The sequence below is a fragment of the Mustela putorius genome, unplaced genomic scaffold, assembly GCF_011764305.1.
Source record: "Mustela putorius furo isolate JIRA1106 unplaced genomic scaffold, ASM1176430v1.1 tig00003845_pilon_pilon_pilon, whole genome shotgun sequence".
In the NCBI taxonomy this organism is placed as follows: domain Eukaryota; kingdom Metazoa; phylum Chordata; class Mammalia; order Carnivora; family Mustelidae; genus Mustela; species Mustela putorius.
In genome coordinates, this window is record NW_025421998.1 from 83586802 (window position 1) to 83702093 (window position 115292).

Sequence of the window (115292 nt, forward strand, 5' to 3'; positions counted from 1 at the left end):
TAAGCCTCTGCCTTCGGCTCAGGTGCTGATCTCAGGATCCTGTGATGGGGCCCCACATCGGGCTCTCTGCTCAACGGGAAGCCTGCTTGCCCCTCTATCTCTGCCTGCTGCTCTGCCTACTTGAGATCTCTCACTCTCTCTGTCAAATAAATAAAATCTTAAAAAAAAAAAAAAAAAAAAAAAAAAAAAAAACCACTGACTTAGATTTAGACATATAAATGTCCTGAACCAAATGGAAGAAATGGTCCAGAGGGAATTTGTTTTCCCAGTCATTCTCATTGTCTAAAAAAGGGGGATTTTTTTTTTTAAGATTTATTTATTTGACAGATCACAAGTAGGCAGAGAAACAGGCTCCCCACCAAGCAGAGAGCCCGACATGGGGCTCGATCCCAGGACCCCGAGACCATGACCTGAGCCGAAGGCAGAGGCTCCAACCCACTGAGCCACCCAGGCGCCCCACAAAAAGGGGGATTTTTAAAAGACTTTTTTTTCCATTTTATTTATTTATTTTTCAAAGATTCATTTATTTATTTGACAGAGATCACAAGTAGGCAGAGCAGCAGAGAGAGAGAGGAGGAAGCAGGCTTCCCAGCGAGCAGAGAGCCCGATGCAGGGCTTGATCCCAGGACCCCAAAACCATGACCTGAGCCGAAGGCAGAGGCTTTAACCCACTGAGCCACCCAGATACCCCAATTTTATTTATTTATTTTTAAAGATTTTATTTATTTGACACAGAGAGAGAGAGAGCACAAGCAGGGAGAGCTGCTGGCAGAGGCAAAGGGAGAAGCAGGCTCCCCGCTGAGCAAGGAGTCCCATGCAGGACTCAATCCCAGGACCCTGAGAGCATGACCTAAGCCAAAAGTATACACTTAACCTAAACTGAACCACCCAGGTGCCTCTATTTTTCCATTTTAGAGAGAAAGAGAGAGGGGAGCTGGGGAGGGGCAGAGGGAGAGAGAGAATCTCAAACAAACTGTGCTCTGGGCGCAGAGCCTGATGCAGGGCTAGAGCCCACCACCCTGAGATTGTGACCTGAGGTAAAACCAAGAGTCGTATCCGGAACCAATAGAGCCACCCAGGAGCCCCAAAAAGAGGATACTTTTTGAATAGTTTCAGTGTTTTGGTTTTCCTTTTTTTCCCCTATTCAAGAGTTCATTCATTTATACTCCTACCTTTTCCAAAAGTAATTTAAGGAAAGTTTGTGGGAATCTGTGGGACACAACAAGAAGTCATGAATCAAATGTAGGAGCAAAAAGAAGAGAACAACAGTGGGGAGTTCAAAAGTCAGGAATTAAATTGAAATATGACCACACGTTCATGCTTTCTAGCTGCTAGAGTGGATTACAGGTATGTCCAGGACTGAACATTCAGAAAGTACAAAAGAATATACAGTGAAAATCAGCTTATCTCGCAATGCAGTTCCCTCTCCCAAGGCAACCAGTGTTGGCTTTCACTGTGTTGTTGATACGTAGGAGGTGACAGTGAACTTGAGATGTTGTGTTGTGACAACGTTAAATCTGTAGAATACAGACCCATAAGGGTTCTCCAGACAAATGAGTAGATAAGAGAAAAGGTCTACATGCTGACATGGATGTGAGGAATCATCAGAGGATTTTGACCAAAAGCCACCCTTTCTTGGGAAGAAAGGGAGGAAGCTCCAAGAGCCACGAATTTCCCCCAGAGAATTCCATCTTGTTAAGCGCAGACAATCAAGTCATTGAATGCCCAAGGTCACAGTACCCACAGCAGAGCCACAATAATTTTAGCCTGAGGGGAAAAGCATATGGCCGGAGCCAGTGGATTCCTCTCCCCAGACCCCTGCCATCCTGGAGGAGGCGGAGTGTGTTGGGGAGGGGGCAGTGGCTTATGACTGTCTCGGTAGTGAAGAAAGGATTACTGGTATTTAGTGGGCAGGACACTATTCCAGACAGGCCACACAAGGAAGAACGATCCTGCCTCAAATTCGAACAGCACCCCCTAGAGAGAAGCACTGGCTGGAATCCAAGCCCCGTCTCATCCCTGAAACATTCTTAGCCCCTAGGAGCCTCTCTTGGAGCCACCTCACTTCCTGGCACATTTACCAAGAGGAGCAATTTAGGGAATGCTTGCTGAGGTAATGGAATGACGTGTTGTCGACTGTGCTATTATTTATAAGGCAGTTTAGAGCTGGGGAACAGCTTCCCAAAAAAGTCCCTTTGGTTTAGAATAGATGAGCTGTTGCCTTTGTCCCTGGCCGCGATGAGTTAGCAGAACCGGTTGTCTGGTCCTGCCCTCCTGGATCGAGACCATGAAACTTCCCCAGATACAAACGAACGCTGGCCAATCCTCTCTCTAAAGTGAGGGGCCATTCTTCCTGCCTATCCAAGAGGGGGCTGGGCTCATTAGGAAGCCTGCTTAAAAGGATGGAAGACCAAAAAAAAAAAAAAAAAAAAAAAGGATGGAAGGCAGGAGGCTTTCTTTGGGCTTATGGTTTCCACTCAGAGCCAAGAGATGAGGATCAGCCCAAATATTTGTTGCCACGAGTGATTTTTTTGTGTACTCCCCTGAGACGTTTCTTTCACATACTCACTCACTCATTCATTCCACAGACATTTGCTAAGTGATGTCTACACTAACGGTTGTACTGAGAAGAGATTAATTTGGTGAAGTGATTACACAGAGCCCAGCGCATAGGAACACTTGGGAGTCTCTTGTCAGCAGGACTGCTAAGTGCCAGACACGAGGCTAGACCCCAAAGACCAGCAAAACAGGGCTCTGCCTTCTGTGGCCAAGCAGGGCCCGGGGGTAGTAGGTGGGGAGGCGAAGTGATGACTATGGTACAATCAAGAATGAAAGACAGAACCTGGAAGGGCCCACTGGATTCGCCCACAGGACCCCAGTTTCTGAACCTCCCCCTCACTCTCACTGAGAAACTCCCAGCCAGAAGGAACCCACCCAAGCCACACTTAGCCTGTTGGCAGGTTTTTTTTCCTGCAGCCTCCTGGGCAGGATGAGCAGGGCAGGCTGGGGTGTGGGAGGGAGTGTGAGTATTTACAGGATGTATTCCATCTCTAGTTTTCTAGAAAGTCTGGGCAGCAATGTCTACTGTGTTTAAAACAGCCTTCGGATTTAGATAAATGTGCCTCTTGTAAGCCAAATGCAGATTGATTTCCTATTCTTATGATGGAGACAGGACCTGTCTCACATGGTTGTTATAAGGTTAGATAAGATCTGCAGAGCAAAGGCACCTGGGTGGCTCAGTTGGTTAAGCCACTGCCTTTGGCTCAGGTCATGATCCTGGGGTCCTGGGATTGAGACCTACATCAGGCTCTCCGTCTGTTTCTTTCTCTCTCTCTCTCTCTCTGCCTGAAATAAATAAATAAAGCCTTTAAAAAAAAAAAAAATCAGCAAAGCACAGAACCCACCGCCCAGCCCATATTAAGCATTAAAGAACAACTCTCCTATTGAGTATTTCCCCCACCCTCCTCTCCTTTGTACAGCATCTTACAATTTGCAGACCGCCTTCAATGGACATCATCTTGCCTGTTCCCCAAATTACACTGCAAGGCACACAGGCAAGTGTTCCTTCCCCGACTGACAGATGAAGAAACTAAGTCGGCAAATGTCTTCCAGTCAAGGTGATGTGGGTCAGGCTTCTCCTTCCTCATCCAGGAGGCTGATGATGTAGAGGTTTTATTTTCTGGTGGTCTGATCATGAGGAAAGAAAGAAGGGTTGTTCTTCACGGGGTGTGGGCTCCCTCTGACCTGGGGATCCCTGGGAAAGTGGAGGTTGCTGGACCCTGGCTTCTTCTCTGCCTTTTCTCACCAGCACCCCCACCAAAGTCCACGTGGTAGCCCCGGGGAAGAACGGGATGGTCCTGGGGAGGGGGCCCTGCCTGGAGCTGGTGCATGGCTCCGCAGTAGGCCAGGGAGGGCCGGAGAGAACCAGGAGAGAGGCAAAGCCTGCTGGAGTACAGCCCGCCTGGGCTGCTTGCCAGCCTGGGAGAACATTCCACCTCTAAGAACCACAAACCGAGCCTGCTGCTGATGTGGCAGGGAAGGCACATCTGGCCAGACATAGTCATCAGTGGCTCGTTGGTCTAGGGGTATGATTCTCGCTTAGGGTGCGAGAGGTCCCGGGTTCAAATCCCGGACGAGCCCTTATTTTCCTGATTTTTTTTCCTGCACCCCAACATACACTGCCTGCCCCTTTTAGGGTTGAGGCATAAAGAAGGCCTAGCGGTGAGTGGATAAAGGACCCTAAGGACAAGCTGCCAGTCATTCTCCCCATTAGCCATGGCCCACATATACCCCATTATTTCCTCCGAGGCCAAATGGGGAGGGAGGCAACTGGCATCAGGAGCTGAGCTAGAGAAGGTAAGAGTCAAAGAGTTGTATTGTGTTAGGCAAAAAGAGCCTTTTGGAGGGCCTCAGGTGAAGGGTAAATAACCAGGACAGTTTGGGGGGTGGGTCTGAGCCCAAGGTCAAGAAAAGACAAGCTCCTTGTATAAAACTCAAGCTATGAAATGCACTGGATTCGAAATCCAAAAGGTAGGATTAAAGTTACAATTTTGAGTCTCAGGTTTCCCATTGGTAAAATGGGGACAGTAATACTTTTTTCTTAGAGTTTTTGGGAGGATTAAAGCAGAAACGGTATTCGAAAATCCTTTGCAAACCGTAATGCACCTTACAGACATAGGGATTATTTTAAATAATGCTAAAGATAAAGTAAATGTAGGGGCGCCTGGGTGGCTCAGTGGGTTAAAGCCTCTGCCTTTGGCTCAGGTCATGATCCCAGGATCCTGGGATGGAGCTGCACATCAAGCCCCACATTGAACCCCACATCCGGCTCTCTGTTCAGCAGGAAGCCTGGTTCCACCTCTCTCTCTGTCTGTCTCTGCCTACTTGTGATGACTATCTGTCAAATAAATAAAATTTTTTAAAAATCTTAAAAAAAAAAAGTAAATGTAGAGACCAACTTCTGGAAACACAACAGACTAAACTAATGTAGCTATCTCCTCACCCAGTGTCCCTAAAACACACACACAGAAAGGCTGAATACAATAGGATTTTAAAATTAGTATCAGAGTGCCTAGTTGATAGAACATGGGACTGTTGATCTCAAGGTTGTGAGTCCAAGCCTCACACTGGGTGTAGAGATTACTTTAAAAATTAAAAGAAAAAAAGAGCATTAAAACAAAATTAATATTTGGATGGGGCAAAAAATTTTCTTTAAAAAAAAAAAAGAAAAGAAATTCCCTGGGTGGCTCAGTTGGTTAAGCATCCAACTCTTGAGCTCAGCTCGGGTCTTGATCTCAGGATCGTGAGTTCAAGCCCCACACTGGCTCCATGCTGGGCATGGAGCCTACTTGAAAAAAAAAAAAAAAGAAGGAAATTCCCAGATATCAGAATTAAAGAAGGATACAAAGCCAAGGAAAAGAGAAGTAGGGGACTCTTGGGTGGCTCACTCGGTTGAGTGACTAACTCTTGATTTCAGCTCAGATCATGATTTCAGTGTTGTGAGACCAAGCCCCGAGTGGGGCTCTGTGCTTAGTGTGGAGTCTGCTCGAGATTCTCTCTCTCTGCCTCTCCTCCCACCACTTATGCTTGTTCTCTCTCTCTCTCTAAAAATAAATAAAATCTTTTTAAAAAACAGAAGAGAAGAGGAAGCTGTCACAGTGGCCCATGGTGGGTTTCAGAAACAGATATAAACCCAGGGACCTGGGGCTGTGTTTTAGTGCTTCTAGTTATAAGATACATTACTTCAGCCCACCAGAGATGAGAAGCTGGATCTGAACCCCCTCCACAAAGCTTAGAACATCAAAGATCTACTTTGTCCATGGAAAAAAGATGAAAAATGATGCACACCAGTCCAAGGAACCAACAAAAAGGAATAGAAACACAAGTCATCCTAGAAATTAAAGTCTTGAGCCTGAGCAGATGCTTGTATTGCATTGGATTTATGTTACCTTTATGACACTCAATCTCCAAGCAGAGAAATTAAATCTAAACCTGGAATACCCTTGGAATACTGTATAGTCCCATAGAAGCAAGAAAGATCTCTGTCATTGAGACACCTGAGTGGCTCAGTTGGTTAAGCAGTGACTCTTGATTTCAGCTCAGGTCATGATCTCAGGGTCCTGGGATAAAGTCCTGTACTTGGCTCCATGGGGAACCTGATTGAGGATTGTCTCTTTCTCCCTCTGCTCCTCCCCCTGCTCTTGCTTGCTCTATCTCTAAAATAAATTAAAAATTCCTTTTCTTTTTTAAAAAATTAAAAAAGAAAAAAAGTGCTCTGTTGCAATGTTTCATAACATAGGGCATTGGAACTCTCACTGAAGAAACAAACACCTACTGAAGAAGTGTTCACAATAAAATATCAAACTAGACAAGGAAGCAATCCACCATAAGGAAGAGTCAGCAACATAAGGAAACAACATGAAAAACACTACATAGTAAATATACTTAAAATTATTAAAGAGAAGAAAATAAACCATAATGAAAATGTTGCATTGTTAAAAAAAAAACAAAACACCTTATTTAGGGAAAAAATAAAACACAAGGAAAGACATACCATTGAAATTAGACTCAATGATGCATTAAAAAGTAAACAAGACCCAGCTGATAAGAGAATTAGTGAATGGGAAGATAGAGCTGGTGAAATTATTCAAAATATGTAGAGGGGAAAGTGATGAGATATGAAATATGGAAGAATAGTTAAAAGATACTAGTGAAAACATAAGACAGCATTAGCAACAAAAGACTATAGAAAAAAAGAGAATAGGGACACCTGGGTGGCTCAGTTAAGCTGCTGCCTTCAGCTCAGGTCATGATCCCAGCATCCTGGGATCGAATCCCACATCAGGCTCCTTGCTCATCGGGAGCCTGCTTCTCCGTCGCCTCTGCCTGCCACTCTGTCTGCCTGTGCTCACTCTGACAAATAAATAAATAAAATCTAAAAAAAAAAAAAAAAGAGAGAGAGAGAATATCTTCCAAAGGCCAAGAGAAAGCTTGCTTTTCTATGCCCATTACATTTCTATTTAAATCGTATGAAATAAAGACAGTTGAGAATGTTCATCAAAGACTTTCACTGAAATGCTGCTAAAATATACCCTTCATAAGAAGGGAACAGATAAGGAAGGAGTGAAATGCAAGAAGGAATGGTGAGCAGAGAAATTTATAAATACGTTAGTGACTTTAAACAAGCCCTGAAAGCTACTGTTAGTGGAACGTAAATTCGTCCAACTGCTTTATGGATCCATTTGGTAAAAATCAGTAAAGTTTAAGGTGCACATATTCCATGACCCAGAAATTCTACTTCTCGGTATCTACACTAAAGAAGTGCTTACGTATATGCCAGAGACACAGGCACAGCACTGATTTTATTTATTTATTTAGTTAGTTAGTTAGGTAGTTAGTTAGTTGTTTGTTTATTTGAGAGAGAGAACACCTGCAAGTGGAGCCAGGGGAGGGGCAGAAGGAGAAGGAGAGAAGCAGCCTCCCCACCAAGAGCCAAGCAGGAGCCCATGTGGGCCAATCTCGAAACCCTGGGCTCCTCTGAGGTGTTGTTTTCTAACACAGAAAAACTGGAAACAGCCTGGATGCCCATTAGCAGAAGAACAAATAAATTGTGATATATTCAAACACTGAAATAATATTCAGCAGTTAAAATTCCTTAATTAGAGCTAAATGAAATACAGATATATGCTAAAAAAAATGTGGAGAGAAGAAGAAAGTTTGCAGAATGTTTATTTATTTAAAAGTTATCTCTAGGCCCAAAGTGGGGCTCAAATTCTGGACCCGGAGATCAAGGGTTGCATGACCTACCAACTGAGGCACCCAGGAGCCCCCCAGAGAGATTTTTTAAAATACACGAATCGATATTTTGTTGTTTGTGGATATAAACATATAAAGTAAAACTGTAAAACCATAAATAGAGGGGCTATCTCTGAATCAAATACGGCAAAAGGAACAGTTGTTCGATTTCAGTGGTGAGTATATGGCTATTTGTTGTTATATTCTGTACTGTGCTTTTCTGCCTGTTTGAAATATTCACTTTCTTTTTTTCTTTTTAATGGGCCTTTTGAAATAAGGGTAAAGGGGGATAAATGGCTGCATTGATCCTCGGAGGGGATGATCTGATGGGATGGGATTAGGGGGAGGCTGAAGCCAGAGTACAGGGATTACAAGGATTAATTCAGATCATCCCCCCTAAACTGATTACCTGGCTGGCATCCCCACCACTCCAGGGCCCTTCGCATATGCATCCCTGGACCACAGTCCCCTTCCGCCCATGCCAGCTAAGTCTTTACCTCCTGCCTCCTAACTTCACCCCCACCCTCAACCCAGTACTGATCTGGCCGGGATTTGCCCAAATTTGGGTCCTGAAAACAGAGTGGTTCAGGTCTCTCCTGAATGCTCCCCAAATCAAGGGTGAACAGTGACCTGCACCCCAGGAGCCAAGGAAAGATTAGTCCTAATACTCAGGATCAGAACTCCCTGAGGAAAGCCTAGATCACTGGATGTCTTAGTGGACAACTTCCTCTCCTGCCCCTCCCTCCATGAACCAAGAAGTTGACAGTCAAGGTCAACTGTTAACTGAACTTGCTGGCTGAGCCAGGACTACAATGGGCTGTGCTTGGGCAGAGCAAACAGCCACTGGGCTTCCAACCTTCCAGATTGTCAGTCTCCAGAGCTCTATGTCCCCATCTTGACACCCTGCCACCGCCATGCCAGGCCCAATATCTGCAGCAGACTCCCTGAATGGGGTCTTTGTGGGCTTCTTCAACAGCCTTTCCCCACACCTAGATCACCATGACCACAGGATCTGGGGTGTAATCCTGTCGTCTGAGGAGCAAATGAAACCCTCTTGATCTGAGCTCCTCATTTCTCAGAGCACCAAGCTGGGGAGTTTGAGAGGGAGGAAAAAAAGTGGTGGGGGGAGGGAGACACTTATAGGGCAACGTTATGCTTAATAGGTCACATTTAACTCCATGTGAAATCATATATTGAATATTAAGACAGCATTCACTGGGTAGTTGAGAGATTTACCTTTCTCATTCATTGTGTCAGATACTTCGTCAGATGCTGGAGATACAAAAATGACTAAAGTACTTCCCAATCTTCCAGAAGTTGGGCAGACACAAGAGTATACACCTGACCTTGACACCTGAAAGTGACAGGGGCTTCCCTAAAAGGAAGGATGGGAGGGGCACTGGCCTCTACTGGTCTAAGGGTGGGCATCAGGGAAGGCTGCTAGGGGTGACTCCCCATGGATGGTTGAAGAATAAGTAGGGACGTCCCCGCAAAAAAGGGCCTCTTTCCTGAAGAATATGGAGGGCTTGTGAACCCGGACGCCCGTGGGCGTCAACACAGACAATGTATGTCCATAACCTGGTGAGTGGATATGGAAGGAAAGGGATTGATGTGTAACTCTGGCTCAAGCATCTCCTAATACATTTCTGGATGTGTTGGGACTGCCTGTTTCTCGAGTGTACTCACTTCTTTACTGGCTGAGACCTGGAGAGACGTGAGAACAATTGCCTCCTTAAGATGGCATTCACCAGGTAGATGATGTTCCCTGAATGAATGACTAAGTGAAATAAGCCCTCTGGGTTTCCACATCTCCTTCGTGTGAGAGCGAAAATCAGTAGTGCTACAGAGGCAGGGTGAGTAGGGGTGGTGGCTCGAAGCTCAGAGGGTGTGGGGCAGGGTGGGAAGGCAGAGCGGTGGAGAGAAGAGGTCTTCAGGCAGCGAGGAGTGCGTGGGGCCAAGGAGTGGCCCTCCTGAGAGAGTCCCTGGCTCTGGCTTGGTGGGGGCGCGAGGAAAGCAGAGAGATCCGGGTCCTGCAGTTCACGGATCTTCGCCTTGACTTCCCTTCTGCTGCCTTCACGCAATCCTGGGACGCAAGAGGCCACCGCACGGGAATGGGGCTTGGTGGCCTGGGGTCCGCGTCCATTGCGGAGGTGGAGGACTCGGGTCCTGCTTGGTGGGCATGTGTCTGAGCGTTTGGAGGAAACAGGACCAGAGGATTCGTCCCGCTCTGTCCTCCTCCTCCCCCATCGCTGCGCGGGACGGGGCTCTGACACCGGGCGGCGAGGGGTCCCCCAGAGCGCAGCCGACTGGGGGCAGGACCCTTCGCCAGAACCAGGGGATCTTGTGGCCACTTCTGGGGCAACCTCAAGCCCCGAGTAGCTCCCGTCCGCTCCCCCTCTCCCACGCCCGGGCCCTGGGGTGTGTCGGGGGACCGGCTCCCTTGGCCTCTCGGCGCCGGCTCGCCTCCACCAGGTCCCCGAGCGCGGTGCAGGGAGGGCTTCCGGGCGGGGGCGGCGTCAGGTGGCCGGCCAGGCCCCGCCCCCTCGGCCCGCCCTCCCTCCCCCTGCGCACCCGGCTCCGGGTCCCCGGCCTGGCGGCTGCGGCGTCTCCTACCGGCGGCGGCGGCGGCGGCGGCGGCTCGAGCGGCCATGGAGGCGGGCGCCGGGGCCGGCGCCACGGGCTGGAGCTGCCCGGGCCCAGGTCAGAGCCGCCCCTCCCTCACCTCTCCGCCGCCACTCCTTCCTCTTCTCCATCTCTCCTCCCTCCAGACCCTCTCATTCTCCCCCCAACCCTCCCTCTGCTGCTTCCACCTTTCCGTCCCGTCTTCCTCCCTCCATCCTGCCTCACACCCCGGGCCCGGTCTCCATCTTTCCGGGTTGGGTCTTCCCCACACCGGTCGCATCCTCCCCCCGGCGGTCCTTCGCCCCGAACCGTCCAGCCTTGGGGGCCCCAGACCCTGCTCCCACTCCGGCCCGAAGGCTTCGAGCGCAGGGCAAGGTTGGGGTGGACGAGGTCCAGGGGGAGAATGGACAGGAGGGGAGCGGCTCCGGCCCAGAACCCCTTGCCATACGCCCCTCCCCACCCTTCGCATCACCTCGTTCCCCTTCCACGCACCACCTCACCCTTTCAGCCTCATCTTCCCGGGCTCTTGCCCTCGCTTCCATCCTGGCCGGTCTCCTCCCTGTCCCCTCCCGGCTAAAGAGACACACACCCTTTCTCTCCGGGCTGGGAAAGGAGCCTGGAGCGGGGGCTGCTGCGAGCGTTGGGTAGCGCAGGGCGGGGTCCCCTGAGGCCCCGCTCGAGGGGCGGCTGAGAGAGGAGAGTTGCAGCCTGGGCAGAGTGAGCCAAGCACTTCCACCGGGATTTAAAAAAAAAAAAAAAAAAAAAAAGTCCGGCGTTTCCAGAGGGCTGGAAGGCACGTCCCCTTCTCTCTCCCGGGCACCCCAGCCCCCCTAGCAGCCCACTGTACCTCCTCTCTCCCTGCTCACAGGACCCACAGTGACCACTTTAGGCTCCTATGAGGCATCTGAGGGTTGTGAAAGAAAGAAAGGCCAACGCTGGGGGTCCCTGGAGCGGCGGGGGATGCAAGCAATGGAGGGTGAGTTTTCCAAAAAAAGCTTTGTTTCTCTCCCCTTAGCCAGTTGCCCTTCCCTCCTCCTTACCCCATCTGGTCCTTAGAACTCCCAGGCAGGACAGAGCCCTTTCTCTAGCTCACCTGAGCCCCCTCCACCCTTTAGGTCTGAGTTCTACCCCTCCTCAGCGCTCCGGCTTTGAGGGAGGTTCTGGGCACATCCCTTTGGGGCCCTAATCACCAGCTAACCAGGTTGTGTGTCCTGGGGGAGCTGCCAGACAGAGAAAGAGGCCTTGTTGGACAGAGCTTTGAAGCAGCCTTTCAGCAGGGGGTTTGTTCTCACTGCCACCCGACCTAGATCCCAAGCTGTCTCATATTTTTGAAAAGCAGGGAAGTAAGCATGTAAAGTGAGCATTCTCTTTCTGGTGCCACCACCACTAACTTTGAATGTAAGCCTTTTGGCTTTGATTCTCTAGGATCTCTTCCGGCCTGAAAGAATTGCCTGGGAGGGGGCTGGTAAGAAGGCCAACCATCCAACACTCACATATCCCCACCGCACCCCTGTGACTTAGCAGTTGCTGCCAACACCAGGCCCTTGAGAGGATGCCGGTCCGCTTCCCCGAGACTTCTTGTGAAGTGTCCCCAGGTCCATGTGCACACTGTGTGGGCAACCCTGCTCCCCTAAGGGGGACAGATGATGCAGACAAGGGGTCCCAGATGAACCTTGGGCTGCTGTTGTGAGACCAGGGATTCAGAATTGTAAAACAAAGCAAATAATCAGTGTTCTAATAAAATGTTGCTATTTCAAGGAACTGCATTGCAGCAAAGGAGGGGATACTCACCAACCAGAGGCTAGGGACCACTATACCCCAGGTTCTTGTGCATTAAGATAGTAGGCTTTCTTTCTTTTTTTTTTTTTTAAGACTTTTATTTATTTATTTGACAGAGAGATCACAAGTAGGCAGAGAGAGAGGGGAAAGCAGGCTCCCGCCCAGCAGAGAGCCCAATGCAGGGCTCGATCCCAGGACCCTGAGATCATGACCTGTGCCAAAGGCAGAGGCTTAACCCACTGAGCCACCCAGGTGCCCTGGTAGGATCTCTTTTATACACAAGTACAACCTTGGACTTGAACGTGAAAACTGCCCTATGGGCAGCGTGGAGGGAGGGGCTTCATAACACTCATGGAAGGGCGAGGCCTCCTGACACTCTGCAGAGAAAAGAAAGGTGGACCTTGCAGAAAATTTCAAAAAGGCTACGTGAAAATACATTTGAAAGGGTCCCAGGGTTTGTCTGTTGAAATATTTAGAATCGTTTCATTCAGATGTTTTCTTTCTCTAACTATTGATAGCCAACTAACTCTTTCTAATTATGGAAAGGCTAATTTTTCCCAAGCCACCTGGATAATTTTTTAACTTTGGACAAACCTCGAACTGTGACCCTTGCCCCATTCAGCCTAAAGGCATACCCAGTGTCTGAATCCTTTCTTGAGTACTTGTCGCACACCGCAGAGACCACCAGGACTGGAAGAAGCAGGTATCCTTGTGCAAGCTCACATGGCTAACCTGCCCCCAGCTGCTCAGTTTGCCCGAAGGCAGTAATAGGAGGCCACCTGGTACAGTCCTGGTCCAGAAAGAGCCTGGGCCAGGTGGAGGCTGGGCGACCTTCCACCTGAGGACTCATCATGAGTGTAGGTCCTGCCTAGGGGCTCCTTGGGGGACACAGGTGGCACTATTATACCATCCCTGCCCTGGGACCATGAGCTTTCCAGGGTTCCTTGAAGGACTCTGGAAAGGAAGTTGACTCTAAGCCCCTGGTGGGATGGGTTTCTCCTCCAGGGGAAGTGTTGCTCCCCGCTCTCTATGAGGAGGAAGAGGAGGAGGAAGAAGAGGTGGAAGAAGAGGAAGAGCAAGTGCAGAAAGGGGGCAGCGTGAGCTCCCTGTCTGTCAGCAAGCACCGGGGCCTGAGCCTCACAGAGACAGAGCTGGAAGAGCTGAGGGCTCAGGTGCTACAGCTGGTGGCAGAGCTGGAGGAGACCCGGGAGCTGGCGGGGCAGCATGAGGACGACTCCCTGGAGCTGCAGGGTGAGTGCCCGGGAGGGGGCTAGAAGCCCTGGGCTCCCTGGATCCCAGGATCACGCCTGCTCCCCCTTTCCCTGCAGGGCTCCTGGAGGATGAACGGCTGGCCAGTGCCCAGCAGGCAGAGGTGTTCACCAAGCAGATCCAGCAGCTCCAAGGTAATTCCCAGCACTCAGGCTGGAGGGCAGGTGCATCCGAATGCTTTTGTCCTGAGGGTTTGGCTGAAGCCTAGCAGATGAATATAAACTAATTCAGTCCTTTCTCCTCATTTTCTGCTTACTATTCTCACTTTTTTTCTCCTCTCTCCATTCTTTTTTCTACCTAGTAGCTGCTCTTCTCTGCATCACTGCCTGGCTCTTCTGCCCTCCCCTGCCCTTTCTTGCCCTCCTATTTCACATCTTCTCTCTCTGGCTGACAATCTCCCTTTTCTCTCCTCCAGCTTCCTGCCTTCACACCTATATCCCTTTCCCTTTGTTCTGGGGGTGGGGGGCAGGTAATTAGGGCTGAATACCAAACCAGACTACTTTTCCCTGTCCCTACAAGGACACCATGGGAAGAGCAGTGAGCCAATGAGAGGGGATTGAAGGGGACTCTGCATCTTTTAAGGGAAGCAGATGAGAACTTGCTCCCTAGGACCAAGCTTATGGCCCCAAATCCCTTGCTTCTAACACCCACATCCCTTTGTCTCTGGAAAGCAGCAAGGCAGGTGTCCCACATTCCACTGCACCACCAAAAAAAGAGGCAGCTTTTGTTACTTGCATGGACTTCCAGAAGGTTTAGGGGAACTGCCCTAGAAAACAGCAGGGACTCTCCCAGGAGAACTGAGATGAAACCAAAAGAGAAATATAAATGGATAAAAAAGCAAGGCTGGGAACCAGGCCTGGAGAGGAACAAGCAAAGGTGTAGGAAGGGAGGAAAAGAGAAGCGAAAGATATAAGGCAAGGTAGATGCAGGAGACGTAGACAATGAATGGGAAGAGGGTGAAGGGGAGAAATGGCTGGAGATGTGTTGTAGCTGGGAAAACTGTGAGCATTGGTCTCGAATCACCTAGATTCTTGGGTCCAGCTCTGCAAGCTTTAGGATCTTCAGCAAGTCACTTTTTCTTTTCCTTAAAGATTTTATTTATTCATTTTACAGACAGAGATCACAAGTAGGCAGAGAGAGAGGGGGAAACAGGTTCCCCACTGAGTAGAGATCCCGATGCTGGGCTCAATCCCAGGACCCTAGTATCATGTCCTGAGCCGAAGGCAGAGACTTTAACCCACTGAGCCACCCAGGCGTCCCCAGCAAGTCACTTTTATCTTTCTGAGACTCAGTTCCTTATCTGTACAATGGTGCTAATTTATTTATCATTCATTTATTGAGTGCCTATATACTTGGGAGGACAAGCGATGAATAAGACAGACCAGATCCCTGCCTTAATGAAGAGTACATTCTAATGGGGAGAGGCAGAAAATAAACAACATAAGTTCAGGTGGCAATAAATGCTATGAAGACAACATAACAATATGATACACAGAGATGGAATGAGATGGGAATTTTTTTTTTAATGAGGCTGTTAGAAAAGTCCTCTTTGAGAAGGTGACATTTGAGCTAATAAGACTTGAATAATGAGAAGAATCTGAGGGAAGAGCATAGCAGGCAGAAGCAACAGCAACTGCAAAAGCTCAGAGGCAGGAATGAGCTTCATGAGTTTGAAGGACGGAACAAAAGCCATTGTGGCTGAAGCAGAGTGCCTGTGAAGGACCCTGGTAAGAGAGAGTTCTGAGAAGCAGGCTGAGGCCAGATTACAAATGGCCTTACAGGTCAGCTGGGAGGTTTGGTGTTTATTCTAAGTATAGTAAAAGAGACATGGGAGGGTCTTATATTGAAGGTGAAGCCCTCGGGACTTCTGATGAAATGGATAAGGTGGAGGGGGGTGGGTGGGAATAGAAGAGACGTGAAAGATGACTTTGCCTTGAGAAACTGGATGGACAGTGCTGTCATTTACTGGGATGACTAGGCATTTGAGGGCTCAGGGAACCACTGGAGACATCTTTTTACATGTTGAATTTGAAATGACTATTGACATCTAAATAAATATGTTATAAGGGAACAGTTAGATATATAATCTAGAACAGGGGAGAAATCAAAGCTGGAGATATACATTTGGGAGGCATTTGAATCCCTGAGAGATCACCATGAAATCACAGGGAGGTATAGGAAGAAGAGAAAAAGGCCCAGTCCCAGGGATATTCCAATATTTAAAGATCTAGTAGAGGAGATAGGAACAAAAGAGACTGAGGTAGGAGGAACCGGCAGAAGCATTTCACACCCTGGCCACCACGAGGAGAAAGTGCTTCAAGGAGATGACAATCAATGTCAAAAGTTGCTAAATCAAATAAGATGGCCATTGGATTTGGCAAGATGGAAGGCTCTGAGATATTTCAGGGAAGACAGAAGCCTGATCGGATTGGGATTAAAGTGGAAAGGGGAGGAAAAATAGAGAAGTGAGTATAGATCATTATAGATATACTGTAATAGGTCATTACAGTAGTCATATTTTGAAGACAAGCAGAGAAATAAGGGGAATGGAAATGAAGTCAAGGGAGAGTTTGTTGGGGGCGGCTTTAAAATAGGACTCACTACACTAGATTATGTTTGTACGATTGAAGGAAACGATCCAGTAGAACAGAAAAAGACCTTCGCTTGGGGAAGGGACATACTCCCTTACAAAGAGGAGGGAAGTCCGTAGAGAGGCAGGTAGGCAACTACTTGGGAAAACAAATTCTGGAGCGATTCCTTAACTCAGTAGGGTTGTTTCTGCTGAGCCTCAAGCAAGCTGCAGGGCTGCTGAAGACGCCCCCAAGCCCCACCCCGCGGGAGGAACTAGAGACCGTCCTTGCGCACGCGCGTTGCCCGTTTCCGCCAAGAGGGGGCGCGCGCGGCCTCAGAGGTAGCTGGTGTTGACAGGCCGTTCCGGCCGCCACAGCCCCGCGGGGGCCGGGACCGGCCGGCGGCGGGGGGGCCCCCCAGGGAGACTGCTTGCAGGGGGGCCGACGAGATGGAGGCCATAACCAGTGAGTAGGAGCCCGCTTCTCTGTCCCACAGCCCATCTCCCGGGCCCTCGGCTTCGGCCCGACGGACCCATACCCCCTGTCAACCGGCGCTGGGTCTTCGGAATCCGGGTCCAACCTTCCCAACTCCCGGCCAGGGTCCGCCCCGCCCAGTTTTCGACAAGCTCCTCCCTCTCGGGCCTCCAAGCCCCGCCTCTCCACCCTGGGCGGGCTCTGCCCCTTTGCGCTATGAATTATGAGCTCGCTTGGGGGCGGGAGACTTTCCTCCATTCTCCAGTGGCTCTGAGAAAGCCGTTTTTATAGGGCCAGACCTGAGAGGGGAACATAAGGGAAGTTAGAACCCTAGCAAACAAGGATGTAGTAGGGAAGTGAAAGACCTAACCATGTTTGGTTACCATTTGATGAGTCTACATCACACAGCTGAAAAGTTGTGAACTCAAAATACAATTTAGGGGCCAGTACTTACCACAGGCAGCTCATGGGAGCGGTGAGGCTCCGTGATTTCTAAGCTTCCAGACTGAACAGATGAGAAAGCCTGTGTAAATTTTTTTAGTCGGGAAATTTTTGGAAAGACTCAATGCATCAGTAAAATACTGTACATGAGTTTCAGTCTTCAACGTAGAAGCACTTAATACTTTCTGTTTGCAGTAGCCCGAGGTGTTGCTTTGGTGCCAGAATCTACTTTTCTACCACATCTTACTACATGGAGTCCCTCCATTCCCTTCTTAGGTATTCCTTTTATTCCATAGCAGATGAAGCTATACTTCGTTAATGGGCTAGTGAGACTAGAGAGCCAGTAGTTTCCAAATAATAAGTCTGCCTTTAACTTTCTGCCTCTAGAACATGGTAGATGCGTTCACTTATCCTCTTGACCATCCCAACCTCTGGGCTTTGCAGGTGAGCTGCGGTCTCTGCGTGAGGAGATTTCCCTGTTAGAGCGTGAGAAAGAAAGTGAACTTAAGGAAATAGAACAGGAGTTGCACTTGGCCCAGACTGAGATCCGGAATCTGCGGCAAGCAGCAGAGGATTCTGCGACCGAACATGAGAGTGACATAGCATCCCTGCAGGAGGATCTCTGCCGGATGCAGAATGAACTCGATGACATGGAGCGCATTCGGGGAGAGTATGAAATGGAGATCACCTCCCTCCGTGCAGAAATGGAAATGAAGAGCTCTGATCCATCCAATAGTTTAAATCTTTCCGATTACTCTGAGATGCAAGGTATGAGAGGGCAAGCCTTTTTCCTGGTCTCTCAGTAGAGCCAAGCAGAGGGAGTTTGTCTCCAAGAAGATGGTTGAAGGTGGTCTTAGATCATGAATTGGGAACCTCTAGAGAAAACCTCCAGGCTGAATTCAAGACTCTAAGGGTGGAAAATGTACCCAGATGTCTCATAACCAGTCAGTGATGGTATAAGAAATAGCACTGTGAAGATGTACCCTGAGAATTTTTCTCAGAGAGCCATTGATTTGTTGATTTGACTGTGGGAAAGCCCTTCCTAAAAATGTCTCCAGTTCCAGGATGGGAGGGTAAGGGACTGGTCACCTTGGGAGACTCCTACTGCTCTGGCATGGCAGTTTGCCTGGCCCATGTTTCTTTTTTTTTTTTTGGTGGGGGGGCTCCAGTCCTCCTTCCAGGTCCCAGGATGCTAATGCTTAGGCTCCTTGAGCCCTCTCCAATGTAGAAGCTTTAGGGAGCAGCAAATCAGAGCACAAGACAGCTGGAGAGGAAGAGAGGTTATTTCCAGTAATACATGAGATACTAAAAAGCTTAGAGCTTTGCTTTCAGACAATGAGTCTCCCAGCTAGTTGCTAGGATTCATGACATCAGAGAGTCTGCCTTTATTCTGAGGCTAGATTTATGATCTGGGTATAATGGGAGGCGCTGTATTAGGCCAGGTCAAGCAGAGGCAATCAACAAGGAATCAAAGAACTGCAAGTTTTCCCAGCTGTAACAAGCTTCTCAGAAGAATCTTTGGATTGGTGGTGCCAGGAGAGTGAGGCCAGCACAGTGGGAAAGCTTGGGTTGAAGTTAAACAGACCTGTGTTCAGAATCTCAGTTGTGCTAATTAGCGGGATGAACTTGGCCTGGTTATTATCTCTCTGAAACTTAGTTTCTATATCTGTAAAAATTGGTTAATAAAACTTTACAGCCAAAGGGGATCCTGGAACAGGAAAGGGCCTTAGGGAAAACGGGAGAGAAATCTGAATAAAATGTTGAGTTTAGTTAATAGTAATATATGAATGTTGATTCCTGAGATGTGACAAATGTACCAATGGTAAGATGTTAACAATTGGGGAAACTAGTTGAGAGCCCTCCTGGGGACTTTTGCACTATCTTTGTGAATCTAAAGTTATAAATTAAGAGTTTATTTTTAAAAAAGAGAAAGAAAACCTTACAGGGCTATTTTCAGGATTAAATGAAATGCCTAGTGTGTTGAAGTACTCACAGACTAACTGAATGTGAGACTGAAACCATCAAGTCTAATGCTTAGCACATGGTTGGCTTGTATTAAAGATTAGTTTCCTTCCTTCCATGATAATCTGCAGTATTCCAAGAACTTTTGATTGGAATAAAGAGGGAACATTAGACATGAATTTCAGGGTTTTGAATCTTAGAGCAGATAAGATAGGCCTTGTGTTAACTTGGAGCAAGTTAACGTTCTTTAAATATCAGTAGAATTGGTATTTTAAGAGATATAATTCTTTTTTTAAAAAAAGATTTTATTTATTTGAGGGGCACCTGGGTGGCTCAGTTGGTTGAGCGTCTGCCTTTGGCTTGGGTCATGATCAAACCCCACATTGGCTCTCTGCTTCGTGGAGAGCTGCCTCTCCCTCTCCTTCTGCTTGCTGCTCTGCCTGCTTGTGTGCTTGGTCTCTCTCTCTCTCTGTCAAATAAACTAATACAATCTTAAAAAAAAAAAAAAAAACAAACAGAAAAAAGCAACTATTTTTTAAAAAAGATTTTATTTATTTGAGAGAAGGAGAGAACACAAGCAGGGGGAGCTCCTGCTGAGCAAGGAGCCTGATTCGGGGCTTGATCCCAGGACCCTGGGATCATGACCTGAGCCAAAGGCAGGTGCTTAACTGACTGAACCACCCAGGCTCCCCTAAGATAAATAATTTATTAATCAGGAAGAAACAATAGTTGGGGTGTTTATATGATTGCAGCTTTATTTTTTTTAAAAGATTTTATTTACTTATTGGAGAAAGAGAGCATGAGCAGGGGGAGGATCAGAGGGAGAGGGACAAGTAGACTCCATGCTGAGCAGGGAGCCTGATGCAGGGCTCAATCCCACGACCCTGGTATCATCACCTGAGCTGAAGGCAGTCGCTCAACCGACTGAGCCATCCAGGTGCCCATAATTGCAGCTTTAAAAAGTATTGGTACCTGGTACTTAAGAACATGTGCTGGGGCATTTCAGTGAGATCTGTGCTGATGGTTGAGGATGATATGTGGGTCTGGTTGGGATGGGCTCTTCTGTCAGCAGATAAAAGATCATTAGAATTCTTGACCACATGCTGGCTAGTGTATTTGGTGTGGTGATAGAGTAAGTAAAAGGATGTTTGAGATGCCGGTGTTGTCTCCAGAGGGCCAGGACTGGCAGTGTGACATCTGGCAGTTCACATCCCTCAGCTCTTGTACTAAAAGAGTAATGGGAAGGTCATCATAAACAGTTCAATGGAAAGTTAAACTACGATAACCCAGAAACTCTGTGGAAACCTTCACAAGCTCCTAAAATCTCAAGACTCTGCCTTGGTTGAGGTTTTGAAGATGGGCACCCGGGGCAGATCTTCCAGGCAGATGAAAAAACGGGCAGCTACCTGAACGAGGACACAGACACAGCAGTGTGTAATTTGGGGGCCTTGTCTTCCAAACCGCTGCACATGGTGTCTCTTCTGTCTTTAGGAAAAGAGAAGCTATTCAGCCTTCTGCGGTCCGATTTTTATGCAGGCAAATTAGGGGCTGATTACCAGTGCTTCTTCCCTGGGATCTCACGTGTCTCCATCTGTCCCCTGTAGAAGAGCTGCAGCAACTGCGGGAACGCTACCGCTTCCTGAACGAGGAGTACCGGGCCCTGCAGGAGAGCAACAGTAGCCTCACAGGGCAGCTTGCGGATCTGGAGAGTGAGAGGTACAGCCAGCAGGCTGGGGAGACTCTGCAGGACTCCATTTTGGGCTTGTCTCATGAGTAGAACTAGTGAAGGCAGATGTCAGGCTAATGAATGTCCCTCTGCTCCTAGACAGCGGTCCTTTCCATGGTATTCTTCAAAGGGTACAGATGCCACCTAGAAGCAGGCATGCAGATCCAACTGTCTCAGGACTGGGGTGCTAAAATGTAGTTTTCTTCCATTCTAGGGATTGAGGTTTGGTTTGCTCTGCCCTAGAGTTGGTCAGAAGTGATTCCTTTATTATCTACACAGCCTGGATTCAGTCTAATGGTGTAGGGCCTCCAGATTAGAGCTGGCTTGACACAAGGTCCAGGCTTTAGCCCAAGTAGACTAACACTCTTAGGTCTCCCAGAGCCAGACATGCCTTGATTGAGGTGCTGGGACCTTTTTCTTCACCTTCTCAGTATGTTTATTTGGGAGATAAACCACAGTAGAAGGCTCTTTACCATCTTTGCTTAAAATAAAGACATCAGGACCAAGCACACTTAGCAGGTGATGCCAGGCAGAGCTCTTACCCAAACATGGCTCTGGGGTTCTGGCTCACAGGACACGAAGAGCAACAGAAAAGTGGCTGGAGTCCCACATGCTAAAGGATATGATGTCAGCAGAGTCTCAGACTTCAGAAGTGGATTTTCTAGAACCTGATCCTGAAACCCAGTTGTTGCGACAACAGCTTCTGGGAGCTGAAGAGCAGATGCATGACATGCAGAACAAGGTAGGGGAAGGCAGGCACCTTGGTTGTTTCTCTTTTGCCCTCTCCTGGCCCGTGTAGAAATGCCTCCTTAGACACAGGGCTGACAAAGGGGGCATGCACTGTGGCAGGCGGTAGTACCCTGGGGTTTCACTTGCTTGCCTGATGTGAATATTTCAGTGAGACGAATGTCATATTCTCTCCAAGATATTCTTTGCCCCCCGCCAAGCCTGTTCTCAAAGGGCACATGGCACCTGTCCTCAGTCAGCCTTTCCGTTTCGTCTCCTGCACAGTGTAAGAAGCTGTGTTGTGAGTTGCAAGAACTACAGCATCATCGTCGGACCAGTGAGGAGGAGCAGCGGCGGCTGCAGAGGGAGCTCAAGTGCGCGCAGAACGAGGTGCTCCGGTTTCAGACTTCCCACAATGCCACACAGGTAACCATGGCCAGGGGATGGGCATCTGGGGAGGGCAGAAGGGCCTCTGTGGAGTCGCGGCTTCAGGGAAGGATGGACGCAGGGCAAGGCTATGCTCTGCTGATTCTTGCCCTCAACCGAGGGTATAGTCTGCTGGAGACCAGCTGGAGAAGTCACGTAGCGCTGCATTCTAGAGATGGTAGTCATTATCGAGTGTCTGCCTCACAGAACAAACCCGACCGTAGACCTGTGGGAGCTCCTCAAGATGTCTGCGTCTGGAAAGGACCCAAACTGGTCTGTGGAGGGGTCTGCTGTTTCTCGAGAGTAACTGTTCTGCCCACATCCTCCCACCACAGAATGAGGAGCTGAAGACCAGACTCTGTGCCCTGCAGAAAAAGTATGATGATAGCCAGGATGAGCAGAATGAGCTCTTGAAGGTGCAGCTCCAGCTTCAGTCTGAGCTCCGGCAGCTCAAAGTCTTGAAATCCACAGGCGTAGAAAGCCCAAGTGAGAAGGTAACAGCAAAAGGAGGTGAGGGGCAACCGAGGTGCTAAGAGGTTTTGGGGAAGGTGGCCCAGAGCAGAGTTAGACTAAGGGCGGCTGCCAGCCGGGCCGCACCCCCGACAGGGGCCTCCGGCCTCCCACGAGCGCTGAGCCAGTTGAGAGGACAGCCGGTAAGCCAGGGGCAGGGAGAAGGCAGGCCTTAGACTGGCCGTGTCCGAGCGGGGCTCGGGCGGAAGAGCGAGCGGGTTGCTGACCCCCAAGATGCTGCCCATGGCGGGCCCGCTGCGCCCACTGCCACAGCCCCCTCCACTGCAGGAGTTACTCTGCCGGCTCCAGAAGCTGCAGCTCCAGTACCAGCACATCACGTGCGAGAAGGATAAGCTGCTGGAGGTGCAGCACCAGCTGTGCGGGGACCTGCGCTACCATGAGGCTGAGGTACAGCGCCTCAAGGACATCGTGGCCTCCTTCCAGGAGAGCAGTGAGAAGGTAAAAGAAGCTCCAGGTGAGGGAGAATGTAGCCAGATGGAATCTTCTGTGAGAGCAATAGGACTGAGGAGGGGGCTTCGTAGGAGTTCTGTGGTCCAGTCCTTGGTGCGGGGGACAAAGAGGTACCTAACAGAAAGGTGATCTCAGAGAGTCATGACGCTCTCCACTTCCTTTGATTTTAGATCAGAAACTCAGCCTATAAAAAGGTGGCTCTCTTTCTTCCCCACTTGCCTGAAAAGGAAACCCCAGAAGGTCCCTGTGTAGAGCCTGTTAGGGTCCATCTCTGGAAGCCCCCAGTGGGATGAAATTGGGACCAGAAAGGACCAAGCAGATCCTTTAGTCCCCGTCTGAGAGGAGAGAGTAGCTGCAGGGGCTCCTGGGATGATGGCGGGGCCTGCCTCCCCTACCCCAGAACGCAGAGATGCACGCCCAGCTTCAGGAGATGAAGCGGCTGTACCAGACCAGCAAGGAGGAGCTGGAGCGGCAGAAGTACATGTATGATCAGCTCGAGCAGGACCTCCTGCTCTGCCAGCAGGAGCTGAAGGAGCTCAAGACCACCACACCCATCCCAGAGGACAAGGGGAAGTGTGCAAATAAGGTAATTGTACTTAAGAGAGGTGAGATCTCCTGGGTACTTCCTCTGGAGAGAGGAGGTGTGAGGGCAAAAGGTGAAGTCATCCAGCCGAGGGGCTTGATGAGCTCCCTGTCCAGTCACAGCTGAGTGTGCCAGTCAGGAAACAGAGTCAGAGTCCCACCGTTAGCTGTTAACAGTTTGCCTTGATTCTGGACTTTGGGCCCAAGCCACAGCTTAGTAGGATCACTACAGCTGGATCCAGTCTGAACACCTGAAGATTTTGCACTTGATTCCATGTGTGTCGTCATTTATCCTTCATTATTACAACTTCAGTGATATCTTGTCATTTGTGGAGAAGGACATACACAAAAGTCCACATATACAGCTTTTCTCATTAGACCCAGAAAAAGAAGGTCCAGTTTTCTCAGGCAGTTGCAGATGCTCTTGTCAGATGACGTGGTCTTATGCACTGAGTGCTGATTGGTTGTTCAAAGGACTTAGGTGCTTCCAGGGTTTACTCTGTGACTTCAGAGGAGCGAATTTCTCTAAACTTGAGTTTTACCCTTTTTAAATTGAACAGAATACTATTTTCTTCTCACTTGGCTTGTAGTAATAAATCCTGGTAGTGATAAGTAAGGCCTTCCTTATTCATTTTCTTCCATAGTGTGTAAAATGCAAGCTATTATCAGTTACCCCGTGTTGAGCACTTTCAACTCCTGATCACTGATAGGAAATGGAAGGTGTTGAAACATGATGGAGAAAAGGCACAAGATTCTCAAAAGATGGGTGGAGCAAGTCACCTTCTGCCAGAGTACTCAGTGGCTCCTCCTGCAGCCAGCAGCAGGCTATGTCCCTGGAGAAGGGCCTCTGGAAGACCCAGAATGGGGAGGTTGTTTTGACCACTCCCAACAGCCCACCTGCCTTTCTACACCCAGGCTCACATTTCCTCTCTCCTTCCTCTGTTTAGAGGCCAGAGTGTCTGTGGTTTTGCTCATGCCCTCCGCTCCTAGTAGAAGCAGCTGTGGAGCAGGAGAAGCAGGCTGACACAGAGCCAGCTTTTCCCCTTGTCCTAAAAACAGCATTGAGATTGTTTGATATTAGAAGGTCTGAGTTCTTGGAATCATGGGATAATTTAGTCTTCTCAACCCAAATTCAGCAATAGCCCATATTCTTCTGGTGATTTAAAAAGACGATTATGAAAACAAAAATAGGAACAGATCAGCTGACGTTTTTATTGGTAAGGAGTATAATTAGGTATAAAACCAGTTGGGGTTGATGACAGTGATAGGAACTAGAATTCCCAGCAGGGTCAGAGAATGGTGTATATCACAGGGAAGGGCCAAAAGGGCAGGAAAGTGGGGTCATGAGAAGGGAGGGGTGTTGGTAACACTCCCCTCACAGGGCTCTCAGAAGGGACCAGTAGATGGAATCTGAAGCACAGCCAGATGGTCCTGAGCAGCCTGCTGGGGTTTCCCAAGTTTGGTGTCTAAGCCTGTATGGGCACAGCATGGCTTGGGATGGTCAGTCCGAGGGGACTGTACAGGGAGGGAGCCCCCGGTGAACCATAAGGACCAGGAGGGCACAGGAGGGCTCTGCCCGCTGGATGGGGCGGAGCAGCGGATCACCGAGTAACTGTCCCTCCGCGCCCGCCCCGCCCACAGTGTGACGCACTGCTGTCCAGACTGACAGAGTTGCAGGAGGAGTACAAGGCCAGCCAGAAGGAGATGGGGCAGCTGCAGATGGAGCAGTGCGAGCTCCTAGAGGATCAGAGGAGGATGCAGGAGGAGCAGGGGCAGCTGCAAGAAGAGCTGCACAGGCTCTCGTTCCCACTGCCCAAAGCTGGGCTCCTCCCAAAGGTAACCCTGGCTGGGGAGCCGTGGCTAACTAGGGAGAAGCTGCTTGGAGAAGCTTCAGAGGTGTAACTACGCCTGGGAAAAAGAACAGGGTGGGGACTAAACCTTCTCTTTGCTGTCTCAGCCCCTCCTTGTCACCAGTCTCTTTAAACCAGAAAGTTCAGTATAGCTGATTAGTGTTTAAAGTCTTAAAATACATAGTATAGTCTGGAATCTGTCCAGCATTTTCTCTCTAGGTATTTAGTCCCTCTGGAGAAAATATACTTAGAGAGAACTTTGTAAACTACAGGATACCTGCAAACACATGAGATCGTGGCTACTCACCTAGCGGTTCTCCATAAAAGACCGCTCCCCCGCTGCGACCCTGTCCCAGATGGCCGTTCAGAGCCAACCCAGAGACTCCTAAGGGAAGGGTCCCCAGAGGAAGGAGACATGGGTCTTCCCCTGTAGCTACCACAGTTCCTGCCCGCTTCCTTTCTACTCCACCTCACAGAGTCAGGAGCTCCTTACAAAGTTACAAGACCTGTGTGAACTACAGCTGCTCTACCAAGGTATGCAGGAAGAGCAGAAAAAACTGGTGCAGAATCAAGAAAGCGTGCTCAAAGAACAGTCAGCTCTGCACGAAGAGCTGCATTTTTTCAAAACGTCTCGTTTCCGGGATGTGTTGGAGAATCCCGATGATTCCAAATCACCTAAGTCCTCCAAGTGTGATCATGACAAGGTAACAGAGCAAGAGGCAGGGAGACGGTTCTGGGGCCAACAGCGTGGGAGGGCAGAGGGCTCCGTGGACGGGTCAGAGTTAGGAAGGTCTGTCTGACCAAGAGTAAGGATGAAACTAAGGCCCCCTTCTTCAGCCATGACCACGCATGGGCTCATGAAGATGTGGCTTTAGCTATGGCCTGAGGCCCTCAGTCAGATACACACCCAGTTGAAGCTCTGTGAACACTGAGAACCTGGCTGACTCGGGGATCTAATCGCCTCATGATTTGATGCCCCTTCAATGTGATGCCCCTTCACATCATTTTCCAGATTTATACTATCAACTTAGTGTTTGTCAGGATTCCTTGAGACCAACTGTAGGCATATCATCCTTTTCTCATGAGCTGGTTGTTAATTGAGTAGTACACTTTCAACCATCAGAATCTATAACCTTTTGGTGTTCTATTTGAGACAGATCTGGGGCCGTTCATTTCTAAGGGAAGAATTCCTAGCCTGTGGCATTCCTGCTACTGGCCACAGTGTCTTCATTACAACTTTGGTGGCAGTAACAGCTGGGTCAAGAGCGTTAGACTAGAGAATCCATGCATCGCAAGCACCAGGAAGGGGTCATGCCCCTGAGGTCACACTGGTAGAGATTTCCCTATAAGTCTGGGGCTGGGGGATGCATTTGGTCTGAGGTCTCAGGGTAGGCAAGGAAGAGCAGGTACACAGTTTCAATTTAAGGCTAGCCCTATTCATTCAAATATTAGCCTAGATAGGGAGAACCAGGGAATTGCAGAAGTCCAAACTGAGACTTGATCAGATTCCAGGAGCCTCAGATTTCCACCTGGATAACACAGAGACTAGGAACCAGATATAACTATGTCCTTAACCGATCAGATCTCATCCTGGGCATCAGCAGCAAGAAGCCAGGCCCAGAAGCCCTGGAAAACATGCCCAGAGGCCAGATTCAGAATTGGGGCAGGATGTACAGGAACTCCTAGTGAGACCTTAATTCCAGGTCCACATCTTCTGAGGGAGGCATTCTTGTAGGCTCACAATCAAGGCCAGGGCTGATTTTAGAATTGGGTGCCAGGGAAGGGCCTGAGCCCCAAGGTCAGGATAATGGGAATGGCCTGACTGTGAAGAGAGTAGGGTAGGGAGCCAGAGTGTTGTTGATACTCTTCCAGCTCTGCCTCAAGGAGAGAGGGATGTACCACAGTTAGAAACCAGGAGAAATGGGAGCCTGGAAATTGCACATTATCTTTCCTGAGTAGATTTCCCCCCTGTGAGCAAGTGACTGACACGTGCCAGTAGCTGCAGGCAATTAAAGACCTAGGCTCTGGGGAGACTGGGGTGTAGGTGTGCAGGTGTCTGATGTGGGCTCTCACACATCCACCCCAGGAGGGGTGTGTCGAGAAGGACGGCACTGTCTGGAGTAATGGTAATGTCTCCCCACCCACCCACGGCAGTCCAAGCTGATCATCGCTCAGATGCAGGCTCTGCAGGTGCTCTACGAGGGCACACAGGCTGAGCAGGAGCTGCTGCAGCAGGAGCAGGGCAGGCTCCTCGAGGAGCGGAAGAGGCTGCAGGCCGACCTGCAGCTCTGCCTGGAAGAAATGCAGCTGCTCCAGGTCCAGTCCCCCTGCAGCAGAATGAGCCTGGAGAAGAACTCTGGCAGCGTGGCCTCCAGCAGCGAGAACTATCGCAAGAGTTACGGGAGCAGCATCGAGGAGAGCGAGAGCTATCACAAGAGCTACGGTAGCACCCAGACCAGCAGTGAGAGCTTTCTCAAGAGCTACAACAGTAGCAGCAGTGCCCAGGAGAGCAGTGAGAAGAATTACGGCAGCAGAAGCAGCAGCGTCATCTACAAGAAGAGTTACGGCAGCAGCACTAGCTCGGACACGGGTCACAAGAGTTACGGTAGCAGCACCGAAGGTGAACCCAACGAGCCTGAAGACATGGAGGTAAAAGTAGCCAGTTGAGAGGTCAGACAGGGAGAGAGCAGCCTCCCGTCTTAATAAGAGATAAGTCACCAGGGAAGGGTTCGAGAAGTGAGGAGGGCGGCAGGGTCAGAGCCGAGCTGGGTCACCGGCAATGGATTAGGCACCCCGTCTGTCTAACACGGAGATGCTCCCATCACAGCAATGGCGCTTTATGGGAGCAAACGCAGAATTAGCCCCGGAGCGGCTAGAGATCCTTGCCGCATTGTTCCGTACCCAGGATGGGGCCTAGGGAAGCAAGCGAGTGGGCCGGAGGGCAGATCCTTCTCCCCGTGGTCATTACTCCTCCGCCTTCTGCAGCACTGTGAGGACATGGTCGCCAAGGTGGTGATCAAGCTGCAGGGCGTGCAGGCCATGTACCAGCTCAGCCAGGAGGAACACGACCGACTGCAAGACCGGATGCAAAAGCTGGTGGACAGGCAGAAAGAGCTGAAGGAAGAGCTGGCCGCCTGTGAAAAGGAATTCAAGGAATGCATGGAAAGTCTTGAGAAGCCCACTGCCTCCCCCAACGACAAGGACAAGAGCGAGGTAACTGCTATCTGGGAGGCAAGGTTTCTTCTAGGAGTCCCTAGAGCCAGAGCAGGCCACAGGCCCTGGCCATTTCAGGGAGGCTGAGGAAGGAGGGCCGAGAGCCCGCTGCCTGCTCTGTGTTGTTGCTGCTGCCTTCTTGGTCAGAGCAGGGGCGGAATCCTGGGGGGCCGGGCGCCCTGCCCTAGCCCAGGTGGGCGTTGCTCAGGTGCTTGCTGTGTTCAGGTGTACTCGTCAGCAGGACTCCAAATAATTTTTCTCTTTTTCCTTTTGCCACTTCTCTCTTTGGCTGTGTCCCAGAGCACTTCTACAGAGATGTATTTTTTCACCTTTAGTTATTTTGGGTGTTCTTGTCTCTTCAACTGGACTGTAAGTACCTTGAGGGCAGAGCCTCACCTCCTTTCAGATCCCTGACGATGCCGAGAAGGGTGCTCTGCGTCCGTGAGGGATGGGACAGAAGGCGTGCTTTCTGCCCAGGAGTAGTCCACAGTCCAGCGGGACTCACTGTGTGCACGGGAGAGTTCGGACCACAGTCAGTCCGAGGGCCTCGCTTGCTTAGTTTTGTCACCTACCAGGGAGACTGTGATGCAGGGAGTCAGGGAAGACAAAACCAGCAATTAGGGAGCAGGGTTGGAATTTGCCTCTGATTCCAGGGTGAGGTACAGGCGCCCAGGCACAGTCTCAGGAGCAGACCGCACGTTTCCTCAGGTAGACGCACCTGGCAGAGAAATAGCTTGGGCGAAGTAGGATCTTCCGTCAAAAAGACGTCCAGGCAGGTCCCAGTGAAAACGTAATTTAAACCATCCTTTTTTGACCCCATTGGGTGTAAATCGTCAGCTACCTCATGTAGAAGCTATTTCTGAAACCGCCTTAGAGGCTCACAGTATCCTACAGTTTAATGTTTCCTCTCTTGTCTACTGCCCCGTGGGCCTCAGCAGGGCAAACTGTGAGGCAGGGACCCGAGGGCAGGGCCTCGGCTGAAGGGCCGGGCGGGGCTGGAGGTGACCGGCCGTCCGCCCCCCCCTGCAGATCAAGGAGCTGCAGGCCAAGCTGCGGGAGCTGCAGCTGCAGTACCAGGAGAGCATGGACGAACAGGGGCGGCTTCTGGCCGTGCAGGAGCAGCTGGAGGGCCAGCTGCAGTGCTGCCAGGAAGAGCTCCGCCAGCTCAAGGAGAAGAAGTCCTCCATTGCCAGAGAAACCAGGGGGAAAAGTGGCAACGAGAATATGAACAAAAATGCCAACGGGGTTAAAAATACAAAGGTGACCAAACCAAGCCTGGCCAATTCTGAGGGCAGCTGTGAGAACGAAAAGGTAAGTGATAACCTTAGGAGCCTGATAAGCAGAAAGGCAGAGGAGATCTTAGGGAGAAAAATCATCACCACCACCATCCCGGCCAGATGAGGTATTTGTAGAGAAGCTTCTGGTCTCTCTCCTGTTTTAGAGTAGTTCCTGCTTGGTAGCAATTCCATACACCCTTTTCCTATGAAGTTAAGGGGAGTGGCACACAGACCACTCATATATGGGGGCACAGCCCCAAAGGACCACAGCCCTCAGGATGGACGACGGCTCCCATGAGCTCAGCCCCATCTCCTGGGGCCCCTTTTCTTCCTGGGTTACTTGCCCAAGAGGGGGGCCAAATGGATGAAGAGAAGGAACGTATTCGAAGCAGTGGCGTACTCAGATGTGAGAAGTGAGGAGGAGAAGGGAAAAGTAGGAGTCGCCATCGCCCTACAAGGCTCAGAGGCGGTGGTTGAGGGGCAGAGCCCAAGATTGTAGCTCTGGTGGCTGTCCGAAATGGCTAGTGGCCAGATGGCCATGTGGGTCCAGAGAGGCCGGGCATGACTGCCCTCCACACGCTGCACAGGGGGAGACGCAGTGCCGCCTGCGCACCGTGCCAGGCTGGGGACCTGAGCGCTCGAGCTAGCCTGGCTTTGTCACGAGGGTAGGCATCTTCGCGATGACCGCAGCCCCCATCCTGCCCTGCCTCCACCCACAGAGTCTGGAGGTGGTGTTGTACTACAAGGCCAGCCACACGGATTTAGATGGTCTACTACAAGAGGAAGTAGAGGAGGAAAAGGAGGAGGAAATCAAAAAGGACACGAAGCAGGACTCCTGCAATGAACTGGTTTCTGTGCCGTCAGAGCCTACGGAGATGAGGTCCCCCAAAGCTGAGGAGGGCTGTTACGAAGAGTCCCAAGAGCAGGAGGGCAAGGAAGAAGACCGCAAAGTTGAGAGCGACAACGACGCTTGCCCCGAAGCTTCAGAGGGAAACAACCCCCTCAGGCTTTCTGAGAGCAAAAAGGTAACCGTGGTCGAAGGCTGGATCGCGTGGGAAGTGGGCTCTGGGCCTCAGGTGCCCTGGTGTGGCAGGGTGACCTGGCCCGAGGACAGACTTCTGCAGGAGTGTCCAGGCCCGCCGGCCCTGAGGCCCCGCGCTCGGGGAGAGTGGAGATGGAGCCGGGAGTGCTGGAAGTGGGCCCTCCACGACCGGTGGTGGGCGGAGAGCACTTTGTGTGGACCCATCTCAGAGATCACCTTTTCTGGGAGCCAGGGTGGGGCCGTTGCAGTCCTGCCTCCTTTCGCCTCCAGTCGCCCTCGTTCCTTCCATCAGGAGGTTTTCTGCCCCTCACCTGGTCCTGCACCGAGGAGCCCACGGTGTGAGGCTAGCTTCAGGCTCTTGGCCAGCCTGTGTCAGTCGCTGGAGCTGCCCTGCTAGATTGATCTTCGTTGGCTGTTAGGAGTGTGGGGAGGCAGGTGTGGCTCAGGGTTCTGTGGATTGCAGGGCATGGTGGGGGGCTGTCCCAAGTAATAGAATGTTTTAGTCTGCACAGCAGGGGCGTGGGCCAGTCTGGGGAGAGCAGCCAGAGCCCTAACCCTTTACCTGCTGGATCTGAGAGGTTGGGATGAGAGTATTCAGGGTAATGTGCCAACTGTACAGAAGTATGTCTATATTTTAACTACTGGTACTTCCGAATTCCTGCACTAGTTGAGGTTGACTGGGGGCTCTGATTCCCTGAAGACTGAGTACTTCCTGAATCTCAGTTTTGGTACAGGCTCTTTGCGTCTTTCTAAACCCAGGGGAAGAAAATAAGTCTCTTGTGGTGGGATGTCCCAGTCAGCTCTGAGGCTATCTGGAATGTTCTGGCAGCTTAGTCTGCGGCAGTGGCTAAGGATCTAGCATGCAGTTCTCTGTTAACCCTGTGGCAGAGGACCATTACTTAGGATGTAAAAAGTAGGAACAACCACAGCCTCTTCCCCAGTCCTCTGTTTCTTCGAATTCATCATATTTCACCACAGCTGGTTCAGAGCCTCTGCAATCTCCTTGCCTTGGGTGCCACATCTCTAAACGTCAGGTGGCTCCTTGTACTTCAAAGTCAAGCGCATTCCTTGTGTCTACATGTGGAGGCATCCCTTTGCCTCCTCGTGTCCTGCATCTTTTGCGGGCCGCTCTAATGGTGCACGTTACTGCATGCGAATTCACTTTCTCTCTGGAAGATCGTTGCGGTCGAAGAACTAGCACTTCTCCACTGTCAGCCCGTTCTAGTGCATTTTGTCTCACAACAACAGCATTAGACTCCTCGGGGATCGTAGGGACCAGGGCCCAGGACATGGGAGATTTGGTGGAGAGCGGCCAGAGCATGTGGGCTAAGGGAGGGACAGGCAGCCAGGCAGGAGACTGAGTGACCCAGGAGAAGTATACGTCCTCCTCATCTGGAGAGCCCGGCTTCACTCTCGGAGCTTCCCTTTTTCAGAGTTGCTGACCTGTAGGAATGGTATAGTGCAGATCCCCCCTGCTTGACAAGATGTGTGAGGGGTGTGGCAAGCCAGGAGACTGGCCCCACCACCTGGTTTGGCCCTGAGCAGCTGCTTAACCCATTCAGGTCTGCATTCTCCACAGGCTGCCAGTGGGAAGATCCAGGCCTGGGCGCAGAGGAGAGATGCGGCTGCCCTCACTGCCTGTTGTTTAACCTCTTGATCTCTTTCTCTTTTCCCTTTGTTTTCTCATCTTCATTATCCGTTGGACTCATGTGTTGCTGTCTTTTTATACCACCCCCCCATCTCCTGGCCTCTCCTTGTGCTTCCTTCTCATTTGATATGTTGCAGCCATCCCCTGCCCCCGAGCCCCCCATCTTCTCCTTGCCTCTTGTAGGCCTGGTGGTCATATCGGCTTTGCTCTGGTGCTGGTGGGCCGAGACGTCGTCCTAACACAGGTACTGGTATCGAGTCCTCTCCTTCCGAGGGGTCGAGGGAGGGTGCAGGTTGCCCTGGCCTCTCCTCTTTCCCCCTTTCTCTCACTTGCTTACTTCTTGCTTTTAGCATTTGACAACAGGATACTCAGGGCTGAGGTTTAGCCTTGGTTTCTCCTTGGGCTACTGCAGAGCCCGTAGCACCTCTGAGCACGTCTTCCTAACATATAGTGAGTTAGAATGCATATTGCTGACACGGTTTGAGTTTCTGTCCTGTGGCTGGGAAAACTTTGGATGATCTCGGCACTGTTGCTACTTTGAAAAATGCCTGATTGCTTCTGATGAGCTGATGTCTGTGAGGCTGCCTGAGTGCTGTTTGTCTTTGTTTGGCCCCAGAACCAAGCTCTCACTACCATCACCACCCAGGATGGCAAAACAAGGCATCGCTGCTTTCCCCGTTGGTTGAGAGAGGAATTATGGAGTGCTGTGACCCAGCCGCAACCCTAACCCCTGGCTGTGTCCGAGGGCAGGCTCAGTTTGTCCTCCAGACATGGTGAAAATGGAACAGGGACCACTACCATGTTGTGTTCTTTCTACTGAGAAATTCTCTGGGGTGGGGCTTCTGGTCTTCAGAAGAATCAGAACCAGAATGCCAGGAAATATTTTCTAGTTCTCTGTTTATCCCTTTTGGGTCCAGACTCTATTGTAATTGCCTTCCCAAGCCAGGCTTTCTGGACAGAATGTGGTACTGGGGAAAAGAAGGAGATGCAAATATTCTCGGGGCACCAAGGCTGACATATTCTGGGCACCTTCCATTTGGCCTCGGTCTATGTAATCTGGTCTGTCAACAGGATACCAAATTTAGGAGGCAGAATGTGGTCTTGGGGCCCAAGATAGAGCCCTAGGGTTCTTCCACCTGTCTTTGGAACCCATAAACTATTCTCTCCTGGCCTGTTCTAGCTCCTTTCTCCTGCTCCCCTGCCCCCTGCCACCACTTCACTCCCTCCCTTCTCACCCCTGCAAATGGAGTGCAGCTGACTTAATGCACAGGTTGGGGCAGCGGCCGATGCGTATGTTGGTAGTGCTCACCAGCCTCCTTTTCTCCTTCCTTCTTCTATTTCTTCCCTCTTCATCCTTTCTCCTCTTTAAGGCATTCCACTTACTCCCCAAAACCGTCTGACTCCTTTAGCGATAGGGTCCCTCCCTATACCTGTTCTTACCCAGTCTGCATCCAGATTTCTCAGTCCCTAGAGGAAGAGACCCAAAGCATTAGGCCATAAGCTTTCTGCTCCTCAGCCAAGCCCATGCAAAGTGAGAGAAGGAGCTCCAGGGTCAGAGTGCTCTTGGGAAGCCTGCTGAGCCCCACTCTGCAACTCCCAGTCCAGGAGCTAAGGCAGCGTAGCGTGTAGGAAGCGTGGCTGACAGGTGAGAACCTGGCCCCATCTGTCTCTGCCTCTTACCACAAGTCCCAGTGGGCAAAATGCGGAACTGGAAAATTAATTTCTTCAAATGACAGCAAAGAGTGGTAAAACCTCTGCCTTCCTCACATGAGGATCACAGGAGTTCATGTTTACGAAAGTGCTTCATAAATGATAAAACACCTCGTTAATGATTTAAAAAGTCTATACTTACATTCTACATACTATGCGCCTGGCACTGTTCTAATCACCCTACATATATTAACTCGTTTAATCTTTGCAAGAACCCAACGAGGTGGCTTTTGTTATCATTTAATATGTAATAAAGCTAAGGCATGGCGAGGTCAGGTCATACCGCCAGTGAATCGTGAATTGGATTCTAAGGACTAATGTTAGCAACAACTAAAATTCCAGCCTTGCTTCCCCCTTGCTGTTTCTCCTGAGTTTGAACAGCTTTCCATGGTTGCTTCCACGTAATTAGGAAGACTCCACACTTCTCTTCAGATGGTCTCCAGCGGCATCAGCTCTCTTGACAACTAATGTCATGTTGTTAACTCTCTGCATGTATTGTTTATAAGGCCCCTTTGTGTGTCGCATATGCTAAGTGTCCTCTCCCCATTCTCTCCCTGCACTTGACTTTTTGGATCTGAGGCAGAATTTTTTATTCATTCCTATTAGGTATCCTAACATGTGGAGTTTGGGTTTGTATTTTTTTTTAATCTTGACCTTGTAGTTTCAAATTATGCATTTCCTTGCCTGCTCCACATCCTCCTCAAGGGAGACCAGCCTACCTTCATATGTTCATGTGCATTTTTTTTTTTAAGTTTTATTTATTTAAGTGATCTCTACACCCTCCTAGGACTTGAACTCACCACCCTGAGATCAGGAGTCACATGCTCTTCCAACGTAGCCAGCCAGGCACCTTGTTCATGCACATTACAGATGAGGGCCTGGCCTCTGGGGTCTTGTCTCCAGGCTCTCTTCTGTCCAGTTCACTGGTCCCCTAACAAATGCTCACACAGCAGCCTGTGCTGGAACCATACTCTTACTTCCTCTCCTTCTCTCCAAGGAGATCATGGAAGATCTGTCAGATGTCTTGATAAAATCCAAAACCATTTCTTTTATCTGTCAACTTAGTAACCTAGTCTGAAAGGAAAGCCTGATGTGATTTACACCTTTGGGACCAGTCTTCCACTCAGCTATCCGGAACTTGCCTCTGACTGGTATAAAGGGTACCAGTTCACATTTATGGGTTTAACTCTGTCCCTTTTTAAAAAAAAAAAAAAATTAATTTTATTTATTTAAGGAGCAGGGCAGAAAGAGAAAGAGAATCCCAAGCAGGCTCCATGCCAAATACCGGGCTAGACCCTGAGATCATGACCTGAGCTGAAATCCAGAGTCAGATGTTTAACCCGCTGAACCACACAGGCGCCCTGCTTTGTCCTCCTTTAGGAACACTGGACTGATGTTTTCAGCAGTGTGCATTAGGACATACACATCTGAGCGTGTAAATGCTTTTTCTAGCTTCCTTTCCACTTATTATATAAATTACTCTGTATATCCACCTCTAGCATTGTTTCGCTTTTCATTTCATTTGTGCTGCTCTTTTTAGTAACCATTTCTACAAACGTAGACTCCTTTGCGCTTTGTAGAGGGGTTAAAATCCTCTTTTTAGTTCCGTTATTCTCTGAGCAAATGCCTTCTTAGCATCAGTACTCTGCTCTGCTCTCACCTAAAATCATCCTTCTGTTAGTATGCCATAGCTGACGACTCAACCCAAATCCCGTCTTTCAAGTAATACAGTAACAAAAGTAATAACAGGAACTATTTCCCCAAGTAGCTATTACCCACAATTTCATGTTCCCTAAAGGATGCTACTTTGTTGACCACGAGTCAGCGGGATTTGCTGTGGCCGGCAGTGTCTGGAGGCCTCAGCACACCAGTCCGTGCTCGGGACGTCCATCAGTACGGTGGTGCCCAGGGGTCTTTTAAGGCATCTGTCTCCCATGGCCGATGACTGGCTTCCTTGAGTTTCCTCAAACCAACATCATTGTCCAAAAAAGGTTTGGGCTGCCCAGGAATCTCCTGTTTGCTTGCGCTCCGTGGCGTGCTTTCTTTACCGCCCCCTCGGTCTTATCCTTTTGACGGAGTTTGTGGCTCCTGCAGGAAGCCAGTCAGGCTTTTCCCAAAGGCCCCCAGTTGACCCTTTTTGTCTTGCCGTGGCGCTGGTCCTTCCTCATTGCAACCATTGGATGCTCTTTGGTCTGCCTCCCGAGCTCACTCCTGCACCCAGGAACTGGTATTGTCCTCATTCCACAGGGCGGGAGTACACATAGCCACCTCCGGTGATACTTCCGGGTACCTAGCTCCGCCGGAACTAAGACCACATTGACTCCAGTTTCCCAGGAGGTGAGAGAGACCAGACTGTGAGGTCCCTGATGTCTCTCCAGTGCCGGTAGACAGGGCACTCTCTGGCTTAGGGAAGGGTTCCAAAGGCCGGGCACTCACCATTTGTCTTTGGTCCCCACAGAACATGTTTGGGATGTGGAAGCCTATGGTGTTCTTGGCTATTGCGGCTGTGGCTCTGTATGTGTTACCCAACATGCGACCGCAGGAGTCAGAGTTCTGCCTCATGGAGTGATGGCAGACCTGGGCCAGCCGAGGGGGCAGATCCCCAGTGGCCACTACCCTCAGCTTTGGGCAGGACACACTGTGCCAGAGCCCCCACCCCACCCATGTGTCCCATGTGTCCCCCATCTCCTTAGCCTCAGTCACCCAGGCTGGAAAGGTTATGGGGAGCTGCTGGCTGCCATCTCCTGCCTTGTATAAGAACCTGGGTTCTGTGTCATTAAATATCAACCTAATTACCTGAGACTCTGCTTTTTCTTTGTTAAACACCTCAGAACACAACCAGGACAGAGCGGTTCCCCTTCCACCAGGGACCTCACGTAAGGATCTGGTTCCTAAATATTTCTCACCCTACAGATGACCTCAGGGATTGGAGGGGCGGTCCTTGTGCTGCCAGCCGGATTGCAGACGCGCTGGTCTACACCCAGAGACCCTGTCTCCAGGGGCTCGTCCAGACACAGGAATGGAATGAGCCGGGTGCTCTGTGTGTGTGTGTGTGGGTGGGGGGTCAAATGACTTGCCCCAGGGCCTAGGCCCATACCCATCTGCAGTGAGAAGAGTGCCCTGAGAAGACCTGCTTGCAAGCCTTCATGGCCCGGTCCTTGTGATTCCCCATGGGATTCTCAGGACTTACTGATCATGTAGGGTCACACAGTGAAGAGGTGACACACTCAGCTTGAATTTGAAGAGGGCTTCGTGAAGGGACTACATACACAGGAAGAGTTAGGAGAACCAGCAAGGAATAGTGAGGTCCCCGGGGCACCAGCCACAGTGTCTCCCATCCTGGGCCCGAAGTGGGGTGGGGAAGAAGCAAGGCCTAGAGGCCAGGAAAGGGACCCCAGACCCACAGGGAGGGAGGTGGAGCCCTTGTCAGGGCCTGACACCCTCTCTTCTGTTGACACGTCTCACTGGCTAATCCCAGCTGGGAGCCAGAGAGCCCAGGTGACGTCAAGTCAGTCCCCTGGAATTGAGAGCAGGGCAAAGGATGGAGAGTGGATCAAGTGGGGACAAGCAGAATGATGTGGATAACTTCTGAGAGTCCTTCCTTTCTGTGCCTTCCTTTCTGTGGAACCCCTTGTGATCTGCTCTTCCATATGAATGCTTCCATAGGAGAGGCCCCAGGGTATTCATAAGCCACAGTGGGTGGAAACAGCTCTATGACTGCTGCTTGCCTAGACGCCTTCTCTCTGCCTCTTTGCTGCCTGGCGCCAAAGGAGCTTGTTCCATCAACCCAAATACCCAAAGCCACGCATATCTATAGGATGAGGCACTGTGGTGGGCGCTGCAACGAATTCACTTGTCCCTTGGCCTTTTCCTAAGGGGCCTGGGGCCAGTGCTAACATCATGACCAGCCCCTATAAACAGGGCTGCCCCTGGGGCAGCCTTTTGCTTCCCTTTTAATGACTCCTCTTGGAATACCATTTAACCTCACCCCTTGCTGCTCGAAGGGTGGTCCACACACCAGCATGGTCAGCTTGTTAGAAAGGCAGACCCTCAGCCCCCCTCCCCAGACCTCCTGACACAGAATCCACATTTTAACAAGATCCCCAGTTGATTAGTATGCACAGTAAAAATTCGAGAAGAACTGCACTCAGTCACGTTAGGTGGTGTGTTCTCAGTTGTAACCTACATTGGAGAAATTCTTTCACAACCCACTGGGTACCACTGGCCTCTTGCTGTTGAGTGTAGTGAGACCCTGTTTCTGTTTTTTTATCCACTTTACTCCAGCCGGAAGTTGGCTGGAGAACGTGTGGTGGAAAGGGCTGGAAGATTACCAGTGAGGATCAGTGATTTCACTTGGAATTAGAAACCAAGATGGAGGTCATGGTCTGGTAGGTAGTTAGCCTCCAGTTGGAACTTTATCAGTTCCTTCCCAGGCCTGAGCCAAGAGCCTGGGCAATGGAGGGAAAGTGGTCCTGCTTTTCCCCAGCCTTTTTGCTTAGAATATAGAACTTTTCCCATTAGGACACTTGCCCCGTTGGCTCATTTTAGAAAGCCATCCCCTTCCTCACTGGGAGCTTTGTGCCTCCTGGTCCTATTGATACACTGTTGCCAGAGTAAAGAGGTCTCTCTTCACATGTTACCTCCTTTCATCTTCAATTCAAAACAAAACAAAACAAAACACCCCTATGAGGGTACTATTAACTCCATTTTACAGATTAGAAAACTGAAGCCTTAAAGCATTCTATGACCTGGCCAAGGTTGCAGAAGCCAGAAGTGAAGAGGCTAGAACAAGCCTCTGACTCTTTCCAGCCTCCAGCAGAGTCCCTGGCATGTAAGCCAGGGCCACAGTTGGTATCACTGATTGATCAGAGTGCCAACTCTTGAGTCTGGCCAACCTGGTATCATCCCAGGTGACTATGGAAATGTCCCTGGCTCCAGAAAAACAAGATTTTCAGACATGGCCCATTAGACCTGGTCACTTCGATTCCACTCAGCCCAAGTTAAATATGGCCAGTGTCGGTGGCTGGTGTCCCTTGATGGGAAAGGCAGGGGCAGGTGAATGGCCAGGCAACCTGGTCTCCTGAGACAGGTCAGTGGGTGGTGAGTCAGGGGGCTATAAACGGCCTGTGGCCCCAGCCAGCACTCCCCAAATACTCAGCTGATGAAACCCCCTGTAAACCCTCTCTGGGCCCCTGCCTGCTTCAGGGAGGGGCACATCAGCCCTTCTCAGGGAGGGGGGCCTCACTTGGCAGCCCCAGGACCAGCATTGTGCACGGTCTGTTCCAGCTTTCATGGCTGGACCCAGCCTCATGGGCTATATTGAGGGCTGAGTCACCAGCCTGCGCCTGGGTCAGGCTGACTGTGACTGGCTGGCTGGGGCCTGAGTCAGGCCCCGATTTATCCTGGAGAGCAAGAGGTTCGGGTTTCTGTGGGAGGGGGTGAGAAGGATGCCGGGAACCATCCTTGGCACTGGGCACCCTTGTCTGCCAACCATTCACTTACTCCCCTGGAGCCACACACAAACCTCTCTTGTACGGAGGGAAGGAGAAGGGGGAGAGAGAGGGCAGAGATGGGAGAGAGAGGGGAGGCTATACTTGGGAGTTCTTTCTTCACTCACTGGCTTCCCCTCTGAAATCCCCCCACCCCTTAAGAGGTGCCCTTAACTTACTGGGGGACCTCAGGTAATGCCCACAAAACAGGACTGTGAGCCAGTAGAGTTTGTTAAAGCCTGTCTGCTCCAACCAAATCCACCCTACCCCGTCCTCTCCTCCCCAGGAGCCATGTCTCACTCAGATCTATCTGTACCTTAGCTTCTTCATCAGGGCTTCAAAGACAACCTCACTGAACTCTGAGCTGGCACCTCAGACTGGGTATCAAATGTCTACCTTTTTACACACACACGCACGCGTGCACACAGTTCACCATGAGACCGAGCTATGTGTCATGTGTCTCCAGCCGGGCATCCCTCCACAGGAGAGCTCAGCCTCTCAAGCAGACGGTCAGCACTGATGCCCAACGGTTGGTTTTGGACAGGGGACAAAGGTGGCATGGGGGAATGAGCGTTCTGGAGGTGGGGGGTGCCAACAGGAGAGTGGAATTCCTGAGCACCTCGTCATAGGCAGCCGACAGAACATGAGCCGCAGGGCCCAAGCTATTTATACCTCGCCTGTCACTATCAGGGCCCCCAGAGCTCCCCCCCCCCCCAAGTCACACACAGCAGGTCCCTTTTCTGTTTCTGGTCCCTTCTCTGCTCCTCCCCCTCCCTACCTAATGAGAAGGGATAGAAATCATTCATGGACACCTTTTACCATAAGCACTGCCCCCCACAAAACCCCTGAACTTGTTTCTGAGCTCCAGAACAGGGACTGCCTTCATTCTGCCCTTGAAAGACAGCCCTCAAAGATACCCTCACTCCTCTTTTCATGATGCCTAGAAGAGGAATAAGAATGATTCACCGAAAAGGTCCCAGAATCTTCCCAATTCCAATCACCACACAGTCTGAGTTGGGGACTATCTGGCCCAAACTTACTGGGTCAAGAAAGATGGGGCAGCTGAGGAAGTTTGGCCTAAAAGGGGCACCAGGACATATGAAATGCATGTACGCTACAGAACTGCAGACCATATATTCTCCACACAAGTCCATTCTGTGGCGCTTTCGCCTCGCTCCAAGCAGCTCTGCTGTCTGAGTGCCTCAGTTTCCTTGCTATCACCATACCATAGGCCTCCAGCTACCCTTGACTTACCCTGAGCCCAGTTCTGCCTAGACTTTCTGGCTGGCTTGCTTGGGTTCTCCCTGCCCACCAGCTTTGTCACGTTTCCCCTTGGCTGTTCTGGGCTGGGATCTCCCTGTTTCTGTCTGGCTAACCCGCCCTTTTGCTGGAAGGATCTGCCTATGGCCCAAATGGGCACACTGCCCAGGGGGCTCCCTGGCACCATGGGGCAGAGTCTCTCACTGCCCTCTCATCACCTTGGTTGAGTCAGACATGGGAGTGGGGGTAGACACAGTCTGACTCACCAGGTACTCTTTTCCTGAGCTCAGCTTCATTCTGAGAGGATGAGGCCAAGCGGGCTGGTGACAGGGACACTGAGTCAGGGGCAGCCTCAGTCTTCCCCCTGGGACCCTGGGTTTGGGCTTCAAACGAGGCTTTTCTACCTGTAAAGTGGAGCACCCCCAAGCCTTCTCCCTGATTGGCCTGGGCAGTGTCACTGCTTCCTCTCAGTCCATCTGTACACAAGCACACACACTTCCTTTCCCCTGCAGGTGGACAATAGCCTGGGCCAAGAGCCAGGACTCCCAGGCCCTGTCAACGGCCCTGCCACCAATTCATCCAGAAAAGTCTGTCAACACTAGTTCAGTGTGTTTGGTTCCAACCACTAGCCTCAGTATCCCCATTTATCTCTTTGGTCCCAGAGCCTCTGAAAGGGGTGTATTTCATCTCGCCCGGGGAATGCTTAGTTTGGGGGTACTGCGTGCTTTCACCCCTCGCCTTCCATCTCTGCAATCCACGTCCACAGCGCAGCAGTGGCGCGGGGACCGAGCCCCGCCTGGGCCACAGACCCAGGCCAGAGCGGGGGTGGGGGGGCCCGAACCCCTCCCGCCACCACCGGGACCGCGTGGGGGAGGGGAGGCAGAAGGCGGGGCCCGCCGGCTCCGCGCGGCCCCCACCCGCGGGCCGGGCGGCATTCCTGGGAGGCCGGCGCTCTGACGTGGACTCGGGGGCCGCAAGCGCGGCGTGGGGGGGCCGCGGCCCCGGGGGCTTCTTAAACCCCCCGCCCCGGCCCGGCCCGCACTTCCCGAGCACCGCTCCGCCCCCGGAGGGAGAGAGAAGGAGAGAGAGAGAGCGCGACCGAGGAGCAGAGGAGGCCCTCCGAGTCCCGCCAGCCAGGGCGCGAGAGAAGTTGATAGCGCAGCGCAGAGCAGCGAATCCCGCGGTCGCGCCCCGACAGCGCCCCGACAGCGACCCGGCCCGAGCCCAGCCCCGGCCCAGCAGGCAGCCCAGTCCCCGCCCCAGCCCCGCGCCAGCATGATGAACAACAACGGCTATTCCGAGGCCGCCGGCCTCGGCCTGGGCGACGAGGTGGACGACATGCCGTCCACGGAGAAGGACCTGGCGGAGGACGCGCCGTGGAAGAAGATCCAGCAGAACACGTTCACGCGCTGGTGCAACGAGCACCTCAAGTGCGTGGGCAAGCGCCTGAACGACCTGCAGCGCGACCTCAGCGACGGGCTGCGCCTCATCGCGCTGCTCGAGGTGCTCAGCCAGAAGCGCATGTACCGCAAGTTCCACCCGCGCCCCAACTTCCGCCAGATGAAGCTGGAGAACGTGTCCGTGGCCCTCGAGTTCCTCGAGCGCGAGCACATCAAGCTCGTGTCCATCGGTCAGTGCGGGCGAGCAGGGTGCGGGCACGGAGGGAGGGGGACCTGCCCCGAGGATGGGCCGGCCGGTGGGGCTGGTGGACACAGAGGGTGGGTGGGCGCGGGGAGCTGAGATGGAGCAGAGGGAGACGCCCTGGCAGAGGGAGACAGGGACAGGCCCCTGGCCCCGGCTTGCTTCCCCGCCCATCCACGCAGGCCACAAGGGCACTGCTGCACGCAGGTCTGTCCCTAGAGCAGCGTCCAGGGGTGTCCGGATGCGGAGGTCCCGGCCTTACCGTTCCTAAGTCCTCCAGCTCAGCCTTCCCGCACACACTCCCATCAACCCGACTGGACTCATTGTCCCCTTTCTTGCCATTGGGCCATCCCAGCCCATGCTTGAGAAGACAGGGTTGGTGCCCATTACTGATTCCTGGGGGTGTCTACTCCCTAAACAAAACAAATAGCTTCTTTGCCTCCCAGCTCCTCCACAGGGGAAGGACTGGGCTGAAGACAGGTCCCAACCACTGCGCATCCAAGGGCTAGGAGGCAGAGGGAGAGCTGGTGGCCAGGCAGGCATGGGGCTGGGGGCCCTCCGTAGGCATGTGCTCAGCAGCTGGGTTCAGGCCCCTGGGCCAGAGCAGGCCGGGCCCAGCCTCAGAAACCTAAAAAGGCACTGAGCAAGTGCAGAGAATCTTAACCCCTGCCTGTCCACCTCCTGCTTCAGCCTGCCTTGGAGGGTACTCCCCCAAGTCCATGCCAGGCCCCAGCCCACCCCCTAGGCCGGGATTGGCTGTAGCTAACCTTCTGGGTTGAGGGGAGGGAGGAGAAGGCCTGTAGAAGGGAGGAAGTCATTGAGTGTAACCAGATTTGGAAGGTGTATCAGTGCTGGTGGGGGTGGGGAGGCACTCCAGGCTTCCAAGCCCAGCGGGGGATCTAAGGGTGGGCTCTGAGTGGCACGAGGCTGCTCCTCCCCTTCAGCCCCGCAGTGCTCCCTGCTCGATCGGAACCTAGGAAGACCCCTACCCTCTACCCCTGGGAAGACCCCCTACCTCTCACCCTGTGGTGAGCTCTTCCGAGTCTTGCTGTGATTTACAAGAAGGGGCCCCTTGGGGTGCATCCCAGGGCCCCAGGAGAGGAGTTTCACACAGGGTCAGCTGCCTTCCCCCACCAGGGTACCCCAGAGACTTCTCTAGATAATTGAATGTCTGTCCACCCCCACTGTCCCTCAGGGCATCTCTAGGCCTCCTGAATTAGCAGCTGAAGTCAGTCCGGGGCCCTTTGCCCTGTCCAGTCCCTTCTCTAGGCCTTACCCCTCCTGCCCCAATACTGCCCCCTCACCCCACCCTCTCTGGCCTGGAAATAGCCCTGCCTCCGTGACACAGCAGATGTCTCTGAGCTTTCCAGAAGGACGAGCCTGAGGACAGGGGGTGGGGGAGGGGGCTCTGGTGTTTGTAGTGGGGCTGAGGGCTGCATGAATATGTGTGTGTGTGTGTGTGTGTGTGTGTGTGTGTTGGGGGCCATCAGACAGTGTGCGGGGGAAGTCAGAGACAATCCGCTCTGGGGCTGTCATCCCCCCTGAATGCTGGGATTTGATGACGGGACTGACTGTCCCAGGTGGGGTCTCAAGGGGGGTGCCTGGGGCCTCACCAGGACTTTATAGGAAACTACAGCCTTCCCCTCCCTTCCCCACTGCGGGGGTGGCCGGCCCCTCTCCAGGCCTCATCCTTCCTAAGCACACCTCTCCCCTCCCCCATGCCGGTGCCTGGCTTGGGCCCCTTGGCTCAAGTGTGGAGAGGCCGGCTCAGAGGAGAGGGGGAAGAAGCAAAAGATGGTTTGGGGGTGGGAGGGACGCTCCTCCGTTCCCGCTGAGAGGAAGGGGAACTGTTCCCCATTTGGGCCAAGTGGCTGACTCGCGCTGATGAGATAAGCTGTCAGCAATTCGGGGCCGGGCCTGAGGCTAAGTGAGGGGGGAGGGGGCACCGGCAGTGGGGCTGCTCAGCCCTGCGGGGAGATGTAAAGGGATTCCCCATCAGGGGTGGCATTCTGCTTCCTCTGGTTCCCTCTGGCCCACGTAGTGGTGGGAAGGGACTGGCCGGGGGTGGGGTGGGGGGGCTTCCGCTGGGCATTGTCTCAGGACTGAAATGGAGCATCTGGGCCCCCGTTAGGGGGTCAAAAAGACTCCCCACTTCTCTTTCTAGGACTAACCTGGGAGCTGGGAGCCACGAAGTCCACCTGAGGAGGGGGTGCTCAGCCTAGGTTGACGAGCTGTGTGCCCTTACCCCAGCACCCCAACCCGGCCCCCACCACCCCCTCAGCCCCTCCAAACAAAGAGGCTTAATGAGCTCTGTGCCACAGCTGTTCCCCAGTTGCTATTCCTTCTAGAGCCAACAGCTGAGGGAGGGGCTGGAGGGGGCAGCAGCTGTGCCGGCCCCTCCCTCGCCCAGGCCCTCTCTCCTCCCCCTCCACTTGAGGCCTGGGGTGGCCTCAGGGACTGGCTGTCAGGCTCCTCCCACCCCCTTGGGGGTGTCCCCAGGCCAGAGACGAAGTGGTGGCTCCGGGTGTGAGGGAGGACTCCTGGCTTGGTTGGAGCTCCCTCTCCTGCCTGGCCTGGGGGGCGGGGGCGGGGGCGGGTAGGGAGGGTAGGAAGGTCATTGCTCCTGAGCGAGACTCCAGGCCCCTCTCTTGCCTCATGCCAAAGTGGACCACTTGCTGTTTGGCCCAGGGCCAGTTCCTGGGGAGAAGCTTCTCCCTGAAGCAAATATGAACGACACCCCCTCCCACCCCAGCAACCTCAGGGCCTCCCTCCCAGAAACCTGGCCCCAGTTGCAAGAAACGCTCCTGGCTGTGTGCGCACTGGCTTTGGAGGCTGTCGGGGTGGTGAGAGGCGGCGGGGCACTGGGTGTCAAGACTGTGTGAAAGTCTTGCGGGCCGTGTGTTTGCGAGAGCGCGCCGGAGCAACAGGAGGCCGGGAGGGAGTGTGTCATGGAATCTGAAAGCTGCCAAACCATTGTGCTGCGGCCGAGCCAGGGGGGAGTGGGGGCGGGCTGGGGAGCTGCCGGGGAAGGAAGGATGAATCAGTGAAAGGGTGAGGGAGCCAAGGGGGCTAGAGCTGGGGGCCAGAGGGACACACAGGCTGAGATTCTCCCTCCTGGGGGGGTTGGTGGGGGGTGGGGTGGGGGGACTCTGGAGTTCCGAAGGCCTTTGGTCTCCGAGCTGCTTTCTCCCGATATCCAGAGGAGAAGGAAAAGATGTGTTAAGGGGCGGGGGTGCCTCCAGCCCCACCCTCTGCTATCTCTCGGGCAACACCAGTAAACAAGGCTGACGCTCCCCGCCCCCACCCCCTCCTAAAAGTGGTGTTCAGGGAAGCTGACAATCCTGCATTGTCCTTACATATAAGCTGGTTTGCAAAGATGTATCCTCTAGTCCACCTTGGCTCCTGGATCTTTCTGGCTGTGGAAGGAACACCAGGTCCCCCAGATCTTGGGGAGTGCGTTCTGGCATTCCCCCCAGGAGGGGATGGGTGGGGAGTCTGAGCTTCCCAGACTTGAGTCCACACGGGGGACATTCTTCCTGGCTCCTGTGAAATCCCACCGGCCCCAGCATTTAAAAACATGATTTTCAAGCCTTACCCGAGCTTGCACTGTACCCCCTCCCTCCGTCCCGAACTTTGTTCCAAAAGCCTTTTATGGTGTTCAGAGGAGAATTTTGCTGGAACCAGGTTAGCTTTATTCCTCTCCAAATTAAGTTTTAAGATATGCATCCATTCAACCAGTATTTATTGAGTATAAGTAAATACTGATAAATAATAAAATACTATCTAGTGTGAAAGAAGCCAGACAAAAAGCACATACTATAGGATCCCATTTGTATAAAACTCCAGAAAATGCGGATGAATCCATAGTAACCAAGGGCAGACCAGTTGTTGCCTAGGAAGGAGGGACAAGGAGGGGCGGCCGGAGGGATCACAAAGGGTCGCGTGTGAGGAAATTTGGGGAGAGATGGGTATGTTTATGACGTGGTGGTGCCGTTAGGGGCATGTACAGTTGTGTACTCGAATATGGGCAGTTTGCTGGGTGGTAGGCATACCTTAATAAAACTGTTAAAAAGTGAAAAAACAGCGTTCTGCCCCCAGGAGGCTTACAATCCCGGATAATCGCCCAGGTGCCTGCAGCCTGATGGAGGCCCATGTCCCACAGGTGAAAGTACCTGTTGCGGGAGCACATTGGGAAGCAGCCTCACCGAGAAGGGAGGGTCCTGGAAATGTTAGGCTTCTGGGTCCAGCCTCCTCAGAGGGTGTGACTTTGGTAGGCAGAGAAGGGGGCAGTTTCCAGAATCAGGCATTCCGCCCCCCGCCACCCCCCAGGGCTCTAAGGGCAGCTTTGGGAGCTGAGCTGTGGAGGGCAGCGCCCTTGCTGAGCCCCGCTGTCCTCTCCGCTCTGCAGACAGCAAGGCCATCGTGGATGGGAACCTGAAGCTCATCCTGGGTCTCATCTGGACGCTGATCCTGCACTACTCCATCTCCATGCCCATGTGGGAAGACGAGGATGACGAGGACGCCCGCAAGCAGACCCCCAAACAGCGTCTGCTCGGCTGGATCCAGAACAAGGTGCCCCAGCTGCCTATCACCAACTTCAACCGCGACTGGCAGGACGGCAAGGCTCTGGGCGCCCTGGTGGACAACTGTGCCCCTGGTGAGTGGGCCGGCGGGCCCATCACGGAGCCCTTTGCTGGTGGTGGTGAGGCCTGTGCTTGTCAGAGTGGCGGTGTCAGGGCTGGGGGAGTCGGAGCGCCTGGGGGGCTTGCCCCCTGCTCCAGCCGAGAGTCTTTGCTGGCGTCAGGCCCTTGTGTGACGGGTAGTGTCAGATCCTGTAGCTGCGTTCCTCCTTTTACAGACAGGGACACTGAGGTCCAGAGAGGGCCAGTGACTCGTCCAAGATCACACAGCTTATTTGTGGCAGAACCAAGCTAGAGCCCAAGGCCTCAGCTTCCTCCTCCATGAGCTTCGTACTTTGCCACAGGGGTACCATTTCTGCTGAGCTGAGAGAACGGAAGTGTGGTAGAACTTATAGCAAGAAGGCCAGGAGCTCGACCCTGAGAAGGTTCTTCTTCATGAGACCCTAGGAGACGCTTGAGGGAGAGCCGAGGCTGGTGGGGCACCCCCTGGTGGCCAGTGGCCCGGCCCTGCCCCCTCTCACTGTAGGCCCCGGCCTAGTCAGGTGGGGGCAGCTCAGGGACCACGAGGAGACGGAGGCATCACAGAATAGTGCTCTGCCCCACAGGCAGCTCCCTCTCTGACCGTGACCCCCCAAACAGATAGGTCATCTTCTAACTCGGCTGGATCAGCTGGGCTACTAGCCCCTTGGGAGAGTCCTCCCCCAGCCTAGGGTCAGCCGGGGAGCAGGGGGTGGGAGGCAGGGGCACTAGCCACTTGGGAAGCATTCCCAGCTGCTGAGCCATTGCCCACAGCTGGTGAGGCCGCCAGCAGTGAGCTCAGCTGTTCCGGCGGTCATGGATTCCAGCCTTTGAGCCGGCCCCCTCCCAACCAGTGAGCATCACCTCTTCTCCAGCTCTGGCCCAGACCAAGCACCCCCTTACCTCTGCACCCCTCGACAGGAGTAATCTGGAGTCACCTTAGCATTTTTCCCATTAGGAGGGATGGGTTTTCTCTGGCCACAGAAGAGAACCCATTCTCTGAAAACATGCCCTTAAGTACCTCAGTTTCCCCAAGTGCTCAGTGAGGAAAGAGAGGGTGTCTCTTGCCCTAAAGCTGATGTGGGAGGGGCCTGGGACTCTAGGACTTGAGGCCAGCTGTGAGAAGGCCTTCTGGAGGCACAGGTCTGGGGCATGTGCAGGATGGGGCCTCCGACCTCCCCTATGTACTCCTGGGGCAGCTGGGATGAGGGGGAGTCCTCATAGGGTCTGTGCTGGGACCCGGGCAGCCAGGAGACTGACTGGCAGGGCCGGTGCCAGGCTGCGTCAGCCAAGGCAGAAAGGCCTCATTGTTGGTGCTCGGGGTGGGCCGGGGGGGGTGCGCCTCTCAACAGTGATGGGCATCCCAGCCGATGGGCCCGAACATAGAGGGTCAGCAGGAACCTGGCCTGTCAGGGGCCTCGAGCCGCGTGGCCGTGGGTGTGACTCCGCAGCGTGTGAGACTCTTGGATGCGCAGGTGCTCTGCATTCTGGCTGGCTGCTTACCCCTAATCGTCATCTTCTGCCATCTCTCTAGGCCTCTGCCCTGACTGGGAGGCCTGGGACCCCAACCAGCCCGTGCAGAACGCCCGGGAGGCCATGCAGCAGGCGGACGACTGGCTCGGGGTGCCCCAGGTACACGAGCAGATGGGGTGGGGGAAGAGTAGAGGGCCAGAGGGCCCCGGATGCATGTTGGGTCTCTGAGTCAGGCCGTGGGAGAGAGGCGAGGTTGCTAGGCCAAGGGCACCCTGTAACCCTCTTCCTCCCTGTGGCAGGTGATTGCCCCCGAGGAGATTGTGGACCCCAATGTGGATGAGCATTCTGTCATGACTTACCTATCCCAGTTCCCCAAGGCCAAACTCAAACCTGGGGCCCCTGTTCGCTCCAAGCAGCTGAACCCTAAGAAGGCCATCGCCTATGGGCCTGGTAGGTGCTGAGCCCCCTGACTATTTTCCTGGGTGGCTGGGGACACCCTAGGGTGGAGTGCCCTAAGTACCCCGGCCCTGCCTTCCGCCCCTCAGGCATCGAGCCCCACGGCAATACTGTGCTGCAGCCCGCCCACTTCACCGTGCAGACAGTGGACGCCGGCGTGGGAGAGGTGCTGGTCTATATCGAGGACCCCGAGGGCCACACTGAGGAGGTACGGAGAGCCTCTGGGGACAGGAGGGATTGGCATGGGCTTGGAGCCAGAGACCACAGGCTAACAGGGATGGCCTGGAGACGGCCACTGGCACTCGCTGTTGTGCTGGGGACTGGAGGAGGCGTCGCCATGGGGGGCGCCAGGCACTGTGGGGGCAGGAGGGGCTACGGCCACTGTGACTTCTAATCTTTTTCTTTCCCAATAGGCCAAGGTGGTTCCCAACAACGACAAGAACCGCACCTACGCGGTCTCCTATGTGCCCAAGGTCGCTGGGCTGCACAAGGTAGCTCCCAGCAGACCCTCCCCATTCCAGTCACATGCTTAGCTCTGGCTGAGTGGACCCCCCTCCCCGCAGTTTGCACCACCCCTCACCCCAGAGGCCCGCCTCTCCCCGACCTTGGCTCCGCTCTGCCTGCCCACCCCCCCCAGAACTGCTTTTCCCAAGAAGCTGAAGCTTGCCCCCTGTCCCTAGGTGACCGTGCTCTTTGCCGGCCAGAACATCGAACGCAGCCCCTTTGAGGTGAATGTGGCCATGGCCTTGGGGGATGCCAACAAGGTGTCAGCCCGTGGCCCTGGCCTGGAACCTGTGGGCAATGTGGCCAATAAACCCACCTACTTTGACATCTACACAGCGGGTAAGGACAGGCCCCAGCAAGGTGGCGGCCCGGCAGTCCGTGACTGCAGGGGGTGACATGGATGCGGACCTGGGGCAGAGGGGGGTAGGTGGGCCCAGGGGAGGGGAGCTCGGTGTGCCCGGAGCAGGGGTGCTCACAGCCTTTGTGCCTGGCAGGGGCTGGGACTGGTGATGTTGCCGTGGTGATCGTGGACCCGCAGGGCCGGCGGGACACAGTGGAGGTTGCCCTGGAGGACAAGGGTGACAACACATTCCGATGCACATACAGGCCTGTGATGGAGGGGCCCCACACTGTGCATGTGGCCTTCGCCGGTGCCCCCATCACCCGCAGCCCTTTCCCTGTCCACGTGGCAGAAGGTAAAGGCCCTTCATCCCCATAGTCCCACTCACTGAGGCCAGGACATAGAACTGCCACCAAGTTCTGGGTCGGAGTGCTTATGGGAGAAGGGAGCAAATCCAGGGATGGGACGGGAGAGCTGAACCTTTGAAATAGGTAGAGAAGCCATGGTGGCGGGGAGGGACAGGCATAGATCTGGAGAGGCCTCATCTGCATTCTCTCCACACACTACCCCTGGAGACCCAGGAGACCACAACAAAGCTTGTCAGACAGGGGCCACCCTGGGACAGTTGCAGGGGCATATGCGACAGGCCTCAGGTGGGGGCTTCTGCCACTCGGGTCCCTCCCGGCTGCTCAGAGCCTTTGCTGCCAGTCGACCACTCCATGCCCATCCTCTCCCAGGCTGAGAAGGTGGTGGCATATTAGTACTATCTGGGAGAGGTGGCGCCGGCGTGGCCATAGGTGACCTGCCTCACCTGTGCTGGGGGGCGGGGCCCAGTGTGGAACTGCCCCCCTTCCGTGGCATACTGTGGCAAGCCCCAGGTTCCATGCCATTGCCTGTGCCCCATGCCAGCTCCACCCCCCCCCAAGGGGTTTGAGTCCAGTTTATGTGTTCCGTGCAGGCTGAGATTGCCATGCTTTGGCCCGTGTTTAGCAGCAAGGTCTGGGTTCACTGCCATTGGTAGCCTTCTGTGGCAGATTGATCTCCATGCATTGCCTGTGATTTGTGGCAGGCTCCCTGTTTCGTAGGATGTCTCCTGTTCTGGGGCCCTGCATAATGTTTTGGGGCATGACTTAGTCCTAAAGCTGCTGTGGAGGGTCTGCCTGGGAAGGCTCACGTGGCTGTGGGTGGGTGCCCTTGGGTGGTTTGGGGCCCTCCCCTATCTCTCTTTGCCCCCCTCTCTGCCCAGGCTCTGCCATGTGTTTGTCCCAGGCAACACTGACTCTGAGAAGCCCAGAGGGGAGGGTTTCTTACAGCTGGCTCCCTGTCCTGGCATGGCTCCCAGGGGCCCTGGTTGTGTCAGGGGCTCCCAGAGGCAGACAGCACGAGGCCCAAGCCCATGCCTTTGAGGATGTCAGGGAGACTATGCCCAGGGAGGTGGCGGGGAGGAGTGGTGAGAGGCTGAGGCTCTATCTCAGGCCCCTCAGCACCCCTGATCTTCTCTCTCGAACCCCCAGCCTGTAACCCCAATGCCTGCCGTGCATCGGGGCGGGGCCTGCAGCCCAAGGGTGTGCGTGTGAAAGAGGTGGCAGACTTCAAGGTGTTCACGAAGGGTGCCGGCAGCGGGGAGCTCAAGGTCACAGTCAAGGGGCCAAGTGAGTACCAGGGCCCAGGACTGGGGAGTGGGAGAGCAGGGAGGAAATCTGGTCAGTGGGTCTGAATACCTGAGGGCAGTGATGGCCAGCACCATGCCTGCCACCCTGGAGAGACTCCAAAGAGAGGCTGACCAAAGGCACCATGGAGTCTTGGGCACCTTGTCTCTTCTCCTGCATCAATTTCCCGACTACAAGCCGGGAAGGATCCTCTCACCCCTACATGCTACCCTGGGGGTCGTGCAGAGGGAGGACATGTGATCTCTGCCTGAGCTTCAGCTCTGCCCCCTAGTAGCAGTGCCCTCAGGCTAGGCCTGGGTCCCCAGGGCTCCTTGAAGGGACTAAGGAACTCTGACCCCCTTCTCTGCCCCCCTTCTCTGCCCCCCATCTCAGAGGGCACAGAGGAGCCGGTGAAGGTGCGGGAGGCCGGGGATGGTGTGTTCGAGTGTGAGTACTACCCAGTGGTGCCTGGGAAGTACGTGGTGACCATCACATGGGGTGGCTATGCCATCCCCCGCAGGTAAGCCATGCACCCCGTGCCTTCCTGTCTGGGCCCTAACGGGGCGGGAGGAGGATGAGGGGCTACCTGGTACTCCGAGGGGAGGGTGGTACCTCTAGTGGAGGTACTTCCTAGCATGGACGCCAGATTCCTCTTTGCCCAGCCCCTTTGAGGTACAGGTGAGCCCAGAGGCAGGAACACAGAAGGTTCGAGCCTGGGGTCCCGGCCTGAAAACAGGCCAGGTGGGCAAGTCGGCCGACTTTGTGGTGGAGGCCATCGGCACGGAGGTGGGGACACTGGGTAAGTGGCTGGATTGTAGCAGGTGCGAATGCTGGGGAGTGGTATGTTGGAGGGACGTGGGAAGTGAGTGGGGGCACAGGAGGTGGGAATGCTGGGTAGCATCGGGATGAGATGGAGTGGGGCACTGGGGCGACGGAGGGAGTGATGGGAGTGTCCGAGCTGCCTCTCATGGCCTCTCATCTTCCCTCCCTTGCACACAGGCTTCTCCATTGAGGGGCCCTCACAGGCCAAGATCGAGTGTGATGACAAGGGGGATGGCTCCTGCGATGTGAGGTACTGGCCCACAGAGCCTGGGGAGTATGCCGTGCATGTCATCTGTGATGATGAGGACATCCAAGACTCGCCCTTCATTGCCCACATCCAGCCGGCTGTGCCCGACTGCTTCCCAGACAAGGTGCGGTTGGGGACCTGCATGTGGACCCAGGATGGGGCTAGGGGGCCCTCCTCCAGTCCCTGTCCTAGCTTTCCGCTCCTCCCCCTGCACAGGTGAAGGCCTTTGGGCCTGGCCTGGAGCCCACTGGCTGCATCGTGGACAAGCCTGCAGAGTTCACCATTGATGCCCGCGCCGCTGGCAAGGGAGACCTGAACCTGTATGCCCAGGTGGGGCACCGCCCAGCCCTGTCACCCCCCACTGTCCCGGGCAGGAACCCTGGGAGGGTGGGGGCAGGTGAGAGGCAGAGGAAGTTGTAACATCTCAGGACTCTCATGGATCCAGGAGAACTATGCAAAACTGAAAATTGTGTTTTCTGATGATAATCTTAACATATTTTACAAAAAGTGTATTTGGTTGCACTAATAATTTTTTATTTGAAAGATGATTTGATTCAGACATTGGCTTCCCAGATCAGTTCCTCAAACTGGTGTCCACCAACCCCTAAAGTTAATGTATTCTTGGGTCCAAGAGGATGATTTTTCTTTAAAGTGTTCATTGTTCAACTTTAGAAACGTGGATTTAGCCCAGCCTCTCCCCTACTAACACCTTTCAGCTGCCTAGGCTAGGAGGTGAGGGGGCCTAGATGGTCTCCAGACGGATTCCAGGCTCCGGGTACGCTCTGCCCCTGGGCTCTCTCAGCCTAAGGTCTGTAGCGGATGAGTAAGGAGGGCGGCCTAAGGCCAGCAGAGGGCGCCAGTGCTCTGAGGCGGCCTGAGCACCCTGAGACTCTGCTTGGTGTTGCCCGCAGGACGCTGACGGCTGCCCTGTCAACATCACCGTTATCCCCAATGGCGACGGCACCTTCCGCTGCTCCTATGTGCCCATGAAGCCCATCAAACACACCATCATCGTCTCCTGGGGAGGTGTCAACGTGCCCAAGAGCCCCTTCCGGGTGTGTCCTCCTACCCTGCCCCTTGACCCTGGGGTCCCAGAGGGAGGGTAGAGGCCTGTGCAGGAGATGTTGGTTGTCCCTGGGCCCTTGTCAACACTCTCCACCCACGGAGGCCAAGACTGGTCCCAGGGCTGGGCTGGTGGTGCCGGGGAAAGAGGCCTTGTGGGAGGGGCAGTGTGCTGAGTGAGCATCGACCCCCTCCCCGCAGGTGAACGTGGGAGAAGGCAGTCACCCTGAGCGGGTGAAGGTGTATGGCCCCGGCGTGGAGAAGACGGGCCTCAAGGCCAACGAGCCCACCTACTTCACGGTGGACTGCAGTGAGGCTGGGCAAGGTGCGCCGGGCTGTGGCTGGGGATAGGGGTGCGTGCGGCCTGGGGTGGGATCCCCGGGCAGGGTCTGCATGGGTCTGTGTTGGTGGGGTACCTGCTCTGGCTAGATCCTGTTTCTGGGCAGAGTTCAAGTGGGACTAATTAAGTGGGGGTGGGGGCTGTTGGGACCTCACTCATGGCCTCGTGCCTGCCGCCCCTCAGGTGATGTGAGTATTGGCATCAAATGTGCCCCTGGCGTCGTGGGCCCTGCAGAAGCTGACATCGACTTCGACATCATCAAGAACGACAATGACACCTTCACAGTCAAGTACACGCCCCCAGGAGCCGGCCACTACACCATCATGGTGCTGTTTGCCAACAAGGTACCCCCCCTTGGCTTTTGGCAATCATTGGCAGCCTGCACCCTCCAAGTCTCAGCCAGTGGCTTGACATGCTGTCAGTTACAGACAAGATCACAACTATCGCTCAAGCCCTTCTTGTGTGCAGGCAGTGTGCCTTAGAAGGCACAAAGCGGGGGGGCTTTTTCAGAAGCTGCCTTTGCCTACCCTCACCAAATCTTTCTTCCATCCAGGAGATCCCTGCCAGCCCCTTCCACATTAAGGTGGACCCATCCCATGACGCCAGCAAGGTCAAGGCTGAGGGCCCCGGGCTGAACCGTACAGGTAGGTGTCTGGGCAGGGGCCGGGCTGGGCTGGAGTTGGGGCTGCGTGTCCACCAGACCCTCACCACCGTCTTGACTTGGCCCCCCCAGGTGTGGAAGTTGGGAAGCCCACTCACTTCACGGTGCTGACCAAGGGAGCCGGCAAGGCCAAGCTGGACGTGCACTTTGCTGGGGCCGCCAAGGGTGAGGCTGTGCGGGACTTTGAAATCATTGACAACCATGACTACTCCTACACTGTCAAGTACACAGCGGTCCAGCAGGTGCGCCCCACCCCTTCCCTGCCTCCCCCATCCTGGCTGACAGGTCCTGCATCTCCTTCCTCCAGTCTCTGAGAGCCACTTCTGAGTCTTGGCCCCTTTCCTGCCATCCCTGTGCTGTGGCTGTGCCCCTCTGAGCCTCGAGTCCATGGCCTTGGGCATGTTGCCAGACTTTGTTGTCTAAGCCACCAGGTTCTGACCTGCTCTTGTACCCAACAGGGCAACATGGCAGTGACAGTGACCTACGGTGGGGACCCTGTCCCTAAGAGCCCCTTTGTGGTGAATGTGGCGCCCCCGCTTGACCTGAGCAAAGTCAAAGTTCAAGGCCTGAACAGCAGTAAGTGGGGCAGGAGTGGACCTGGAAATGACAGGGATCATGGGGTGGCCCAGAGCCCCTGTTCACTGTGCCCCCTCACCCTCTCCGCAGAGGTGGCTGTGGGGCAAGAACAGGCGTTCTCCGTGAATACCCGAGGGGCTGGCGGTCAGGGCCAGCTGGATGTGCGGATGACCTCCCCCTCCCGCCGACCCATCCCCTGCAAGCTGGAGCCCGGGGGCGGAGCTGAAACCCAGGCTGTGCGCTACATGCCCCCTGAGGAGGGACCCTACAAGGTGGACATCACCTATGATGGTCACCCCGTGCCTGGCAGCCCCTTTGCTGTGGAGGGTGTCCTGCCCCCTGACCCCTCCAAGGTGAGGAGACAGGAGCTGGAGGGAACTGGGATTCAGGGGTTTACAGGGAAGATGGAGGAGTCAGGGGCAGAGGCCAGAGGGCCCCTGATTCTGGAGTGAATACCAAGGGGATACCAAGGTACCCTCCTGGCCCCGGACCTGCCTCTGAGATAGCTTAGTTATTAAGAGCGTGGCCTTTGGTCGCACCTGGGTTTGAATTCCAGGGATAAATGATTTGGGCCATCTGCCTGCACTTCCTCATCTGGAATTGTTCTAAGAAGGACTCAATCTGTGGTGGTCGCTCCAAGGAGCAGAGCTGGGTGGGGAGCCATGGAGACCAAGCACGGGAGGGGCCCGAGGTGAGAACATCATATCTGTGCTCCTCTTCTAGGTCTATGCTTATGGCCCTGGTCTCAAGGGCGGACTGGTAGGCACCCCGGCACCCTTCTCCATTGACACCAAAGGGGCTGGCACGGGCGGCCTGGGGCTGACCGTGGAGGGCCCTTGTGAGGCTAAGATCGAGTGCCAGGACAATGGCGATGGCTCATGCGCCGTCAGCTACCTGCCTACGGAGCCGGGCGAGTACACCATCAACATCCTATTTGCCGAAGCCCACATTCCCGGCTCGCCCTTCAAGGCCACCATCCGGCCTGTGTTCGACCCAAGCAAGGTGCGGGCCAGCGGGCCGGGCCTGGAGCGTGGCAAGGCCGGCGAGGCAGCCACCTTCACTGTGGACTGCTCAGAGGCGGGGGAGGCTGAGCTGACCATCGAGATCCTGTCGGACGCTGGCGTCAAGGCCGAGGTCCTGATCCACAACAATGCCGACGGCACCTACCACATCACCTACAGCCCCGCCTTCCCTGGCACCTACACCATTACCATCAAGTACGGCGGGCACCCCGTCCCCAAGTTCCCTACCCGCGTCCACGTGCAGCCTGCTGTCGACACCAGCGGAGTCAAGGTCTCAGGCCCCGGTGTGGAGCCTCACGGTGAGTGAGAGGAGGAACCCGTGAGGGAGCCATGGTCAGCAGCAGCGGGGAGGGAAGTGGGGCTGAGGGCTTAGGGAGGGCCACGGTGGGGTGAAAGGAGGGTTTGGGGGCAGCCGTCAGGTCCTGGGGGCTCGGGTACCCCAGGGAAATGGCTAGGCACGGGGGCGCAAGGTACAGGGAAGCAGAAGACCCAGACATACCCTTCCTTGCCGCTGTGGGGCACCGGAGGTGAATAGAGGATCATGGGTTGGGAGGGGGCACAAGGCAGGGGCCATGGGAGACGGGCCCGGAGTGCACAGGCGTGCAGAGGGAGGTGGGGCTCAGGCTGGGAAGTAGCACGTCTGGAAGGAAGAGTCTGGGAGCTGGGGAGAGTGGAGGCGTGAGTGCCCGTGGGAGAGCTGCTCTGGCCCCACACTGAGTGCCCCTCTTCTGGGCCCCAGGTGTCCTGCGTGAGGTGACCACCGAGTTCACTGTGGATGCCAGATCCCTAACGGCCACGGGTGGGAACCACGTGACCGCGCGTGTGCTCAACCCCTCAGGGGCTAAGACAGACACCTATGTGACGGACAACGGGGATGGCACCTACCGGGTGCAGTACACAGCCTATGAGGAGGGTGAGGGCCCGGCGGAGTGGCGCGGGGGCAGAGGGGGTGGGGATCTGATGACACTGCTCCTGGCACGGTCGCAGTCTTGGGGCCGCGCACATCCCGACCCGCTCTGTGTGGCTGGCTTCCAGGTGTGCATCTGGTGGAGGTGCTGTATGACGAGGTCGCTGTGCCCAAGAGCCCCTTCAGAGTGGCTGTGACGGAAGGCTGTGACCCCACTCGTGTGCGGGCCTTTGGGCCAGGCCTAGAGGGGGGCTTGGTCAACAAGGCCAACCACTTCACCGTGGAGACCAGGTAACCTCCCCCTTGCCGGGACACTGAGGCTGTGGCCACCCTGATCTCAGCCCCTTGCCCTTCTCCTCTGTCCTGTGTGTACCTCACGCCAATCCCCTCTCAAGGGTGACCAGGAGCAAACCTGTCCTCCCCCCCAGCTCCCTCCTGCCCCAGTGTCTCAGATCGACCCCTGTAGCTGGTCCCTCCTCAGCGGGGCCCTGGCGGCCTGCTCTCCTTCCTCCGCTCACCCCATGCAGCCGCTCTTCCCTCTCCCCACTCGCTCACGGTCACTAGCAGAACTGAGGAGGGTGTCACCTTGCAGGGGAGCGGGCACTGGAGGCCTCGGCCTAGCCATCGAGGGCCCCTCGGAAGCCAAGATGTCCTGCAAGGACAACAAAGACGGCAGCTGCACCGTGGAGTACGTCCCCTTCACCGCCGGGGACTATGACGTCAACATCACCTTCGGGGGGCGACCCATCCCAGGTGCGTGGGGAGAGAACTGCAGGAACGTCCAGGGGCTGTGGTGGGCTAAGCAGCTCCCGTCCGCGCTGCTGACACAGTTCCCAACTCATTTCAGACAGAGAGAGAGAGCATGAGCAGGGGAGAGGCAGAGGGAGAGGCAGAAGCAGACTCCCCCTGTGAGCCGGGAGCCTGATGCGGGGCTCCATCCCAGGACCCTGGGATCATGACCTGAGCCGAAGGCAGGCACCTAACTTTATCTGAGCCACCCGGGCGCCCCAGAAGTGGATTTTATTTTTAAAAATCCATTTTTTGCATTTTAGTTAGGACTTTTTTAAATTACTTTTAAAAAAATTAACATAGTGTATCATTAGCCCCAGGGGTACAGGCCTGTGAATTGTCGGGCTTACACCCTTCCCAATGGCAAGACTTCTCCCAGGCGGGCAGCTCAGCTCAGGAGGTCTCAGCCTCAGTCTGCAGCCAAGTTTATCTGTCCCCGTTTACATTTTCTTAGCAAGTTCTTAAGCGTTTGCACACGTTGGTCTGGCCTCCCTGGGGCATTTCGGCCAGCACTGCCGGCCTCCTCAGTGTCTGTGACCCTCCTGGGCAGGTGGACTGGGCTGATGTCCTTCTCCTTGCAGGGAGCCCGTTCCGGGTGCCGGTGAAGGATGTGGTGGACCCTGGGAAGGTGAAGTGCTCGGGGCCAGGGCTGGGGGCCGGCGTCAGGGCTCGGGTGCCCCAGACCTTCACAGTGGACTGCAGCCAAGCTGGCCGAGCGCCGCTGCATGTGGCCGTACTGGGTCCCACAGGTACAGAATGTCAGGGCAGGGCGGAAGGAGGGGTGGGAGGCTGGGGTGCTGGGAGGCTCTGCTGACCCTGCCCCCCTTGCCCAGGTGTGGCGGAGCCCGTGGAGGTACTGGACAATGGAGGCGGCACCCACACGGTCCACTACACCCCAGCCACCGATGGGCCCTACACAGTAGCCGTCAAGTATGCTGACCAGGAGGTGCCACGCAGGTAACTACCTTAGGGCTCCCATGCTGTGACCGAGCTGGGAGGGGCCCTCCTCCTGGGGCCATACCTGTGGGCCCCTGCCAGGGCCCTAGGGGTGCCCCTTTCACCTGTCTTGGTCTCAGCTGGTCTCAGTCTCAGCCACCCCAGCCTGCTCCTCCGTGGGGCTCCCTGCCTGTCGCCACAGAGAGGCAGCACAGCCCCTGGGGCTCTCCTTGGCCCAGGCTTTCCCACCGCATAGCTACCACGTTAGTGCTTTGGGAAAAGACCGGTGGGGGGAGAAGGCAGCCCTTGGCATCCTCCTCTTTAAACTGACCTCAGCATCTTCCTGGGGAACACAGGACGCCACATCCTGGGCGTCCTGGAGTAACCCTCCCACAAAACCCAGGATGTGGTCTGTTCCCTTCTCCCTGCCCCAGAGAATCCTCCCTCCTTACGTGTGTGGGGAGGAACTCTTCCCAGACGCCCAGCAAACTGTCCATCCTTTCTGCCCCCTCAAGCCCCTTCAAGATCAAGGTGCTTCCTGCCCACGACGCCAGCAAGGTACGGGCCAGTGGCCCCGGCCTCAACGCCTCTGGCATCCCTGCCAGCCTGCCCGTGGAGTTCACCATTGACGCCCGGGATGCTGGGGAGGGTCTGCTCACCGTCCAGATCCTGGTGAGTCCCTATGTAGCTTGTCTCCCCCGTCAGGGTTTGGCCACAGGCAGGGCCTGACCTCTGCTTCTCTCCCAGGACCCCGAGGGAAAGCCCAAGAAGGCCAACATCCGGGACAATGGGGATGGCACGTACACTGTGTCCTACCTGCCAGACATGAGCGGTCGGTACACCATCACCATCAAGTATGGTGGCGACGAGATCCCCTACTCACCCTTCCGCATCCACGCCCTGCCCACCGGGGATGCCAGCAAGTGTCTTGTCACAGGTGGGTGCGCGTCCCCCCTGCTCTGCCCCTGCTCACCGTCATGTACCCCTCACAGCTCTTCCAGGTCCCTGGCCTAGTCCCTAGGGGACTGCCAGTCAGAGAGCCCCCCTGCCCTGCCCCCCCTCCCCTTGCCCCTCCCCGACACCATGGCTGTGTGGCCTCACACTCTTCTCTGTTTCCAGTGTCCATTGGAGGCCATGGTCTGGGTGAGTGCCCTTTTTCTTCTTACTGTGGGCTGAGGTGATGAGGGCAGCTGGGAATGGAGAGGGACCGGGCACAGCTCCCACCGACCCTCAACTTGGCTCTTTTGGGTGGCAGGTGCCTGCCTGGGACCCCGCATCCAGATCGGGGAGGAGACCGTGATCACGGTGGATGCCAAGGCAGCAGGCAAGGGCAAGGTGACGTGCACAGTATCCACACCCGACGGGGCGGAGCTTGACGTGGATGTGGTGGAGAACCATGATGGTACCTTTGACATCTACTACACGGCACCCGAGCCGGGCAAGTACGTCATCACCATCCGCTTCGGAGGCGAGCACATCCCCAACAGCCCCTTCCACGTGCTGGTAAGCTCCATGGCCCCGGACAGTGGATGGGGAGATGGGCCCTGTTAGCAGCAGCAGAGAATCCCAGAACCCGCTCCCCGTCTGATGGATTCTGGGCCCAGAGTGTTCTGGAGTCAAGTCTTTGGTTTCCCACAGCCTCCCAACTTGGGAGTTGAGCACAGCCCATTTTCTGGCCTCTCCAGTGGTCTGTCAGTTTTCTCTGGAGGGGCTGGCCATGTAGTTCTCCAACCCTTGGGCCCAGAGTCCCTAGACATTCCCCGCTTCCCCGCCAGGCGGCCCTGCGGGACGATGCAGCCCTCCAGAGGGAAAGCTCACCAGATACCCATCCTACCCCAAGGGCGGCCCAAGATCTCAGGTCCCTGGGCCATTCTCGGAGGCAGCTCCTGAGTGCTCGGGCTGACATGAGCTGGCCTGCCATAGCCCGTGCTCTCCGTGCCTTGCCTCCCAGGCGTGTGACCCCATGGCCCAGGTGGAGGAGCCCTCTGATGTGCTGCACCAGCCCAGCACCTACCCTGCACATTGGGTACTGCTGCCTCCTGCCCGGGCTGCTCCTCGCCCTCCTCCTGCTGTTTCATTTCTTCCTTCTAGTCTTCCGTGGCCAGGGCTGGGGCTTGGTGTGGGGCCATACTGGGGAGCGGGTGGGTCCCAGGCTGAGCACGGCACCTCTTCTCTTGCAGCCTGCCGCTCTGGTTTCACCATTAACCATCTTGTTCTTTCCTCCCTTTCTTGGACTTTTATTGGGACTCAGGCCAAGCTCTGCAAGGCTTCCCTGGCAATGACTGTTCCTCTCCCCTGCCACAGGCCACAGAAGAGCCAGTGGTGCCTGCAGAGCCAATGGAGTCCATGCTGAGGCCCTTCAACCTGGTCATCCCCTTCACTGTACAGAAAGGGGAACTCACAGGTAGTGTCCTGGGGCCCTGAGACAGGGGGGCTGGGGAAGCCAGTGGAGAAACCAGCTACCCCAGGCCCAGAGACGGGAAGCGAGCTACCCAGGGTTACAGAGCCAAGTTCGGCATAGCTGGAACTCAGACTCAAGCCTTCTCTGCCCCAGTGTGGGCTTCATCTCACTGCTCTGGGCTGTCTCTCGGGGCCTGGAGCAGTAGGGAGTGGGGGGCATGCTAGTTAAAAACAGGGTCCCTGACATAACTCTGCTACCCCGCAGGGGAGGTACGGATGCCCTCCGGGAAGACAGCCCGGCCCAACATCACCGACAACAAGGACGGCACCATCACGGTGAGGTACGCGCCCACCGAGAAAGGCCTGCACCACATGGGGATCAAGTATGACGGCAACCACATCCCCGGTAAGTTGGGGCCGGGCTGAGAGGAGGCCGCTGTGGCTTCGTCCTCACCTTCCTTCTTTCAATAAACATCCATTGAGCGCCGACTGTATACAGACACTATGGGAGGCAGACTTCCATCAGTCAGGTCCCCCACGGCAGACAGGGCAGCTGCAGGAACATCCAGGGGCTATGGTGGGCTCAGGCAGCTCCCGTCTGCCCTGCTGACACAGTCCCTTCTCTCGGTCTCCTCCAGGAAGCCCCATGCAGTTCTACGTGGACGCCATCAACAGCCGCCATGTCAGTGCGTACGGGCCAGGCCTGAGCCACGGTATGGTCAACAAGCCGGCCACCTTCACCATTGTCACCAAGGACGCCGGGGAAGGTGAGGAGAGCTGGAGGCAGAGGGCTGGGCTAGGAGGCCAGGGTGCAGGGTGCAGGGCTGAGGGCAGGACCTCTGATCTCACCCTCCCTCCTCCTCCAGGGGGTCTGTCCCTGGCTGTGGAGGGCCCCTCCAAGGCTGAGATCACCTGCAAGGACAACAAGGATGGCACCTGCACCGTGTCCTACCTCCCCACGGCGCCCGGAGACTACAGCATCATCGTGCGCTTTGATGACAAGCATATCCCAGGGAGCCCCTTCACAGCCAAGATCACAGGTGGGGCAGGGGTGGGCCCACGAGCTGGGAGGGCAAGCCCAGCATGTCCGTGTAACCTGGGGTGAAAGGGTGCGGGCCCCTCTGGGTGCAAGCGGTCATCTTTGGACAAATTCAAGGAGCCCTCCATTCCCTAGAGCAGATGGGAGGTATCCGCCCACCCCCTGTGCTTTCAAACACCTCACCTCCTATTAGGTCACTGAAGTAACTCTGGAGAAGTTAGGGTACTGCTAATCTCTTCTGGTAGGTCGGCAGGCCCAGAGAGGCTAAGCCACCGGATCAGAGCCCCATGGCGGCCAAGGAGTCTGTGTCCTCTGCTCTAGTCTCGTGTGTTGGTTCCACAAAACCATGTGACTTGCAATTAAAATACACAGATCAGGGCTGAGCCCATTCAGGCCTGAAGCACTCACGGGGCAGCTGGGGTACTGGGTCCACCTGTAATCTCCCGCAGCCAACGTGCGACCAAAAAACCTGCTCTCTCAGGCCTTTCTGCCCTTTGAGGTGTCCCAGCTGTCGAGTCCAGTGGGGTCAGCTAGGAGGTCTCCCACGCCCCGTGAGGACACAGCCAGCCTGGACTCCTAACTGTCTGACATATCAAACTCCCCCACCAGGTGACGACTCAATGCGCACATCACAGCTGAACGTGGGCACCTCCACGGACGTGTCCCTGAAGATCACCGAGAGTGATCTGAGCCTGCTGACCGCCAGCATCCGTGCCCCCTCGGGCAACGAGGAGCCCTGCCTGTTAAAGCGCCTGCCCAACCGTCACATTGGTGAGTGCGGGCCGTGAGGAAGGGCCGCTGGAGGGGGTGGCTGCTCTGCCGGGCCCAGGGCCCTGTGCCTGACCACCCCCTCTCCACAGGCATCTCCTTCACCCCCAAGGAAGTTGGGGAGCACGTGGTAAGTGTGCGCAAGAGTGGCAAGCATGTCACCAACAGCCCCTTCAAGATCCTGGTGGGGCCATCTGAGATTGGGGACGCCAGCAAGGTGCGCGTCTGGGGCAAGGGTCTGTCCGAGGGACAAACCTTCCAGGTGGCGGAGTTCATCGTGGACACTCGCAATGCAGGTGCTTCTCACCTCAGGGACCAACCCCCCACCCCGTTTCAGCTGGTGCTTCTAATGAGGATTTAGAACTTTCCTGCCCACCCCGCCCTCCACAGGAACTTCCTGGCCCAGTCCCTGGGGATTCATATTCCAGGGGAGGGGGTAGTGCTTCTTCCATGTCACTTCTCTCACGTTTGGAAGCCCAGCCGTCCTGAGTTTCTGACTCTCCCTTACTGGCTGGAAGCTAAAAGGCCCACTGAGGGACTTTTCCAGACTGCCTCAGCCCTGGCCCTCTGGTTCAGGGCCAGGCTTATCCCTCCTCCTGCAGGGCCCGCTGTCATTAGTGGTTATCATACATGTTGGGCCCCTGGTCCAGACAGAGCCTGTAGCATGGGGAGGGGACAGCAGAGTGGCAGGGCCTGAGGGAGAGGTGTCCTTGGCTTCCTGCCAGGTTACGGGGGCCTGGGGCTGAGTATTGAAGGCCCCAGCAAGGTGGACATCAACTGCGAGGACATGGAGGATGGCACGTGCAAAGTCACCTACTGCCCCACTGAGCCAGGCACCTACATCATCAACATCAAGTTTGCTGACAAGCACGTGCCCGGTAAGCTCTGGGCGGTGGCTGGGCAGGGGGAGGCCGCAAGGCTGGGGTCTGAGCTAGCTGATGGCCCCCTTCTCCTGTTCTAGGAAGCCCGTTCACTGTGAAGGTGACCGGCGAGGGCCGCATGAAGGAAAGCATCACGCGGCGCAGGCAGGCGCCTTCCATTGCCACCATTGGCAGCACTTGCGACCTCAACCTCAAAATCCCAGGTGTGAGCCCGGAAGAGCCGACGTGGGGCTCCAGGGAGGGTGGTGGGCCCAGAGCCCACCCCAGGGCAGTCCTGGCTCGCTCACGTCTGTGGCTCCGTGTCCCGCAGGGAACTGGTTCCAGATGGTGTCTGCCCAGGAGCGCCTGACGCGCACCTTCACCCGCAGCAGCCACACCTACACCCGCACGGAGCGCACGGAGATCAGCAAGACGCGGGGCGGCGAGACCAAGCGCGAGGTGCGGGTGGAGGAGTCCACCCAAGTTGGGGGCGACCCCTTCCCTGCCGTCTTTGGGGACTTCCTGGGCCGGGAGCGCCTGGGCTCCTTCGGCAGCATCACCCGGCAGCAGGAGGGTGAGCATCATGGCTGTGCTGGGCCAGGGGCCTCCTGGAGCCTCCGGGAGGCCGGGACAGGACTGGGAGGGCACGGCAGGTGGCCGCGGGGGCTCTGGGCAGAAGCAGAGCTTTCACGGAGGAGGGAGGGCGGGCCCAAGGCTGGGAGCAGTCGTCCTGATGCTCCCCACTCCCTGCAGGGGAGGCCAGTTCTCAGGACATGACCGCACAGGTGACCAGCCCGTCAGGCAAGATGGAAGCCGCTGAGATCGTTGAGGGAGAAGACAGTGCATACAGCGTGCGCTTCGTGCCCCAGGAGATGGGGCCCCACACAGTTACTGTCAAGTACCGCGGCCAGCATGTGCCGGGTAGCCCCTTCCAGTTCACTGTGGGCCCACTGGGTGAAGGCGGCGCCCACAAAGTGAGGGCTGGAGGCACTGGACTGGAGCGAGGGGTGGCCGGCGTGCCAGGTGAGGGGCAGGGGCCAGGCAAGGGGGTGGCAGGGCGGCCAGGGGGCGGGGTGGGGTGCTAACGAGCTGCCTCTGCGCTGCTCCCCTGTCCCCAGCTGAGTTCAGCATCTGGACCCGAGAAGCAGGGGCTGGGGGCCTGTCCATTGCCGTGGAGGGCCCCAGCAAGGCGGAGATTGCCTTTGAGGACCGAAAAGATGGCTCCTGTGGGGTCTCCTATGTTGTCCAGGAACCAGGTAGGTGTCCATGATGGAGGGGGAGGCTGAGCCTGCCGAACCTTTCAGACTGGGATGCTGACCAGAGCAGAGAGAGGGGCCCCAGAACTCCCCCTTCACCTGGGCGCCTGCTCTTGCTCTGCCCCATCTCCCTCCACCCCGCACGGCTGCAAATGTGAGACTCTCTAGACCTGAGCCCTGACCCAATGAGCCTGTCCTGTCCTGAGGCGGGCCGGAGGTGCCGCCACCCCCATCTCCTGTCCAGGGGCCTGTGCTGACCAGCCTTCCCTCCCCAGGTGACTATGAGGTCTCCATCAAGTTCAACGATGAGCACATACCAGACAGTCCCTTTGTGGTGCCTGTGGCCTCCCTCTCAGATGACGCTCGCCGCCTCACCGTCACCAGCCTCCAGGTATGTGCTCAGGGGTAGGACCTGGGCAGGAAGTGAAGGCAGGTCCATGTGTCCAGGGACTTAGCAGTGGCCTTGAAAGAGGCAGCAGGGGAAACCATGCCTCCCCGCCAGGTTCACCTTCACATACTCCCATCCCCAGCTGGCCTCCTTGTGCTTCTTCCAGTCCTTCCCCTTGACCCGCCTTCTCCAGGGAGCCCTGCCCAGGCCAATCTAGGCCACTCTTCCTTCCTGGGCCTCTGGGCCATACAGCATGATCAGGCACTGGCCTGCTTTATGGTGTAAGTCTTACCCCCCCAGCCAGGACAGGGTTTGTCAGCTCATCCCCCCACCGTGCCCAGCACAGCCAGGTGGGCCCACCTCTGGGCAGGTGGATGCCAAGGCGACAGGCCCAGCCCCTGCCTCCCACCTCCCTGTGCTGGACCAGCCCCTGCCTCCCACCTCCCTGAGCTGGGCCAGCAGCCTCTAGGCTAGGCGGGCAGCAAGAGCAGTGCTCCAGACCCTTCCAGGAGTCTGAGCACCAAGCTTTGCGCAGTGGCAGTATCGTAGCCAATGAGGTTTATCCGAGGCGCGATTATTGCTAACAGAAGTCTGAGCACCTTCTGTGGCCTCTGCAGGAGACAGGTCTCAGGGTGAACCAGCCGGCGTCCTTTGCAGTGCAGCTGAACGGTGCTCGGGGTGTGATCGATGCTCGCGTGCACACGCCCTCGGGCGCGGTGGAGGAGTGCTACGTCTCTGAGCTGGACAGCGGTGAGCTGGCCCTGGCCTTGTCCCCCCATGCCGGGCCCTTCTGGGGGATGGGGAGGGGAAGAACAAAGGCTTACTCACTAGTCCTCTGCCCAACAGACAAGCACGCCATCCGCTTCATCCCCCATGAAAACGGCGTCCACTCTATTGATGTCAAGTTCAACGGTGCCCACATCCCTGGCAGTCCCTTCAAGATCCGTGTTGGGGAGCAGAGCCAGGCTGGGGACCCAGGCTTGGTGTCAGCTTACGGTCCTGGGCTTGAGGGAGGCACTACTGGTGAGTGTCTGGGTCTGGGGAAGAGGGCTAGATATTGGGGTACTCGGCTTCTGGTCCTGTACTGCCCTGACCCAGAGGGCTGAGGCCCTGCAGAGGTCTGCTGTGGGAGCCTGGGGCTCGGCTCAGCTCTGGGCCCTGGCTCAGCCCTGGGCCCCAAGCCCTTCCTGCCTACAGCCTTGCTACCTCCAACCCCCAGGCGTGTCATCGGAGTTCATCGTCAACACCCTGAACGCAGGCTCAGGGGCCTTGTCTGTCACCATCGATGGCCCCTCCAAGGTACAGCTGGACTGTCGGGAGTGTCCTGAGGGCCACGTGGTCACTTACACTCCCATGGCCCCTGGCAACTACCTCATTGCTATCAAGTACGGTGGCCCGCAGCACATCGTGGGCAGCCCCTTCAAGGCCAAAGTCACAGGTGAGTGCCCTGGGTGGGGGGCATCCCTCCGGCCCAGCCTGGAGGACTCCAGTGGCCATTCACATTGAGTCACAGTCTGACGCGAAAACCACAGGCAGCTTAGCAGGAACAAGCAGGTCTGCCCTCACTCTGTGCTCTGTATGTGCAGCCGCAGAGAATCCGTTTCGAAGATCAAATTCTTCTCTTTACTGTTGTCCGTCACTTGATTTTCCGCCCACCTGGCTTCTAGGTATCTGGGTTTCTAGAGAGCAAAACTCAGTAAATACTTAGCAGGCTCTCCTTTTGGGAGCAGGAGTGAAGGAGTAGTTGGGTCTGTGATCTTTTTAAAGCAAGACTCTTACCCTGTGACTTGGGTTCCCAGGCCAAGCCAGGGTGAGAGCTGGAGCCACCCAAAACCCAGGACTTCAGGATGCCAGAGCTGGCGCACGCAGCCGGGCTCGCTGGGTGCCACAGCAAGGGAGGGGACACGGCCCATGGGACTGTCAGCGTGGGGCCGAGGGCCTGCAGCTCAGGGGAAGGCAGGACTCCCCCCGCAGTCTGTGTTTACCCCAACTCTGTCCCTCAGGTCCCCGGCTGTCTGGAGGCCACAGCCTTCACGAAACATCCACAGTCCTGGTGGAGACCGTGACCAAGTCGTCCTCCAGCCGCGGCTCCAGCTACAGCTCTATCCCTAAGTTCTCCTCAGATGCCAGCAAGGTGGTGACCCGGGGCCCGGGGCTGTCCCAGGCCTTTGTTGGCCAGAAGAACTCCTTCACTGTGGACTGCAGCAAAGCAGGCATGCTGAGGGAGGACAGGGGTGGTGTCCCAGGGTGGGCCAGGGCACAGGGACAGGGGGATGGGGGATGCTGAGGGGCTGCGGGCCCCTGGGTGACCCAGCCCTTTCGGTCTCCTTCTCCAGGAACTAATATGATGATGGTGGGTGTGCACGGGCCCAAGACCCCATGTGAGGAGGTCTACGTGAAGCACATGGGAAACCGGGTCTACAACGTCACCTACACTGTCAAGGAGAAAGGGGACTACATCCTCATCGTCAAGTGGGGCGACGAAAGTGTCCCTGGAAGCCCCTTCAAAGTCAATGTGCCCTGAATCCCGGAAGTGCCTCCCCCAGCCTCGGCCCCCACCTCCGGCCAACGCACTCACACTCACACACAAACACACACGCAAGTACCACATCTAGAAGCACACGCAGAATCAGACCACAAACACCTGCCTGGGGTGAGGGACGGGCGGCACAGCCTCCCTACCCCGCCATGCCCCCCTGGGCTTGGAGGACCTCACCTGTCTCAGGGCAGTGTTCCTCCCATCGAATGTGACACACGAGGCTTGGCTAGGGGTTGGGAGGGGGTGAAGGAAAGCCCTGAGTTTTCTGGTGGGGCTGAGGCCCGCGGGAAGCATGTGTTTGGGGGTGTCTGCGTGTGTGAGAGGTCACCCTCAAACTGCACTGCCGGCCAGACCACCTTGCTGCTAAGGACTGTGTCTGGCCCCTCTGGTGGCCACAGGACTTGGAGAAGAAAGCACAATCAGAGGAGAAAACAGACCCAGACCCAGCAGCAGCGCTGGACGTGGTCTGGCCCTGGGCGACCTCTAGCTGCCCAGCCAGGCTTCCTGGAGGACTGCTTTCTCTCTCTCTCTCTCTCTCTCTTTTTTTTTTTTTTTACGGTTGCACAGTTCTGCCCCATGGGGGGCCTTTTTTACACATTGCGAGGCCCAGCTTTCTGGGGGGACTTTTGCACATACCATGCGGCTCTGCTGGGAGTCGCTTTTGTGGAAAACTCCAAATAAAGTGCGGCCTGTCGCGGAGGCTGGGCTGTTGTGCGTGTGCTTTCTACAGGTGGCCGCCATTCGTCTGGGGAGGGCTGGGGCTGTGAGGGTACCTGGAAGGACCAATGACAGGGCCCTCCAGGATTAGTCCTCCAAACCCTAGAGAGCTGGCCGTTGGGACAGGGAGGTGAACGCTGTTCTGGAAGACTGTCCTAGGGCTCCTGGGAGGCCAGCTTCCCTTTGGCCTGATCTCAAAAATGTTAAAAAAAAAATTAGGTCCTTAGAACAGTGAGCACAGACTCAAACAGGAAATGTTCCTCACCCAGCAAGCAGGCAGAACCCCACACAAACCCAGGAACCTGCAATCCAGCTAAGGCCAAGGTCAGGTCTGGATCTGCTCTGGCCCCGCCAGCAGTTCTGACCTCGCTCAGGACCCCAACCGGAGCCAGTCTCCTCACTGGTAACCCTGGCCTGAGCTCTTCCCTTGGTCTCCCTGGCCCACGACCATCTGCAGGCAGCACCTGCGGCCGGCCCTGCTTCGGGCTCCCCAGCTCATGGACCCCTGAACTACTCTTGGAGACCCTCCACCGCCGCAATTGGCCCCCCTAGCCCACCAGCCTCTTCGTGAACATAATCTCACCAGCTCACAGCCCCCTGAACTAGCCTCCCTGGCCCTAAGCCTTTTCACTTAACTTCCCGGCAGCCACTTACCTGAGCCTCCCCGGCAGGCTTGCTTCCTCTACTAGTCTCCCTGGCCCGCCGGCTCTCTCCCCCTAGTTGCCCTGGCCCACTGGCCTCTCCCCTAACCCCGCCAGACTCCCTGGCCTGCCAGTCTCTCCCTACAGCCTCCCGGGGCCACCAGCCTCTCCCCCCAGCCTCCCTGGCCGCAGCCAGTTCTCTCAAACCCACCCTCCACACTGCAGCCCAAGAGGCTCACATCTAAAGGAATCTGCCCTCTCTGGTTCAGGGCCCTTCTGCAGCTCCCTCTGGTTCTAGGCTAACGTCTAGTCTTCCTAACAAGACCTCTAAGTTCACACACCAGCTTTCCCCACCAGTTCACGCAAGAAGTCCTAAGTCAGCGCGCCCACTCCACACCACACTCTCTACTCCAACCCCACTTTACAGCTTCTAGCTTCCTGGGCAGCCATGCTGCAGATTGGGTCTGTGCCTGGGAACACCCTTACCTCTCCACCCTCTGCATCTTCCCGGCTCCCTCTCTGTCCCTCCTGGATCTGCCCCCGACAAACTGCCCCAAGACACATCTCTGCATCACTACACTGATCTGTGACTTTTTATTTACACACCCCTCTCCCAGCCTGAGCTCCCTGACTCTGGAAGGTCTCATATAGACAGGTGTAACACACGAATAAATGAGTAATTCAGTAGCCAGAGCAGGACAAAGAGGCATTTCACACAATTGACCCCCCAACTCTAGACCTGCCCCTGGACATTCAGTACATAGTGGTGGGTCAGGGAACAACACCTTCCTCACCTCTTTACTCAGTAGCCTATCTGCCTCTGGGCTCTTTTTAAAGTTTCTTCTTCCCTTCACTACCTCCTCGCTCTGAATCCTGCTCCCATAAGACCCTCCAGGGCCTCTCTTAGGTTTGCCTCCCCATCTTGCAGGGAGCTCCTTGAGGAATGAGATCATATTTTATCAAGCTTGTGTCCTCAGCCTCCTCATGGCCACATGTGATAAACGCTGGTTGAATGAATGAGTGTATGGTAAGTGTGCCCAGCTCTTTACTCTACTTGATAAAACCTCTGAAGGCAGGATCCATTCTCTTAAGTACCAACCCCCTGTGACCACTGTGGACCAATTCTGTGCCAGGCACTAAACCAGGTGCTTCTACACACACCCCTCCTCATTCTCTACCCTCTCACCCCACTCACCCCAGGTGTGAGCGCTTTCCTGAATGGCCTATTGGCCCCCTGCTCAGCATCACCTACTTCCCACCTGTTTATAGACATCCAGCCCAGCTGCTCTTCCCCAACCAAAGCATTGCTCTGGGTGCTGAGCACTTATGGGCTCTAGTCACTTAACCCTAACAGCCTTATCAAGGGGGTGAGCATACTATACTATCTGAAGAACTTGAGGCCTTGAGAAATTTGGGTGATAAATCCAAAATCATACTTCTAAGTAGCAAGGCCAAGATTCAAACCAGGTGTGCCCAAGCCCCAAGCCTTTCATACAAATAACCACCAGCTGAGGCTATCTGGGTGTCTCAAGCAGTCTAAACTCACAAACCACACGCTGAATGCCAGGACACCTGTTGGCTAAAATGGAGGAGGAAAGGGTGGCCCTTTCTCTTTCGGTGTGTATCTCACAGAGGTCACTCTCTCAGGGATGTTACTGCTATCCATCTAGCTGCAATGGCCAGAAGCCTGGAAGTCACTTGGATCTCTACTTCAATCCCCAAACACATCCAATCTGAAAACCAGTTTTGTCCATTCTGCTCTAAATATCTCTTGACTCCATCTCCTCTTCCCCATTCTCACTATCACGACCGGAGTTCGGACCACCATTATCTCTTACTGCAATGGTATCCTTCCAGTCTTGCCTCTGCACACAGCACTGTGACAGCACTATCTTTAAAACATACATCTCATGACATCATTTTCCGGCGACTTCAGGATACTTTGTCCTCAGGATAACTTCCAGATTCTTTACCTTTGCTTGAGGGCACTTATGCCCTCTAGTCACTAAGCCTTTGCATATGCTGTTCCTCTTGCCTAGGACGCCCTCTTGTTCTTATTTCTATCTCCTGAATCCTTCTGGCCATCTTCTTTGCGCACACCCTCAGCCCAGTGGGCTAGTTACTCCTTCAGTGGATGCTTCCAGATCCTGCTCACATTTTAGCAATTAACACACTGCTTTGTAATTGCCTGTTCACTTGAATCCCTACCTCACTAGTCAGTCACGATTAACTTGTTCAATCTTTTATCCACTAAACAAATATGTACTAGCTGTTAACTCTGTGCCATAGTTAAATACTTACATACGAGACACAGAGCTGGACATTACCGTGGAGAACAGAAACCTCACCTTCTCTTCCGGGCTCCAGATTAGTCTTAGCAGGAGGCTCAACAGGTTTATAGAACCAGCGACGGAATGCGCTTGCGTGAGCCCGTGTTGCCGCGCGTACTTCTGGGAATCGTAGTCCCCAGGTTCGGGCCTCTATAGCGCAGGCGTATTCAGATTGAGACCGTTTTACTATTGATGCGCATGTCCCGGGAGGCGGAGTGGTGAACTGCGCATGTCTAAGGGGTGGAGGTGCGGTCGATAAGGCGGTGCACTGCGGAGGTGGGGCATCGGTGACTCCCGGCCGTCGCGGACCTGCCTGCGAGAATGGCGGGTAGGGGGAAGCTAATCGCGGTGATCGGAGACGAGGACACGGTGACTGGCTTCCTGCTGGGTGGCATAGGGGAGCTTAACAAGAACCGCCAGCCTAATTTCCTGGTGGTGGAGAAGGATACAACCATCAATGAGATCGAAGACACTTTCCGGTACGGTAGCCCGCGAGGCCTGAATGGGACCCTTTGCCTTGGGTGGGAACGCGGAGAGCAGGCGGGGGCGGCGCTGGGACCCGGCGGCCGGGCCTGCGCTGGGCTTCCGGGCCCCGACACCGAGGGTCAAGGAAGGTGGTCCGGCAGCCCTTCCGGAGGAGGCCTCTGTGCTCCAAGTTCCCTTTTGGGGCTTGGGAGAACCCGGGCTATGTCAAGTCGTCATCTTCACATGACTGTGTCAGGAAAGAAGGGGAACAGAGCTCGTGACGGGCGCCGCCCCAGGGTCGCGTCTCAGCTCCGCCCACGTTCGCCCCCAGCCTTGCTAGCACTCGGCTCTTGCGGATTGGCATGTAAAGGAACCACGCACTCATCGGGAACACCTAGGCAGTGGGGTCGGGGTGGAGGTTCCTTGTGTTTTCACGTCCCTTAGAGGCTAACAACAATTCTGTAAGGTAGGCGTTATCGTTCTTCTTTACAAGTGGGAAAACGAAAGCTCAGGGAGGTTACGTACTCAAGTACGTACCATTTGGAAGAGAGGGAGAGGGTTTGAACCCAGTCCCAACTCTCTTAAGCCAAGTCCACGCTTTGCTTGTACAGTTCCCTCACGCTTAGAATCTCCCATTGTCCTGAGTGCAGCAACCAGATAACCAGGACAGTGTCCTGCTTCCGGCTAAGATCTTGCATTTGAAGTTCTTATTTCTTGCCCTGGGACAAGAGTAATAGTTTGGTAGTGTGAATGCAGGCATGCCCCTTAAACCAGGAAGTGAGACTTGAATTGAGAATGCCAGCCCCTATGCTTTCTCACCCTTCTCTAAGGTCCCTGTTGCCAAGTCTCAGGGACATACCACGTTTACCTGTTTTTCCCTACACAGTCAGCCCTGAGATGCAGGCTCAAACTGGTTCCTGCTGCCTGCGGTGTGAAAGGCCCTCAACTGGCCTGATCTCTAAGCATTCTGGCAAAGTGACCCAAGTTACCATGAGAGAAAGACAGATTTTACTCCAAGAACTTTCCATGCTTCTATCCAAAGGGACCCAGAGATCATCAGGTCTAACCAGCTGTAGTGCCTGGCACAGAGCAAGCACTCAGTAAAATTAGTTTTTAATATTTTAATTAACTAATGTATGGGTGATGACAAAGAAGGGAGATCCCAGTCTAGGCTCTCTCTCTGGGGAAAGTATGATTTTCCTCCTTTTGTCTGTATTCTTGGCTCACACCAAACTTCCCCCCTGATCCATCCGCCAGCCTCATCAGCATAGACGTTAAGGCCTTTAGTGGCCTCATCAGCCTCCTTAAAAAAAAATTGTTTTCCTTTGAAAAGTTAAAGTATTCATGTGGTTTGCAAACTAATATTTAAAAGGTTTAGACATTGAAAAGTCTTATTCCTGTCGCACCCCGTCTTTTTCAACTTCATTAACTTCCTTTCTCCACCCCTGTAAACACTTAATTGCTTATTTACCTTTTTCTGCTTTTTCTTCATGTACATACAGAGGGACAGACATGCATATTCTTAACCCTCGTAGCATACAGAATATGCCAGCATGTGCCCTAATCTTCAGCACCAGTTCACGTGGAAGCCTTCCAAGCAGGGGAGGTAGAAGCCGACCCTGACAGCCAGGGCCCTTAGATTTTGTAATGAGGTTGATCCTGGTTAGAGTGGAGAGAGTTTAGCTAGCAACCTTTGCCCTTGAACTCTGCGGTTTCTGGGTCAAGCCCATTCCCCTCTACAGCCGAGCGTCACCACCTCACAGTGGACTGCCTGGAATCCCTTCTCTCTCAACAGGCAGTTTCTAAACCGGGATGACATTGGCATTATCCTCATCAACCAGTACATCGCAGAGATGGTGCGGCACGCGCTCGACGCCCACCAGCGCTCCATTCCAGCTGTTCTGGAGATCCCGTCCAAGGAGCACCCCTATGATGCCGCCAAGGACTCCATCCTGCGCAGGGCCAGGGGCATGTTCACGGCCGAGGACCTGCGCTAGGGCCTTCCCCACAGCCAGGCAGCTTCTCCCCAGGCTTGCCGTCAGCCCTTCTCTAAGTTGTGAGCCCCAGCCCCCTGCCCCTTCCCATTCCACGAAGAGGCTAAGTGAGGGGCTTCCAGGTTGCTGGGGCTCTGCCATTAAAGTCAAGCCTGGTTAGGGAACAGGAAGCCTTGAGTGTTTTCTCTCCACTACCTCTTCCCTGTGCTGTTACACAGTGTCATTGTTGATGTTAAATTAAAAAAGTAATATTCTTGTTTCTCTCCGAACTGAGGCTGGGTGCTACATGGGATGAGGCCCTTGGGGGGATTAGATTGGCAGGGCTGGGAAGGGTTTGGCCAAAGATACAGGCATAGCAAAATTGGACCAGGAAGACTGTGCCAGGAGGTCTTAACTCAAGGATGGATCTTTTGAATCAACAGTGACCTGCTCTGGTGGGGAGGAATGGGAGAAGGCTTTGTGCCTAGGCCCTTGGTTCCCCCACTTCAGTGTCTCTTGGGCTAGGAAAGGACCTAACCCCAACGGATGGAAGCAGAAACACAGGAAACCTAGAAGCCTGTGGTATTAGACCGAGCCTGGGTCCTCCAAGAGGCTTGGAGATCAAGGGTCTTAGCCGATGGGCTCTGGCCTGAGGTTGCCTCTGGAGTGAGGCGTGTGAGGTCTGCTCCAGGCAGGGCGAGTAGAACCCTGGCCCTGTGTGAGGTGAGGCCTGGTTGCCGGGTGACTGCCTGTGGCGGCCCCTGCTGTCAGAATGACTGTGCTTGCTATTGCTCACCCCTCGGGGACAGACAGCCAGGTACTGCTGCTTCCCCTGCTACCATGTCACGGCAGTTCAACATGGATACGCTGCGGCAGAACTTTTGGAAGGAGGAGTATCTGCGGGAGAAGATGTTGCGCTGTGAATGGCACCGCAAGTATGGGACGATGGTGAAGGCCAAGCAGAAGGCTAAGGCGGCAGCGCGCCTACCCCTCAGACTGCCCACCCTGCACCCCAAAGCCCCACTTCCACCTCCACCAACCCCCAAAGCGATGCCAACCAAGGCCCCCAGCCCTGCGCTGGAGACCCCTACTATTCAGTCAGAAATGTACCCAGTCCCGCCTGCCACCCGGGCTCTGCTGTATGAAGGCATCTCCCACGACTTCCAGGGGCGCTATCGCTACCTCAACACCCGAAAACTGGACATGCCAGAGATGCGCTACATCTTCCCCATCACCTCCAGCTTCACGTACGGCTGGCAGCTGGGTGAGCCCCAACCTCTCCACAATCATCCCCCTCATGAACACAGAGCCCCTGCCCTGAGAGGCAGGCCATGCTGTCAGCACTAGGCACACGAGACGTGGTTGGGGGTGTCCATTCTAGTGGGGGGTCCAGGCCGTGAACATAAGACAAAGGACCCATTTGAGAAGGACCAGTTCCATGATGAGACTAGGGAGTGATGGGGGAGATGGCAAGGGATGGGTGAGGCTTTAAGCTGGATTGTCCAGGCAGGCCTCTCTGGGGACCTAACAGAAGTTAAGTGACACAAAGGAGGAAGTTGGATTTTATCCAAGTGGGAGATGAGGCCACAGAGTGTTTTAAGCCCGTGAATGGTAATGGTAGGGTACTAACTATACTGTAAGTAACGGCCTTTCCTGGGAAAGAGTCAACTCTAGCAGCTGAGGTCTGCATCTGTTGGGTCACCCTGGCAGGAGAGGACGATGGCTTGGGCAAGGGTGATTAGCAGTAGAGCCGAGGAACATTCAGGCTCTGTTTTGGAGGAGGCGTCCTGAAGCCTGCTGATGGACTGAATGACAGAAGGGGAAAGGAGGCTGTGGCAAAGCCCGGGTGTTGGGCCCAAGCGCCTGGACAAGGAAGATGGGGAGGAGTAGGGCTGGAGGGTGTGTGAAGACAGGTGGGTCCTGGCCGTGCTGGAGGGGCCAAAGAGGCGGCTGTGTATGGAGGTCCCCTCTCTGGAGGGAGGTCAGAGCCGAAGATGCAAGTTTGGGGGTCATCAGGATGTAGGTGCTATTTAAAGCCTGAGGTTGGGTGGGCTCACCCGGGGAACTCCAGGAGCTGGAATGTGACACGAGACACAGGGGGCACAGAGAGGGGTAGGGAGATGATGTTGGTGGGCAGGCTGTCCACCTGGACCGAGTCTGCTTTCTCTGTGAGGCTGAGAGTCAAGGTTGTCCACCTGGAGGAGAGGGGGGAGGCAGTGGTGTAGCTGGAGATGCAGAGTTAAATGGCACAGGAAAGGGAACATGCCCGCAAGTGTGGCAGGACTGCTGGGTGAGGCTGTGTCCTTTGCTCTCTGTGCTCCTGAGTTGCAAGTGAGGCAGCTCAGTCATGGGTCGCTGTCCGTGTGTGTCGTCGGCGGCCCCCGCCCACCCGCGTGCTTGAGTGCCGGGGCGAAAAAGGTGGATGGTTGGGGATAAACACGGCTGATGTTTTGCCTAAAGATTTCCCCCACTTTCCTTAGGGTCCTAAACGGAAGAGGAAAAGAGGAATTTTCCCACAAAAGCAGAAAGCATGTCCCAAAAGAGCAGGAGTTAAAAGGAAACCCTCTCTCTCCCAGAGCCGTCTAGCTTTGTCTGTCCCCATGACCAGCACTGCTGGGTGTCCTGCCACCGGCTCTGTGGAGGAGCCTGAGGTGGGAGAAATGAAGGCACGTGACAGACTGGCCAGTTGGGCCATCCCTGCTGGTCTGGACCCCCAGCTGGTTCCCTGTTTGCCCACAGCCAGTGTTCCTCAAAAGTACCTTTTATTCCTTCACACTTCCAACGTGGACACAATACAGGCAGATTCCTAGGGCTTCGTAGGCAGGGCTCCCACGCTCCGCAAGTTCCCTTTCCCAGGCCCCATTCCTGGCCTCTGACATATTTCCGCAGGCCCCCCAGTGAAGCAAGAACTGGTCTCCTGTAAGATGTGCCGCATTGAATCGTTCTTCCGAAAGAATGGGGCCTTCTCGCTGCTTGACCCTCAGGACCTGGCTCTCTGACGGTGGCCAGGCAGTGGACTGAGCGAGGGAAGAAGAAATAACATGCCTCCTGGTGGGGCTGAAGCTGCTGTGTGTGTCCGTGTGTCTGGCCTCCCAGGCCCTGAGGCAAAGTTCTGGGCCTTTCTTGGAACCACCTCTATTCTGCCTTTGCTGGCCTGCCTTTTGCTGGCTTTTTCCTTAATCCCCATCTTTTTCATCAGCCGTTTGAGGATTCAGCAACGACTCAAGGGGGCTGTGAAGGGTGGGCGCTCCTCTCTAGGCAAGGGCTCCTCAGCGCCAGGAGGCCACAGTAGCTGCTGGAAGCTCTGGGTGTTCCTGGGTGAGAGTGGCCCGTCATCCCAGAGGCCAGAAAAAGGGAACAACCCTCCCTCCCCCATCAGCGTCCCTGGCCTCCCCCTCACCTGGCCCCTATGGCCCGCAGCCGCCAGGTCCTCTCCTGGAGCCCTCGCTGCAGCTGCTCCCGCAGGGCCCGTCGCTGCCCCACCGCGTCCTCCTGCGGTGGGCCGAGCGCTGAGTCCCCGGGCGCCCGCCTGGTGGGCCGGAGGGAGCCAGCAGGAGGCAGCACCCAGCAGATGCGCCCCTCCTGCTGTTGGTCTGTGTCGGTGCTGGTGCGCGACAGAAGGGACCCAGGAGGCGCCCCCACCCACCCCTGCCCTGGCAGGATCGCGGGGGCCCCGCCGTCTTCTCCCGTGAGTCTTGCCTGTGGCGGGAGCTGGGCCGGGCTGGGTGGGGGCCCCAGAGGGTGCACCCGGCAGTGGCGGTTCCAGGCGAGCCGGAGGCGTTCCAAGACCTGCGGGAGGCGGCTGTCAGCGGCCACCCGGGTCCGCCCCACGTGTTCCTCATCCCTCTCGTGCCCCAGGCTGGCCCAGCGCGGCCCGGGTACGCACCCAGAGCCTCTGCTGCTCGCGGGCCTGTCGCCCCCGGCGCCTGGCCGCGCGGTGCAGCTCCAGCAGCCGCTGCAGGGCGGTCTCCTTCTGTGCCGCGCTCACGGCCACCGACACCTTCTCCCGGTCTGGGAGCCTGGGCCATGCGGGCTTCGAGGCACCGGGGGCCTCCGCGCCACCCCTCAGCTCCCCGACAGTGCCCAGGAGCCTAGTGGAACCGCCGGGCACCTGCTCCTCCGTGCCCGGGCTTCCTTCCAGGCCCCGAAGCCCGTGTGGGTCGGGCACCGGCCCTGGGCGCCCCGGGAGAGCCAGGGGGTGCCCCTGCGGGCCCAAGCCCCCGATGCCTGGGGCCGCTACGGCCTCTGGGCCTGGGAGCCTGGGCGGTGGAAGGGGAGGCCGCGCCCCCTCCTGGGCGGCCCTGGGGTCTCCTGTGGCCGGCTTTGGGCGGTCAGTTTGGCCCTGCGTCAGCTGGGTTGTCCTTTTCCCGGAGCCAGGGCTCTCCCTTCCCCCAGGCTGAGGCTTCTGTTCTCCCGGGGACTTGCAGAAATCCCTAGAAATTCCCAGGGAACTGCCTTCCTCTGGGGGCTGTGTGGGCGCCTCTCCCGCAGCCACCCCCCAGGCTTGTGAGACTCGACCTGGGGAAGCCCAAAAGCTCTTCACTTCCAGACCCTGAGTCTCCTTCTGCGGCTCCTGCAGGACCTCTTTTCTCTGGCACTCAGGGCTGTTGTGTCTTTGACCTTGAAGACACTCTCTCCTCTCACTCTGGGGAGCCTTCCCCCGGGGATACACGGAGGCTTCCTCCCTCAGAGCCTGAGTAGCCTCCCCACTCTGACCCTGGTGTATCTTCTCTCTCGGACTCAGAACTTCCTTGCTCAATCCCCTGGGGGCCTCCCCTCTCTGACCCCCGGGGCGCTCTTCTTTCTGCTCTAGAGGCTCCTGCTCTCTCTGCCTCTGAGGAATCTCAATCCTCAGCAGTTTCTGAAGTTCTGCCCTCTCCTGGCCCAGGCTCCAGTCCAGCCCCTCAGGGGGATCTTGGGGTTCTGACAGGCCCTGGGAGGGCAGGCCTGAGGGTCTTAGAGACACGAGCTTCCTCCCCCATAGGCTTGTGGACGGCCTTTGGGTTGTAGGTCGGGCTTGTCTTCTCTCTCCTCTCTGGGCCAGGTCCTGGGAAGGAAGAGCATTTGGGCCCAGGCTTGTGAGGGAATCCCCATGCCAGGGCTACTTTCCCCAAGCGACCCTGGAGACTTCAGAGGCTGTCCCAGTGGACCTCATTTCCATTACAGCCCTTGCCTGATTCCTGAACTCGATAAGCCTACTGTATGTAGTGTAAACGGTGCTTCAGGGAGGGCCCCTTCTTCTACCAGCTTACAGGAGGTGGCATCACTTCCCCCCAGTAGCCTCCTCTAAGGCAGACCCCACCCCTGCTATCCCCAATCTGAGAGGGCCTTTGCCCAGAACATTTTGACTCTTACCTTGAACTCAGAGCTTCCTGGGTCCCCAAAGCTACTGCTGGTGGTGGGGTTCGGCTCTTGTAAGCCATCTGAGGGAGAAAGACCAATGTCAGGAACCCTCTGGTCATGTCCCAGCCCCTCACACACATTCCACCTGAACTGAATGAGGGAGTCCCCAGCACATAAGGGGAAGGGGACGCCCTGACGACTGATGTTTGAACTTCAGCGCTGTCACAGTTCATTGGTCCACCTTTCTTTAAACTCCCTGCCATGTGCCAGCTTGTTGGACTGGCCTGCCAACAGCCCACCACACCTTCCTCATCCTCCCAGCCAAGGCAGAGCACCTCAGAGGAACATGAGCAGAACCTGCGCACCCTTGTCCTCGAAACCTCCACGGGATGCCCGGGGGTGGGAGTGGGGTGGGGGGAGGGTCTGTTGGCCAGGCTTGTCAGTGCCTTATAAGGGCACCCCACTTCCTCCTCGTGGGCCATCTAGGCCCATCAAGAAACCCACTGTATGCACCTTACTTTGCTGTTATTAAGAAAAATCCTCTTTAGGTCTTTCTTGGTTGCTGACAGTAAAAATCAAAAGAAACTCAAATGAAATTTTAGGCTGAAGCCTGCCCTAAAAACTGCAAGTTTCATAATTAACAAAAGAACTCTAAAAATAAAGATAGGAAACGTCTCTGCTCCCGTGCAGCTGTGAAGGAAGGAGAGTCATTCTGCATCCCTAAAACTGTTAAAAGAACTTGATTTCTTAAGATCCTAAATGGAGAACGTTCACAAGAATATTTCATCTATGCAATGTGGATGTGTGAATATTCACAACAGTAACCAAATGGGTATGTTCTTTGTGAAAATGTCTTTCAAACAAAGGAGTCTGATAAGACTCCCAAGCCTTTAGAAATGATTGCCACGAACAGTGAACATAACCCCCAACCCCCGTCCCCTCACAATTCTAATCTGTTGTCTTACTCGATAACTTATTTCTCTGGTTATAAAGTTGTAACTGATACTTCTGTATTCCCAAGAGATCTTTGCCTTGGAAAAATCTGTCGATCAGAAAAACAAGCGTTGGCTCTTTGCTTTTTCTCTCACGTGCATGATGCGACAACGAGAGGCTTATGGCTCAACTAGGTTTATTTAACCAAAAATTCGAGAGTCTGTTTCATTCAAATTAATAGGCCCAGGGTTCACAGCATCTATCCCATGGGATTCTAATTGCCTGTTTATGGTTATACCCTCACTAAGCTGTGAGCCCCGCAGTGACAGGGACCAAATGATAAGGCCAATGAGGCCAACATGATCTGTATGTTCCCAGTGCCCAGCGGGGAGGGGGAAGGGGTGGCAAACAGGTGACATGTGCTGCTGTTCCATTCCCTCCTCCCTGGGCCACTGCACACAGTCGTTGCCAGCACTCCCTCCCTGGAGCCCCAGTTTAGCTTCAGAATCCTGGACCCAGTGCCTGAGACAGCTGGTACTGAACAGGTAGAACTGGGACATAAAACCTACTTCTTGTCCCCGGGTGCTCCTTGGCACCCAATAAGAAGTATGAGATGAAGAATGACTGAGAAGGGGACTGGAATCGGGGCACTTGGGATGAGGACTTCCCACCACCTCCCCATCTTGCCTGGCTACCAGCCAGGGAGTCAGCGTACCCGGTGTAGGCTCTGCAGGCATGGGAGGTCTCTCCCACCGGGGGTCTCTGTCCCTCCTAGCTTCGCCCAGATCCAGGGCCCATGATGGGTCTACTGCCTGCCCCCTGCAGGGGTCAGAGGCTGCCTCAGAATCACCCTTGTAGCCCATTGGCTCTGGAAGCAGGAGGCAGCCTATCTGTCTCCCCACCCCAATGCCTGAGCCCAGTCCAGGGTGGTCTCTCCCAGCTCTGTCCCCACCCCTGGGTCCCAGGAGCTGGAACTCGGGGTCACCCTTTCCAGGGGCTGTGGGGTAACCCTATGGGTACAACTGAGTGAGAACCCCAAGAGGAATGTTGGGCACAAGGAAGAAGTGCTAGGCAGGACCGTGGAAAGAGATAGAAAAAGGGTCCAGTGTTTGGCCCTTCTGTGTGGCAATACAAACTGGACAGTTTCCTGGGAGAAAGACTCACCCGTCTGGAAGCTGGTGGGTCTGGCTCAGAGAGTCCCCAGCCTGAGGCAGTGGGCACAGCCTGGAACTCTGGAAAGTTGGAAGGTGCCCCAGTCCACAGGGGCTCATCCCCTGTGTGGTGGGCAGCCTTGAAGATGGCCCACGATCAGCCCTCCTCCCGGTGTCCGTGCCCATGTATGACCCTGCTCTCTCCCCCTCCTCGTGAGGAAACAGGTCACTCCCACCCATGCGAGCCTTCAGAAGAGACCTCTGTTCTGGCCAACAGTGCTGGCTGGGCCCTCCCTTAGCGGTTGCCCACTAACACCCCCACTCACTACAGCTGAGGATGCCTCAGCTCTCAGAGGGGGCTGCCAACCTGCCCCAAGAGCCTCCGACCATTGGTGACTGAGACCCCGGGCCTCTGGGCCTCTGCCCTCAGGAGCCAAGCCAGGCTTGCTTTCCTCCCACACTGCAGCCATGTCTAAAGCCTTCGAGATGTCATCACACCACTGATTTGATCAAGATGGTCATTAATTGTGCAACGGTAACATCAGGCTGTATGTAATGAGCAGGTCCTGGGCACTAGGCAACATGCAAAACCTTCATGTGGATGAGTTCACTGGGGCTCCCTCCGAGTAAGATCGATTACCTTCCCCATTTCGTAGCTGAGGGAACAGAGGCTTACATTCCCCAGGGAGCATCGGTACAGAGACAGAACCCAGGCCCATCTGTGTCCGAAGCCCCTACTTCTCCCACCTCCTTCACGACCACCATCACCCTAATGTCACACTGACCACCCCCCCGCCTCCAGCCAGGCCCCTGCTCACCCTGCTGGCCCACCGCTCAGGGTCCCCGCCTGTCCCACCATGGGGCTTGCTGCGCTGGCTCCATACACACCGGGCCTGGCCCCTCAGACCACAGAACTGGGGCCAGGGGGGCCAGAAGAGGCTCAGCCCTGCCCCAGTCAGCAGCTCCAAGTCCCACAGGAGCTGCAAAAAGATGGGGCGCCAGGGTAGGAAGGGGTGCCCACTCTGCCCTCTGCCACGCCCCTTGGCCAGCCCCCTACCTGCTCCTGGGCCCTCCGGCTCCACTCCATCTCCAGCAACACAGTGGGCAGCTCCAGTCCTGAGCGACAGGCCCGACTCTCTCGCACCTGCGGGGGATGAGATGGAGTCAGGCCTCCGCCTGGCCCTTCAGAGGCCATGCCCCACGTCCCTCACCTGCTGCAGGGCAGCCTGGAGCTGGCCCAGGGCTGCAGGGCGTCCAAAGAGGTGCTGGTACAGGGCTAAGGCCTGCCTGTGGCTGCAAGGGAGCCATGGGCCCACAGGTGCGGCTATCTGCTCCATGGGGAGGGGGTGCCAGAGCAGGTGTCCCCTCCCTTCCTCCCTCTCCTCTGCTGCGCGAGCCGGGAGAGGGGAGGACCAGGGAAAGAGGAGGAGACAAAGGCTCCCAAGCTCAGTAATGCAGGGACCTGACATGTGAGCCGGGGCCTGGACCCCAGCCAAGTCTCAGGGAGCCTCAGCCTGCCTTTGACCTGGGGTTCTTGGCTGTAAGGGGAGGCAGGGCAGGGCAAGGCCTGTGCTGAGAGCATGTGTTGCATGTGTACATATGACGCTGGCAATGGTGCTCCATCCACGTAACCCGCCCCACGCGGGCCACAGCCACCGACGGCGCACTTACTGTGCGAAGTGGGTCCCAGCCTCCCCATCCCGGTCTACGGAATCCATGCCGCCCCACAGAGGCGAGGTGCCCTAGCTAATGTGGGGTGTTGTCTTCTTCCTCAGGAGGCAGGTGGACGTGATGATGAATGGGCTGGGGGTAAACGTGGTCTGGGGAGGGGGCAGGAGCCACCACAGGCAGGACAAGGGCGAGCACTTCCCAGGTGCCTGCTCCATGGTATCCAAGTGCAAGGTGCTGGCCCCGGGTCACTCTGCTGACTCATCCGACACACGAGATGCAGCAGGTTGAGGGCATGGTTTGTGTAGGTTATGTCAAGGTCAGGGACAAGGACATAAGCTGGTCTGTCATTGCCACGTCCCCTGCTGTCGGGAGCAGCCCTGCGTACCCGCTGCTTTGCAGCCGCTCAGCGAGAGCCCAGGGCTGCCTCTGCTCCCTGGGCCTTGGCACACGTGGGCTGAGCTGGCCAGACAGCTAGTCTCGGGTCAGTCCAGCTCTCCCTCCACTGCTGCTGAAAGGTTAGGGAGCTGGCAGTAGAATGGGGTACCCCCTCATCTTTTACCCAAGGCCCCTATGTCACCAAAACAGAGTCCTTTTTGCAAAGAGACTTTTCAAAGAAATAGACTTATTTTTTATTCCCAAACCAATGTTTTTTCCCCTACAAGGATGTCCGCTCCTCACACCACCATCCAGGGTGGGCGTGGCTGTGAACGCACACAGGGGCCCACGCGTGTGCTGCGTGTGTTTACCTGAGTTTCTGAGGAGTGTGCATGTGCACATGGGTGCATACGTGTGTTCATATGTGTGTTATGTGATGTGTGTATTATGTGCATATTATGTGTGTATTATGTGCATGTGTGTGCGTGTGTGTGCATGTGTGCCTGTGTCCGTATTTCCTCATGGTCTGTTGTGTTTCCTGTCCCCCATCCCAGGCAAGGAGTCCCTGTCACCAGCTCTTAGAGAGGCCCTGGATGCACCTAGCCTCCCCAAAGTCGAGAGGAGAGGGAACACCACGTGAAGTCTGAGCCCCTTTTCTATGCTCCTCAGCGCCCCCACAGGATTCTACGTGAATCACCGAGGGACCAACATGGGGACCATGGGCCATGCTTGAGACATCATGTGAGCACAGAGCTGAGACGGAGATACCTAGGTCCTCCTGCTGTCCCGTGCAGGTTTTCCCAGGCAACGCCAGGGTATGGCAGGCACTGGCAGCCCAGGCAGCTGCGAGAAGTGAGCAAGGTCCAGGGCTCAGTTCCCACAGCTGCCACCTCTCGGATTTGGGGGACACAGACCACTGGACCCCATGTTCCAAGCAGCCCACGCCACCATCTAACACCAGAAGAAAACACACACACACACACAAGTATGCCTTAGGAGAGCCCCAATTTTACTTCTTACTGAACACATTGAGGTCTTTGTGTGCCACAGGCCCAGGCTCCTGGGGCCTGGATGGGGCCCTCTGTCCACGGCTCTGGAGTCCTGGTATCATCCTGGCTCCGTGTGACCCCTAGGGCTACTGGCCGGGGCTAGGCAGAGGTCTGGGGGGCTGGTCGCCAGTGAGTTGGACAGGTGGGCAGGCCTCGGGTGAGATACAGTGGGCCTCGTGCTCCACCAGGCCCGCAGGGCACTGGCAGCCAGGAACGCAGGGCCTCACGCAGTGGGCCGCCAGCTCTCCCAGGGGAATGTGCTGGTTGAAGCAGGTACGGGGACAGGGCGGGCCACACTCATCGAACACGAAGCCACGGTCCAGGGGACAGCCCACCACTGCAGGTGGAATGGAAGGCAAGGTCATGCGGGACCCCTGGCGATGAGGCCCTCCTGCTACCTGCTAACCCCGTCCAGACCTGAGCCCCCTGTGCCGCCCTCTTCCCCAACTCGCACTGGGCATCGCCCCTCACCACAGAGTGTGGGGCCCCTCCAGGCCGGCGTCACCCCTGCCTGGCGGCAGTGGCTGGCGTAGGCCTCCAGGGCGTCACAGAGGCAGGCATCGGCCAAAGAGCCGGGGCCACAGGCACATAGGTCATACACGCAGGCGGCGAAAAAGGGCTCCGGTGGCACAACAGCGTGGCAGCGACTGAATGGGGAGGACTTCAGCACCCCACACCGGGCGTTGGCCTCACGCCTGGCCCGGTAACCCGATGCCTTGCACGGATCCACCTCGCGGCCCTTGAAGCATGGCCGGCTAGGTCCCGGCCCTTCTGGGACCTAGGTGGGAAGAGTGACCGTGATGGGACAGCATCCACTGGCAGCTGACCTTTGTGTGCTACGTTCTTCAAAACACTTTCCACCAAATATTTTGGTTTAGCTTCAGAAACCTCCCTACAGGAACAGCAAAGGAAGTACTGGCAACTTTCTCCTTGTCCCCATTTTACAGATGGACAAGCCAAGGCCCAGAGCAGGTAAGGGATTTATTCAATGTCACATAGCCGGCGAGTCCAAGGCAGGGCTTGCGGATTTAGGGGATGCCTCTTTCATCAGGCTGTCCTGCCCCCCACCCCTGCCCCAGCACCATGACAGGCCAGAAGCCCCCAAATCATCCTGAAGCTGCCAAACCCATCGGTGTGTCCCCCCCACCCCCGACTTCCCATGTAAGCCGGCTGCTCTAAGACTCCCACTCAGTGTGCCTCCCTCAGCCACCCAGCTCCTGTGCCGCTCACCTGCCAGCTGTTCCCAAAGGCAGCCTCTGTAGGCAGGAGCAGCCCCTCAGGGCCCTGCAGGTCATCCTGGGCAAAGCCATTGAAGTTCCCACAGAGCCCGCACATCTGGCCCCGGTAGGAGCCCGGTACGCTCACCTCCACCTGAGACTGCCCGTCCCACAGCACCTGTGCAGCAAGCCTGGGATTGGGGAGTGGGGAAAGGTAGGGACCCCATCCTGGCCCCAGGCACTGTCAGCACCCTCCACACTGTAGGGGAGGAGAATGCGTGGAGAGAGGCTCCCCACGGAGCTGGGCCCCTGGTGAAATGCAAACCTGCTTCCAGAGGGTCACTTTCTCATGGGCATTAGGGCCTTACAGAGAACAAAGCACAATTCGAGTCCAGATCACAAGGGTAGACAAGCCTTCTTTTAGGAATTTACAAAGTGTACTTCTTGCCAAAGGCAGGGAGAAATTCACTCTCTGGCATGGGAGTTGGAAGGATCTCAGGAGCCACCTAGGAGACCTTAACTGACATCCTTCTAAAAATCTACCCCCCCATATATATATATATATATATATATATTTTTTTTTTTTTTACCAGTGAGAAAACAGGCCCAGAGGGGACCTAAGTGCCCCACTGTGTTGGTGGCTGAATCAAGATTAGAAACTAGGCTCAGATTTCCTTTCACTCTATCCAGGGTGTCTGATCATGATTCCTCTCCTCCCCTCAGAATCCAGCAGAACTTTCTCACCTTCCTGGCCTGATCTGGCCCTGGCCCTAGCTAGTATTCCCACTGCCTCTCCAGATAGAGAGGCCTGAACAGGCCGGGAGCTCCCACACCCTCACTGGCCCTGACAGCGGCACCTGGAGCCCCGGCTGGGCGTGCAGGATCACGGTGCGTCTCTGCAGCTCCACGTACAGCAGCGGCTCCTGCAGGAAGGGCAAGGCCACGGGGCGCCCGTCCACCTGGAGGAGGGAGGCAGGAGGAGGGGCGGCCTCGGGACTGACAAGTGGACGGCGGACGGCGCAGGACCGTCCTTCCCCGGGTCATCAGCTCTGCTCACCGTGACCACTCTACCCTGCAGCAGCCCCACGGTCACGTCTCCGAGCTGCACCGCCACCTCCTGGGTCCAGGCCACACCCCTCCGGCCCCGGTTGGCGTTGGTCACGTGCACGCTGTGGAGGGAGAGGCCCAGGTGCCGGGGTCAGCAGGGACAGGTGTAGGGAGTTAGGGAGGAGGCACGGGGGTCTGCGCACCTGAAGTCCCCTCCGCGGCAGTCCTTGGCCAGCACGTAGCTGCAGCTGCCCTGGAAGTGCAGCAGGCGGCCGTCGAAGGTGCGGTAATGAGGGTCTCCGAAGGCCATGCAGGAGGCGGGTCGAGGCAGGCAGCGGGGGCAGCAGCTGCCGGGACTCAGGGCGGGGGCCTCGTCCTGGCCTCAGCCCCAGATCCAGTCAGCAACATCGCCCTCCCCGCCATGCCCCACGCAGAGACTGCCCGGGACCGAGGCGCGCCCGCCCGGGAATCTCCAGGGACTCCCGCTCAGCTTCCGGACTCACCGTGAGCGGGCTCGGGGCGCCGCCTTGTGGCCACACCTGGGAACTGCACGGCCCCGGCTACTCCCGGCTCCGCCACGCGGCGGCCGCTCCCCAAACCCTGCCTCCTTCCTCCCGCCTGGTCTCACCCGGGTGTGGGTGCCACGTGCCCACTCACCCCACCGCCCTCGACCGCGGCACTCACAGGGCCACAGGAGAGCGGCGGGCAGCGTTGGCTCTGGCAGCGCACCGTGCCGGCCACGCAGGAGCAGGTGGTGCAAACGTCCACCGCCCAGCTCTCCCCGGAGGCCACCTCCCGGCCCTGGTGCGCGCACGACTGGGCGGAAGCTGAGGGGACAAGAAGCGGGGTAGGGTCAACTGCCCGTCCCTCGCATTGGGTCTCGCTCGTCCCCAACCCCGCTGTCGCTCTGGCTGTCACCTTGGCATCGCTCACAGCAGCGGCCGGCCTCTGGCACCTTCGCCCAGCCCTGCGGGCAGGAGAGGGCGGGGCACTCCTCCGGGTCGCACTCCACGTGGCCCCCCTGAGGAGAAGTCATTGCACTAAAGACCTCCTGCAGGACCTGGGGGCCCTGGGCCTCACACTTCTGGAGGCCCTCTGGGTCACAGTCTGAGGCAGCCACCCCTTCTCTCTGCCCCTGCCCCAAAAGAACACCCAGGTCATGTTCAAGTGGGGGATGAAATCAAACCTTAGTTCCTTGCCCCAGCACACGCCAGCCGCTGCCCGCCCTCGCTCAGAGGGGCCGCCTTTTTCTAATTACCTCAAAGACCCCATATTCACTGGTCCAGTGTCCTGAGACTCCTCTGTCCATCCATCCCTAAGGCCCTCTGCCCCACCCCTGCCCACCCGGTGATCCCCGCTCACGTGGCAGGTGCACGTAATGCACGGGTTGCTGGGGTCCTGCCAGCTCTCTCCATCGGCCACTCTCCGGCCCTCGGCCTCCACCACACACTCTGAGAAGGAAGAAGTGAGGACGCGGGAGCACTGTCCTTCCAGCTACATCCTCCTCTCTGGAGCGCACCCAGAAGGCCCACAGCAGGGGAGTGCCACACCCCTCCACGGGCACCCTGATGCTGCTGATTTCCTCAACCAGTGTCCAGATGACCTACTAGATGGTAGGCCCTACCCCAGGGCTCAGGAAGCAGAAAGGGCCCCGGAAGCCCAAAGAGCCAGAGGCTGGAACCTTCCCATGGGCCAGCTGCCAGCTCACTGCAAACCCTGGTCAGTGGGCCTGGGGTCCCTCAGCCCACCGACAAGTCTCAAGTGAGGCCTCGAGAATCCAGACTTCATTCCCTGCTTTTCTTGGCTTTCTGCACCCCCATGAGTAACCCTTTATTTCTCCAAAAGAATGAAGCCTGCGTTTGGAGTATAGACCCTAGGTTGCCCATGTAAGCCTTTGGATGCCTCCCTGCCTGGCTACCCCCTGGGTTCAGGCTCAGAGATGCAAGTCAAGGCTGGCACTTACCTCGGCACATGGGGCAGCAGCTCCCAGGGGGGGTATGGCGCTCTGACAGGGGACAGCTGAGCTCGGGACAGGCCCGGTGAACGCAGAGCCATGTCAGGTCCTGTGGAAGGGCGTGTGACCACCACCGGCAGAGATCAGCAGGGAGGGAGCATGGTGTCATTGGGAGCAGGCCTAGGCCAGGTATGATGTCCCAGACAAGTGGGTGGATGTTGGGGTGAGTGGGGAGCCTGGAGCTGCTGCAGGGCAGGGGGGCGCTGCCACAGCTTACAGAGGAGGAAGAGAGAGCTTTGGGAGTCTCCGAGGCAGAAGGGCTCACCTGGCACTGGCAGGTGTAGCAAGCGTCAGGCGGGGCCAACTCAGAGCCCAGCAGGCTTTCTGTGCAGTTACTCAGCGCCTCTGTGAAGACAAGAACTCCGTGTTGGGGGGAGAAGGGGGCAGCAGGGGGCAAAAGCCCACCTACCCACTGTGTCCCCAGACATCTTAGGCCTAGGGCATAGTTCTATCCCCAGCACCCTGAGTCTAAGAGAAGTCCTCTTTCTTCTGGGGTCAGCAAAAAAAAAGTTTAGACTTTTTAAAAAGAACATTAACTAGAGTGGAGCGCCTGGAAGTGGACAGGGCGTGGTTTCCTTAGCCCGAGGTCCCTAAGGACCATCAGGATGCCTCCCCGGCTCCCTCTGCTACTTCCTTTTATGTCTCCTGGCGAAAATGGCACAAGGAAGCCCAGAGAGCCAGGTAGGTACTCCAGGTTCTAATCCTGGCTTCAGCATTAGATTCAGCATTTTACAGATGAGAAAACCTCTGTTTTCTCATCTGTAAAAGGGAACAACAATACCTCTCACTGGGCAACCGAGAATTAAATGGGATACTGTTTATTCAAAGCACCATGTACAGTGTCTAGCATAATAATGTCAGTCCTCTTCTCCTTCCCTGAAGCACATCCTAGCAAGTGTTGGTAAGAACAACTCCCCACCTCTGTAGCCCCTCTGGTCTCCAGTTGGTGCTCTCAAGAAGCCAGAGGAAGGGGGCACCTGGGTGGCTCAGTGGGCTAAGCCTCTGCCTCCGGCTCAGGTCACGATCTCAGGGTCCTAGGATCGAGTCCCGCATCGGGCTCTCTGCTTAGCAGGGAGCCTGCTTCCGTCTCTCTCTCTCCCTCTCTCTCTGCCTGCCTCTCTGCCTACTTGTGATCTCTCTCTCTGTCAAATAAATTAATTAATTAATTAAAAAAAAAAAAAAAAAAAGAAGCCAGAGGAGGGCAAGTCTCACCCCACAGCGCCACTTGCTGGGCAAGAGGCCCCATAAACTGTGTGTGGCTTCAGTCAAGGATCCCCAGTTCTCCCTGGGGGCTGCCTGGCCAGTGCATGGGCTTCCGTAAGTCCATCAAACTCAAGAAAGGGTGAAGGCTGGGGCTGCCGAGGAGAGCAGACTGGTTCTTCCAGTGTCACTCTGGGGGTGGCCGTCCTACCCTCTTTTTTACCCCCATATCCAGGGACTCACGGGCACAGGTGGGGCAGCAGTGCTGGGGCCCAGGGGGCAGGAGCTGGCTGGTGGGACAGCCCACCAGGCTGGGACACTGCCGTCGATGACACTGAATGCTGGGGGGTCCCTCAGGCTGCAGCTACAAAAATGAGTGAGCAAATGGGGTGGGTCCCAGGCCCTGGCAGCCGAGACGCACCCTTTTCCCTCTGGACTCCAGGCTCTTCCATCTGCCTGCTGCACCTCCCCCTGGATACGTCTTGGGCGATTAAACTCCCGTCTGCAGAGACTGACCGTCTCCCCAGGTTGCTTCTCACCCTGAGCCCTAACCCAGAGGTGATGTCCCCTTCTCTTGCCAGTTACTCAGGCCTGACCCTTGATGTGACCACGGATCCTCCCGTACTTTCATGCTATTCTCCCCCCTCCCTGCCAGGTCTCCAGACATGGGATGTCATATGTCTGCTCACCATTACTTTCACATGGAATTCTCTAACATCCCCCCACAACCACTTCCCAGGTGTCTCCCCCTACCTCCCATACACACCCACACTACCCTCCAGCCAGGAGGGCCTTCCCACTGCCCCCAGCCCCACATCCCCACATCCCCACTCAGTGCTGCCCCACCCACACTTCCTGGCCCCGCTTAGCTCTTCACTTCACCCCAAGTCCTGCCTCTCCTCCTGGCCACAGAGGCACAATCCTCTCTCTGACCCTCATAGTGGTTGTGCCCCCCAGGGTCCAGGCTTCCCCACCCCTCAGCGTTGCCGTCACCCACCTCACAGATGCACACTTCACAGGGGTCTGCCCCAGGCTGGAAGCTCTCCCCTGGTTCATACTTGCGGCCCTTATGCTCACAGTCTGGGGCGGGGCGGGGTGGGGGCGGGAGGGTAGGAGCAGAACAAGACCAGGGAGCCTTTAGGTTGGCAGGAACACCAGGGGGTGGGGTTCTCTCTCCCTGCAGTGACCCCCAGCTCCAGGGACTGGAGAGTGTGCAAGAATGGGGGCCACTTCTAGAACAGCCCGGCTCTGCTGCCCAGCCCCGGAGGGAGATGCGGACCAGGTGCTGCCTCCTTGCCTCCCCCACGCTGGCCCCAGGTTCCCAGTACCAGAGCATCGAGGGCAGCAGTCATTGAGCCCTTGGTGGGGCCGGGCGCAGGAGCTGACACACTGGAGGCGGGCACAGGTCACGACGCCATCATGACACATGCAGGAGGAGCAGGGGCTCTGCGGGTCCACCCAGCTACTGCCTTCAGGGTGCTCCTCCCCACCAGCCAGGCAGCCTGTGTCCCAGGTGGGCGTGGGTGAGCTCTGAGTTCTGGTTCTGCCAGTATGCCCTTGTCCCCCCAACCCTGGGTGCTCGGCAGGGCATGTGGCTGCCAGGAGCGGGACCTTCAGGGAGGAGGTGAGAAGGTGGCCTGGGACAGAGCTCTTGTGCATGGTGGCAGGGAAGGACCCTGGCTGAGGGCCAGAACCTGGGTTCTTAATCCCATTCCATGTCTGCCTGCTTTCTAGACCAAGGGTTACAATGAATAGTAGACCAGTACCAGCAATGGCAGTTGGCATGCAGTAGGTGTGTAATAAGTGCATGCAGAAAGAATGAAAGGCTCCATCACTAAGCATGTGCCCCAGGTTAACAATATGGAACCAGATGGCTCAGATGCAAATCCTGACTACCACTTATTTACTAGCTGCATGACTACAGACAAGTTATGTTTACCTCTCTGTACCTCAGTTTTCTCATCTGTAAAATGGGAATCATAACAGTACCTATCTGATAGTGTGTGGGTTAAATGAGATATGTGTCGAGTGCTGAGCTCAGATGGGATGTGCTCAGCAAATGTGAATCGTCGTTATGATGATGATGACCAGAGTGTGGTGAGGAAGGGGGCAGTTTTGAGGGGTAATGGTCTTGGCGGGCCAGGGGCAGGGAGAGGTAGGAAGAACTGAAGACCGGCAAGGAGGAGCGCTCCAGAGCCAGGGCGTGAGAGGGCCAGGTGGTGTGGACAGGGAGGGGGTGGCCAGGGGAGAGCTAAGAGAGGAAGGTGGGGTGGATACAGGGCATGGGGCCAGGGGCGAAACAAAGGGACAGCCCCATGGGGCCAGGCATACCTCTGCATCGAGGGCAGCAGCTGCCCGGCTCCGTGACCTGGAGCGGGCAGGACAGAGGAGGGCACGGCAGCCGCGCGCAGCTGACCTGGCCGGCCTGCAGGAGACGCCCTCTAGGCCAGGTGCCCCAGAGGCACTGTGGCCCTGTCCCCGCCCTACCCCACTCTGCCCCCTCCCTACCATACCTGACACCGACACCACTCACAGCTGCCTGGGGGCCCCCCGAACTCTTCCCCGTCCTGGTGCTCCTGGCCCTGGGAGAAGCAGCCTGTGGAAAACACATTTCCTGGGTGAGGGGCTGTGCCAGCTCGCCCTGTCCAACCACAGGCCTGGCGGACAGAGGCAGGGGGGAGGGGAGGGGAATGAGCAGGGAGCAGGGCATGTGGAAAGCAGCTCACTGTGGCAAACAGGGCAGAAGCAGGGTCCTGGAGAGGGATGGGGGCAGAGAGCTGGAGGACAGGGCTTCTTCCGGCACTGCACGGAACCTTCCTGAAGGAGAGAGGTCACACTGCTGCTTCTTGACTCCATGTCGTCACCACCTCCAAACAGGCTACACATTGCCCCAGGGTAGGGTGTCCCTACTGAGCCTGCCAGGCTCCAGCCCCCCCTCCCTTGGCCCGGGAGACCCGAATCCAATCCTCTTCCACCAGATGGTACCCCTGGGAGACGGTGGGGTGGGTGGGCCAGAGAGGACTAAGCGATGAAAGGTTACAGGTTTCCAAGAGGCCACCTCACCTGGCAGGTGCAGAGGGAACAGCCGGGGTCAAGCGGGTCAGGAAGGGTCTCTCCAGGGGCCGCAGTGACTCCATGATAGAGACATCCTGGCAGGGCAGGAAGCGCAGCCAAAGAGTGGCCATCAGCCCAGTCCCCCATGGCCTTGCGTGGCTGGGCCCGGGGACCTCCGCCTTGGCTGGGGGAGACGGCAAGTGCGGCCTGCCATGGCCCATGAGGGGATGGTGGGAGGACAGCCCCTGGCTAGCTGCAAGTGGGGACCCCCGCAGGTGTGAAGGGGGAGAGGACTGGAGCTGGGGTCAAAGATGGTGGGCAAGCTGCCGCCTGTGGGGTCCGCGGGAAGACGTGGTGAGGAACAGGCACTCCTGGAAATGAAGGCTAGAGGTGGGCCGGGCTCAGTCAGGATCGTGGCCAAAAGAAGCCAGGAGGGAAGGAAGCTGCCTCTCAGGACTGCTGACTCAAGGGCCTGGGAGCCATCGAATGGGTCCGAGTCTAGTAATGTGCCATTTTAGGAAGGCAGTGAGACAGTTTAAGAGCAGGAAGTTCTGGAAGCACGAGGCCCAGTTATTTGATGAGCACAACCGTGAGTCTTAGGGAATAGCAGGGACAGACAGGAGGGCACAGGCGTGGTTTGAGGAGAGCACAGCATGTGGGTTTGCCTTGTGGCTCTCTCAGGACAGGGGTGATGGTGGCAAGGCCTGGTGACGGGGCCCCTGGGAGCCCCAGAAGGGGCAGGGAGGGCAGGTGCTGTCCTACCCTGGCAGGTCGGGCAGCAATGTCCAGCCGGAGTGAGTGGGTGGCTGCAGCCCAGGGGCTCGCAGGGCCGGCGGCCACATGTCACGAAGCCTCCGAGGCAAGTACACAGATTGCAGGGCTCTCGGGGATCTGGGAACTCCTGGCTGCTCAGGTAGGTCTCCCCCAGATACTCACAGCCTTCAAGAGAGGATGGCGAGGGGGAGGGCAGAGGGCAGAAAGGGTAAGAGGTGAGCAGTGGTCCAGTTCCCTGCTTGGGCCTGAGCTGGGGTGAGGGGAGGGCTCGAGCCAGGCAGGGGAAGGGGGGCAGAGGGGTCTGGGGTGGAGGAACTGGCCCAAGGGCAGACTTCCTCCCGTTCAGCCTGCCGTCTAGTCTATCGGGAAAGACCCACACAGAATCTGTCCCCAGAGAGAAACACTCAGCAGGCCCCTGCCCAGCCAGAAGGCACCAACGTCCCCAAGCCGAGGAGAGCTGGAGAGAGCCCAAGATGGCTCAGGAGATGTGGTGCCAGCCCTCTGATTAATCAGGGACGGGGAGGGTGTCCCAGAGCGGTGGCAGCCTGACCCACGCAGCTCTCCGACTCTTGCTGACCACCTTTTTTTTTAAAAAGAAGGGGCTCTTCAGGTCATAATGTATCAGTGTTGGCTCGTAAAATGCCCCCCTCCAGTGGGGGCATGTGGGAGGCTGTGCAGGTACGGGGACGGGGGGACATGGGAAACCTCTGTACCTTTCTCTCACTTTTGCTGTGAACCTAAAACTGCTGTAAAGAAAAAAATAGACTTAACAGGAAAAAAAAAAAAAAGAAAAAAGAAAAAGAGGCGTGTCTGAGTCTCAAAGCCTTGGCAGGCAAGTGTCAGACTCAAATTTAATGTTTTATTTTTAACTGCATTAATATTTATGGTCACCTTCATTCCTGGCAAATCGAATTCATTTACAGTATGCTATAAAGACTCCTTTATAAAAAGATTTAAATTTAAAAGTTGATTTGAAAAAAGTTCATTGGGGTGCCTGGGTGGCTCAGTTGTTTAAGCGTTTGTCTTTGCCTCAGGTCATGATCCTGGAATCCCTGGATCGAGCCCCGCAATGGGGGTGGGGGGTGGGGGGGTGGGGGGATGGGGGTTGGGGGTTTGGGGGGGTGGGGGGGCCCCTGCTCAGCGGGGAGTTTGCTTCTCCTCCTTCTGCTCCTCCCTCCGACTACTGTTCTTGCTCTCAAATAAATAAAATAAAAAAAAAAAAGAAAAATAGTTACCTGAATAAAATTACAGGTGGTAGAGTGTCTATAACAACACTGCTAAGATAGTACAAGGGTGACCAAAGACTGGGGAACTGGGTTTTGTTCAACCCTCTCTTGTTTACAGGAACTAAAGATAGAGTTACACTTAAAAATGGTTAAGGTAGGGGCACCTGGGTGGCTCAGTGGGTTAAAGCCTCTGCCTTTGGCTCAGGTCATGATCTTGGGGTCCTGGGATTGAGCCCCACATCGGGCTCTCTGCTCAGCAGGGAGCCTGCTTCCTCCTCTCTCTCTCTGCCTGCCTCTCTGCCTACTTGTGACCTCTGTCTGTCAAATAAATAAATAAAATCTAAAAAAAATATGGTTAAGGTAGTGAATTTTAAGTTATATGTATCTTACAAAAATGCACATTTTTAAAATGCATTTTTAATTAAAAAAAAAAAAAAAAGAGAGGTCCGAAGAGGTTATGTAACTTGTCCAGGGTCACACAGCCAAATGGCAGCAGTGGTAGGAGCAACTCCAGGTTTTAGTCCAGGGTTCATTATTATGTGATAGATGTTGTGGATGCACGGTGGGCAGTAAAGGTGATGCTGACCCCGCCCTCCCAGCCCCTCATACCCATAGTCCCCTGCCCCTCACCTTCACAGACAGGGCAGCAGTCACCCCTGGCAGGAAAGGGGCACTGAGCAGGGGCACAGGCCCTGGGTTCGCAGCGGACGCTGCCCTCCCAGCAGAGGCAGACGTGGCACGCGGCGCTGGGTGAGGGGAAGCGCTCCCCGCTGGCAAACTCCTTCCCCTGGTACAGGCAGCCTGGGGGGGGGCAGGCGAGGAGGGCAGGAGCGGGAGGCTGTCGGCCAGGCCCACAGCCTCCCAGGCCCTGCGGACCGGGCACTGTCTCCCCAATTCTTAGTGGGAACCAGGAGGTGGGAGGGCTGGGCTTGGAAGGAGGAGAATTGGGACCGCCCAGCGTCAGGGGCTGGAGAGAGGGTGCTGCGGACTAGAGGGCGCAAGAGAGGGCGAGGGTCTGGGGCAGAGTGGGAAGGAGCAGGGGGCGGGGAGGTGGTGGCACTGGGGGCGCCGCCGGGGCGTTACCATCGCAGGAGGGGCAGCAGGGTCCCTGGCGTGGGTGGGCGCAGGGCGCAGGTGGGCAGGGCAGCCGCTGGCAGGACACGGAGCCGTAGAGGCAGAGGCAGCGGCGGCAGGGGTCTTCGGGCAGGGAGAAGTGCTCCAGGTGGCGGGCAGGGACCCCGCCCCCCGGCCGCGGGCAGCCTGAGGAGGCGGCTGAGCAAGAGAAGAGCGTGTCAGGGGTCCAGGGGGAGGCTGCGGAGCCTCCCCGCTCTCTGCCGGGCAGATCTGCCCAAGGGCCGCGCCTACCGGGGCACTGGGGGCAGCACTCGTCGGGCAGCAGGACCGGCTCTGGACAGGGCAGCGGAGGGCAGTGGCGGGCGAGGCACTGCACGCTGCCGCCCTGCAACAGGGGGGCCACGGCACAGGGCTGCTTAGCGGTGGCGGGCAGAGGAGATCCCCCTCCTTGGGACGCCTCCTCCCACGGGGACAGACTCACCAGACAGCGACACTGCCGGCAGGGGTCAGAGGGGTGGGGGAAGTCGGCTCCATTGGGGTACTCTTTCCCACCAAAGGCACAGCCTGGGGGAAGGGGCAGCTATAGTAATGGGAGAGGCCCTGCTCCTCCCCGGGTATGCCGCCCTTTCAGCCCTAAAAGCCCACAGATGGGACCAAGCCATCCCAGGAGACCACCCCCCACCCCCCCTTTCCCTATCCCCTCCACCTCACCGTTGCAGTTGCTCTGGCAGCAGGAACCAGGCAGTGGGTGGGCACAGGGGGCAGGGGGGCAGGCCCGAGGCTGGCAACGGGCATGGCCTTCCCGACACTGGCACTCTTGGCAGGGGTCTCGGGGATGGGAGAAGCTCTCTCCGTCCACAAATACTTGTTCCTCCAGGATGCAGTCTGAGCATGGGGGCAGGGGAAGGGGCACAGTAGAGGCTGACAGTTCTAGAGCTGCGCTGGCAGCCCTTGGAGTCCAGAGCCACTGAGGCAAGGCCAAGAGGAAGCCCCAAGAGAGTGGAGGAGGGGTCCATGTAGGCGGGTGTGGGTATCTCTCTGAGCACACCCTATGTGTGCGTGGGCACACGTGTGTGTGTGTGTGTGTGTGCATGTGTGTGTGTGTATGTGTGTGTATTTGAGCCCATTTACCTGCCTCTGAGAGGGAAGAGCCGGGGAGCTCATGCTTGCAAGTGTGTGTGTTTGTGAGACGCACCCTGGCACAGACCCTCCACCGGGGCAGATCCGGGGAACGGGGCACGCCAGCACCCAATCTCCACATGCCAGACCCAAATGTTTGTGGCATGAACCTGCTTTATACAGAAAGATATGCAAATATACCTGACTGGTTGCGGGGGGATAGGAAGAGGGCATACATAATGGGAGGGACGGGTCCTGGAGTAGCACAAAGGGAGAAACAAATCTCTACTCTCCCTCCCGCCCATACTCTGTGAGTTCCAGAGAGTTCCAAGCTGTGTCCGGCTGGAAACAGTTCCAAAGGTGGTTGCTTTCTAAGGTATCTGGTGAGCCCAGGGGGTCACGGGAGAGCTGGGTCTAGGGCCCCCAGGTGCAAGAAGCACATACCTGGGCACCTGGGACAGCACTGGCCGGGTCCACTCTGGGGCCTGGCACAAGTTGTGGGAGGGCAGTCAACCAAGGAGCACCTCACAGTCCCCTCCTGGGAGCAGGGGAGAGGGCAATGGGGGTGGGCCCCAGGAGGGGCTCAGCAGGGCAGCGGCGAACCCGGGGAGCTACCTCGCAGTGGCAGGTGTGGCAAGGACTATCTGCGTCTGTGAAGTTTTGCCCATTGGCATACACTTGGCCATGGTAGGTGCAGCTCTCACAGCTGGGGCAGCAAGAACCTGGGTGGGACAGACAGATCAGAGCCCAGCAAACTGGGGGTCGGGGGAGCTGGACAAAGCAGAGGGTGGGGGAAGAAAGCCAGACTGGTGTGGAGCACTCACCAGGGGGCTGGGTAGGGTGCTGGCAGGGGGCTGGGGAGCAGAGCACAGCCCCACACATGGGCACGCCATCATGACAGGAGCAGGCCGTGCAGCGCTGACCATCAGGCTCCCACTGGACCCCCTCGGCAAACTCCTCTCCATCAAGCACACAGGCTACAGCAGAGTGGGGAGGGGGGCTGTCACCGGGGCAACTGGGATACCTCCAGCCATCCCTGACCCTCCCAGACCACAGGAACCTGGCTTTGCCCTCCCCATGGTAGTCTCTGAGCACACACCGGAATGGGAAATGGCCCCGGCAATCCCCCCCTACCATCTGCGGCGGCTGGAAGCAGCCCTCCTTAGAAGCTTTTCCTCCCTCGCCCCTTCCCCACACATACCTGGGCAGAGTTGGGGGCCAGAGGCAGGCAGTGCACAGGGGGCAACCGGGCACTCCTGCTCCTCACAGGAGACCTCGCCGGCCTAGGAGGGACGCTGGCTGAGGGTCCCCAAGGGCTGACTCAGATCTGGGGTGGGAGAGGGCTGGACTGGCTACCTGGCAGGAGCAGCGGAAACAGCGCCCACTCTCTTGGAGTCTAAAGGTCTCCTCACTCTGATACTGATGTCCCTGGTACTCACAGCCTGGACAGGAGGACAGGAGGATGGGGGGGTAGGGACAGAGCAGGAGGCTTACGGTGAAGCCACACACCACCTGGAGGCGTCCACCGCCCACCCTGATGCGCCAGGCTCCCCCACCTCCAGGATATCAGGCCCCACCCCGGGGCCCAGTTTGCCATGAGAAGGCGAGGTGAGAACGTGCCCCTCACCTGGGGTGACAGGAGCTTAGGCTTTTCAAGGATTTCTCCTGTACTGTAGTCCAAAGGGCTTCCTATAGGTTTGAACCCCTGTGCCCGGGCATCCCTGGGGCCAGTGCTTGCCTCCCTCCAGGTGACTCAAGCCCCCAGCTCACCGTCACACACTGGGCAGCACTGCCCAGGGATCCTGCCTGGGTGTCTGCAGGGCACAGGAGGGCAGGGCAGAGGCTCGCACTGGATGCTCCCGTTCTGCCAATAGGGCCTGGTCAGCGTCCGAGAGGCAGGCCCGGGAGCCAGGCCCTCCCTGCCAGGCAGCCACACTCACAGCGCAACGGCAGTGCGAGCAGGGGTCTCCAGAGCCCACCGGCTCTCCGCGGCGGTACTCCCGCCCATTTAGGAAACAGCCTGTTGGGGAAGACGGTGCCTCAGACCCTTCTCAGGATCGCTGTTCTCCCCGCTGCCCGTCCTGGCTGGCCTTTGTGGGAGACCGCACTGGGCCATCCGTGAGCTTTCTGCACCCCTGCACCAGGCGCCACTCACCGACTCACCATCGCACAGTGGGCAGCAGGTGCCTGGCAGGGGCCGCGCAGGGTACGGGCACAGGCTGGCACACTCTCGCTGGCGGCACTGAATGTGGCCCTCCTGGGAGGGGGCAATGGGGGGGGGCAGGGGAAGGTGCCGTTAGAGCTCCGTCAGGGGGCAGGAACAGCAATCAAGTCCCTGCGATCCACTTACTAAGCACTGTTATGGGTTGAACTGTGTCCCCCCAAATTCATATGTGGAAGTCCTAACCCCTGGGACATCAGAATGTGGCCTATTTGGAAACAGGGTCATTGCAGATGTGATTAGTTAAGATGAGGTCATACTGGAGTGGGGTGGTCGCTCCAGGAACTATGTCTTTGTAAAAAGAGGAAATTTGAACACACACATGTGCGTGCACACAAACACACACACACAAGGAGAGCAACCCAGGAAACCAATACAGATGTATAACCCATCACGTTACTGAAGCGTTCTGTGACTCAGTTTACCCATCTGAAAAAAGACAGTAATAGTTCTGTCCTCGGGTACCTGGGTGGCTCAGTTAAGTGTCTGCCTTCCGTTCAGGTCATGATGCCAGGGTCCTGAGATTGAGTTCTGCATCCGGCTCCCGGCTCAGCAGGGAATCTGCCCCTCCCCCCTGCTCTCTCTCACGCATGTGCTCTCTCTCTCTCTTTCTCGCTCAAATAAACAAATAAAATCCTTAAAAAAACAACAGTCCTGTGCTCACAGCCTGTTATGGGAATGAAATGAGATGCCCAGCCTGGTGTGACACCCACCTCTGGGAGCTGGCAATCAACCACAGCTATCGCTACTCCACCACAGCCCCTCCCAGACAGATCCCACCCCTTGAGCTCACACCTGCACTAGGGCTCCATACTGCCAGTCCCGTAAGTGGACAGCCAGTCACTCTTCTCACAGATGTTGGGGAGAGTGGTCCATGTGAGCAGGGAGGGGGAGCACATGGTTACAGAGGGGGGGGCATCCCATAGGCTGGGGGGCTTATGAACAGCGGAAATTTGGTTCTCATAGTTCCGGAGGCTGGGAAGTCCAAGAGCAAGTGCCAGAAGGGTCTGGTAAGGACCTGCTTCCAGGTTCCTAGACACCTGTCTTTTCACGGTGTCTTCATGTGGCTGAAGAGAGGAGGAGCTAACTCTCTGGGGTCCCTTCTATAAGGACACTAATCCCATTCATGAAGGTGCCACCCTCAGGACCTAAATACCTCCTAAAGGCCCCACCTCCTAATACCATTAGGATTCAATATAGGAATTTGGGGGGTGGGGACACAAACATTCAGTTTCTATCACCTGGAGTGTCTTTCCTCATTTCTCCCTGCTTCAATTCTACTCACCCTTTAAAGACCTAAACCCACCCCTTCCATGATTTTCTAGATCTGTGCTGTCCAATAGAAGCATAATACAAGTCACAAGTCCCTTTAAATTCTCTAGTAGTTGGGGCACCTGGATGGCTCAGTAGGTTAAGCCTCTGCCCTTGGCTCAGGTCATGATCTTAGGGTCCGGGGATGGAGGCCCCCATTGGACTCTCTGCTCAGCGGAGAGCCTGCTTCCCCCCTTTCTCTGCCTGTCTCTCTACCTACTTGTGATTGATCTCTCTCTCTCTCTCTGTCAAATAAATAAATAAGGGTGGCACCTTATTTGACAGAGATCACAGGCAGAGAGGCAGGCAGAGAGAGAGAAGGGGAAGCAGGCTCCCTGCTGAGCAGAGAGCCTGATGCGGGGCTCGATCCCAAGACCCTGAGATCATGACCTGAGCCAAAGGCAGAGGCTTAACCCACTGAACCACCCCGGCACCCCAATAAATAAAATCTTTAAAAAAATTTCTCTGGTGGTCAAATTTCAAAAAGTAGAAAGAAATGGGGAAAAAGGGGGGGAAAAGGGAAAAAAATAAAAATAAAAAACGAAAATAGAAGCAGATAAAATGACTTTTTAAGATATTCCATTCAATTCAATCTATCCAACAGCTATTTCAAGATACAATCAACATAGAGTATTAATGATATATTTTATATTCCTTTCTTTCACACTAAGTCTTTAAAATCCCATGTGTATTTTATGCTCCAGTCCAAGTCAGATTGAATGGCCCCATTTCCAGGGCTCAGTGGCCACACACATTAGGTCACAGACTGGACAGCCCAGTTCTCGATGTCTCTAGGAAATCTCCCTAGAACTGTTGCTGCCTTTCCTATCCTGCCCTGTCTCACTCCTGGAGCTTGCAAGTTCTTTGAGTTACTTCAAAAATCCATGCTGAAAACTGCCGTGCTCAGATCTTGGGACACAGACAGGCACAGCCCTGTCCCCCCGCCCCAAGTGCCCAGCATCAGGTCTTCTCCAACTCTGTCCCCTCCCAGTGCCTATGGGATGTGCTCAGTGAAATGAAAGAATGAACATGGTGGACCTGGGTGTGGAGTAGCAGCAGGGCTTACCAGGCACTGGCAGATCCGGCAGGGGTCCCCAGGGGCAGTCCACTCTTGGCCGTGCTCCCAGTGAGAGCCACCTTCCGTGCAGCCTGGGGTGGGGGTGAAGATGGGCAGAAAGGAAGCCCGGTGGGAGCCAGCCTAGCTGCCGGCTCAGCCTGTCCCTGCCCCCTGGGGGCTCTCTCCTGAGCCCAAACCAGACTATGTCATGCCTTGGCCTAGACTCTTGGGTGCTCCCAAAGCCCAGACAGGGTAAGACCCAAGCTCCTTAGCCTGCCCTTCCAGGCCTCCCAGGACCCAGTGTGGCCACGCCCACCTCCCCATGCTCTGGCTTGGGCGGCCCTCAGCTCTCACCACAGGCTTTGGCCATTGGTGCGTGCTTGCAGCTTCCCGCCTAACACACCTGCCTCACACTGTCTGTCCCACGCCTCTGTCCTCTCTTCCTGGAATGCCCTCTGGCTTATTCTGCCTGTCACCTAGCTAACTGCTCTCCATCCTCAGGGTTCACCCAGAACACGCTGTCTCCAGGATGCTCTCCTTCCTGTGTCCAGGCTGGACTGGGTCTCCTTCCTCTGAGTTTCCGCAGTGCCTGGCACCTGCTTCTCAGCCTGCCTTTGCCATAGTACTGTTGTGCGACTCGGCGTCCCCCTCTAGGGGTCCGCCGGGATGGCCCGCCTGTGTCTTCTGTGCACAGAGTGGGTAATGGTGGTCAACATTTATCAGGGTACAGAATGTCATCATCCACAGCTCACAAATGGGGAACTGAGGCACAGAGTAGTTCCCTGAGAGGCACGCAGCCATGACGTGGCAAGGGCAGAATGCGAGCCCAAGCACCTCATCTCTGGAGCCAGTTTGACGGGGCATTGCTCCCCGACTGAGCAAACCCCCCAGGTCCGGGCCAGCAGAATGGGCTCCGGAGTGGAAGAAATGGCGTGGCAGCCTCTTACCTTGGCAGGTTGGGCAGCAGTGCCCGGGCCTGGGAACCGGCTCAGGGCAGGGGTTGGGCGGACACCTCAGGGGTATGCAGCGAACCAGGCCGCTCTGTAACGCACCGAGAGCTGTGAGAAGCAGCCAGGCCTGGGGCTGGCTCCCAGAGAGGGCGGGGTGGGCAGGAGTCTGACACCCTTAGGGGACGGGCCGCAGGGCCGGGAGGGAGGGGAACCTCACCGGCAGCAGGTCTTGGAAGGTTCGTGAGGGGATGAAAGAGCAGCAGGTGTGGCCCAGGGTAGGGGCAGGAGGTGAATAAGGAGGAGCAGGGCCTGGACCAAGTTGGGGGCGGGCACTCACCAGGCAGGAGCATTGGAGACAAGGGTTGGAGCTTGACAAGAAGCTGGCCCCCTCTTCGTAGGAGTGGCCCTCATATTCACAGCCTGGGGAGGGTTGCCAGGATGACAGGTCAGCAGACAGCAGGGCAAAGGGACATCACCCAAGGCAGGGCATGACCCCGAACAGGTACTGGACCGACAGGGGGTCTGGGGGATGGAGTGCTGGGGCAGGGCAGGACGTCACCTGGCCGGCAGACAGGGCAGCACTCCCCAGGAGGGGTGTAGCTCTCCAGGCAGTTGAGCTCCGAGCACGAGGGTCCCTGGCACCGCACGGTCCCAGCCTGCAAGGCGGACACTGAGCCCTCCTTCCCTCTCCACTGCCCAAGCTGAGTTACTCTGCTGGCCTAGTGTGCCCAGCAGGCTGCAGCCTCAATTTCTGGGGCAGGGGGATGGCATCAGCTCTGTCCTGCCCCCAGGCTGGGTTTGGCACTGCCAGGGCGGGGTACGCTGAGCATCAGGGATGTGCATCGGGGCTGGGCTCTGATTCCCTTACCTGGCAGGTGCAGATGACACAGGGCTCTGGGTGCCACGTTTCCCCAGCCCTGTGGCCTTCAGGGCAGCCTGCAAAACCGGGGCCAGGCCCCCACATGAGAGACCCATAGTACTGGAGCCAAAGCACGCACAAGGGTACCGAGTCCAAGGGCACCATTCAGGTGAGAACCTGAATTCCCACCACTTCCCAGCAGATGGCAGTCAAGTGTCCGATGTAAACGTTACCAGTAGATTTCCATTATTTTACCATAGAAGCATTAAGGAAAGGGTGCTTTTTTACAAAATTTCACCAATGATATACAAGCCAGCAGTGGCCTCGAGGCACCACGTATCCTGAGAGTTCTGTGTGTGCGTGCGTGCGCACATGTCCCTTTTCTCTGAGCTCCACCAGCTCCCCAGACCACTCCCCAGCCCAGACCACGACTCCCAGGCTCCACTTCCAGACCCCACTGGTGTCCTGAGCCCCTGACCCGCCCTTCACACTCCCAGCTGATATTCTGCTACATAAAATACAGGATGCTCAGCTGAATCAAATTCCATATAGACAATCTATACTTTTTTAGTGTAAGTATGTTCCAGTGTATGAGACGTACTTAACACTAAAAAAAGTATATGCTGTTTAAATTCAAGTTTAACAAAGCATCCTGTATTCTCTTTGCTAAATCTGACAGCCCCGTCCCTGACTGTGAGCTAGTAGCATCCCGGGACAGAGTTACTGTCCCCCGACCCCCTCTTCTCTTCACGTCCCTGGCACCACTGCCTTCTTAGCTTCCCATTATTCCATGGGACCTCACCAGTCACCAGCTCCTGCCCCTTCTTTAGAAACAGCGCCCCCTCTGCAGCCACGGTCATCCCTGGCCTCCTGGCTCTATGCCTAGATGACTACCGTACTAGCCCACTAACTGGTCTCTTGCATCTAGCCCAAACAGATGAATATTCCTACAGTACTCCTTTGAAGAAGCCCCATTCTGGCTCTGCAGCCTTCTATGGCTCCCCATTGCCACAGAAGAAAGTCCAAACTGCAAGGCTTACAGCAGGCTGTTTCCACGGGGCCTTTCCAGCCTGATTTACTGCAACACATCTCTCCTCACCCTGTTCTTGTGCTGAAAGGGCCACAGATAACTGTCTCCTCCTGGTGAGATCTCACATTTTCTTGAAGATGTGGCTCAGGTGACCCGCCATGACACAGTCTTGAGTGGCTCCCCCTGCTTTCCTGCCATCTGCTCTGGCAGATACCCACACGCTTCCCTCCTGCAGTTCTTTTAATCTGGTCATTGGATCTTAAATCTTGTGTTACATTAACTTTCAGTTTATCTTCTCAACTCGGTCAGAAGCCCTCTGAGGGCAGGAAAAAAATCAGACAGAGGCTCTGGCTCTGCCTCAGGCCAGAGCATGCATTTGCTGGCTGTGCTTCCCTTCTGAATTCCCCAGACTGCCAGAGTGAGTGGGCAGGTGCCCTCTGGGCACGTGGTGGGTGGCACACCATGGCCCTGGGGGCCAGAATGAGTGCAGGAGGTGGGGCCAGGGCTGGAGGGAGGCTGACCTGGCTCACAGTCCGGACAGCACGCTCCTGGCTCTGGGCAGGGTCCCCTTGGGCACGGCTTCTGGGTACAGGTTATGGCTCCTTCCTGTGAGGAAGCCAACAGGGGGGCCGCACGGGCCTCAGAACCCTGAGGACCCAGCTTCCGGAACCCAAAACTCACCCTGGACCACGATACAGTGGAGGAACAAGAGGCCAAAGCAGCTCAAGGTACGTGGGCTACCCTCGGGCTGAGGTCAGAAAAGAGACATCCTACCCCCACACCCATCTTCTCCTGCTGCTCCTGAGCCCCAGAAACCATCTCTTCCGGGTGCCACAAGTTCCCAGAACGGAGAGATCATAGGAAGGAACCTGAGAGCTTCCTAAATGGAGAAGTGAGGAAGGAAAGGCTGGAAGAAGGTAGATGTGGATGGAGACGAGGAGGGTTGATGAGGGGGACAGATAGATGAGTAGGGTTAGGGAGGGTCCACAGGTGAGGGGGCGATGTAGGAAGACAAGCAGCTCCAGCCCCTCCACCCTCCATGCCACGCCCTCTGAGTGCTATCATTTGGGCCCCAATCAGAGGGGCTGGGGGACCCCCACCATGTACCTGGGGGAAGTTGAGCCCCAGAAAATAGAGCTAGTTGGAATCATCTGGAGCCACTAGTGGCGAGGCTTTGGGGGAGGGGTGGGCAGACAGCACTGCTCACCTTGTGCACCAGTCTATAGTCAGAGGTAGCTTACACGAGGCAGATGAGGGGGACAGGTCTGGGACACCCATACCTGGATACCCACGTGGGTCCTGGGAACTCACCAGGCAGTGGCAGGTGGTGCAGGCGTCTGGGGAGAAGGTCTCGCCATTGCGATAGGCCTGACCATTGTGGCTGCAGCCTGGGGAGGAGATGGTGCCATCACTCAGGCGCTCAGGGCCATCCCCAGGCGCCCAGGGGGGCCTGGCGGGGAGACAGGACAGCACTCACCACGGCAATGGGGCAGCCCCAGCTTGGGCTCACAGTGTGCAGCCCCCTCCCGGCAGACACAGGCTGTGCAGGGCTCAGGCTCCCAGCGAGCACCGTCAGGCCAGGCCTGCCCCAGTCCCCAGCACTGAGCAGAAGCCGGACGGCATTCACAAGACTCCAGCTGCCTCACCCTGGCCTCCAGCTCCTTGTTCTGGGGGAAAGAGGCGGAGGGGAAAGCAGGAGGTGCTGCTCCTTTGGACAGAAGTGGACCCAATCCCTCCCCTCAACAATTGAAGACCTTTACCCATCCAAAATCTTTCCTGATTATGTATAATATGTGCAGTACGTGCTCCATCTAAATTGATGAATCAGTACTCTGGGGGTTCTTCCTTTGTAGGAAAGAGTTAAGTATTAAGAACTGTTCCTATAAGAACTTCTCCACGTGCATTTAAAACCAAACTCTATTTTACTGTTCCCGCCCCCCCCCCCCCCCGCCCCAAGGCGCAACCCTTCTTTCCTTTAAGGCCCACCGCCTTGCCCTAGTCCGCACATACCCGCCCCGCCTCCCTGGCTACCTGCTCTCTGAGTGCTACCATTTGGGCCTCCAGCCTTCCCAGCCGTTCCTCCAGGGGGCGCCCCTGCTCCTGGGGAGCCCCAGCAGGGGCTGAGGGGTGGGCTGGCTCCTGCTGCCCGGAGTCGTGGATGTCCACAAGCTGAGGGGGCTCCCTGAGGATGACCCCACCTGAAGGGGACAAGAATCCAAGGTGGGCCTGTAGGTGAGGAGCTGCCAAGGCTTCCTGGGTCCTGTTTTCCAAACCCTGCAGGGGGTGGGGCAGCCTGAACCCCAACCCGTCCGCCTGCCCACTCACCTTCCAGAGAAGGAGCCTGTGCACAGGGAGGGGCGGCTGTTCCCTCTGCTCCACACCCCTGAGTTTGGGCCTGGAGTTGGACAGCCATTTCCACCCCACTTGAATCCCTCCCCAGCAGTCAAGAAAGTAAAAACTGTGGGGGGGGGGTATAAACTGAGTCCACAGACATCGCATAGACCAGATGCCTCCTCCCGGCTGGGGTGGGCAGTGGACGGTCTGGAGGAGGAAGGAGAGGGGAGGGTCTTCCCCACAGAGGTAGCAATTATGAGGCCAGGTCTGGGGTGGCTAAAGGGGTTTCTAGTAGACACTAGTCCTGTGAGGCAGGGGACTGTGTCACCCATTTCCCACCCCCACTCTCCCAAGGGAGGATTGGAGAGCCTCATTTGAACCCTAAATTGTCTTCTTTCTTCCAAACCTGCTTTGGCCCGAGTTCCTTGGCTTGGTTCCTGCCATGCCCACGGGCTCTGATATCTGGGGCTCAGTTTTCCTCTTTGGTGTCCCCCCAGCCCATCGACCTTTGGTCTCATCCAGTTGTCCCCAGCCCACTCCCCACTCTTCTCTCCTCTTTCTGCACTCAGGAGGCTGAAGTCAGAGCCCTCCTCCCTGCCCCCACCTGCTGGTCTCTGGCACCACTTCTCTATGTCGCACATCTGAAGGTCCCACCGCCAACTCCAAATGTGAGCTTTTGCAAACGCCACTCATTCTTTTCAGGCTGGCCTGCTACTCCCCACATCCAGGTGCTAACACCCCAACAAATGCCAGCCCTTAAGCCTCTTGTGCACATTCCCATCCCCTCTCTAGCGGGGGATCTTGTCACCTGGACCTCTGTAGGGCTCCTGTAGGTGGCGCTCTTCCCCGCCCTCCGCAGGGCCCCTGAGGATGAGGGCTCAGCATCTTAAACCCTCCGTCCCTGCTTGACACTCCCACGCCCACGGTCCCTCCTCTTAGGCCACGCCTCCAGGTCTACTTCAGCAGGCACAATAAGGGAGTCAGAGAGAGGGTGGGGGTCCTTTGGGACCCTCAGGGAAGATAGGGCCAGTCCTTTGCCTGGGAGAGACCAGCAGAAAGCGCTCCGGCTCGTTTCACAGAGCCTGATTGCTCCCCGTGGAACTGTCCTCGGCTCCCCTCTCCCCAGCCGGCTGCCAAGTGCTTGCACTGACCCCTCAATTCCTGCCTGCACCCCCCACCCTCCAGGAGAAGGCCAGACACAAATTCCAAGTCAGCTCCCATGGCGGGCCTCCTTCCCCGCCCCCCTTCTCAAGACAAATAATTAACTTCAGACTCCCGGATTCCAGGACAGCCTCTCCCCCACTGCTGCCTGCAGAAATGCCTCCCGAGGCAGTGCAGGAAGCCCCCTGTCTGTTTCCTGGGCCCCGGGCCTCAGCCTCCGTGCGCGCCTCCACGCGGGCTCCTCCACCGATGGGGAGGACCGAGACTGGCCCCGGAGGCGCTCGCACCCCGCGGCGGGGGTCGGGAGAGGCAGCCTGGCCCCAGCTCCTTCCCTCGGGCTGCGCTGAGTGAGAAACGGGGTCCCCGGACCGCCCCCGCCCCGAGGCTTCGGCGCCCGGACTTACCTCCTCCGGTCACCGAGACCTGGGCCAGGCTGGTGAGCTGCAGGACGAGGGGCAGCAGGGCGGCCCTGGGCCCCGCCATGCTCGCTCTGCCTCGCTGTCTGTGGTCGCGGCTCAGCAGTCGCCGGGGGAGGCGGGGTGGGGACACACCAGGCCGCCTCCCACCCAGTCTTTGTTCAGGGAGGGCTTCTGGAGTCTGTCATCCTGCCTGCCGGCGTCTGCCTCCCTGATAGACTCTTAGAGCCCTGGACCCCAGCTCTGCCCTGAGCCCAGCCCCGTGCCAAAGGGGCAGCGGCTAGAGAGCCTCCTGAGCCCGGCAGGAAGCTGGGACCATCTCCCACATATGGTCCCTCGTGGGGACTTTGACAGTAACCACAAATTTATCACTCTGAGACCCTAGAACAGCTGGTTTTCCTGCTCCCCCACTCTCGTGGGGTCACTCCATGTGCCCTAGGGTTCCCAGTTCAGCTTCTTCCTTGCTTACAGGAGAAAAGGATGGGGCTGGGTTTAAAACCCTATTTAGCCGACTCCTCGTGTCCTCAGGCAGACCTCAAACTGTGCTTCAGTTTGTTTGCAAACTGGGGATTCTGATACCTACTTTATAGACGCGATGAGAGTATACAGATAGGGCAGTGGTTGGCACACACTACGGGCTCAGTAAATAACAAATTGTACCCAAGGGGCTGCTCCAGGTTCCTGAGATCAAGGTCTCTGCTTTCTTCCTCCTTTGTCCACCTATGCATTTCCTTCCTGGACTCCAGTCACCACCCCAGCCATACCCGCAACCCCAGGCTTGGCCCCAAATGCTAAGGCCTCCCTTTGCTGGCTGGTCTCTGCCCATTTTCCAGTTCCCAAACTCAGACCTCGGGGGCGGAGGTTGCGGGACTGGGAGCGGGGCTGGGAGCGGGGCTGGGCCCTGGGCTCAGCAGGCAGAGGGAGCCAAAGGGAGGAAGTGAGGAAAGCTGGCCACGAACTCCTCAGTGCAGCTGGGAAGCAGGGGGAGGTGGGGATGGCCTCGGAGCTCACAGCAAAGGGACATTGAGGGCGGAGCCATGAATCCTGCCAAAGCAGTCTCCCTACCCACTGTAAAGGCCAGCAAGTCAGAAGGCACCCTTCCCCCAAGCCCAGGCAGGGGCTAAAGTTCCCCCTCCCCTCCCAGCCCACTCTCCATGCACCTTAAGAGAGGGCAGCATCTCTCCCAGGAGTAGGGATCCCTAAAAAGGCCTGAGCAGTTGGCAGCAGGGGGAGGAGCGACCGTGAGCCCCTGCTGAGAGGGGCCTCTGCAGGCCTGGAGCTAGGCTCATGGGGGCAGAGGAAAGCGAGGGCCAGCAGGCCAGAGAAGTCCCACCAGGGTTAAAGGAAATGGTGCCTGCTCTAAGGCAGGTCCCCTGGGATACTGGGTGGAGCAGAGGCTAAGAGCATGCGCTGGTGAGAGCTGCCAGACTTTCTCCTGGTGACCTCAGGCAAGTCATTTAACTTCCAGTGGCTCATTCTTCTTAGCCATGACCTGTTGCTCTAAGGGCACCCCCTAGGAAGTGTTTTGTGAAGCGCAAGTGAATCAGTGGCTAGAAAGAGCACATTCTTTATCTGTAAAAGAAGATAGAGAAGCTTCTGGAAAACTCTAAGGCCACAAGGAAAGGGTATTTGAAGAGGCATCTGAGTTCTACCATGACTGATCACTGTGAGTCTCTTTTGTGCCAGGCATCAAGCCAGATACAGGGATATAGCAATAAACGAAACATCATTCTGCATGGAATGCCCCATGCAGGCCAACGGAAGGGGGGAGGAGGCTTCTGGCAGAGGGGGAGTGTGAGCCGGGGATCATAAGTGCACACGAGTGTCAGGCTTGGAATACACGGCTCTCGTTTCTCTGCCAGATGCTGCTAACCTGACCAACACCCGGTCCGTTCTTTAGAATTCTGGGTATTCTGGCTGGAGAATGCAGGAAAGACTCAGGCTTGGGTCCTTAACTCGGCAGCATGGCCCGACATACAGACTGGTGTGTGGGAAGCAGGGGGCTATGTGGGCAACAGAAGGACTCCAGGGTTTGGAGTTGGTGAGTTCTGAGTTCAACTCCAACTCCACATTCAACGGTCTGCACTGTTGGTCTCCCCATTCCCATTCATTCTTCCCACTCTCAGCCCCTACAGACTGTAGCCTCCCCTCCCGCTTCCTCTTGGGTCAGCCAATGAGAGGCAGGAAGGCAGGCGAGGAGAGTGGTTGAGGATATTTCTTCCCTCCTTCTGCTCACCTGGGCTCCCGTGATAACACTATTCCTTCCCCTTGTTCTCTCTGCCTCCCAGGGGTGATGCTGGCTTCCTGCTATTTTTAGCCCTGGTGTTCATCATCCTTTGTGGATTCTCTTACCGCTGAGTCTGCAGGTCTGTAAATAGTCCCCTTCTTTAAGTTCTCCTGAACTAGGGGCACCTGGGTACCTCAGTCATTAAGCACCTGCCTTCAGTTCAGGTCATGATCTCAGGGTCCTGGGATTGAGCCCTGCATCGGGCTCCCTGTTCAGCAGGGAGTCTGCTTCTCCCTCTCCCTTTGTCCTACCCACACCTTGGGCACGTGCTCTCTCTCTCAAATAAATAAATAAAATCTAAAAAAATAAGTTCTCCTGAGCTAAACCCTTTTGACGGGAATTCTGTTTTCTCCTGGGTCTTCTGCCAATAGGCGAATCTTACTACTTATTTCACTAAAGCTACTCCGTCTCCCTAAGCTGAAATCTTTCACCTGTAAAATGAAGTACTAACCCTACGGCAGGTGAAGAAAGTTCCATGAGGATGTGTGCCTGACAGAGTGTGGCGCCTGGCACACAGAAGACCCCAACGTAAGTTACCTCCCGGACCTTACCTGCTTCAGGCTGTACTGCCAAGAGTAGCAGGTTGATTTTTCTCTTGGGATTTGCTGGCTGGAAGCAAAAGGTCTTTGCGAGGAGGGAGGGACAGAAAGGACTAGTAAATGATTACTTTTTTCTAGTTTGCTATCTTTCAAATCACAGCGGTTATAACAAATGCAGGGAGATACTACAAAGGTATGCAGACAAAACACATCATTATGTCTCTTCCGGCTCCTTTTCTTGCCCAGCTCCTCCCACCCCGTGACCAATGTTAACGGTCTGTTCTTCCGCACGCTTCATCTGGGTCACACAACCACAGGCGAGCATGCCTACACCATGTGACTTTGTCTGGCGAAGGCATTTTGCAACTGGCTGTGCGGGATCTCATGCCCCCAAGCCTACTCCGACCATCCTCTCCAGCTTGCCCTGGAATCAGCAATCTCAGTGGCTCCTGTCTCAGCCTCGCCATTCCCCCAGAACCCTCCCTCCCCACTCACAACATCACGTTCCCCGCCAAGTTAAAGGTCACCCCTGGCTGACCAGCTGAGCTGCGATAGCAGGTAGGGGAATGTGTTGTTGGTCATAGATCTGAGATTCCAATCCCACAACTGTTTCCCCGCAGCCTGGCTACCTGTTCCCCATGTTCAGGGTAAGTAGCCCACCAGTTGCCCTCCGGGAAGGTCATCCTTTGCCTGTCCTTAAGGTGCCTGCAAAGGTGCACCTCCTGATTTTCTAGGCACCTCCTGATTTCCCACGCTGTGGCATGTCTGCTCCGTACAGAATGCCAGTCCACACACTTGAACAACACTGGAACAATACAGTTGGAATACTTCCTTCTTGGACTGAACCTGCTGGGGTTTTAGGAGCGTGTGTGCATTTTTTTGTTTGGCTTTTGGCGCAGAGAGACTGATGCCATGTAATTGCGTATCTGAACCCTGCGGCAAAGCAAGGACCTAGGGGGTGGGCAGAAAGTTTCCAGGCGCCCACACAGGGACTGCCAAGCCTTGAACTTCTCCAGCTGGGAGCGGAACTTGCCCATCATTTTTGTGCCTATTCCCACCTAGGGCTTCTCCAATCTCTTTTGTGACTTTCTTTTCTAAAGGACTGACCCCTGGGGGTCCCATGAGGGCTTGGAGAAGCTAAGAGGGTAGGGGAAGGGAGGTGGAGATACAGCAGTGTAACTTCCTGCCAGCAATCCTTGCCTCTCCCTAACCCACCTCTCTTTCTCTTCTTCCATCCCTCACAGCCTTGACAGGCAAGGAAACTGAGGCTTGTGGAGTTTACAGCCTAAGCAAGCTCATTCCGTTGGAGAGTGGTGGAACTGGCTCCCCGCCCCCAGCTCTGATGCCTAACCACTGCAGAGATGTCTGCTGGCTCCTCTCTCCCACCTGTGACTCCTGCACCCAGGGAACTTCTGCTTCTGGTCGGTTCTTCCGCAGCAGTGGGAATCCATGCAATTACAAGATTTAGGCATACTCTCCCTTGCACGGAGAGCTGGGAGCACCCCTCGGGCAGGGGGATTGCTCAGCAAGTAGCAGTGGGTAGACACACACAGGGATCTCTCTTGCCATTATAAAAGCCAAGGATTGGGTTGAGGGTACTGAGTGTCAGAAGTACCTTTGGACCCTATCCTGTGGTCCTGGATCAGGGCCCTAGAATTCAGATTCCCAAACAAAGGCAAGGCCTATCATTAACAACCTCCCTCAGAACTGACCCAACTCACCTGTGGCTCTGAGGAGCCAGATGGAGGTTGGTGAGTGGGGGGCACTGCCCGCACTTGCCCAGGGCCCTCTGTTTAGGGTTAGCTCTGAACCCCTTGCCAGTCGGGCTCTGAGAGGCCCATGGGCTCTCTCATGGGCTGGCCAGAGGAGATACTGTCTCACTGGAGTTTGGGCCAAGACTGGCCAAAGGGGCTCTAGTCAAGCAACTGGTCTCACCCAACCCCAGCCCTCAGTTTTAGAGAAACACCAGACCTAGGACAGGGACCAAGGGAAGGAGAAGAGCCGCTCCTCCTTCCGTGTAGCACAAAGGGAGGGATCAGATGACAAGGGGGAGAGGCCAGTGGATCAAAAACCACAGCTGGCCCATCTTGAGACACCAGATGTCCTGGCACCCAGTAGTAACCTTGGGTTCCCTTTTTTTTCCCCCAGTAACAGCTTTATTGAGATATAATTCACATATCATAGATTAACCCATTTATAGGGTACCGTTCAGAGCTCACAAGATGGCGGGCGGTGACCTTCCTGGGCTGCCTGCCCCAACTTCCCACCCAGGTGCCAGGTGTGAGCCTGTCCCCCTTTCCCCCCAGTCCCGGGGCGCCAGGTGTATGATGATAAAGACTACAGGAAAACTCAATTTGTAGGTTATCAGAAAGGGGTGAATGAAAACTTGGCCAACGATTTGCTAGCTGAGCACCTCCTGAGTGAAGCTGAAAGTGCTGTGATCACGTGTGACAGCAGCGGGGCGGCTCTCGGCCACCCGAAAGTGTATATAAACCCGGACAAAGAGATATATTCACAGAGATACTTTCACAGAGCGGTGCACCCATTAGCACAATCAGCTGTAGAACATTTCAGAAGAATCCCTCTACTCTTTCACAGTCACCCCCTGTTTCCCACCAACCCCCTTCCCCCAGCTCTGGGCACTTTTACACTTTTTTAAAAAAAGATTTTATTCATTTATTTATTTTTGAGAGGGAGAGTGCACATGAGCAGGGGAAGGGGCAGAGGGGGAGGGAGAGGGAGAAGCAGGCTCCCCGCTGAGCAGTCAGCCCTACTCAGGACTCTATCCCAGGACTTGAGGATCATGACCTGAGCTGAAGGCGACACTTCACTGAGCCACCCACGCGACTCTACACTTTCTCTCTGTAGATTCATTTGCCTATTCTGGACACGTCCCCTAAGTAAATTATACAATATGTGGTCCTTGGTGTCTGACTTCTTTCACGGAGCTTGTTTTCATGGATCCTCGGTGTCATTTATCAATACCTCATCCCTTTGATCTGCCACATGGTATTTCATCGTAGGTATACACCGTATTTTAGTTATCCACTCATCCGCTGATAGACATTTGGGTTGTTTCCACTTTGGGGCTATTATGAATAACGCTGCTATGAATATTCATGTGCAAGTTTTTGTGCGGACAATCGCATTCATTTATCTTGGGTGTATGCCAAGGACTGGGATTGTTGCATCGTGTGATAACTCTGTCTTTAACCTTTCGAGGAACTGCCAAACTGTTTTCCTAAGTGGCTGCTCCGTTTTACCTTTCCACCAGCAATAGATGAGGCTTCCAATTTCTTCACATCCTCTACAACACTCATTACGATCTGACTTTTTTATTGTTTCCATCCTAGTGGGTGTAGAGCGATATCTCATTGTGGTTTTGATTTGCATTTTCCTAATGACTCATGATGTGGGGCATCTTTTCACGTGGTCGTTAGTCATTTATATGACGTCTCTGGAGAAACAGCTACTCGAATCCTTTTCCCAGGTTTAATTGAGTTGTCTTTTTATTATTTAGTTCTATGTGTTCTTTATATATTATAGATAGGAGTCACTTATCAGGTATATGGCTAGCCAG

The 115292-nt window shown here is 55.8% G+C and overlaps 6 protein-coding genes, 2 long non-coding RNA genes, 1 other non-coding gene and 1 pseudogene across 21 annotated transcripts; 7 read left to right on the forward strand and 3 right to left on the reverse strand.

The window, feature by feature from the left end:
* The first annotated feature begins 4068 nt into the window (after window positions 1-4068).
* On the forward strand, window positions 4069-4140 carry TRNAP-AGG. Its single transcript has one exon. It is a non-coding gene; the product is annotated as a tRNA-Pro (tRNA).
* A 6230-nt stretch (window positions 4141-10370) lies between these two features.
* On the forward strand, window positions 10371-36887 carry CCDC136 (coiled-coil domain containing 136). 9 transcript variants are annotated; one of them, XR_006601395.1, is made up of 20 exons: window positions 10371-10494; window positions 11285-11392; window positions 13201-13446; window positions 13524-13598; window positions 17394-17717; window positions 20516-20627; window positions 21211-21379; window positions 21649-21789; window positions 22125-22283; window positions 22588-22758; window positions 23171-23356; window positions 24994-25188; window positions 25679-25906; window positions 27357-27851; window positions 28188-28415; window positions 28716-28784; window positions 29445-29726; window positions 30412-30717; window positions 36340-36429; window positions 36551-36887. XR_006601395.1 is itself a non-coding variant. In XM_045062961.1 (19 exons), exons 1-19 carry the CDS (start codon window positions 10443-10445, stop codon window positions 36659-36661), a joined length of 3657 nt encoding a protein of 1218 aa, XP_044918896.1. In that variant the 5' UTR covers window positions 10371-10442; the 3' UTR covers window positions 36662-36887. The 9 variants fall into 9 exon arrangements, 8 of the variants coding, with proteins under 8 accessions (XP_044918896.1, XP_044918898.1, XP_044918897.1 ...); XM_045062961.1 differs by lacking the exon at window positions 36340-36429; XM_045062963.1 differs by lacking the exons at window positions 28716-28784; window positions 36340-36429 and adding an exon at window positions 32520-32626 and having other exon boundaries at window positions 36551-36658.
* A 4873-nt stretch (window positions 36888-41760) lies between these two features.
* Window positions 41761-68873, forward strand: FLNC (filamin C). 2 transcript variants are annotated; one of them, XM_004741803.3, is made up of 48 exons: window positions 41761-42471; window positions 46891-47139; window positions 48675-48772; window positions 48913-49063; window positions 49159-49277; window positions 49483-49560; window positions 49750-49912; window positions 50068-50268; window positions 51428-51565; window positions 51956-52082; window positions 52225-52361; window positions 52562-52755; window positions 52848-52961; window positions 53543-53686; window positions 53895-54018; window positions 54217-54377; window positions 54587-54677; window positions 54767-54936; window positions 55153-55270; window positions 55361-55623; window positions 55994-56591; window positions 57032-57205; window positions 57328-57490; window positions 57792-57952; window positions 58570-58737; window positions 58822-58945; window positions 59440-59596; window positions 59672-59861; window positions 60044-60067; window positions 60180-60427; window positions 60876-60950; window positions 61229-61328; window positions 61590-61730; window positions 61963-62091; window positions 62191-62364; window positions 62973-63134; window positions 63224-63427; window positions 63857-64009; window positions 64093-64215; window positions 64323-64565; window positions 64745-65014; window positions 65110-65247; window positions 65523-65638; window positions 66253-66385; window positions 66482-66658; window positions 66855-67073; window positions 67639-67848; window positions 67972-68873. In XM_004741803.3, exons 1-48 carry the CDS (start codon window positions 42117-42119, stop codon window positions 68157-68159), a joined length of 8157 nt encoding a protein of 2718 aa, XP_004741860.1. In that variant the 5' UTR covers window positions 41761-42116; the 3' UTR covers window positions 68160-68873. The 2 variants fall into 2 exon arrangements, with proteins under 2 accessions (XP_004741860.1, XP_004741861.1); XM_004741804.3 differs by lacking the exon at window positions 60876-60950 and having other exon boundaries at window positions 41762-42471.
* On the reverse strand, window positions 65539-72026 carry LOC123387041. Of its 3 annotated transcripts, none has more exons than XR_006601396.1 (3): window positions 71881-72026; window positions 66235-67314; window positions 65539-65659 (listed from the first exon to the last, which is right to left on the reverse strand). It is a non-coding gene; the product is annotated as an uncharacterized LOC123387041 (long non-coding RNA). The 3 variants fall into 3 exon arrangements; XR_006601397.1 differs by having other exon boundaries at window positions 71834-71975; XR_006601398.1 differs by lacking the exon at window positions 71881-72026 and adding an exon at window positions 68811-71819.
* On the forward strand, window positions 66159-66273 carry LOC123387063 (annotated as a pseudogene).
* A 53-nt stretch (window positions 72027-72079) lies between the features above and the next one.
* ATP6V1F (ATPase H+ transporting V1 subunit F) lies at window positions 72080-74590 on the forward strand. The gene is made up of 2 exons (XM_004741796.3): window positions 72080-72341; window positions 74123-74590. Exons 1-2 carry the CDS (start codon window positions 72184-72186, stop codon window positions 74322-74324), a joined length of 360 nt encoding a protein of 119 aa, XP_004741853.1. The 5' UTR covers window positions 72080-72183; the 3' UTR covers window positions 74325-74590.
* Window positions 74591-74671: 81 nt separating this feature from the next.
* ATP6V1FNB (ATP6V1F neighbor) lies at window positions 74672-80701 on the forward strand. The gene is made up of 2 exons (XM_013050614.2): window positions 74672-75564; window positions 77190-80701. The coding sequence occupies exons 1-2, from the start codon at window positions 75141-75143 to the stop codon at window positions 77297-77299; spliced, it is 534 nt and encodes a 177-aa protein (XP_012906068.1). The 5' UTR covers window positions 74672-75140; the 3' UTR covers window positions 77300-80701.
* On the reverse strand, window positions 77044-81404 carry LOC106003330 (translation initiation factor IF-2-like). The gene is made up of 5 exons (XM_013050611.2): window positions 81292-81404; window positions 79656-79723; window positions 78187-79347; window positions 77701-78089; window positions 77044-77614 (listed from the first exon to the last, which is right to left on the reverse strand). The coding sequence occupies exons 1-5, from the start codon at window positions 81311-81313 to the stop codon at window positions 77512-77514; spliced, it is 1743 nt and encodes a 580-aa protein (XP_012906065.2). The 5' UTR covers window positions 81314-81404; the 3' UTR covers window positions 77044-77511.
* A 3355-nt stretch (window positions 81405-84759) lies between these two features.
* LOC101690780 (kielin cysteine rich BMP regulator) lies at window positions 84760-109173 on the reverse strand. Of its 2 annotated transcripts, XM_004741792.3 has the most exons (42): window positions 108875-109173; window positions 107007-107173; window positions 106453-106642; window positions 106287-106363; window positions 105497-105581; window positions 103955-104022; window positions 103646-103742; window positions 103424-103506; window positions 103084-103177; window positions 102146-102228; window positions 99711-99804; window positions 99488-99567; window positions 99318-99411; window positions 98904-98989; window positions 98749-98830; window positions 98372-98524; window positions 98163-98269; window positions 97992-98085; window positions 97140-97313; window positions 96910-96992; window positions 96720-96813; window positions 96438-96626; window positions 95985-96155; window positions 94117-94293; window positions 93364-93449; window positions 93027-93117; window positions 92814-92896; window positions 92632-92725; window positions 91629-91802; window positions 91298-91380; window positions 90544-90664; window positions 89366-89445; window positions 89050-89149; window positions 88449-88537; window positions 88005-88107; window positions 87771-87913; window positions 87290-87462; window positions 87097-87208; window positions 86897-86998; window positions 86053-86217; window positions 85294-85600; window positions 84760-85159 (listed from the first exon to the last, which is right to left on the reverse strand). In XM_004741792.3, exons 1-42 carry the CDS (start codon window positions 108951-108953, stop codon window positions 84909-84911), a joined length of 5058 nt encoding a protein of 1685 aa, XP_004741849.2. In that variant the 5' UTR covers window positions 108954-109173; the 3' UTR covers window positions 84760-84908. The 2 variants fall into 2 exon arrangements, with proteins under 2 accessions (XP_004741849.2, XP_044918902.1); XM_045062967.1 differs by lacking the exon at window positions 108875-109173 and having other exon boundaries at window positions 106736-107112.
* On the forward strand, window positions 108605-111811 carry LOC106004594. The gene is made up of 3 exons (XR_001177629.2): window positions 108605-108906; window positions 111175-111252; window positions 111545-111811. It is a non-coding gene; the product is annotated as an uncharacterized LOC106004594 (long non-coding RNA).
* The last annotated feature ends 3481 nt before the right edge of the window (window positions 111812-115292 follow it).

Bases quoted from the DNA above. Each gene is read 5' to 3' on its own strand.
- CCDC136 (XM_045062961.1), top strand. From the start codon at position 10,443: ATGGAGGCGGGCGCCGGGGCCGGCGCCACGGGCTGGAGCTGCCCGGGC. The intron at 17,718-20,515 runs GTATGAGAGGGC...TGTCCCCTGTAG, and splicing joins CGATTACTCTGAGATGCAAG to AAGAGCTGCAGCAACTGCGG. The intron at 27,852-28,187 runs GTAAAAGTAGCC...CGCCTTCTGCAG, and splicing joins ACGAGCCTGAAGACATGGAG to CACTGTGAGGACATGGTCGC.
- FLNC (XM_004741803.3), top strand. From the start codon at position 42,117: ATGATGAACAACAACGGCTATTCCGAGGCCGCCGGCCTCGGCCTGGGC. The intron at 57,491-57,791 runs GTAACCTCCCCC...GTCACCTTGCAG, and splicing joins CACTTCACCGTGGAGACCAG to GGGAGCGGGCACTGGAGGCC. The intron at 62,092-62,190 runs GTGAGGAGAGCT...CTCCTCCTCCAG, and splicing joins CACCAAGGACGCCGGGGAAG to GGGGTCTGTCCCTGGCTGTG.
- ATP6V1F (XM_004741796.3), top strand. From the start codon at position 72,184: ATGGCGGGTAGGGGGAAGCTAATCGCGGTGATCGGAGACGAGGACACG. The intron at 72,342-74,122 runs GTACGGTAGCCC...CTCTCTCAACAG, and splicing joins GAGATCGAAGACACTTTCCG to GCAGTTTCTAAACCGGGATG.
- ATP6V1FNB (XM_013050614.2), top strand. From the start codon at position 75,141: ATGTCACGGCAGTTCAACATGGATACGCTGCGGCAGAACTTTTGGAAG. The intron at 75,565-77,189 runs GTGAGCCCCAAC...ATATTTCCGCAG, and splicing joins CACGTACGGCTGGCAGCTGG to GCCCCCCAGTGAAGCAAGAA.
- LOC106003330 (XM_013050611.2), bottom strand. From the start codon at position 81,313: ATGCCTGCAGAGCCTACACCGG. The intron at 79,724-81,291 runs GTACGCTGACTC...TTTCTCCCTCAG, and splicing joins GCCTGCAGAGCCTACACCGG to ATGGCTTACAAGAGCCGAAC. The intron at 77,615-77,700 runs GTGAGGGGGAGG...ACTCTCACCCAG, and splicing joins CTGCGGGCCATAGGGGCCAG to GAACACCCAGAGCTTCCAGC.
- LOC101690780 (XM_004741792.3), bottom strand. From the start codon at position 108,953: ATGGCGGGGCCCAGGGCCGCCCTGCTGCCCCTCGTCCTGCAGCTCACC. The intron at 90,665-91,297 runs GTGGGTGACGGC...TCATTTTTGTAG, and splicing joins GTGAAGTGTGCATCTGTGAG to CTGCAGCCTGAGGGACCCCC. The intron at 86,999-87,096 runs GTGAGCAGAGCT...TCCCTCCTCCAG, and splicing joins TGCAGGGTAGAGTGGTCACG to GTGGACGGGCGCCCCGTGGC.